At 39.4% G+C, this 144,179-nt stretch overlaps 3 protein-coding genes across 4 annotated transcripts in view; 1 reads left to right on the top strand and 2 right to left on the bottom strand.

Moving 5' to 3' along the window:
* Positions 1-2,467, top strand: part of LOC137623551 (uncharacterized) — a 12,364-nt gene extending 9,897 nt beyond the window's left edge. Inside the window, exon 2 of the mRNA XM_068354383.1 lies at positions 1,491-2,467. Coding sequence (XP_068210484.1) covers positions 1,491-2,467 — 977 coding nt within the window. The remainder of the gene's footprint in view (positions 1-1,490) is intronic.
* Positions 2,468-27,352: 24,885 nt separating this feature from the next.
* On the bottom strand, positions 27,353-79,032 carry LOC137623149 (NAD-dependent protein deacetylase sirtuin-2-like). Its single transcript, XM_068353835.1, has 9 exons — positions 79,008-79,032; positions 57,662-57,793; positions 48,373-48,593; positions 41,273-41,375; positions 39,894-40,120; positions 37,073-37,196; positions 33,011-33,203; positions 32,493-32,688; positions 27,353-31,094 (listed from the first exon to the last, which is right to left on the bottom strand). Exons 2-9 carry the CDS (start codon positions 57,780-57,782, stop codon positions 31,062-31,064), a joined length of 1,218 nt encoding a protein of 405 aa, XP_068209936.1. The 5' UTR covers positions 57,783-57,793; positions 79,008-79,032; the 3' UTR covers positions 27,353-31,061.
* Positions 79,033-87,916: 8,884 nt separating this feature from the next.
* On the bottom strand, positions 87,917-141,835 carry LOC137623148 (5'-3' exoribonuclease 1-like). 2 transcript variants are annotated; one of them, XM_068353833.1, is made up of 20 exons: positions 141,624-141,835; positions 137,168-137,299; positions 134,083-134,177; positions 133,184-133,397; positions 131,688-131,852; positions 130,364-131,371; positions 129,231-129,392; positions 128,194-128,361; positions 127,854-128,021; positions 119,113-119,312; positions 117,253-117,454; positions 116,747-116,867; positions 114,273-114,436; positions 112,513-112,700; positions 111,823-112,012; positions 110,466-110,586; positions 103,049-103,239; positions 102,166-102,345; positions 99,665-99,835; positions 87,917-93,742 (listed from the first exon to the last, which is right to left on the bottom strand). In XM_068353833.1, the coding sequence occupies exons 1-20, from the start codon at positions 141,696-141,698 to the stop codon at positions 92,696-92,698; spliced, it is 4,962 nt and encodes a 1,653-aa protein (XP_068209934.1). In that variant the 5' UTR covers positions 141,699-141,835; the 3' UTR covers positions 87,917-92,695. The 2 variants fall into 2 exon arrangements, with proteins under 2 accessions (XP_068209934.1, XP_068209935.1); XM_068353834.1 differs by having other exon boundaries at positions 99,752-99,835.
* Between the last annotated feature and the right edge of the window lie 2,344 nt (positions 141,836-144,179).

The raw sequence follows: 144,179 nt of genomic DNA, 5'->3' as shown, positions 1-144,179 counted from the left end.
CCTTATTTATACACTGTATGTTTTAGATGAATAGCTATAGAATTAGATTATAAAATATACTCTTCGCACTCCCCAAGAGAGATTAGCTCACCAAACTTTCAAATGAGCTCCAAAAGGCACTAGAAGAGTTGGAAGGCCCAGGCCTACATGGCTGAGGACTATGAAGCGCGAAGTGGAAGATGATGAATGGAGAAGTATCGATTTAAAAGCTCAAGACAGAGACGACTGGTAGAATCTAACCGAGGCCTTTGCGTCAATAGGCGTAGAGGAGATGATAGTTTTTTCTCGGAAAATTTTTGACATACATCTCTCATTTTATGCTAATTTGTTTCAAAGAGTTTGATTAATGTTTTTCTTTTTTAATTAATGTTTTCTTTAACGTCTTGCTTGGCAAATAGATCTTCCTAATCGGGTAGTTGAATCAGATGAACTTCAAAAGTTCAAAGTTGGAGCAAATGTTTTTATGTTGACCAGGCTGATATGAGTCTTTTTATAGATTATATATGACATATCTGTTTTTGATGTTAATAGTTTATATAGGACATATCTGTTTTGACGTTGTTACTGTTTTAGAATGATTTATTGTTAACTTGTTCTCATCATTTATTTATTTCCTTACTTCCTTTCCTCACTGGGCTATTTTTCCCTATTGGAGCCCTTGGGCTTATAGCATCTTCCTTTTCCAACTAGGGTTGTAGCTTGGCTAATAATAATAATAATAATAATAATAATAATAATAATAATAATAATAATAATAACTGTTTACTGAAAGTTCCTTCAACCTCCAATATCATAATTCTCCAATATGATTATGTGGTCAGCTTATCTGGTGACTTATCATCTGCAATTTCATTTTGCAACAGGTCACAGGTTTCGTTGCCACATTGCAACTTTTACTCTGGGAATTATTGGAACCCTCCCATTATTTCTGATTATAATATACTTCTTTTCGAATGACAATTTTATAATGAAATAGTATTTTTAGAAGTATTGATAATTTCATTATTTTTATACTCTTGAAACGAGTTGTCAAAACGTTAATATTTATGTAATATCCACAATCAACATCATAGGTAAAAAAAAAAAAAAAAAAAAAAAAAAAACATTATTTAATGATCTTGAAATAAGCTATTTGTGAAAAAGTGTATATCTATACAAGATAATGATTAAAAAATATGTATATAAACTTATTATTTATTGCTCTCAAAATAGGTTATTTGGGAAAAAATTTCCATTTAAACAATATTCAGAATCAACATAATGATTAAAAAAATATACGTATAAACTTTATTATTTATTACTCTTAAAATAAGTTATTTATGAAAAAGTTTCTATTTATATAAAATTCACAATCAAAATATTAATAAAAATAAAACATCATTTAATTCTATTAAAAATAAGTTATTTGTGAAAACGTGTCTATTTATACGATATTCACAATAAAAAAAAAGAAAAAAAAATTGGAAAACTCAGTCCATTTTTCCTTGCAGGAAACGTTTTGATCGTCAATGTGATGTTGGCCGGACTGGTCGTAAGTGCGGGCGTCCTGCCGACGTGGGTGGTCGCCCTCCTAGCCGGGTGGGTGTCTCCCACGCCCGTGTGCTGTGCCTCCTGGCTCCTGACCACCCTGGCCGCCCACTGCTCGCTCCTCACTCTCCCCGCCCTGGCGTGGGAGAACTCGGCGAGGGTGGCCGGCAAAAGCATGGGCGTCGTCCTGCTGACGGCCATGGTGGGGACGTCGTGGGTGGTGGCCGGCGCCCTCACCATATCGCAGTGGCTGAGTGGGATTGGACCCAAACATTGCAACCACAAGCAGTCGCCGCAGTTTCCTCCGGCCGCCGCCGTCCATACAGCCTTCACTTCCGCCGTGGGCGTCGTCCTAGTGGCGGCGCCCTTGGTCGTCTCCCTCAGCGTTCACGCCCACACGCTCCTGGCCGGGCGGGGGGGACCCCGCCGGCCGCCCGTGCCGGCAACCATGAAGCCGCCTCAGGCCCTGACCCGTGACCTGGCCCTCACGGCCACGAACCTGGTGGTGACCGCGATCGTCGGCGGTTGCTGGGCCGCCGGAGTCGCCGGCGACTGGTGGGCCTCCATATCCTTCCGGGATGGGGTGGCCTGGCTGCCAGTGGCAGCCGCCACGTCCTCCGGTTTCCTGTACGCTGCCCACAAGCCTTTCCGCGAAGCCTACGTCCAGCTGTTCCACTACTGCTGTTGCAAGACCTCAGTCTCGCTCTCCCGGAGGGGCCGGAGCGGGGAGGCCGCAGCTGCGGCGGCAGCTGCCGTCGCCGCAGCCGCAAGACCGGCCAGCGATGTGCGTGTGCATATCATCCCCGGGTACAACATGTACACGACTGCCTCCACGAGGGAGCACCGCCCCCCGGCGCATACGCACGTCAAGCTGCCGAGGAATTTCAAGGAGTCAAGGAGGCCGAAGCATCATCACAAGAAGGACGTTTACGAACTTTAATGAGACTAAAAACTCAATTTGAAAATCTAGTTTCGGTTCATTGATTTGTTTCGTTTCAAATTAACTTCCCCGATTGATATATAATTAGTTAATTTTGAAGATAGAAAGAGAAATTAAGGATTTAAATCAGCCTACTTTATTTTTGTTATATGAAGATTTGCATATGTTAATTTGCACTTGCCCCCTTCCGGGACTGTAAATGTTGCGAAGAGATTCAATCAATTCAAACTCTAAGATGCCTGGTAATTACGGATTCCAATCTGTATGATGATGAATGTGCATATCAATTTGAAGCCTTTATTAGATACCATAAGTTGAGATTCACTCCAGGCTAAGAATTTACAGCTGATTCAAATAGGTGGAAGTAAGTCATTGCCATAACTGAGGTATTAAAGGTGTTCATGCCCCATGAAATGTTTAGCAGACAGATATACAAATTATCATAGGTATTCATGTCTCAAGGAAATGCTTATCAGACAGATATACAAATTATCATAAGTATTCATGTCTCAAGGAAATGTTTAGCAGACAGATATAGAAATTATCATAGATATTCATGTCTCAAAGAAATGCTTAACAGACAGATATACAAATTATCATAGATATTCATGTCTCAAAGAAATGCTTAACAGACAGATATACAAATTATCATAGGTATTCATGTCTCAAGGAAATGCTTAGCAGACAGATATACAAATTATCATAAGTATTCATGTCTCAAGGAAATGCTTAGCAGACAGATATACAAATTATCATAGGTATTCATGTCTCAAGGAAATGCTTAGCAGACAGATATACAAATTATCATAGATATTCATGTCTCAAGGAAATGCTTAGCAGACAGATATACAAATTATCATAGATATTCATGTCTCAAGGAAATGCTTAACAGACATATATACAAATTATCATAGATATTCATGTCTCAAGGAAATGCTTAGCAGACAGATATACAATTTATTATAGGTATTCATGCCCCATGAAATGTTTAGCAGACAGATATACAAATTATTTTAAGTATTCATGTCTCAAGAAAATGCTCAGCAGACAGATATACAAAAAATGTTGAATATGAAATGTGAAATACGGTCTGTTATGTATGTATTTCCACTGTAACATATTTTTATAAGTGTTATGGCTTATCTGATTTATCATATTTATTGACATTACGATTTATATGTTCATACTAAATTTGAGAATTTTATAAGAAGCCAGGTAACAGTTATGATACCATAGCTCGATACGTTACATTTTTATTGTTAAAACATAGAATTCTGTTAATATGATTTATAAAAATTATAAAAATCAATCTAGAAAATTATGTAAATAGATTTATTCTCATATATTTTATTCTTATAATGGATTATTAATCAACAGGTTTAATTATGAAATGTGAATTAACATATTATTACCAATATAAGAATGTCGTGTATTATTTAAAGTGAGGAAGTGAATAACTTTGTAAAATTCAGTCATGAGATTAATGAATGAAATTGATGTCAAGATTTCGTTGCACGAAACGAATCAGGAACCAAGTTCCACTTAGAGGACTTCTAGACACTGCGAAAGGATAATTAATCACCCACTGCTCTCTTCTCTTACCTAGTAGTGATTTCAAGGCGTGAAAGCAGTACAAAATTATTTTTGTAACTCGTAGTTGCTGTAGACAAATAGTCCTCTGGATCAGAGTCAGTGACTGACAGTGAATGATAAAATAAAAAAATCTATTTTTCACGGAGGTTTGTGGGTTTGTGATGTGATGCACCGGGACCTCTCGTCCCTAAGATGATTTTCAAGAGGATGTTCTCCCCCCAAAATTCTTGGGCGTTTCTATGTACCTACGAAGGTCCATTTGTAAACCGGCCAGGGCCTTTGAAAAAAAAATGACCAGGTAGCGATCCTTTTTTTATGGAGAGAGTTTAAAAAAAAGATATATTAGTTTCTTCTCAAGATATTTTTGCATTACCTATTTAGCGGGACCTTCTAACATCCCCGAAGTAACTGCTACTTTTTCAATATCAGTGTGTCTGTCTGTCTGTGTGTGTGTGTTTGCGTGTATGCAAGAAAGACTGATCGCCACTCTGTCCATCTTTAGAAATCTGGAGAATTTAGAGGAGTGGAAGCGACAGCTCTGTAGTGTAACACTAATGTTCGTCAATGGTTTTGACGTCATCAGTGAGAAACTTATATCCCAAAATAAAAACTTGTGTGTTTTATTCAATCAAGGATAAACATGGAGATGTGAAGAAATGTTACATATGTACACATAGCAAGTCACATCAAGAGGAATATATAGAAACTATAGATTTTGAAGTCATCTATGAACACCAATGTATGGTGAGTCTGGGGATATTTTTTTTTTTGTGACTGTAGAATAGTCTGTTTTCTCCAATGAAAGTGAAACACCAATATGTACTTCTACATATATTCTTAAATATTCTTGTATATGTGTAAGCATAATCTTCTCGTCAAACTATACACAGTGTGTCTCAGAAAACAAACCAAAAAAAAAAATAAGTTAAGTTTCGAAGTCGTAGTTGACATTTTATTTATAAATGTGTCTGACTTATTTTTGCAAGTTCCAATTGTACTGTAGTCTTCGACAAGTGCATCTCTTATTGTTTCCAAAGTATTTTTCTATTGTTTTCGAGTTTTGTCTTTTGACCAGTGATCTGACAGCATCAAAATGTGAATTTTGCAATTCTGGCAATTTTAGCTCCTATTATGAAGGGATTTTCCCCTTAGAGGTTTCTATTGATTGCATATAGAGTCAGTAATTGATATAAATAGGGTCTTATCTCTTACATACTGTATATGAAACGTTAGCTTGTACAAAGATCCTCGAGACACCAAAGTTTTCAATGATCTGAATAATCTCCCCAGCCCCGACGCCATCCCGTTTCAAAATTATCCCACTTCTTTTTCTTCTTTCCCACCATTATCCCTCTCCATTGTCTTCTAGCAAATGTATCCTCTTCCACTAATACCACTTCGCTCCATATCATCCCTCACGTTATCTCACCATCTAATTATCTGTCTCTCTTCTTTCTTACTGTTATCCTTACACTTAGGGGTCGGTTGCCTGATGCACCCTCTCCAGTGCATTCTATCAAATGCAAAACCACTTCGCTCCATATCATCCTTCACCTTATCTCGCCATATAATTCTCTGCCTCTCTTCTTTCTTACTATTATCCTTACATTAAGGGGTCGGTTGCCTGATGCGCCCTCTCCATTGCATCCTATCAAAGGTATCCACTTCCACCAAACCTCTTCTCTCCATATCATCCTTCGCCTTATCTTGTCACATAAGTCTCTGCCTGCCTCTCAATCTTCTCCACATAACTGGTTCCTCACAAACCATCCTCCCTCTCTCCCCACCATCCATTCTCAACACATGCCCACACCATCTCAGTCGTGACACACTTATCACCTCTGTAAACTTTACTACGCCTTCCATTCTTCTTAGTATCACAAATACCTCACATATCCTTGCTAATAATCACGATGCCTTAGAAGATATCTTATCAGAAATTGGCATCAAGAAAATAATACCCAATTTACAATCATATCTCAAGGAGATAATCTTATCTGGAATTGGCAATCGATAAATGATTCCAAATTAAAATGTATGCGAATGGTCTCCCCGGTCTTATCCCAGATTCATAATCCCAATAGGAATTAGTATCAGAATTCCAAAGGCCTATTTTACCAGAATCTGACCGAGTGGAAGCCGATACCCAATTTACCTCTCGAATTTGCAAGACCCTTTTTCCTCGGAAATTGGCAATCCAAGTGAAATAAGCTAAATCTTATCTCATTAATTAGATTATTATTATCGTACTTGAGCCGGAAGCTGATAAGGGACTTGGATGATAACAGTCTTGAATTCGACAAGATGACGATGACGATGATGGCTCACTCGCACCAGATATCCTTTTTCGCTATTTTTGAAACACTTTTTTCGCTATTCTTGACACACACACACACACACAGCTTAATATACAGAAAAAGCCAGTAAGAATATTAAAATAATTTATTACCTAGCTCTTCCGTGCATTTTAATTCAGAATTCTTCAGGGTATTTTTTTTTACGCTGAAAGCGCTAGGTAATAAAGTATTTTGTTATTTCCTAATGGCCTTTGCTATATATATATATATATATATATATATATATATATATATATATATATATATATATATATATATATATATATATATATATATATATATATTTATATATATATATATATCCTATATAACTTCAAGTAGCCCTCTAGCATGATATCTTTACCATGGTAATGTGTTAACCAAGATTACTATTATATTTTCCAAGTAAGTGCTTACTTTTTAGTGAAAGACATTCTATATTATATTTGAAATTCAAGAAAATAGATAGATAGATATGCTTTTGTATTATAGCTACTAGAGAGAAAAATCGAAAAGATTGATTGCAGTTTGTACTTTCGTCCAATAATGACATTGACGAACTCACTAATGGACGACAGTGGTAACTCCAAATGTCTTTTCGTTTTTCCTTCCGTGGCTATGATACATATTTTACGCTCATCGCGTGTCATATACCCTCAGCCATCAGGACCTCTTAAGAAAATCCTTTTTATAAGCTTTCTAATCAAAGTAAATTTCATTTACCTACCAAACTCAAATAACTATTATAGTATAAACGCTCTACCCAAATGCCATATTTTGACGCTGCTGTCAGTAACTGGTCTTAAATAAAAAAAAGAATTTCAATGTCACGAAAGTTCGTTTTGTGGCTAAAAAATGTATATATTATTTTCTGTATGTGTCTTGCCTTCTTTCGATAGTCTCTCGTTACTTAAAAGGGTCTCTCTCCGAGGTCACATACATGATCTCGACAACAGAGTCCCTTATTCCGTTGCTGTGCGCTGAGTACCTACGACAGATGTAGTTCAGTCACCCTTCGAATGTCATAGAAGACGACAGATGTAGTTCAGTCACCCCTCAAGTGTCATAGAAAACGGTATATGTAGTTCAGTTACCCCTTGAGTTTTATAGAAAACGAGCCCCTTCAACCAGCCATTACCAATCCTTGCCCGTGACGCAAATAGCCAACACAACATTCCAGTCTCTCCTCGTAAGTTTTAGTGTTTCCATGCAGTCCCAAGTATTTTCTCTACACTATGCAGTCTCTAGTATTTCCATTATCCCGTGTCTATACACCGTATGTGCATTTTTGGGATTTTCTCAGTGAAAAAACAAACTCTCCCTTCAGTCATGTGAAGTCAGTTGTTGGGGTTGTAGACAGTAGATTTTGCTCCCTCGTTCTTTATAAACGATCCAATCATATGTTCGGTGGCAGGAGTTAAAGTGAACTTTCCCTATCTCCCTCTTTGCGTCTTTTTGTATATTGTTTCGTGATATTCCTAGTTACGGAGGAACATGAAAGGGTACTTTCTTGCTAATTCCCCACGTAACCTAACCTGACCTAACCTAAAAAATAGTATTGGGGTTATATCAGGAAATTAGTGGTGGGGCAATAACAGGAAAGTACCCATAAAAGTGTAAAAAATGAATAATCAAGTTAGATGTCCTATGATAGGTTAGGCGATGTTACAGTCATCACGTAGATTCGCTTCTGTTTCCGCTGCCTCCTTTCGTTTCCAAGATTGTCTATGACGCGTTTGTAGTTGTTCCTGAATGCCAACTCTTTTTTTTGGACAAGCATCTCCACAAACTAAAAGGCCTTATTTGAACTTTGATAGTATATTAGCTTCTGATTCAGTGGCAGTTCTTTGAAGTAGAATGAATAGGGATTTATAATTTCTTTGCCAGCAAATTTCCTTAGCTCGTCAATTCATCGTCTTCTCTAACTTCCACTGCTTCTTTTGAAATCTCTCGTAACCCACTCTGTTATTCTTAATGTCCATCTATTTTTCCACTTTGTATATGATGTCAGAAAAACCACATAGCCTTTATTTACATTTAGAACATTTGTACCTTCTTCAGCTGCATTAAATCTTTGATATTCTCGTCAACTTTTCCTATAAAAATCTTCTGACCTACTTTGGGTCTATGTAGTTTTCTCAACAACTTTTCCTTTAAAATCTTCAAATTCTTCTGACTAACTTTGGGTCTAAGTGTTCTCGACAACTTTTCCCTTAAACCTTCAAATTCTTCTGACCAACTTTGGGTCCTACGTTTTCTCAACAACTTTTCCTATAAAACCTTCAAATTCTTCTGACAAACTTTGGGTCTAAGTAGTTTTCTCGACAACTTTTCCCTTAAAACCTTCAAATTCTTCTGACTAGCTTTGGGTCTAAGTAGTTTTCTCGACAACTTTTCCCTTAAAACCTTCAAATTCTTCTGACCAACTTTGGGTCTAGATAGTTTTTCACATCAACTTTTCCTATAAAAACCTTCAAATTCTTCTGACCATCTTTGGGTCTATGTAGTTTTCTCGACAACTTTTCCCTTAAAACCTTCAAATTCTTCTGACATACTTTGGTTCTAAGTATTTTTCTCAACAACTTTTCCCTTAAAGCCTTCTAATACTTCTGACCATCTTTGGGTCTAAGTAGTTTCTCGACAACTTTTCCTATAAACACCTTAAAGTCTTCTGACCAACTTTAGGTTTAAGTAGTTTTCCCTTAAAACCTTCAAATTCTTCTGACCAACTTTGGATCTAAGTAGTTTTCCCTTAAAACTTTCAAATTATTCTGACCAACTTTGGGTCTAAGTAGTTTTCCCTTAAAACCTTCAAATTCTTCTGACCAACTTTGGGTCTAAGTAGTTTTCCCTTAAAACCTTCAAAGTCTTCTGACCAACTTTGGGTCTAAATAGTTTTCTCGACAACTTTTCCCTTAAAATCTTCGAAATCTGACCTACTTTGGATCTATGTAGTTTTTCTCGTCTACTCTTCCTATAAAAACCTTCAAATTCTTCTGACCAACTTAGGGTCTAAGTAGTTTTCTCAACAACATTTCCTTTAAAACCTTCAAATTCCTCTGACAAACTTTGGGTCTAAGTATTTTTCTCGACAACTTTTCCCTTAAAGCCTTCTAATACTTCTGACAAACTTTGGGTCTTAGTAGTTTTCTCGACAACTTTTCCCTTAAAGCCTTCTAATACTTCTGACCAACTTTGGGTCTAAGTAGTTCTCTCGACAACTTTTCCCTTAAAGCCTTCTAATACTTCTGACCAACTTTGGTCTAAGTAGTTCTCTCGACAACTTTTCTTATAAAAACCTTCTAAGTCTTCTGACCAACTTTGGGTCTAAGTAGTTTTCCCTTAAAACCTTCAAATTATTCTGACCAACTTTGGGTCTAAATAGTTTTCTCGACAACTTTTCCCTTAAAACCTTCAAATTCTTCTGACCCACTTAGGGTCTAGACAGTTTTTCTCATCAACTTTTGCCTTAAAACCTTCAAATTCTTCTGACCAACTTTGGGTCTAAGTAGTTTTCTCGACAGCTTTTCCTATAAAAACCTTAAAATTCTTTTAGTACTTTTCATATGAAATAGTGACTCGTCTTTATCATTTAGCATCAATTAGACTATTCTCATTCCAAATCTATTTCACCAACTACTGTAAGATTACAAATTGCTTGAATAATATATTCATTCTATTGCTACTACCAACCTTGTGATCGACTCAAAATAGATTATTATAAAGTTAAGTTTCTTTTAAAAAAAAAAATTACACCTGATTTTTCTAAGTCGTTGGCAACATTACATGATCACGTCATACCAACTAACTTCAAATTTATCATTTAGTTAATTAATCTCTTGATATATCAATATAAATTTAGCCCTTTTTTCAAACTACTGTTAGGAAAAGGAATCTTGTTTACATAAGGATTTGATCTACTAAACTCTGACTTTTATCAAAGATAATCAAAATCAATTGACTCCTTTAGAATTTCTAATTTGATTAAAGACTTTCTAATGTCGTCTCACTAAGTAAAGCAGCGTCTTTTTAGCCTTTTACTTTACTTTACTTTACTTTACTTTATGTTTAAGTGGTGAATGATATTCCAAGTCTTAATACTGGACCATGTGCCCAAATCATTAATCAAAATTCCAAAGGCTAATGAGTGAATCAATATAGTTTTAAATTATAACCTATATTGCATACAGTGCACCTCGAGTGGTGCATTTCAGTCATTACTATTGTTTGTAGCCCCTTTTGGACCCCTAACTGCACTCACTTATTAGCTTTCGCCTCCAGCCTTGCTTCCTTTCTTACACCTGACTGTCCAACATCTTAAACTTTCGCTTCTTAGTTACACATGGGGGCTGAATGGTCTCCCGGACCCCAGTGCCCAAAATCATCAATCCAATCCAAAAATAGAAAGTTATGACTAAACTGATATGTTTGTTGGGTCCCATTCCTTAGAGTCTACTCTCTCTCTCTCTCTCTCTCTCTCTCTCTCTCTCTCTCTCTCTCTCTCTCTCTCTATCTCTCTCTCTCTCTCTCTCTCTCTCTCTCTCTCTCTCTCTCTCTCTCTCTCTCTCTCTCTCTCTCTCTCTCTCTCTCTCTCCAAAGAGCTAATTCTGCCTGTCATTTCTGGAGATGTTTATTGGACCGTTTTCTGTCTATGATTGTTCCTGTGATAAAAGATTCTGGGCTTATGCTTTCTAGAATAGGCAGTAGTGGAGCACTGTTTACTGTTGTGAAGATTTATTTGTAAAATACGTCCTAGAGAAACAATTAAATGTGTATATATATACATATATATGCATATATATAGTATATTTATATACAGTATCATGTATATATACATACATATATTCAGACTATGAATTGCCAGCTGTTTGTACTCTGTAGTGTGCTGTATAATCAGCTTTTCGAGTGAAATCTGCCTCAAATGTTTGAGATGAAGTTTCTCGAGTTCTGAAGATATACTTTGTGTAAGATGTTTTTCTCAAGACCGTGTGTGTCATACTGCAATGTAAATAGGATGCAATTTGTAGTATATAAACAATATATAAACTTAAATATAGGATACTAAGCTCTTAAGAAAGTGCCTCTTGGCCGAAAATCTCGAAAGAGATAAACTTTTCCTTATTTTTTTTTTTTTACGTATAATCCAGTGGGCCTCATTTTATTCTATGAAAGTAGTTGTGTGGTGTGTTTCTATACGAGTGGTGTCATAAGATAGTGTTTGTATTCTAAGGACTACCATACTGCGACAAGTTGTTGGTAATATTAGCCAAGAAAACGTTATTTTCCCCAATTTTCTTCTGCTTATTCCATCCATACCCAGTATATCTATTCATCAAGTTAATAGTACATACTGTATAATGATAGTGAATCATAGTCCTCTACCAGCTAATATCTTTTTTAGCTTTATTTTCTGGTCATTCTTTCAAAATCAATCCATTTTCAAGTTTTTCTTTTCTATGTATCCAATTTATTCTGTTTTTCCCTAATGCCTTACTCTATTGAAAGTTCCTTATTAAATCCCATTATTTTGTCCTCCCATCCCCTAGTTATGATTTACATCACTGTAGGTCCGGTTACATAGGACAACCCAGCTGGAAGCGACTGGCTACAGCCACTCTTCTTAACATGCCCCGCCTACAAACGCCATCTCACATCATGCTTTGTCGCCGCCTTCTAACGGCTAATTCATTTAAAGATAACATTAATGATTAGAAAGAAAAGTACTTTAAAAGAGTCAGTATAAAAACAATTCTGTAGAGAGAAAGCAAAATATAGAACTGCCCAGCATAATCTAATTTATGGTGTAAACATAAAGAAGTTTGCCTAACCCTGCCTTTTAAACATCCGTCAAATGATCTTTGCTCCGCCGTGGCTCGCTTCGCTCACAAATAAACATTATCTCATTGCTCCGCTGTTCTGGCAATCGGTACATGGAAGTGCTGTGCATGCCATCCATGTGGGGCACTAGTAAAGTATCATAATTACCTATTATTACTGGGTACTAGTCTTTTATAATCTGTTTTATTGTTACTATTGTTGTTTACATGAATTAGCTGTGAGAAGGTGGCGGCGGCCAATCCCGATAGGTCTCACCCTGCCTTTTAAACGTCCATCAAATGATCTTTGCTCCGCCGTGGCTCGGTTCTCTCACAAATAAACATTATCTTATTGCTCCGCTGTTCTGGCAACCGGTACGCGGAAATGCTTCGTATGCCACCCATGTAGAGCACTAATAAAGTATTATAAATATTTATAATTACTGGGTACTAGTCTCTTATAATATGCGTTATTATTAATCATGTTGTTTACATGAATCAGCTGTGAGAAGCTGGCGGCGGCCAATTGCGATAAGTCGTGCCGGTTTTAGACAGAGCATGTTAATGATGAGGGGGCTGCAACCAGTGGCTTCTGACCCAGCGTTTTTGTCTTCTGGCACTTAGGCTAAGTGGAAATCTCTCTTTTTTTTCCTTTTCAAATACTCACCTTACCATCATTATTTTTCCTTTGAATTTGATTTAACGCACCAGAGTTTAACCATTTATTCGCTGTAATGTGAAATGAATGTCTTCCTTCAACTCTAAGCCTTTCTTATTTTTCCTGCTGAGATTTTATGACCTTAGATTCAGTACTAATGCATATGCAAAATGTGAATAGAAAAAGGCTAAATCTTAGACTGACTGTAGACTAAAAAGCTTGAATAGTGAGCTTTCGTAGAATCGAACCATCCTTGAGAATTATTGCAGAAGAAATTTTTTTCAAACATTGCAAATAACACTGTATAGATGGCGCAGCAATCTGTAAACACATGTCCGATTCCATTCAGATTGATTTCACGAAGGTTTTATTGATTTTTTTTCTATATATTCGAGAATGTTAATGATATATACATGTGTGTAAGTGAAAGTTTTTTAATCGTGTATTTTTTCTTTGCGTTCATGACTTTTTATGAGATGTGTGTGTATGTAAAAGTGTTTTAAAAACATTTCGAAGTCAAGACAGAATCGGACATGCATTTACTTATCATAGAAATACATAAGCTGTATAGAGACGATGGTAACTAACGCTCTGCGGTAGAAAATGACAGTTTGCTGTGTATCTCCACCTGCTGTGACCAAATCGTCGCTATACACAATGGCGGGTAAAAAAAGTAACAAAGCAAAAATCACATTTTGTGGCTGTGACGGAAGGCCAGGAAAGTTGTCAAATGAATTTATGAATATCCAAATAGATGAACATTTTATATATACACTTAATAATAAGCAGAGGAAACCAGAAGAGCCTTAATGAGTTTAGATTACATAATGGGATCTTCGAATGTTAATCAGCCAAGGATTCTTGAATTTGGGAGACCATGAAATACAGTCACTGTTAGGGCTCGGCGAGACCAAGCGCGGCTAGCGGCGAGGTTAGCGGCAAGAGGTTCCCACGGCAAATTGAAACCTTAGGTATCCTATGTAGGTGGTCAGATAGGAGGCGCGAGGCTTCCCGCGCCTCCTATCTGGCCACCTACATAAGATACCTAAGGTTTCAATTTGCCGCCATAATCTCTTGCCGCTAACCTCGCCGCTAGCCGCGCTTGGTCTGGCCGGGCCCTTAGGGGAACTGTTTCGAATTTTAATGTAGAATAAACAACCGTGTCTTTATCGATTCCAAAATGGATTGATTTAATATCTAGATCCAAATCTGAATATTACAGAGTCTAGATAAAGGGGTTTAAACCTGTGTCCAAATGTATTGTTTCAATGAAGTTACTCTTTTAACTCGCGTCATCTTTGTCCTTTATTCTGAAATACTATTGACCTATGAAGTACCGTATGAATTTTCTCGGATTTTGGAGAAATATAACTTTCTGTTGTTAATCTTTCGTCTTCCAAAGCCAATGGAAATAGAAAGTTGATTGTGTTTCTTGAATTAAACATATCAAAAGAGGTAGGTTGTTTTTTCTGAAGAGCATATCTTTATCTTAGTAAGTTTGTAATATCAAGAAAAATGAAGTAAGGAAAGGAATGATTTTATCTTGTATCCAAGAAGCAAATAACGTTTGTATAGAAAGAAAACAGCATCAGATAAAAAATAGGTAAAACACAGAAGACAATCACAAAATCAGAATTATTTTTTGGGAGTTGGGAACATGTAGATGGCGTTAAGACCCATGGAATTAACCGTGACCTTAACCTCAGATCGAAAAGGACGATTTTCCTCAAGTTCAACATCCCTAACAAAAGATATTTTCATTTTCCCTCCTAACGAGACATTCAAAAACTTTCAGTCAGTTCAGCTCGAGTTCAGATAATTACAGCATACAGTAGTATGCTTTGACAAGTATTAAGTATTAAGTCTGCCATAGTTTTCTGGGTCTTGTAAACAAGGCAGGATCAAGGATGCATTCGTTTTCCAATTTATTAACTTATCAATTTTTTATTTGGCTACAATTCAGAAGACACTTCATATCTGCAGTAAAACAGCATGAGTTACCAAATTCAAAATGAAAATATTAGTATTCCTTTGAAAGCTTTCAAAACTTTAGAATTGTCTTCTAAAACCTAGACGGAGGGCAAGTTGAATAGGTAATTTCGCTTTGAAATCTAATTGAACCTTGGTATCAAAAGAACTGCCATAGATATGACATAGATATGGTGGCTTATGTGATAACATCCCTAACTGGTGATCACCATACTGGGGTTCGAGTCCCGCTCACACTCGTTAATTTCTTTGGTCGCTGCAACCTCACCATCCTTGTGAGCTGAGGATGGGATTTTTTGGGGAGCCAATATGTCCATCTGCTGAGTCATCAGTAGCCATTGGCTGTCACTCCTTGGTCCTAGATTGTGTGGAGAGTGGGCTGGGGTGCTGATCACATGTATGTGTGGTCAGTCTCTAGGGCATTTTCCTGCTTGATAGGGCAATAACACTGACCCTTGTTTTTGCCATTCATGAGTGGCCTTTAAAAAAACCATTGAAATGTGAATTTTACAGAGCATTTTCCAAGCAAAGATTGTACTTTTTAAAATATTTATGTCATTTTGAGACAAATTTTAGGAAAAAAAAAAAAGATGGGAAAAAAAATCTCGCTTCTTCAACCAACTTAAACGGTCATTAAAACGGGAATTTTGCTTATAAAAATACACTCACCATCCATCTCTTGAAAACCATATCCTAAATAAAAAATAAAAATATATTCTTTTGACAACTTTCCGAGAATAAACAAGCCTTTTTTTCATTATAGAAAGGAAGATCTTCTCATTATAGTTTCTAGTCAACCACGTCGAGAATAAAGCAAGTGTAGTCTTTCCAGTATGAAGATGTGGGAAAATCCAAAATCAGAACCAGCTTATATCACTGAACCTTTTGATAACATCAGATTTGTAACTTCCTCGGAAAAGAAAGTGTGATGTTTTAATGTACGTGTTTGGATGTTTGTGTGCATGTGTACGTGTGTATGTGTGTGTATCTTCTCATGTGGTGTGAATATATTCGTGGTTTTATTTCCCAGTGAAAAAAAATAAAAACATCTGATGCCTTACATAAGGAATAAACTTCACATATTTTTGCTCTATTTTATATTCCATATTGTGATGTGATCATCTAGTGAAACAGGTTTCACTCTGTGGTTTTTACTCTTCATACGAAACAGCTGAAACCGGTTTCATTGTATTTAATTAAATACAACACTTGAATAAGCTTAAGGAACTACAAGTGGATGTCTCAACCTATACCCATTGCCGAAGATACTATAAGTGTGAAAAAAAAAAAACCTTTATAGGTACTTGTAGATATTCTATATATAGTGGAACAAACACTTTTAAGGACTTACTATACTTCACGTCTGTAGGATACATGGACCCATAGATCCATGGGATACTCAAGATACATAAGATATATTGAACTTGATAAGGTTTCGCTACAGTGGACCAATAAACTTTTTCGTAACCTCTCCAATAAACTTTTCCACCGACCTTTTTCGATGTGAGTTTTTTTTTTCGCTTTTCTGATTCTGTTTTCTGTGTAGTTACTGCCGTCTACAGAATGTTGAGTGAACGTTCTTTCTGTCTACAGAATGTTGGGTGAATGTTCTTTCTGTCTAAAGAATGTTGGGTGTATGTTGAATAGACTTACGTCTTGTGGACGTGGCCTTTCCAAGTAGGCAGTCATTAATTTACTCTCCTGCTAAGACAGCTATGATAATCTGTTGCTATTAATAACCAGGTTGTATATGTACGCAAAGAAACTATATGCGTGCATACATACATATGTATACATGTATAGAATATATATATATATATATATATATATATATATATATATATATATATATATATATATATATATACATATATATACATATACTGTATATATATATATATATATATATATATATATATATATATATATATATATATATATATGTATATTATATATATATATATATGCATATATATACATATATATATATATATATTATATATATATATATATATATATATATATATATACACACACACATATATGTATATATATATATATATATATATATGTGTGTGTGTGTGTGTATATATATATATATATATATATATATATATATATATATATATATATATATATATATATATATATAAAACCTTATATCGTATTTCCTATGAAAACTCGACCATTTAGTAATGTAGATTACATTTCCTATGAAGATAATTACTGTTCCTCTCATCAACTGTGCTGTAAATATCTGCTATACTTCTAATCTTAAGATAAATACTCATAGTTAAGGCAAAAAAAATCTGTACATTTCACTCTAGATAGTTTTGGAACACTGTCCATAACTAACATGCTGTCATCTCTCATCTTTTAAAAATGAATACTGAAGACTTTACTTAGCACAAAAGGACCAAATGCTGATGATCACTTCACAAAAATAATAATGTCGTTTGTGGTTGTGGCTATTATTGATTTTCCTTTTAAATGTTAGTGAATATTGTATATTTGTGAAGGTGCGATGTCATTAAAAATTATATGAAAACTTATGGATTTCATTTACTTGTTTGACTTGGATATTTACGGTGTAGCATTGTGCATTCGATTGTGCCAATAGCAGTGAAGTATTCTTGTTTCTATATAAACAAATAATTTATATATTTTACTGAAATTAGAACTCTAAAACTGATTATTGTTATTATTATTGTTGTTCTAGTTTATGTTGTTACGTAGGTCACATGTGTTGTAAATTAACCCCAAAGGAAAGGAGTTTTTCAATCAACATTGCTCATCAATTAGTACTTTCACCTACTGACAACATCAGGAACTATGAACCCATGTAAACAAACCACTTTGGAATCTGTGAAATTGTTTCTTAAGCATTTAATAGTAATTCCAGTCCTTTTATCGAATCGATTATCATTCTATATAACGTGTGCTATCTTTTTATATCCAATTACAACTAAATTCCAAGGGATTTGTTAAACGGTGATCTGTAAGACCAAGAGTAAATTAGCAACAGGTTTCCCTTCAAGTCTCTCTTGTGGGAATATTTAAATGGCCTCTGGTTTCCCTTTAACTTTTTTAGGGAGAGTAACAAAACAAGACAGTAAACGCACAGTCATCTTTGATATTCGTCTTCAATAAATGAGAATTATCATCTTATAGTGTTTTTCAATATAAAACAATACTAAGACATTGGATGAGAGTTAGCTTTGCAGATTACAGCATAAATCGTAAGTCACTCGATTTAGTTTTGCTAATTACAATATTTTTTTTTTAGCAATAGTCTGGTATTCACTTGGATGTTGAATGGTGAAATATACTTTTGAGTTGGTTAGATTTTAACCTTATAAGAGAGCATTATTTTTATATTTGTTATTACTATTATTATTAATATTAATGTTGTTGCTATTCTTGAATTAAGTACAATTTCTTGATACAGTAGTTACACTTTTTTTTTTAATTTAGAATTTTGTACACCTTATTAACTTCCATTTGCATAAATTGAGTAAAAGTTCTTGATAGTTACACTTCTGTTTTACAAAATTTAATAGCTTCCACACCTCTAATAGTTAAAAAGCTTTTTTTCCCATTGGTTTTTATTAATAGAACACTGTTTTAGTATCATTTTTGTTTTGTTTTCCAGTGTAACGTATGTGAAAGTTAGAGTTCATGTGGCAGTTTAGACTTCAATTTACTCCACAGTTTGACCGACTGGGGACATGTCTGAAAAAATAAACATTCAACTATCAAAGAATTTAAAACAGTGGTTTTTTATAGTTCATCATACAGGAGCCACATTCTTGTGGCTTAACCCTTGTGCTGAAAAACAGAACTCAGGCCAAAAATCAGGTAAGTATAAATTATACATTATGGAAGGCCACAAAATCTTGAAATATATATGATTGGTCAATAAACGTGATTATGCCTAGATATAAGACGTAGCTTGTGGCAGCTAAAAAAAATTGCAAATTCTTGTTCTGCAGTGAAAACACAAATGAATTTGAACATTTTGTTGCTACCTATTCAAATAACTAATTGCTTAAAAAGTATACATACGGAGCTCTATTTCAAATAAATAAATCTCTATTTACTGTTCATTGAACTTCAAAATAAATCATAGACTGAGCTCTTGAAGAAAATGCAAAGGTTAAATGGAGCGTACCCTCAATTTGCCTCAAACAGCAACTCATAGATATTACGGATAACTTCCTCGCAGGAAATTCCTGACTTCTGATCGGCCTCATAAACAATGAGTGTGTACTGTTTACTACTGTACTTCGAAGATAATATTTACAACCTATCTCCTATTCTTATATATTGGTATTATCAATTGATTTTTATCTCAAATTTAAATTCTTCAGCCTTTTACGTTGTTATTTTAACCCAGAATAAAGTTTATACGTATTCGGGGTCTGATTCCTTTCATAGGCTACATAGCTTCGAGGTAGGCTACGCCATTTATGTAACATGACGATAGCTAAAATTCTTTCATAAATTATATATCCACTAAATTCCATCATATCAGTTAGGATTTCAATCAATTAAAGCTTTTAATAGAATAAGTTTTATTTCAACATAGTTGCTGTGACCAGATAACGAAAATTGATAAAATAGAACGTAATAGTTTGTAAGTATTAACATTTTGTTTTGGTCCTCTTCTGCAGTTCATGTCCACGAATAAAAATGCTAAGTGGCAACTGCTCGATACAAAGAAAGAAGCAATTAAAGAGTTATTCGGGAGTAATTTATTATTCTATTTACATTTCTCAATATTACTAAGACTTTATAAAGTCTTTTGGTAATTGAAACAAACGATGTATAGAATTATGTTGAGTAAATGCAGTGTTAAAGATTCGTCAGCTGGTGTCATATGGCAACTCTATCCTTCCGTAAATGGCGTGTGGCTTACATCGTCTGGAATGTCGGCATAATTTACATCATCATTTCAACAAACAGTCCTGTTTTCCAGGAAGATTGTCTGTAGAAATTGATCATATCCTTATTTACAATTATCTGTTTAGCAATATTTTACAATAGGACGCCTGCATGTATTGCATTTCGGGAATATAACGTTCATCCTACTCGTTATGACGTATGAAATTCATCCTTCACTTTTATAACATATAAACTCCTCCTACTTAAGCTCCGCCTACTTTGTGACGTATGAAATTCACCCTACACCTGGTGACGTAAAGGTTCATCCTACTCTATGTGACGTCATCTTACTTTGTTCGACGTCTCAGATTTGTTCTTAATCGTTTATATAAACGTGTGTGGTACCATGTTTTGAGTAGATTATATCTATAATTGCCTCTAAATATTAAAGGAAACAAAAAATACTCTTATTCAAAGCATTTGAGGTTAATTACAAGACATAAGGAGCAGGTTCTTCAAACAGCAAACCTGTAAACCAACACACACACACACACACACACACACACCTCAGGAACGTCGTGTCTTTTTCCCATTGGATGTCTCATTCTCGTTTGTGATTGGTAATATCCCATACGAAGATGGTAAGTTACGTTGCTTCGATCTATTGTACGTAAGTTAATATTGTTTCCATAAATAAACTCCATTCCTGCAAGATTCGCAATAATTATGATCATGTGAATGAATACTTGTTATCAGTTTACCAGTATTTTACACCAGTAGGCCTACACGTAGAATTCTTCATCTCATTATAAAATACATCCTACTATCGGTAAGGTCACAAATATATTCTCTATAAAAGTAATATAAAAAGAAATCAGCCCATTGTTAAAATATTTCTTCAAAAGTTCAAATTTGCAGCAAATGTTATGTTAAATAGGCTGACATTAGTCTTTTTATAGTTTATTATATGAAACAGTTTTTGATGTTACAGTTTTTAAAATATTTTATTTTAATTGTTCATCATTTCTCATATCGTTTATTTATTTCTTATTTCCTTTCTTTACTGGACTATTTTCACCTGTTGGAGCCCTTCGGCTCAAAGCATCTTGCTTTTCCAACTAAGGTTGCTAATAATAATAATAATAATAATAATAATAATAATAATAATAATAATAATAACAATAATAATAATAATAATAGATATTATTATTATTATTATTATTATTATTATTATTATTATTATTATTATTATTATTATTATTACAGTTTAAATTAAACTAGTTTTAGTTAACTGAAAGTTTATCATATTCAAAACCTTAAAAGTAAAAAGTATATTTATCACCATCATCCCATCGATCGGCCTAGGTAAAAGAGTTTTTAAATTGGAATTTGGAGAAAATATTGAAAAGGTCTTCAAACAGCATCGCATAAATCGAAGGGCTGTCTTCTCCTCAGCTTACTACGATTGCTACTGACGTCATAAATTCTTGCCATTTACCACATTCTATTCATGAAAATGTATTTAAGACTCGAGTGGTTAACTTGTACTGGAGTATTTTCATAATATTTTATATCATTGCCTAATTTTGTAGTATTTTACATTACGTGTATTGTTTAAATTAACGCGATTAAATAGGAATAAAACGGGTAATATTAAACTATCTGGAATTACGCTTCTAGTCACCACTATCACCCGACTGGACGGTAGGTAAAAATCTATAATATATATTTACTTAATTTTATCTAAATAATTATTATTTTACTAAATAAAAATTCTAATTGAATGAATTTTAAAGAAAAATACTTTCTATTTCCATAAAAGAATGTTAATGAAATAAAATTTAATAGTTTCTAAGAAATAACTAACTACATTTTGGCTATACTGGCCCACATTCCCAGAACAATAGTAACCGGCAACTTCTATGAACAGAAAAACGAGTAATTTAAATTAATTACTGTTATGTTCTAGCTATATTTACGTCCTTGAATAATGCTCAAAGTTTTAAAAGGTCTTTATTTGTTAGAACAGGTGAAATATAGAATTATATAGAGTTAATTCAGGGTTGGAGATGCGTCAACTGGTGTTGTATGGCAACTCTATAATTACGTAAGTGCGTGAACGTCTTCTTGGCTCAACATAAGGTAACACATATCGTTTCTAGTAACGTCGTCCTGTGTTCATCTAGTAAGTATAACAATAGTGTTTGGTTAAACACTATTGCTGATATATACAGTAAGTATACTGGTGTCCTTACACTACTGGTGTATATGAAATTAATGTTGCTCCTTTATAACATTAATCAATTAACGAATATTTGATATTAAATATCCTTCGATGATTAAAAACATTATTAATCAAACATACAGGCTATCATTTATCTCCCTTTATTTTCCTATAAAATTCAAAAGAAAAAATAATGATCGTTCGATTTTGAGGTAAAATGAACCCGTTTCTTAAACAGCAATCCATAAGTCGGAGGAATACCACATAATACCTCTTTCCCGCGAAAGAAATCTGGTCTGTCATTGGCTACCACCTGTTCGCCTGTGATTGGTCAATCCTCAATGACGATATCGTAGCCAATCTTTATTCTATTATTCCTTTAAGTTTCTTGTGTTTATTTGAGTTATTCAGTTTAAATAGACATATTGTCTATTTTTTAATTGCTTACTTACTTATATATGTATTTTCCGAGTAAAATAAAATTTTAAAACTCAATATTCAGTTAAAATACGTATAGATTCTCTACCACAAAGTCCTGAATTCATTCATAAAAATCGTTGTGATGACGTAATCATCGGGAGCAAGTTTTGTGACGTCATAGTACAATAGCCAATGAGAAGGCAGTATTTTTCCCGCCAAGTAACCCATAAGGTGAGCGGGTTCCTCCGATTTATGCGGTGCTGTTGTCAAAATCTTCAAATTTCTGACTCGAATTTTACGAAACGCTCTAGCTAAATGGCTTATTTTGCCTTAAAAATTCAAGATATTTTAAACGCTCTAGCTAAAGGGGGTCTTGTTCAGAGGGTTCCTCTAGTTTATGGGTTGCTGTTGATTTTTTTTTCCCCAAATGGTAGAAATTTGATTATTTAAACGCTCTAGCTAAAAGAGCCTGTTTATACTATTAGTTAGGAGGGTTCCTGTGATTTATGGAGTGCTGTTTACTAGTTTCAAAATCAGAAATATTACGTCTTTGAAACGCTCTAGTTAGGAGAGCCTTGTTTATTTCGCCTTTTTAATGAGTTGCTGTTGATTACAATAATCAATCGTTTTTTAATTTATTAAACCATTATTTTCAGCAAGATTATTTTATATCTTTTAATGACAAATTATCTCCCAAAGGAAAAATAAACATTTATTAGCCTTGCTAACAATTTATTCATTACATAATAGATTAAAACATAATTTGTGCTAATGATGGCTTTGTTTGCCATATTCTCCAAAGTACTGCTAGATTCTCAGCCATATAAAAACGTCGAGACTTCAAACAGCATACCATACAATGAACTCCCTTAGTATACCGGTGCCGGAAAAGTCCTGTTACATTGGCTGTCACATTCTCGATTCTGATTGGTGGATCCCTTTGCTTGCCACGGTACAGGGTATGACGTCATCCTCCATCACTGTTAGAAGTCAAGTCAATTGTTCCTCTGGTGGCTTATGATTACACGTTGACTTGGATTGTCATTGAATCCTGTGAGGGCACTCTTATGTCCCAAGTACATCTATGGGGTAAAACATGGAAGTAGTTAGACAAGAAAATTGAAGAAATGAAGCAAGAACGAAGGGAAAGCAGCCGGGGGGGGGGGGGGTAAGGAACCGTGCACACACTGGAGTCCCAGGTGGCAGACGGGCTGTAGTAACTTACTACAAGATACAACTACTTCAAATGCAATCATTACTCTTTAATCAGACCGATTAATTATAACATGCTATCTTGCAATTGAAATCCATGTTTTTATGAATTAAATATTGCTTCCAATTCATTTCAAGGCCTTTAGATATCCCTCTTGGTAATTATACGTCTAATCAAGTGATACAAATGGCCACTGACAGGGAATGGTGGAGGCAACTTACTTTACTTTGATGGCTGCTTTTCCGGTCCCATACAGCAGGGGAAGGTCCAAAATCTCCCATCTAAACTGTTGTACTCATTCATGAACAGATGTGTGACGTCAAGAGATACAGTAACCAATGAGAACCAAGGACACCCATAAGGAAGGGGACTTCTTAAGGTTGATGGACAGAAGAAAATTAGGAAATTGTGGATAAAACTGAGGTTGTGGTGAGGTCAGGTGATCAGTAAGGAAAGTAGAACAGGATAGCCATGCATGGAAGCAGAGACTTGGTTACAAAACAAGTGGAGCAATTTAGATACTTAGGATCAACTATAAGTCTTGAGAGAAGAGAGATAAGATTGCTGAGGTGGATTATGGGAATATCACTGCTCAAAATATTGGAAAATGATGAAATAAGGATGGCAGGAACACTATAGTAAAGATTACAGAGTTGTTAAGAATAAGTGTCACGACTGAGATAGTGTAGACATATATTGAGGATGGGTAGTGAGGAGAGCTTGGGATAAGATCGAGAAGGAGACAGAGAATTATATGAAGTGATGAGGTGAAAGATAATACTGTATAGAGAAGTGGTAGAAGAGGATGCCTTTAATAGAAGGCATTGGAAAGAGGGCATCAAGCAACCAACCCCCTAACGTAGGGATAACGGTAGGGAAGAAGAGTAGGCTACAGTTGATGAGAAAGACTGAAAAACAAGACGGTCCATCTACCCTCGCCATGGTTATTGCCATTAAGTTACATGGTTTCAATGATATACCAGTGGATTAATCATATTAAAATGAAAAGAAAGGAAACTTTTAAATTTAGGGTTAAATGTCAATACAGTATACACAAGCTTCAAGAAAAAAAGTAATATGAACATCAGGGAAGCTTCATAAAAAATAGTTACAACACTCAAGTATGCCTCATAAATCATGAAACAAATACTTTAATCATTGCAAAAGGAAATATTCAGGACCGTATCTTTAAATAACAGCAATGGCAATTTTCTATAAAAACTAGTCTAACGTTTTGAAGTAAAGATTCTAATGTACGTAGATTAAGATCCCTGTTAATAGGTTCGCTTAGAAGCTAATGATAAATCCTTTAAAACAATGTTAGGAAGCTATGAAGCTGAAGAAATATCAAATTGAATTTATGAATTTGGGACATACGAGCTACCGTTGGGCAATGAGTGGCCAAGTTTCGACTAAAAGCGGCCAAGTACAATTAGGGGAAGCCCACATATCCAACTGTCTGTTGTTCGATGTTCTCATCAAAGGTAAAGCTCATCCCTTTACCCCAGACACGGATAACTTTCTTCTTTGGACCGAGACCCTTTTCCTTCTGTTTTCCTCACTTTAGTTATCATTCTTTTTTTTTCTTACTTTCCTCAGGCCTGGTTTTAAATGGATTTATGAAATTTGGGTTATTAACCCAATGCTAAGGCTTATGAGGCTATACCATGCACAAGAGCAACTATGGGAAAACCCTGCAATTAAAATAAGAAAATTTAAGAAGTCGAGCGTCAAGATCAACCAGAGAAACGGGGACGAAGGTGAAGTAAAATAATACAAAGGGACGTTGCAAAGATCGCAAGTAATGCCTATAGTGCACTACATGAAGTGCACTGATGACATTAACCTCCTATGGAGTTAAGCTTGCCAACCAATAAGACCTCTCCCCTTGTAAATTACTGTATTAGTTTAAATACATCATTTACTATAATGTTATAGATGAAAGGAAGGTTAAGTTAGAAAATCTGGTCATCCGTAAGCGAGAGGAGACCAAAAAAAACAGATGTGTTGGTAAAATAAAAGGTACATAAGGAAAATAGGAGGGCAAGAAGTTCTTCTAATCCTGTCTTCTTATTAAATGATTGTAAACTGGCCAAAACAATACTACATACTCTTATCCCAAGCTTAGAGCACAAAATGGCTTGGATTGCTCTACTTCCAGGCCTCTACACCGAACTGCTACTTTACCTGTCTCGCTCAACTCCACACAGAAACCCTGCAATGGGCCCTCTTTGTGGAAAATGGGTCTGGTTCCTCTGGGAGGTATCAAAGCAGGGTATCTCAGCTCAACCGGGAACAAAAAGTCGAAGGTATGTCTTACATATAAGAACAAACAGTAGTAAAAATGAACAATGCGCTGTCAGCCCACTGGGACTGAAAAACATTTACAAGACATTGTTGCAATACACAATAAAACTCTGAACAAAAATCTAATAGGTCATGGAGTCGAGATAGATAGAGATCAACATATGTAATTCCAACTCTTTAACAGTTAAGTAAATTTTTTTAGAATCTTGTAGACCAGTAACTTAACCGTGAACAAAAAACTAGATAAAGCCTTGATATCCAGATAGTTAGAAATAGACACGAGTAAATTCAACTCTTAGTGATTCAAGTAAAGTTTTAACAATCTTGCAGACCAGTAATTTCAATCATGTCTTATTGTATTGAAAATTATTAACAAACATATTTCACTAAATTATCAACCTAGATTCAGATATAATTTCCTCACAGTAGCAGCAATGGACTTATAACATTTGTGGCTGGTCAATAATGGATGATCTGTTTAAATGTGTTCACAGTTGTAAATATCCAAATTTAATAATCTAGTGCCTGTACTAATAGGTAATAAGTAAACATAAGAATAAGTGTGTTCAATAAATAAAAAATGCTTCAAGTGAAAAACAGAAAACAAATTACAGTAATTAACATCTTTTAAAAGAATTTCGTTAATGAGCTGGATGCATAAATTAATTTAAGTTGGCCTTGAGAACAATTCAGCTTAAAAACCTACTCTCGGAACGTAGACTTTTCTTACATAGGGGACTCGCTACTCAATTCGGAATTGACGGAGATTGTTCATGATTCCGTCAACTGATCTTGGAAACAGTACAGCAGTTGTAGAAATTTAAAATTCCAAATCTGTACCAAAAGTCTCTCGAGTTCTTCCTTAGCAATAAAAATTTACAGTATTAACAGGGAGTTCGACTTTACTTCAGGAATAACTGATTTTTGTCCTCAGTATTTCCTTTCCTTTTACAATTAAAATTCCACAACAACTTTTCCTTCTCAAGTAGTTTTTAAACTTCTTGACATGGAACTCGAAGACCATCTCACATAAGACGAGAAAACCTCTGTGATTCATATTCTTCAGCCTTCTAAAAGTTTTTGTTGAATAGCTAGGAATCCATAAACATTAAAATATACACAATATACATAGTGCCTCATTTTAAATTGCTTCGGAGGCCATTTCCATTTCAGAAATAAATTTTTCATATAAAATCACAAAAACTATAAGATATATCTTGAAACTGAAACTGAAAAGAAGAGTACGGGTACTCCAGTAATATACCTCTACTTTGTAATCTGTAATTCAAGTCATCAAAATCGATACATGTACAGCATTCACTAAAAAATATCAAATGTTCCCCAAACACAGCTTTTAAAATACACAATACCGGTAAGTCTTCTGACTACAGTACTTTAAAAACTCAATATACAGTACCATTGTATTAAAAAAATATAGCCTCATGCTTTATTTCAGTTTATTAAAATGTACCTTTTATACATAACTTTGGATTTTTATCATGGACATAAGAGCTATAATTCAAAATAAGACCCACATCCCTTCAACAGTTGTATAATATATCACAGAAGGCATAATGTATGAAGAAACTCAACACTAATACATAAAACATTACAGTGTTAACATTCTTAAATTAATATAAGCTTGATTTAACAGTACAGAACAACATTCTTAAAGTAGCTAATGCAATTACAGTGCAATCATCTAAAACCTAACAATTTAAATATTAATATGGATAAACATAATTATGCTTCTTTTAAAGAAACTAAATGTTTTTATAAAATAAAACAAGTTTTAAATACAACCCCATTCATCATATACGTGTCTAAACTTACGTACTGAGTGCTCCAAAGTATAATAGCCTTTCCTCTCTTGAGCGAAAGGTGGTCCGAATAAAAATGCACCATCTGGATTCTGCGTATGTCTAAACCACCTTCATCTCTGTTTGTGTAAACCCTAAATAAAGCTTTAAGATTTGTGAGTAAGAGACTGGTTACCTTAAAAAGGAGGCAATAACCAACTCTTTAACTCTGATTACTCCTAGTTTTCCTAGACTCCTACCACTATCCTCAGCATTTAAGGATATAAGACCAAACCAGCAAAAGAAGCACAAGTAGTTCTCCGTTTCTCATACCTTAACAAGGTACTTTTTATTTATGGGCCATCGGCCTTTTCTGCATCATAAAGGGGACCAATGGCTCCTCCCTGGAGCCAACCTGTTAGGGGTAAAAGAATACAAACTCCTTGAATGGGTCTCAGGAATCCTCTACTGGCTGTTGGGTATACTAGACAGGTACTACAAACCTTAAGGATCTTTTGCAGAGGCTTTAAGATGGATCTTTGCCTGAACATAGACCAATGACAAGAAGCCAGGAGAGGACACTTGCTGGAGACTTGGATTTAGGAGCAGTATGGCCGTCACTGCTGGAGGAGGCAAAACTTAACAGGGAATGCACACTGGAATGATGAAAACATTGTGGAAGATGTAAATTCTCAAGATCAAAATGTTGATCACAGATAGCTTTTTACCTGACATAACCTACGAAAGACCACACTAGTGACTGACTGATCAGCCCCTACTATATGTAAAGTTAACTCTTTTATTACTTACTGAATTTACTTCAAGAAAAAGAGGGCTTAAAACAATTGAGAAAAATTTGCAAATGAATTAGCAATAAGGATTGTGGCAACAGAATGAACAGGTCGCAGCCATGCACTACATGGGCAACGAGTTCACATCGCTCTCACAGCACGATACTTTATATTAGTGCCCACAACTTTACTGTTCTCCTGAACTATGGAAAAGGGTTTGGGAGCCCCATAGCTCTACCTTCTATATCATCCCTAGCCATTGCCTAACCTTCTTTGGTCCTAGCTTGGGTGGAGAGGGGGCTTGGACATCAATCATACAGTAAGTGTACGTGTTTGGTCTCTAGTTCTGCAACAGCACAATCATTTGTCCCATGCCTCTACCACTCGTGAGCAACCATTAATCCTTTAAATAATAATCTGCACAGTAGAGACCTTGAGAACAATAAACAGCAATGATATCAGTACTGCAAGTTTCTGAAAATTGAAGGTAATTAGAGCACCTGAGGATTCAGGTGGTACAAAGAAAGCAAGACTGATTTCAACTGTCTGACAGCCAAAATGCCTCTCGATCCTGGTCATCAGGGAGACATATATAATCAACGGGGTTGTGACAAAACAACACTTAATACAATACTCTTAAGCAAATATATCACGGAAAAAACACTCTAACCTTAATCAAATTTCAGCTTATTTCTAATGGCTATTTTGTTTATGAATACAAACATAAATGTAAATTATCAATAATTTGGCACATAATTCTATTATCTGGACAAAACTAATATAAATGCTTTCTTGAATGCTCTTCTTGAGAGTTTTCTTTGTTCCATACAAATTTCAATGTGTAAATTGGTCATTGGTCGTAAATTGTTATAAGACCTATTTCTGACTCTAACTTCAGACAAGAAATTATAGACATTAAAAAACATAATACACAATAGAGCACTCTTTAAAAAACAGTGAGAGAGAGAGAGAGAGAGAGAGAGAGAGAGAGAGAGAGAGAGAGAGAGAGAGAGAGAGAGAGAGAGAGAGAGAGAGAGAGAGAGAGAGAGAGAGAGAATTTCACAGAATGAATAATTAATAAAAGTTAACGAAGAATGCCCACTGAGCACCAATGCTTATGATAATGAAATCCACTATATTATCCAGTTCAATTTCCTGCCTGTACACACTAATTGTATTCTTTAAAAAAGAATTTACTTTTAATTAAAAACCAAAATCATTACTTAGACCAGCTATGTGAGACAAAAGATCAATTAAACATCTTGATTATATGACCAAAAGAATATTCTACCCAGTTAGACTGGCTATATCAGACACTGGTTCAAACAACAGTTACATTACTGAGGAAGATTTTGTAGCTTTCTGCAAAAAGTTATCTTATTTCAATACAAAACATCAGTATCACATTATTAAGCCCATTTTGGAATTTCTTGATTATTAAATAATATGATGATATTGTAAAGTGTAGCATCTACGACCTCTGGTTTGCAAAACTCCACCAGTAAACAGTGACACTTCTTAAGCATTCTCCTTAATGAAAACAAGAATATCACTCAGGTTTTTAATTCTTACAGAGTTCGGTATTGAAGTTTTACCTTTTCTTTGTAATAATATATTATAGAGTCAAATCTATAACCTAGGATATTTTAATAATTTAAATTAATTATAATTATAATAAAGTGGCCGGTAACGTACAGAGACAATACGCATATTTTCACCTCTGCCAAGACAATGTTTCGAGCCAATGGTATCACCGATTCAGTTACGTACCTAACATACAGTATAAGTCAGGAAAAAAAAATAAACTTAATTCTACTTAATTACAAAAACTGCGAAAGCTTCACTACTGAATAACATTAAAATCAACAGAGTACAAAGTCTTCATGCAAGAGAGCTGCTTTTTTCCTAAATCCCTTTCAAGCTAATCTGAAGAAGCTTCTCAACCACTAAGTATGTTTGGTTATGATGAATAATCATAAAACAGGACTGGTGAACTCACGGTGCAGAATTTAAATCGGTTCGCAGAAGCTTCTCAACCACTAAGTATGTTAGGTTATGATGAATAATCATAAAACAGGACTGGTGAACTCACGATGCAGAATTTAAATCGGTTCGAATGTAAGGCGCTGTTAATACAGACTATAATGGAGCAAAACGATACCAATACATTATCTATTACATAAGTTCCTCTTTTTTCCTTATTAATATAGCTTTACAATAGCACATTTCCTTCATTTATTCCTTGACTTACATTCATTTGCCTCTCTTATTTCAACCTTCAAAGGGAAACATTTAAAATCCCTTTGACTTACGGCAACATCCACTCCTTTACTCTTTAGATAAGGAAGAAAGCAGCTCTTGGTTAACAAATTACGGTCCCGCTCCCAACAACGTTTCCGATGTTGCTTCGGGACAAAACAAAGGTGCGACAAATTTTCTTTATGCCTTACGCAACAATTTTTTTTCCAGTGGGTGAAACAGAGTCCCACTGCATTTCAGTACAGACTGGATAAAAAATACACACCGGGTTGATGACTTAACAATATCACAGTTCGTATCAGGATTTACTTCTTGGTCAGGAGACTTTGTAGGTCCTCCTGCAAACAAATAAACAAAAGTTAGTGCTAATTCGTCATTGTTTTAATATTCTTTAACCCTTTCACCCCCAAAGGACGTACTGGTACGTTTCACAAAACTCATCCCTTTACCCCCATGGACGTACCGGTACGTCCTTGCAAAAACATGCAATTTAAATTTTTTTTTTTGCATATTTTTGATAATTTTTTGAGAAACTTCAGGTATTTTCCAAGAGAATGAGACCAACCTGACCTCTCTATGACAAAAATTAAGGCTGTTAGATCAATTTAAAAAAAAATATACTGCAAAATGTGCTTGAAAAAAAAAAACCCTTGGGGGTTAAGGGTTGGAAATTTCCAAATAGCCTGGGGTAAAAGGGTTAAAACAACATATAAATTGAGGGCTACGACTGAGATAACCTAAATGTCAAGGAAAATGCGTAAAACTTTAGGCAGTCTCCAACCATATAAATCTTTAATATAAACGAGCTTTTGTGGTTTAATGGCAAAGAAAGGGTCAATTTACAACTGATATGGACACCAGCAGCTTACCAGAAGAGGTTGATATATAATAAAAATGAAGTACAAGCAGTTTATTTTCTACTACCTGTCATTCCAATATATCAAATAACCTAAACAACAAAGAAATATAAAATAGAAATATGAAAACGTAACGAACAGGAGTCTCTTTGGTCTAAATCATTCAACATACTGTACTAAGTTGATTGAGTTATGTTTAAGATACATAATTGGAAGCAAAGCCGAACATAAAGACACCGTGTTCATAATCAAGTATATGAAACCAACCTGATTTTAATGGCTGGTTTACTCTCTCTCTTAACTAGAGACAGTAGCACACTATCTACATAACTAAGCACCAGTAAAAATGGTAAGCACTTCGTGTTAGTCTGACTTTATCAAAAGTTACTTGAACACTAACATAATGGTGTTGGTCCTTAAGTCTAATACCACATATTTCAAAGCAGTTATGAGTTAATAAAATAAGAACTCTTTTATATTTGTTTTAGACCTCAAAGATTTAAAATAATTTTCATAAAATAGCTACATTATTATTCAAACACATTACATTAATAACCTTCAAGAAAATAATTGGTAATGCCACTGCCTTGCGATTTGCTAGACTGGGGTTTGAGATCCAGTGAAGTTCGACAGTTTCATGTATCTACAACCTCGTCATTCTTGTAAGCTAAGGATGGGGGAGTTTAGGAGAGTCTATAGACCTACCTGCTGAGTTATCAGCATCCATTGCCTGTCCCTCCCTGGTCCTAGTTTAGGTGGAGAGGAAGCTTGGGTATTGATCACATATGTATAAGGTCAGTCTCTAGGGCATTTTCAAAGTCCCTTTGCCTCTGCCATTCATAAGCAACCTTTAAACCTTCACTGTGAAAACTAACTCACCTTCCAGCCGAGAAGTTCAGCGAGCTTAGAGCATCCTTCATCACAGTCTCCTAGCAAAGCTACGTCGCGAGTATTCCTGGGGGAATCCAGTGCGAGGCCGCCACCCCCGCCCATTCCCTGCAACAAGGCCATCATAGGGTCCAGCGACCCCGCCTTCTCACGATTGACGAGGAGCCGCGGGCACGTGGAAGGTACGCTAGAATGAAATGTGGGCAAATACAAAACATTATTTTTATAACATTGAACTTTGGTGATTTATTTTTGTTTTGTTTCATTTGTTGATGTCGGCTACCCCCCAAAATTGGGGGAAGTGCCTTTGGTATATGTATGTATGTATGTATGTATGTATTGACAATTTTAAAATAAAAGGAGGCAAACAAAACATTATGTTTACAACATTCAACTCTGGTGATTCTTTCTTGTTAATGACAATTTCAAAATATCAGAAAAATTGACAGAAAAAAAAAATAAATAGATTATCTCAGTCATAAAACAGCCAACAGCAGGATGGAACATACTTGTCAATAAGGGAGGCAAAAGGCTGAACGGTAAGCGACGTTCCTAGGATGATCAGAAGATCGCACTTCAGGAAATCGACTTGAGTCAGCATGAAGAAACGAGGTGGCAAACTCTCGCGGAAGAAGACGATGTCTGGCTTCACGACTCCACTGCATTCCGGACACGTTGGGATGTTGTCTTTGAAGATTTCCTCTGCACAATAAAACATGACCAAATTGGTTTCCTTTCCATAAAATAATAATGTTGTGAATATGCCTTCTTCATCATAAGACTCAATACTTCATACTGTAGTATTCCAGAAGTTTTATTCCAGCTGTGACCAGATTGTGGAATGATCTTCCTGATCGGGCATTGAATTGGTGAAACTTCAAAACTTCTACTGAATGTTTTTAGGCTGAACAGGCTGACATAAGTCTATCTTCATGGTTGATAAAAGACAGATCAATTTTATCAGTATTATTGATCTTGAAATATTTTATATTAATTATTTATTACTTTTCATGTAGTTTTATTTCCTTTCCTCACTGGGCTATTTTTCCCAGTTGGAGCCCTTAAGTTTATAGCATCCTGCTTTTCCAACTAGGGTTGTATTTAACCCGTTTACCCCCAGGCTATTTGGATTTTCCAACCCTTAACCCCCAGGGGGTTATTTTTTTCCCAGCACATTTTGCAGTATATTTTTTTTTTAAATTGCTCTAACAGCCTTAATTTTTGTCATAGAGAGGTCAGGTTGGTCTCATTCTCTTGGAAAATGCCTGAATTTTCTCAAAAAATTATGAAAAATATGAAAAAAAAAAAATTTTATAGCATTTTTTTGCAAGGACGTACCGGTACGTCCATGGGGTAAAGGGATGACTTTTGTGAAACGTACCAGTACGTCCTTTGGGGGTAAAAGGGTTAAGCTAGTAATAATAAGAGTAATTGATCAGCCATTTGTTTCCAGATGGAGCAAGTACGACAGAACGTAAAATACATTTAAAAAAAAGAGATGGTGAAAAATATCTATCCCAGAAAAACTTTGCAGAAATTTTGACTAATGTTAGTCTCATTTGAGGCTGTCTAGCCTTACCTCAATTGAGAAACTCATAGTCTACTATATTATCTCAATGTGGGCAATTGCTTTGTTGTTGAGCAGTTATAAGTCTCAATTCATAACCAACAAGATTAATAGTTTTTCACTGATATGTTGCTCTTGGAAATGTCAGATTTTGCTTCTCCAATAAGAGTCCAAACTAGTCCAATAATAAAAATAAATAGCAATAAGACAGAGGAGAAGAAGATGGATGTGGCAGAAATGAGAATGCTTAGGTGGATGTCTGGGGTGACAAGAGAGGATCGGATGAAAAATGACTACATAAGGGGGTCGACAAAGGTGGTGGAAATATCAAAGAAAGTGCAGGAAGGGAGGCCGAGATGGTATGGACACCTGATGAGGAGAGATGAGGACCATGTTGGGAGACATACTATGGAGATGGAGGTTCAAGGAAGAAGAAGAAGAAGAAGAGGGAGACCAAGAAAGAGATGGAGAGACTGTGTGAGAGGAGACTTACAGGAGAAGGGGATTGATGAGGCAGAAGCGCAGAATAGAAAAAGATGGAAACGGCTCATCCGCAACGGCGACCCCATATAAAAATGGGAATAAGCTGGGAGGAAGAAGAAGAAGATAAACTGTGAGAATAATGACACCCAGTAAAAATTATACTGCAGCAATAACCGCCTGTGATATCTTATATCCATCATGTCTTCACTTTGCTCCAGCGGCAATGCCTACATAAATTATGTGGAATAAACTCAAAAAATTTTGATATAAGGTAAAAATTCCCACCAGAATACTGTACTTATATCATAAGACATATTACTTTAGAATTGGCTTAGTATTAGCAACAATTTAGATAAATTCCCTTTATACTATCCAGCCACTTACATCTTTGACTAATACCATGTAAGAAGGACATCATAAATTTTAAAAGTAATTTGTATTTTTCCTAGCTATACAAACCCAAGTCCTTTAGTAAGGGTAAGCTTCTGGTGAAAGCTTTTAAAAACTAACAAGCTTCTGGCAACTGCCACCCAGTATCCGATGGTGGTACAGGTCTAACAGCATTCAGCACCTTCATTCAAATTCTGGCTGTTGAGCTGCATAGACGTGTTCTCGACGCTCTCAAACCACCCTTTAGTTTTTCTTATTTTCTCCCTTTTTCTAATTTCAGTATGAGTGTGAAAGAACTTAACAGAATGCAGATGTATCCAAAGGCTGTCTGATTGACAGACAACCCTTTGTGTCTGACGTGTAGAGGGCACTGCTGCACTTCAGATTCCCATCGTGATGTGTGCAGGGAGTGGTTGTCCTCCCAGTGGGCAACATTTCTGAGAAGGAGGAAGAGGAGATCCAAGTCCGATTGTTATCCCCAGATTCATCCTTGATATCGGGAGAGTCAGCGAGACCCTGACTTCTGACTAACAAAGCTCATCACTCCAGCCTTTCTTCGGTTAACTCTTCAGAGGGCAAACCGAAAAAGACCAATGACTTCTGGATTGAATGGTAGCTCCCAATGTGGTAGACCTTCCCGCTTCCCTTAGAGAATCGGGAAGGACTCACTTTGTAGATGAAGGCTAGTCTTCAGTGTTGGAAATCCCGGCCGTTGTGCATTGTCCGACCCAAGCTCTCCAAGTTTCGGATGAGAAGTGGCCCTGGTGCGCCATCTAGCACGTAAACAAAACATGCTTCTTACCCTTTGATGTATACCCTTTAATGGCTGCTTTTCCGGTCCCATACAGTAGGAGAACACTACTCTCTACAGGACCTCTGCTGTTGTTTTACCTATTTCGTTCAGAGTATTTATCGTTTCAGATCACGTATCATTCATTTACTGTTAAATCGTCACTGTTGTCTGATTTTTAAAATAAGAAAGTCTTCAGTTTCCTCTTGAAAGCCTTAATGTCTTCAATCATTTGAATGTTTCTTAGTCAAGATTACCTCAAACATTTATAGGTTATTAGAAGCCTTTACTTTATCTTGCATATGAACATGAAGTATTTTGAACCTGACTTGGTCTTAGTCACAGGAAGCTGCAAAGAACTGGAGAATCAAGCTTCAATCATGCAGGACAAGGCCACGTGAAAACACCAGGAACAGAACTTCAGTAAAGGTCAACAAATTGGTCTCCTTTAAATTTTTAGGGATCTTCTAATAACAGATTGGAGAATCTTCCTCTTTGAGCAACCATCTTCTTCCTCATTTCTTTATGAAGGTCCTGAATGTGGGAGAGAATAATGCAATAGAAGGCAGTTGTGAAAAGAATGATGTACTTAACCCTTGACAATGCACGATGGAATTCTCGAGAAGTTATAAAGAATGGGAGGATAATGATCACATTGGGTTACAATTTCTTCATCACCAATAACTGCTGTTAAAGATAATCCTTAATTAATAACCACTGAGATTTGGTTAAGATCACAAACTGGCAACCACAAGGAAAAGGAATAGGAACTGCAATAGTCTTCAATAACAAAAACATCTATGCTGCAGGAGAAATCAGTCCATAAGGTCTTTAGAGCCTAGTTACTCACTTGAGCAAAAAATTAGGAAAAGAACTTATGTAACGAAATCCAAGGAAAGAAATATATATGTTATTTACAAAGAGGAAGATCATTGCCTTCCCCAATTGGGATGAAGTCATTACATTGTGCTCTATGGAAACCAGTTTCTTAGGCATCTTTGAGGAAGAGCTTTTATTTATATTGTCCCTGTGGTCCCCAAATCCAAGAGTCATGTCATTTACAACAGGTTTTCAGGATGCAAGCCACACTATTTCTATCAGGATAGTAGTATTAAAATCCCTGGCATACAGATGATAATAACAATTAATCAATTCAACAACTGTACAAAGTTGGAAAATTTCAAACAGAAAAATAAGAAGGAATATCTTATATAACACTGCATTTAATTGACATACAGTACTCAGACTTCAAAACAATGGTGCAGTATCTTAGAATACTTCATTATTTTTAAAGCAAATGATTTTCCGTGTTAATTTTGATTATTTTTCAGCAATACAGACCTTTCATCCATTCCTGACTGTACTCCTTCCGACATTCCAAGCAATGAGACGTTCGGAATGTGCCGTGGGCTTCGACGACTTTGTCCGCAGGTAGGCCGGCCACGTGCTCTAGAGTATCTACGTTCTGGAAAAACATTCTACAGATAAAGATTATAATAAAAAGATGGAATAAATAAATCAGGCATCAAAAAATGAACAAATAGCTATGTAATAAAAGGAATCTTTTAAACAATACCTAAAATACAAACAACTTATATTTCCTACATGAGAATTTGGGAAAACTTCTAAAACAAACCAGTCAGAGTAACCGACAGCCATTAGCTTGCTCAAAAGCAGAAGATATGAAGAACATACATACACATACATATACCAAGCCACTTCCCCAACTTTTGGGGGGTAGCCGACATCAAACAAATGAAAAAAAAAGGGGACCTTTCCTCTCTACGTTCCTCCCAGCCTGACAAGGGATTCAACCGAGTTTGGCTGGTACTGTTAGGGTGCCACAGCCCACCCTCCCCCGTTATCTACCACAGATGAAGCTTCATAACGCTGAATCCCCTACTGCTGCTACCTCCGCGGTCATCCAAGGCGACCGGAGGAAGCAGCAGGTTACATGATATCAAGAGAAGCTACTGCATTTCTTTTTCCAATCAGAGGATTAGGAAGAATGGCTCGGAATACAAGTGAAAAGTTTACATCAATGAAAAAAGAATAACAAACATTTCTCGATTCCCTGTGGATAACAAGCTTACTATTTTCATCAACCTTTTCAATTACATCCTTCATTAATCAGTTTTTCATCCGACCTCTGGGCCCTATTTTGGGGAAACCTTACTTGCTTACGTAACTCATTTTCATTAAAATTCAATTTCTTCTATCATATTGATGAATAAATTTACTTTTCTTATGATATAAAGTTTTATGTATTTTATAAAAATCTTAAGCATCTATTTATCTATCTACCAATGCCAGACACTTCCCCCAATTTTGGGGGCTTGCCAACATAAAAACGAACAAAAGGGAAACTTTTCTTTTCTTAGCTCCTCCCAGCCTGATGAGGGTTACGGCCGAGTTTGGCTAGTACAGCTAGGGTGCCACAGCCCACCCTCCCCCATTACTACCACAAATGAAGCTTCATATGCCAAATCCCCTCCTGCGGCTATGTCAGCGGTCACTATGGTGACTGGAGGAAGCAGGAGGGCCCATTGGAATTGCTTTATAATCACTCGCCATTTGTTCCTAATTCTAGCCAGCTCTTTTGCCTCTCTTAAGCATACAAGGCAATAAAAAGTACCTCAATATACAGTACACTATGTCTTATGAGATCTAATGGGCTAATGTGAAACAGCTCCAAGATATATAGAAATTAAAATCTGACATCCTTACCTCATTTTGCTGACAACAAAGCTAAACATGATTTAGAATTGACTCCCTTTTTGGTATACTATAAACAAACGTAATTTTCCATCGAGGATAATGTGTGACGGGCATTTCCCATACAGCTCTGTAATGGGTACACAGGATACAACTTCTATAGACTGGAATAGGGAGAGACAACTGTACAGTATCAGGTTTACACACAACTCTGTTTCAAGAATTTGGTTTCCCAAAATTTATCTAAGGATGGATACAGTACAACAGTGTCATTCTCAACCTCTTCGTTAACTGGGTTTGATAATAAAGCATATCCAGCAAAGGAAATGAATTTGGATACATTCTCCTCAACCCAAATCTAAATACTGTAACATGGTTGTAAAACTCGCTGGGAAAAGGCAAGGAGAAAAGTGATCAAGAAATACATGCCCCATACAATATCTCAGCTGTCCTTGTTCTCCTCAAGTTGAAGACGTCACAGAAGATCGCATCTATATACCAATGTTATTTGTCATTGAAAGAGGCAGAGGAAATAGACTTTCCTCAGAAGTTGTGTTGATATTCAGTTAAGAAATACCATGGGAAATGTATAATAGTTCAAAGATAACATAAAATTTCTCCAGAAAAAATGGAAATGTCTACATTCACTATTATACATCATTTGTTTTACATAAACAGATATCAAATGCATAAAACTACCACCATACTAAATTTTTTTTATCGAGGCAGATTTGCACCGACTCGCAGGGGTGCCCTTTTAGCTTGGAAAAGTTTCCTGATCGCTGATTGGTCAGAATTATCTTGTCCAACCAATCAGCAATCAGGAAGCTTTTCCGAGCTAAAAGGGCACCCCTGCGAGTCGGTGCAAATCTACCTTGCTAAAAAGAATTGGCTATAGGTACCATGACTCTTAATATTACTTGATACAAGAAAGACCAATCATAACTATAAGTCCTGATTTATCTATGTAAACCTCTGATGCCAAAGATGGCTCATGGTACAAAGGACATTTATTCGTCTTCGGTAACCAAGTCACAAAGCCCACTATCTTAGTATGGAGAGACCGCTTAAGCCTGATGTAAATTTATAACTGCCAAAGTGTGCTCGATGATTAGATCTACATTCTAATCATCGAGCGATTGGATCACAAGGCCAAACACCAAACCAGCCATCTCACTAGAGTCCGAAATCATTACCAGCCAAGTAATAAAAGCTAATTATTTCTTGAAACGGTGTGTCCTATGCAATAGCTTAGTCTAGATCACATACTGTTAGGGTCACATCAAGTGTGGAACTAGGTGTGGAAGTTTATCATGGATGATGCCATCTTTGTCAGTAGTTAATAAGAAAAATTTAAAGCTATAGTTTGTAATTATTTATAAAGAATATGCAGTATTACTTATGGCTATATAAAAAACATACATGAATTAAATAGGGATAAACATACCTGTGTATAATGTCTCAAAAGGAGACCTTTGTCATGAAGCAACCGAATAAACCAGTGTGAAGGCGTTGGGTTGAAGGAACCTGGATACAATTCCTTGGCGAGTACAAAGAAGGGCTTGGGATTATTCTTGAAGTATTCTATATCGAAAATAGCTTCAGGACAAGGGAGGTTATACTTCTCCAAATTACTGTAGAGACCAGAGCCGGGCGTCCGGAAATCGGGAATACCTGGAGAGAAAATACGGTACGATTTATGTACCAAGGGGAAAACGTATGAAAGTCAATACTGTACAGAAGGTCCACCAACTTACAGACGTTTGACTTACGAACATTCGGCAATACAGTACATAAAAAAATCGAACATTCGGCAATACAGTACATAAAAGAATCAAACATTCGGCAATACAGTACATAAAAAAATCGAACATTTGGCAATACAGTACATAAAATAATCGAACATTTGGCAATACAGTACATAAAATAATCGAACATTTGGCAATACAGTACATAAAAAAATCGAACATTCGGCGATACAGTACATAAAAAAATCGAACATTCGGCGATACAGTACATAAAAAAATCGAACATTCGGCAATACAGTACATAAAAAAATCGAACATTCGGCAATACAGTACATAAAAGAATCGAACATTCGGCAATACAGTACATAAAAAAATCGAACATTCGGCAATACAGTACATAAAAAAATCGAACATTCGGCAATACAGTACATAAAAAAATCGAACATTCAGCAATACAGTACATAAAAAAATCGAACATTCGGCAATACAGTACATAAAAAAATCGAACATTCAGCAATACAGTACATAAAAAAATCGAACATTCGGCAATACAGTACATAAAAAAATCGAACATTCGGCAATACAAAAAAAAATCCAATTGAAAATAACAAAGATAAGATAAAGAAATACTGTAATAAAAACAATATATCATTTAATACAGTAAGCAAGATGAGATTTTTAATAACCTGATATCTATTTCATATGAAACCTATTTGTTGACTTTTGTAGCTGAAAATTATAGGGATTGCATTCAGGTTAGGCCTAACCTAGGTCAAAATTGAACAAAATTTGGCTTATAAACAGGTTCTTGGAACCTATTAAATTTGTAAGTTGAGGTCCTTCTGTATTACTATATAACAAGTGCAGAAAAGAGCTGAGGGAAAGGTACAAAGACCCATAAGTCATGCCTACAGCGTACCAAATGATGGACACTGATAGCACTAAAAACTCCTAAGGGGCATACAGACATTACAATCTTACAATTCAATGCTATCAATAAGTGAGATTGATATCCTTTGAAGATAAATTCTGGCGAATACTCTTCGACTCAAAATCAATGACATAAGCGAAACCTCACCGGCTGAAGTTGATATTCCAGCTCCAGCCATCGTTATGATGTTCTTGCACTGTCCGCTCAGTATGTACTTCACGATGCCATCTACACTCACTTCATCAAGTACCTGTAGTACATAGAATAGAATAAACTCTGTTGTTCTAGGATACTAAATTCCTGTATTCTATATAAGAAATTCAAAGCATCTTATAAAAATGATATTTTGATTATAAAATAAATTTTTGAATATACTTACCCGGTGAATATATAGCTGCAACTCTGTTGCTCGACAGACAAACTCTACGGAAAAACTCGCCAGCGATCGCTACACAGGTTGCGGGTGTGCCCAACAGCGCCATCTGTCGACCAGATACCCAGCTCTTATGTAAACAAAGACTCAATTTTCTCCTCGTCCCACTGCGTCTCTATTGGGGAGGAAGGGAGGGTCATTTAATTTATATATTCACCGGGTAAGTATATTCAAAAATTTATTTTATAATCAAAATATCATTTTTAAATATTTAACTTAGCCGGTGAATATATAGCTGATTCACACCCAGGATGGTGGGTAGAGACCAGTAATATATGTTTACACTTTTATGAGCTAAGAGTTTTTTATTTCATTTTAGAAGTTATCAAAATAACAAAAAAAAAATAAATAGGTACCTGGTAAGGAAGTCGACTTGAACCATTACTCTGCCTTTTAAGTACGTCTTCCTTACGGAGCCTCGCGATCCTCTTAGGATGCTGATCGACCCCTAGGAGCTGAAGTATCAAGGGTTGCAACCCATACAACAGGACCTCATCAAACCCCTAATCTAGGCGCTCTCAAGAAATGACTTTGACCACCCGCCAAATCAACCAGGATGCGAAAGGCTTCTTAGCCTTCCGGACAACCCATAAAACAACATTAAAAACATTTCAAGAGAAAGATTAAAAGGGTATGGAATTAGGGAATTGTAGTGGTTGAGCCCTCACCCACTACTGCACTCGCTGCTACGAATGGTCCCAGTGTGTAGCAGTCCTCGTAAAGAGACTGGACATCCTTTAGATAAAAAGACGCGAACACTGACTTGCTTCTCCAATAGGTTGCGTCCATTATACTTCGCAGAGATCTATTTTGCTTAAAGGCCACGGAAGTTGCAACAGCTCTAACTTCGTGTGTCTTCACCTTAAGCAAAGCTTGGTCTTCCTCCCTCAGATGTGAATGAGCTTCTCGTATTAACAGTCTGATAAAGTAGGATAAAGCCTTCTTTGACATAGGCAAAGATGGTTTCTTAACTGAACACCATAAAGCTTCAGATTGGCCTCGTAAAGGTTTAGTGCGCTTTAAATAGAACTTAAGAGCTCTCACAGGGCATAAGACTCTTTCTAGTTCATTGCCTACAATCTCCGATAAGCTGGGAATATCGAACGATTTAGGCCTAGGTCGAGAAGGCAGCTCATTTTTGGCTAGAAAACCAAGTTGTAGCGAACATGTGGCTTTTTCTGACGAAAATCCGATGTTCTTGCTGAAGGCATGAATCTCACTGACTCTTTTAGCTGAGGCTAAGCATACCAGGAAAAGTGTCTTTAAAGTGAGATCTTTCAGGGAGGCTGATTGTAGCGGCTCAAACCTGTCTGACATGAGGAATCTTAGTACCACGTCTAAATTCCAACCAGGTGTAACCAAACGACGCTCCTTAGTGGTCTCAAAAGACTTAAGGAGGTCTTGAAGATCTTTATTGTTGGAAAGATCTAAGCCTCTATGTCGGAAGACCGATACCAACATGCTTCTGTAGCCCTTGATAGTGGGAGCTGAAAGGGATCGTCCTTTTCTCAGGTATAAGAGAAAGTCAGCTATTTGAGCTACAGAGGTACTGGTCGAGGATACAGAGACTGACTTGCACCAGTCTCGGAAGACTTCCCACTTCGACTGGTAGACTCTAAGGGTGGATGCTCTCCTTGCTCTAGCAATCACACTGGCTGCCTCCTTCGAAAAGCCTCTAGCTCTCGAGAGTCTTTCGATAGTCTGAAGGCAGTCAGACGAAGAGCGAGGAGGCTTTGGTGTACCTTCTTTACGTGCGGCTGACGTAGAAGGTCCACCCTTAGAGGAAGACTTCTGGGAACGTCTACTAGCCATCGAAGTACCTCGGTGAACCATTCTCTCGCGGGCCAGAGGGGAGCAACTAGCGTCAACCTTGTCCCTTCGTGAGAGGCGAACTTCTGCAGTACCTTGTTGACAATCTTGAACGGTGGGAATGCGTAGAGATCTAGATGTGACCAATCTAGGAGAAAGGCATCTATATGTATTGCTGCTGGGTCCGGGACTGGTGAGCAATAGATTGGAAGCCTCTTGGTCAGCGAGGTTGCAAAGAGATCTATGGTTGGTTGGCCCCAAGTGGCCCAAAGTCTCTTGCATACATCCTTGTGGAGGGTCCATTCTGTTGGAATTACTTGCCCTTTCCGACTGAGACAATCTGCTATGACATTCAAGTTGCCTTGGATGAACCTCGTTACTAGTGAGATGTCTTGACCTTTTGACCAGATGAGCAGGTCCCTTGCGATCTCGTACAACGTCAGTGAGTGGGTCCCTCCTTGCTTGGAGATGTACGCCAAGGCAGTGGTGTTGTCTGAGTTCACTTCCACCACTTTGCCTCGAAGGAGAGACTTGAAGCTTTTCAAGGCCAGATGTACTGCCAACAGCTCCTTGCAGTTGATATGCATGTTCCTCTGACTCGAGTTCCACAGTCCTGAGCATTCCCGACCGTCTAATGTCGCGCCCCAGCCCACGTCCGATGCGTCCGAGAAGAGAACGTGGTTGGGAGTCTGAACAGCCAGGGGAAGACCCTCTCTTAAGTTGATATTGTCCTTCCACCAAGTCAGACAAGACTTCATCTTTTCGGAAATCGGGATCGAGACCGCTTCTAGCGTCTTGTCCTTTTTCCAGTGAAAAGCTAGATGGTATTGAGGCGGACGGAGGTGTAGTCTTCCTAATGACACAAATTGTTCCAGGGATGATAGCGTCCCTACCAGACTCATCCACAGCCTGACTGAGCAGCGTTCCTTCTTCAGCATGTTCTGGATGAATAACAGGGCTTGACTTATTCTGGGGGCCGACGGAAAAGCCCGAAAAGCTAGACTGTGAATCTCCATCCCTAAATACACAATAGTTTGGGATGGGACCAGTTGCGACTTTTCCAAATTGACTAGGAGTCCCAATTCCTTGGTCAGATCTAGAGTCCACTTAAGATCCTTCAGACAGCGACGACTGGAAGAGGCTCTGAGAAGCCAGTCGTCCAAATAAAGGGAGGCTCGGATACCCGATAAATGGAGGAATTTGGCTACATTCCTCATCAGCCTCGTAAACACGAGAGGAGCTGTGCTTAGGCCAAAGCACAGGGCCCGAAACTGGTAGACCACCTTTTCGAAAACGAATCTCAGAAAAGGTTGGGAGTCTGGGTGGATGGGGACGTGGAAGTAGGCGTCCCTTAGGTCTAGGGAGACCATCCAGTCTTCCCTTCTGACCGCTGCTAAGACTGACTTTGTGGTCTCCATGGAGAACTTCGTCTTTGTGACAAAGACATTCAGAGCACTGACGTCTAGCACCGGCCTCCACCCTCCTGTCTTCTTTGAAACCAAGAAGAGGCGGTTGTAGAATCCCGGCGATTGAAGGTCCGAGACTTTGACCACCGCTCCCTTCTCTAGCAAAAGAGACACTTCCAGCTTCAGGGCTCGTCTCTTTTCTTCCTCTTTGTACCTGGGAGAGAGATCGATGGGAGACGTTGCTAGAGGGGGTTTTCGTACAAAAGGGATCTTGTACCCCTCTCTGAGCAACTTCACAGATTGTGCATCTGCGCCTCTCTTCTCCCAGGCTTGCCAGAAGTTCTTGAGTCTGGCTCCCACTGCTGTCTGAAGTTGCGGGCAGTCAGACTCTGCCCTTAAAGGACTTGGTTCCTTTCTTCTTCCCTCGCTTCCCTTCGGCACGAGCACCTCCTCTGCTGGAGGCTCTGCCACGAAAGGGCGGAATAAAGCGAGACGCTGGAGTGTCCATCCTTGGTCTAGCTGACAAGGTAGGCAAAGGGGGAGCTTTGCGAGCTGAGGACGCAACAAGATCGTGAGTGTCCTTCTGCACTAACGAAGCGGCTATTTCCTTTATCAGGGCTTCTGGAAATAGGCACTTGGAAAGAGGAGCAAAGAGAAGCTCAGATCTCTGGCACGGTGTAACTCCAGCAGAAAGGAATGAGCAGAGAGATTCTCGCTTTTTCAGGACTCCGGACACAAATGAGGCAGCAAGCTCATTGGACCCATCACGGACGGCCTTGTCCATGCAGGACATAATGAGCAAAGAAGTCTCTTTATCTGTCGAAGAGATCTTCCTGCTTAGGGCTCCTAGGCACCAGTCTAAGAAGTTAAAGACTTCAAAAGCCCTAAAGATTCCTTTTAAAAGGTGGTCCAGGTCCGATGATGACCAACAAATCTTTGAGCGTCTCATGGCAAGGCGGCGGGGAGAGTCTACAAGACTTGAGAAGTCGCCCTGGGCAGAGGCAGGAACTCCCAAGCCGAGAACTTCTCCCGTGGCATACCAGACGCTCAATCTAGAAGAGAGTCTAGCAGGGGGAAAAGCAAAGGCTGTCTTCCCTAAACTCTTCTTGGACTCTAACCAGTCTCCTATCACCCGCAAAGCTCTCTTGGACGAGCGTGCGAGGACGAGTCTAGTAAAGGCAGGTGCGGTAGAAGGCATGCCTAAAACAAACTCTGAAGGCGGAGAACGAGGAGCCACAGAAACAAACTGGTCAGGAAACAGCTCTTTGAAAATAGCCAAAACTTTTCTAAAGTCCAAAGAGGGTTGAGTAGACTTAGGCTCGTCCAATTCTGATTGTTGTTCATCTTGATGTGCAGCAACATCATCATCAGAAAGTTCCTCATCCGACAACTGATGAGGAAACGGCAACGGAGTGGGTAACGGCTGGTTCGCTGAGTCCGGTCGCACTGGTGCATGCGTGACTGAGCCGGACGCAACGTCATGGACCTGCTGCACAGTCTGTGAGCTGTCAACAACCATGGTAGCGCGAGGACGCACAGCGTCTACCCGAGACTGTCTAGACTGACTGGGTTGCGCAGTGGAAACCACACTGGGTTGCGGAGGTTGACGCACCGCGTCAAAACAAGGCAACTCTGATGGTTGTTGAACATCCAGAACGTCAAAGCCAACCTCCGTGCGTCGCTTAACGTCAACATGCGGCTGGCAGCCCACACTGGAACGCATCGGTGGAGGAACTCCCTCAACTGGTGTACGTGAGAAGGTTACCTCAGCATCCACAGGACGCACAACCGATCGCTTGGAGGGTTGTAGGCTAGGTACTGCACTCGCTGCTGGTACGGCAGCAACCTTCTCCGCATGAAAGTCCTGCATCAGAGACGTAAGCTTGGACTGCATGTCTTGCAGTAAAGCCCATTTAGGGTCTACGGGAGCAGGTGCGGCGACAGACGGTGTTAGTGTCTGAAGCGGTACCGCTTTGCCTCTCTTAGGCGGTGAGCAGTCATCGGATGACGGCAACGAGTCCGAACTGACCCAGTGGCTACAACCGGGCCGTTGGACTTGTCCTGAAGGGACCGATTTACGTTTTAACGGTCGTGAGACCTTGGTCCAAAGTTTCTTGCGAGAAACACCTTCAGACGACGAGGTATAAATGGGCTCTCTCGTCTTAGGTAGGTAGGGGCGATCTTGGGGAGATACGCCCGATACCACGGAGGGAACGTCTGTTCGCTGATTAAAGCCTCTCGAACCCATGCGTCGTACGACATTGCTTCTCCCCTGGACTTGGGAGCTTGCAAGAGGTCCCGGACTAGGAGGACGACAGGCACGAACAGACGAACCCTCAAGCGCAACACTGTCCACAACACTATCACTTGGCACTTTAGCACTTCCCACTGCACTTTGGCACTTAAGCTCCTTAACATCCGCCATGAGCTGATTGCGGTCACTTGCAAGGGACTCAACTCTCTCACCCAGAGCCTGGATGGCACGCATCATGTCAGCCATCGATGGTTCCTGAGTGCTAGGAGGGGGGTTAGGAACAACCACTACAGGGGAAGGAATAGGTTGTGGGGCATGAGGAGAGGATACATCAATAGATCGAGAAGAACTTCTCCTAACTCTATCTCTCTCTAGCCTACGTGTGTACTTTTGAAATTCGATAAAATCGAATTCCGAAAGGCCCACGCACTCCTCACACCGATCTTCCAATTGACAGGTTTTACCCCGACAATTGGAACAAACAGTGTGAGGGTCGATAGAAGCCTTCGGAAGACGCCTAGAACAGTCCCTAGCATTGCATTTCCTAAATTTGGGAACTTGTGAAGGGTCAGCCATTTTGAATTGGTCAAGGGAAAATTCCAAAAAACGATCTAAGTCATCAACAAAGAATCCGATACAAAAAAGAGTTCAAGGATTTGTTTGAAGAAAAACCCTGCACAGCGAAAGCTCAAAACCAGAATATAGTACTTCACCAATTAGATGTGAAAAACTCCAGTTTAGCAACAGCAAGTAAAGTACGTCTTGTCGACACGTCGACAGAGAGAAAATTGAGTCTTTGTTTACATAAGAGCTGGGTATCTGGTCGACAGATGGCGCTGTTGGGCACACCCGCAACCTGTGTAGCGATCGCTGGCGAGTTTTTCCGTAAAGTTTGTCTGTCGAGCAACAGAGTTGCAGCTATATATTCACCGGCTAAGTTAAATATTTAAAAGATACATTTTTACTCATCAATATGTAATTAAATCTATACAAGGGCAAGTGAAACTTATTCGATTCTGGAGCTTCTAGGATACTAAATTCCAGCATTCTATATAAAAAATCACAGCATCTTATAAAAGATGCAGATGCCTTTTTGGGCTCAAGCCATGACGTCCTGATGGAAGGTTCCTTCAGTAGCTTCCTGAGGGTATATACCCTCAGGAAGCTACTGAAGGAACCTTCCATCAGGACGTCATGGCCATCTCACCCAAAAATAGATTTAAAATCTATACTAGGACAAGTAAAACCTGTTTGCTTCTAGAGCTCCAATTCACAATCCTTTCCAGTATTTCTTATCACAAAGTCTTTGAATATTTCCTTCAATAACCAAAAACACTTTCCTCACCTTTGGTGCATCTTCTGCCCCACCAATATGTAGCTTGGTCATGAGGAAGTTTTGAAGCATCTTCATGAAGCCCTCTTTATCTTCCTCGTCGTTATAAGGACCGTCGTCGTCGTCGTCCTCATCTTCGTATCCCGCGTCGCCATCCTCCTCGTCACTGTCGGCGCCGGCTTTCTTCCGGCCTACCCCTATGGCACCTCCGATGGCACCTTCGCATTGAATTCCTGAAAACCAAACATCGAATAAATCTTCTAAAGTTGCTGAAATAATTGAAATGTCAAGTTTAATAAACCTCGTCTGAGAATTATAGTAATACTTAGAAGAAACCAATAAACAGAGACTTGTATCTTATAACCCTTTCATTCCTATACCTGAATCAATGTAATAAAAGAAAATGAAAGATAAATATAAACAACACACTTGAATCAAAAAAAAGTTGCAACCATTACATATTTTGTTGTTATTCAAAAACAAGAAAATAAAGTATTCAAGTGGCAATGTCACACCTAAAGGACATTAAAATCAAGACTTTATCTAAGACCAGCTTATCTTGAGCCTAACAGCTTTCAACACTCGGTGCTTGCGATTTTTTTTTTGTCCCATACCAAGTCCCGTTTTTTTTTCGTTGTATAAACTGGTTAAAAATCCAATTTCCTTTTCCTTCTAAATCTTTACTTGTTAGCCATTTTGTCTTCAACTTCATTCTGTACTTCGTGTTTTTGTAAGTTACATTTAACCAATTACAGTAACTTATATTTCAAAAATTGAAACTTGCAAAGGATACAGTAATCACCTGGCTATTGCTAGCGCTCCTTTCCAAGCCCTAACGATATCTGAAAAACCGTAAACTAAAAACAGATATCTGTAGTACATTTTTCTTATTATTCTTATAAATCTTTTTATTTCTTTTACAACTTTCATAAATCAGGATTTTATAAGCCTCAGAATGAATATCATTACAAATAAAAATTAAATAATATACGGTTGGGAAAATATATATACTGTAACTTATCTACACTAAGAAACCTGCAATATAGGTTTACATATACTGTAATACATTTATAAATCCATGAATGTATTTAGAGAGCGATACATGAACAGCGATATGGCGACGGATTACTGTAATAATTTTTTCAACGTTTCATGACAAGTGCTGAAAAGGATGATAAACTTCAAGGCTCGCTTCACTTGAGCGGTTTGATGCTGTGCGGGCAAACCGTGCAGATTAAAAATCAATAGAGATATCTATGAGGCCCTTCACACAATGCGTTCTTCCGAGTGGCAGTTATTTACAAGCCATGTACACTGCTAAACCTCTCAGTTCCAGTATAGTGGCTTATAGAAACTACGTGGTTACTCAAGGAAAATCCACCCACATGAACTCGCCTCCTAACATCGAAAATTTCTTTGTGCGGAAAAAATCCTCTCGTGTGAAGTGAGCCTCAATGAGCAGCGTTTCGAACCCAATCGAAACTCGCTGATCTTAGAAACAGTTCAAAACTTAGAAAATCATAAAATGACTCTAATCAAAGAGGCAGGTGAACAAATGAATCTCTTTCTCTACCACAAAGTGATGAGGTTTTGGTGAACTACTTCTTGCCATAACAGGAAACTGGTAGACTCATCAAGTGAGGGAGAATGTCTTTTCTTGAAATATAAAAAACTCTGGTACCCATCTGGGTGCGAATCACTTCCCATTATAGAGAAAATGTTATTTTCATTAGTAAAATAAATTTTTGAATATACTTACCCGATAATCATGTAGCTGTCAACTCCGTTGCCCGACAGAATTCTACGGAAGGGATACGCCAGCGATCGCTATACAAGAGGGGGGTGTACTCACAAGCGCCACCTGTGGCCAGGTACTGCAGTACTTCTTGTTGACACCACTTCAATTTTTCCTCGGTCCACTGGTTCTATGGGGAGGAAGGGTGGGTCAATTAAATCATGATTATCGGGTAAGTATATTCAAAAATTTATTTTACTAATGAAAATAACATTTTCCAATATTAAACTTACCCGATAATCATGTAGCTGATTCACACCCAGGGAGGTGGGTGAAAACCAGTGTACAAGTATATCAAGAAGCTAAGTATCCCGTATTTCATATTATCAGTTATTCAAAATAACAATGAAATTACAAGTACCTGGTAAGGAAGTCGACTTGAGCCATTACTCTGCCTTAAATAAGTTCGTCTTCCTTACTGAGCGCAGCGTTCCTCTTAGGAGGCTGAACAACTCTAAGGTGCTGAAGTATCAAGGGCTGCAACCCATACTAAAGGACCTCATCACAACCTTTAACCTCGGCGCTTCTCAAGAAAGAATTGACCACCCGCCAAATCAACAAGGATGTGGAAGGCTTCTTAGCCGACCGTACAACCCATAAAAATTATTCAAGAGAAAGGTTAAAAGGTTATGGGATTATGGGAATGTAGTGGCTGAGCCCTCGCCTACTACTGCATTCGTTGCTACGAATGGTCCCAGGGTGTAGCAGTACTCGTAAAGAGACTGGACATCTTTGAGATAGAATGATGCGAACACTGACTTGCTTCTCCAATAGGTTGCATCCATAACACTCTGCAGAGAATGGCTCTGTTTGAAGGCCACTGAAGTAGCCACAGCTCTCACTTCATGTGTCCTTACCTTCAGCAAAGCAAGGTCTTCTTCCTTCAGATGAGAATGTGCTTCTCTAATCAGAAGCCTGAATAGTAAGAAACTGAGTTCTTAGAACTTGGAAAAGAAGGTTTCTTGATAGCACACCATAAGGCTTCTGATTGTCCTCGTAAAGGTTAAGACCTTTTTAGATAGTACCTAAGAGCTCTAACTGGGCAAAGTACTCTCTCCAGTTCATTCCCCACCAAGTTGGACAGGCTTGGGATCTCGAACGACTTAGGCCAAGGACGTGAAGGAAGCTCGTTTAGCAAAAACCGAGCTGCAAGGAACATGTAGCCGTTTCAGATGTGAAAACAATGATCCTGCTGAAGGTGTGGATCTCACTTACTCTTTTAGCTGTTGTCAAGCACACGAGGAAAAGAGTTTTTAATGTGAGGTCCTAAAAAGAGGCTGATTGGAGAGGTTCAAATCTTGATGACATAAGGAACCTTAGGACCACGTCTAGATTCCAGCCTGGAATGGACAACCGACGTTCCTTTGAGGTCTCAAAAGACCTAGGGAGGTCCTGTAGATCTTTGTTGGTGGAAAGATCCAAGCCTCTGTGGCGGAAAACCGCTGCCAACATACTTCTGTAACCCTTGATCGTAGGAGCTGAAAGGGATCTTACTTTCCTTAGATATAACAGGAAGTCAGCAATCTGGGTTACAGTGGTACTGGTTGAGGAAACTGCATTGGTCTTGTACCAGCTACGGAAGACTTCCCCTTGAGACTGATAGATTCTGAGAGTGGATGTTCTCCTTGCTTTGGCAATCGCTCTGGCTGCCTCCTTCGAAAAGCCCCTAGCTCTTGAGAGTCTTTCGAAAGTCTGAAGGCAGTCAGACGAAGAGCGTGGAGGTTTGGGTGTACCTTCTTTACGTGAGGTAGACGTAGAAGGTTCACTCCTAGAGGAAGAGTCCTGGGAATGTCGACCAGCCATTGCAGTACCTCTAAGAACCATTCTCTCGCGGGCCAGAGCGGAGCCAACCAACGTCAGCCGTGTCCCTTTGCGAGAGGAGAACTTCTGAAGTACCCTGTTGACAATCTTGAACGGCGGGAATGCATACAGGTCGAGATGGAACCAATCCAGCAGAAAAGCATCCACGTGAACTGCTGCTGGGTCTGGAATCGGAGAACAATACAACAGGAGTCTCTAGGTTATCGAGGTAGCGAACAGATCTATGGTTGGCTGACCCCACAGGGCCCAAAGTCTGCTGCAAACATTCTTGTGAAGGGTCCACTCTGTGGGGATGACCTGACCCTTCCGGCTGAGGTGATCTGCCATGACATTCATACCGCCCTGAATGAACCTCGTTACCAGCGTGAGCTTTCGATCTTTAGACCAGATGAGGAGGTCCCTTGCGATCTAGAACAACTTCACGAAAGAGTCCCTCCCTGCTTGAAGATGTAAGCCAGGGCTGTGGTGTTGTCAGAGTCCACCTCCACCACTTTGTTAAGCTGGAGGGACTTGAAGTTTATCAAGGCCAGAAGAACCGCCAACAACTCCTTGCAATTGATGTGAAGTGTCCTTTGTTCCTGATTCCATGTTCCCGAGCATTCCTGTCCGTCCAAAGTCGCACCCCAGCCCGTGTCTGATGCGTCCGAGAGGAGAAGGCGGTCGGGTTTCTGAACAGCCAAAGAAAGACTTCCTTGAGAAGAAAGCTGTTCTTACACCACGCGAGAGAAGACCTCCTCTCTTCGGAAACAGGAACTGAGACCGTCTCTAGCGTCATGTCCTTTATCCAGTGAGCAGCTAGATGATACTGAAGGGGGGGAGGTGGAGTCTCCCTAACACGATGAACAGGGCCAGCGATGAAAGTGTCCCTGTTAGACTCATCCACTACCTGACTGAGCATCGGTTCCTTCTCAGCATGCTCTGGATGCATTCTAGGGCTTGGAAGATCCTTGGGGCCGACGGAAAAGCCCGAAAAGCTCGACTCTGAAGATCCATACCCAGGGAGACAATGGTCTGGGATGGGACGAGCTGAGACTCCTCAAAATTGACCAGGAGGCCCAGTTCCTTGGTCAGATCCATAGTCCATCTGAGAATCTCCAGACAGCGACGACTTGTGGGAGCTCTTAAAAGCCAGTCGTCTGACGGAGCCGGACACAAGATCATGGTACTGCTGCACAGTCTGTGAACTGTCAACCATGGGGAAGCGAGGAAGTACAGTGACAACCCGAAGCTGTCTAGACTGTCTGGGTCGTACAGACAACTCCTTATCGGGTTGCTGAGGTTGCCGCACTGCGTCACAACAAGTCACTTCTGCTGGTTGTTGAACGTCTTCCCAGTGACACACTGACTCCGTAAACAAAAAAATCCTCTAACAAGGACTAAGCTTGGACTGCATGTCTTGCAACACAGCTCAAGGTCTATGGGAGCAGGTGTGGTAACAGACGGGGTTAGCGACTGAAGTGGAACCATTACCTTCCCTGGGAGCATGTTATGCTTAAATAAAAGTCCATAGGAGGCTACGCAGCTAAAGGCTCCTCTCCAAATGACAGAGTCCTCAAGGGAATATCAGAAGGAGGGAGAAAAGCACTTTCTCATCTACAGGGACCATATCCGAGAAAAGCTAAGTTCTCTCAGTGAGGGTTTCACTGGTGCAAAAGCAGCAGACTAGAAGGCAACGTTATGAAACTGCTTGACAGTCTAGTGAGTTGGCAACAACCAAAGATGTGTGACTGAGAAGCATGCGGTAAGGTATGCAGAGCATGTTGTATGCAGAGCATGCTGTATGCAGAGCATGCTGTATGTAGAGCATGCTGTAAGGTAAGCAGAGCGTGTTGCATGGCGTGTAACATTTCTCAGAAATTCCATGACCAGTGCTAGAGTGAGTAATATCGCATTACCGTCCATTGAAAGTGCACGTGCCGAGGGAATTGATTTAGACTGTTTTGTTGATGAATTTGATAGCCGGCATGATAATCGTAGAATTAAGCTACACTAAATGTACTATAATCTACTTCACCTCAGGAAAGGGAAACTCGCCCTGTTGGCAACACTGCATTACTTCATGCATGCTTGCATGGGGTTTAATATCAACATAATATTACCTTACATTCATAACTCATGATTCATTTTTGTTTAGAAGATATTTTTGCCATATTTTGCGATTTGTTAAAAATATATTGCAAGGAATACATATATATTTTTATATAAGTAATACAAATAACCTCCATTATCATAATGTTTGTGTAGGCATACATGTATATGATTACAAATGCAATTTATGAAAGTAATGAGGTGTTATTATTGTCATTTGTTATTCCCAAGTTGAATGGGAAGAAGCTCAAGTTGAGGAAAAAGTGGCAGATGCATGCGTTGAGGTGGCTGACTCATAGCATGAGGTTGCTGCCTCAAGAGTTGCGCTTGCTGTAAGGGTTGCGGATGCGCAGTAGCAGGTTCCTGAGGAACAAGTTAAGGTTCCTGAGGTGTGAGCTGCGAGAGTTGAGGTAGCGGCTGCGCTTGAGGTCGCTGCAGCGAGTGCTGAGGTGGCTGCCTCATTGATGGAAGAGGTTGTCGTACCTCAAGAGATTGTTGCCTCGCTGGTGGAACCGCAAGCGGAAGCGGAGGAAGTAAGGCATAAGACTCCTGCTCCCATTGCTGAGGTTGCCTTAAGGAAGGTTAAGGTTGCTGCACAACGCTGGTAACTGGCAACTCAGAACGCGGTAAGGTAGCCTGAGGAACCTCAACTTCGTACGCCTGGCAGACTGGACTGCGGTGAGGCGGAGCTCTCGCAGGAGGAGGCGGAGGTTGCTGCACACCGCTGGTAACTGGCAACTCAGAACGCGGTAAGGTAGCCTGAGGAACCTCAACTTCGTACGCCTGGCAGACTGAACTGCGGAGAGGCGGAGCGTTCGCAGGAGGAGGTGTAACCTTCTCAGCCTGAAACTCACGCATTAAGACCGCAAGCTGCGACTGCATGGACTGCAGCAAAGTCGTCTTGGGATCAACAGACGATAAGGTCTGTTGAGGCAAAGCCTTAATAGAAGATGAGGTCTGTTGAGGCATCGCCTTACCTCTCTTAGGAGGTGTGCAGTCACCTGATGACTGAGGAGAGTCAGAGCTAACCCAATGACTGCATCCGGGTTGTTGAACTCTAACTTCGTACGTCTGGCATAGGTCTGGACTTTACGTTTAAGAGGTCTTGAGACCTGAGACCAGCGTTTTCTCCCCGAAATTTCTTCTGCAGACGAGCAAAATAAGGGCTCAATCGTCTGCGGGTGGGAGTGACGGTCTCTGTAAGACACGCCCGCAACCACCGAGGATACTTCTGTGTGCCGATCAAGGCCTGCCGAACCCTTTTGCCCTTCGACATTGCTTCTCCCCTGGGCTTGGGAGCTTGCAAGAGGTCCCGGACTGGGAGGACGACTGGCACGCACAGAAGTACCCTCACGCACAACACTGACACACTTTGCGCTAATCACTTATCACTTTTGATTTTCTGTTTGCACTTATTTCACTGAACTCGAAACTTTAAGTGGTTGTACCTGAAACACGCAATTCTATCCTTTCTCAAAAGTTAGTAATTGCGAAAACAGAATTACAATGTAACAGAAAAATCTAATGAAAGATAAATAATTCAGTGGCTGGAAAGAGACTAAACACTAGATCAAATAAACTACGTTTAAAATCTCTCACCGCATAAAGCTTGAGAACAAGAAAAAACTCTAGAAACGTTTACCTTCTTCCCCTAAAGAGACTAGGGAGAAGAGCAAAAACGATAACAACGTTACTCGCTTGAACGAAACGTTTATCCTCCTCTTTCTCCCTCCGTCTCTATCTCTCTCTCTCTCTCTCTCTCTCTTGACTTAGAACCTGAGAGAAGAGCCCAATCATATATATCGTTAAAACATATTATTGTTAAAGGAAAAAACTGAAATATTTCCCAAAATGAAAAGTTCCTTTATTAGAATTAAAACCATTAAGTTAAGAAAGAATGAACAAAACGCTAGACACGGTTACTCTTACTGCAACGTGACACCGTGAAAATTCTCTCTCTATCGTAACGATAGAGCGCAAGTTGAACGTTCTGAACGTCAACAACTGCAGAGACAAAACAAAACGTTAGTTCAACTTTGAAAACAGTACGAGACTATCAAAGAAATTCTTTCAAAAACATTAAAATAGCATAATATGTTAACAGGTAAAACCGAAATGACGGGCTCAATGTTAATTAACTTCGGTACCAAGAAAAGACCGCCTACTATTAGGAAAGGTCGAATATAAACAAATATAAAAATTAATTTTAATAAGTTTATAATAAAAGGAAGTTAATCGAAGAGGCCTATAAAAGGCGGAGAGATATAAAATAAATCTATAACTTTTGTTAAGCAAAATTAAGAAAGAGAGTCTATACTCTCTAAGACACCAACACTTCCGTCTAAGGGAAGGGTCGGCCATTTAAAGGTGAAAGAGAGTTCATACTCTCTTCGTCACCATAATTAATCAAATTAATTCCAAAAGTTAGCTAAGCTAATAATAAAACTTCCTGAATAGCGAAAGCTGAAATCTTAGAGCAATACTTCACCAAAAACCGTGAACAAGACTCCAAAATTATAAGCGTATCCATGAACGTCTTGCCGGAAGCACGACAGAGGAAAAATTGAAGTGGTGTCAACAAGAAGTACTGCAGTACCTGGCCACAGGTGGCGCTTGTGAGTACACCCCCCTCTTGTATAGCGATCGCTGGCGTATCCCTTCCGTAGAATTCTGTCGGGCAACGGAGTTGACAGCTACATGATTATCGGGTAAGTTTAATATTGGAAAATAGAAATGTCGAATAACAATTTACTACTGTGGAGAAGGGCAGTATTCACGTGATTAGGAAAAATAAAATCTGCAAACAAGAACACATTCAGTATTGGGTACATCAGACTGTCCTTACCTGTATTATCTAACTTTTCAAAATGCTTAGACGTCATTCTAATAGATTTGCATGATCAGCTCGATGTTGTTTCATGTCCCCTGGTTTCATGTGATACTGTACTTTTCTACAAAGGTAGGCTTAGCTGGACTACTATCAATGTTCATGATGTGTAGATCGACAATTTTCTGTTTCAGACTGCCATGTCACTAGAAAAATGTTTCATGCAGATACTATATATACAACAACAACAACAACAACAACAAATGCAACTGTTTCTAGTCCACTGCAGGATATAGGCCTCAGGGATGTCAATTCACATCAGTGGTTTGGCCAGTTTTCATCACCCCATTCACATCAGTGGTTTGGCCAGTTTTCATCACCCCACTGGCCAGTGCGGATTAGTGATGATGGGAGATTTTCATCACATTGCTCACAGCAAACCAACCTACTATGGGTGGCCTTGACTGGTACAGGCATGCTGATCATGGCCATACGAAATCCGTTTCACCACGTTAGGGTATCCCCACAATACCATTACAGTGTACGAGCGTGTGTGATACACGTGTGGTACAACATTGTGAATAAGAGATAGGAAATATGTCAAAGAGGATACCTTCGTTATCATCTGTTTCAGTCAATTTCTGTCTCCTAGAATGTCCAACTTATCTTGCTTTATCATTCCAAAGGTTTTTCTTAAAACTAATTTACCAAGGCAAATGATACGCCCATCATTGCATAGAGAAAATTGCACACTCAGTACCGTTACTAACCTTCAGCTTCTTCCTTCTTTGATGTCGAGCCTTCATCCTTAACCGTAGCTCCTGAGGCCGTGGCTTGTTCGGTAGCAGTCGTATCCTCAGGCTTACTTGACGAAGAAGCAGAATCAGCCATCTTTAATCAGCCTGGAATAATTCACCATTGAAAATTATTGATTTCTTTGTTCCAACACCATAACATCATATCAACACTTATAAATTACTAAGAAACTTTTAAAAGACGAAAGCTTCAAACAATACAGATCGTACATACATATACCAAGGGACTTGCCCTAATTTTGGGGGGTAGCCAACATCAAACAAATGAAAAAAAGGGAAACTTTCCTCTCTACGTTCCTCCCAGACTGGCAAGGGACTCAACCGTGTTCGGCTGGTACTGCTAGGGTGCCACAGCCCACCCTCCCCCGTTATCCACCACAGATCGTAGTTTTACACAAATCCTATTGGCTTTAAAAGTGAGATCAATAAAAGCGAATCACATTACACACTTCCTCCCAGACTGGCAAGGGACTCAACCGAGTTCGGCTGATACTGCTAGGGTGCCACAGCCCACCCTCCCCCGTTATCCACCACAGATCGTAGTTTTACACAAATCCTATTGGCTTTAAAAGTGAGATCAATAAAAGCGAATCACATTACACACTTCCTCCCAGACTGGCAAGGGACTCAACCGAGTTCGGCTGATACTGCTAGGGTGCCACAGCCCACCCTCCCCCGTTATCCACCACAGATCGTAGTTTTACACAAATCCTATTGGCTTTAAAAGTGAGATCAATAAAAGCGAATCACATTACACACTTCCTCCCAGACTGGCAAGGGACTCAACCGAGTTCGGCTGGTACTTCTAGGGTGCTACAGCCCACCCTCCCCCGTTATCCACCACAGATCGTAGTATTACACAAATCCTATTGGCTTTGAAAGTGAGATCAATAAAAGCGAATCACATTACACACTTCCTCCCAGACTGGCAAGGGACTCAACCGAGTTCGGCTGATACTGCTAGGGTGCCACAGCCCACCCTCCCCCGTTATCCACCACAGATCGTAGTTTTACACAAATCCTATTGGCTTTGAAAGTGAGATCAATAAAAGCGAATCACATTACACACTTCCTCCCAGACTGGCAAGGGACTCAACCGAGTTCGGCTGATACTGCTAGGGTGCCACAGCCCACCCTCCCCCGTTATCCACCACAGATCGTAGTATTACACAAATCCTATTGGCTTTGAAAGTGAGATCAATAAAAGCGAATCACATTACACACTTCCTCCCAGACTGGCAAGGGACTCAACCGAGTTCGGCTGATACTGCTAGGGTGCCACAGCCCACCCTCCCCCGTTATCCACCACAGATCGTAGTATTACACAAATCCTATTGGCTTTGAAAGTGAGATCAATAAAAGCGAATCACATTACACACTTCCTCCCAGACTGGCAAGGGACTCAACCGAGTTCGGCTGATACTGCTAGGGTGCCACAGCCCACCCTCCCCCGTTATCCACCACAGATCGTAGTATTACACAAATCCTATTGGCTTTGAAAGTGAGATCAATAAAAGCGAATCACATTACACACTTCCTCCCAGACTGGCAAGGGACTCAACCGAGTTCGGCTGATACTGCTAGGGTGCCACAGCCCACCCTCCCCCGTTATCCACCACAGATCGTAGTATTACACAAATCCTATTGGCTTTGAAAGTGAGATCAATAAAAGCGAATCACTTTACACACTTCCTCCCAGACTGGCAAGGGACTCAACCGAGTTCGGCTGATACTGCTAGGGTGCCACAGCCCACCCTCCCCCGTTATCCACCACAGATCGTAGTTTTACACAAATCCTATTGGCTTTGAAAGTGAGATCAATAAAAGCGAATCACATTACACACTTCCTCCCAGACTGGCAAGGGACTCAACCGAGTTCGGCTGATACTGCTAGGGTGCCACAGCCCACCCTCCCCCGTTATCCACCACAGATCGTAGTTTTACACAAATCCTATTGGCTTTGAAAGTGAGATCAATAAAAGCGAATCACATTACACACTTCCTCCCAGACTGGCAAGGGACTCAACCGAGTTCGGCTGATACTGCTAGGGTGCCACAGCCCACCCTCCCCCGTTATCCACCACAGATCGTAGTTTTACACAAATCCTATTGGCTTTGAAAGTGAGATCAATAAAAGCGAATCACATTACACACTTCCTCCCAGACTGGCAAGGGACTCAACCGAGTTCGGCTGATACTGCTAGGGTGCCACAGCCCACCCTCCCCCGTTATCCACCACAGATCGTAGTATTACACAAATCCTATTGGCTTTGAAAGTGAGATCAATAAAAGCGAATCACTTTACACACTTCCTCCCAGACTGGCAAGGGACTCAACCGAGTTCGGCTGATACTGCTAGGGTGCCACAGCCCACCCTCCCCCGTTATCCACCACAGATCGTAGTTTTACACAAATCCTATTGGCTTTGAAAGTGAGATCAATAAAAGCGAATCACATTACACACTTCCTCCCAGACTGGCAAGGGACTCAACCGAGTTCGGCTGATACTGCTAGGGTGCCACAGCCCACCCTCCCCCGTTATCCACCACAGATCGTAGTATTACACAAATCCTATTGGCTTTGAAAGTGAGATCAATAAAAGCGAATCACATTACACACTTCCTCCCAGACTGGCAAGGGACTCAACCGAGTTCGGCTGATACTGCTAGGGTGCCACAGCCCACCCTCCCCCGTTATCCACCACAGATCGTAGTATTACACAAATCCTATTGGCTTTGAAAGTGAGATCAATAAAAGCGAATCACATTACACACTTCCTCCCAGACTGGCAAGGGACTCAACCGAGTTCGGCTGATACTGCTAGGGTGCCACAGCCCACCCTCCCCCGTTATCCACCACAGATCGTAGTATTACACAAATCCTATTGGCTTTGAAAGTGAGATCAATAAAAGCGAATCACATTACACACTTCCTCCCAGACTGGCAAGGGACTCAACCGAGTTCGGCTGATACTGCTAGGGTGCCACAGCCCACCCTCCCCCGTTATCCACCACAGATCGTAGTATTACACAAATCCTATTGGCTTTGAAAGTGAGATCAATAAAAGCGAATCACATTACACACTTCCTCCCAGACTGGCAAGGGACTCAACCGAGTTCGGCTGATACTGCTAGGGTGCCACAGCCCACCCTCCCCCGTTATCCACCACAGATCGTAGTATTACACAAATCCTATTGGCTTTGAAAGTGAGATCAATAAAAGCGAATCACATTACACACTTCCTCCCAGACTGGCAAGGGACTCAACCGAGTTCGGCTGATACTGCTAGGGTGCCACAGCCCACCCTCCCCCGTTATCCACCACAGATCGTAGTTTTACACAAATCCTATTGGCTTTAAAAGTGAGATCAATAAAAGCGAATCACTTTACACACTTCCTCCCAGACTGGCAAGGGACTCAACCGAGTTCGGCTGATACTGCTAGGGTGCCACAGCCCACCCTCCCCCGTTATCCACCACAGATCGTAGTTTTACACAAATCCTATTGGCTTTGAAAGTGAGATCAATAAAAGCGAATCACATTACACACTTCCTCCCAGACTGGCAAGGGACTCAACCGAGTTCGGCTGATACTGCTAGGGTGCCACAGCCCACCCTCCCCCGTTATCCACCACAGATCGTAGTATTACACAAATCCTATTGGCTTTGAAAGTGAGATCAATAAAAGCGAATCACATTACACACTTCCTCCCAGACTGGCAAGGGACTCAACCGAGTTCGGCTGATACTGCTAGGGTGCCACAGCCCACCCTCCCCCGTTATCCACCACAGATCGTAGTATTACACAAATCCTATTGGCTTTGAAAGTGAGATCAATAAAAGCGAATCACATTACACACTTCCTCCCAGACTGGCAAGGGACTCAACCGAGTTCGGCTGATACTGCTAGGGTGCCACAGCCCACCCTCCCCCGTTATCCACCACAGATCGTAGTTTTACACAAATCCTATTGGCTTTAAAAGTGAGATCAATAAAAGCGAATCACTTTACACACTTCCTCCCAGACTGGCAAGGGACTCAACCGAGTTCGGCTGATACTGCTAGGGTGCCACAGCCCACCCTCCCCCGTTATCCACCACAGATCGTAGTATTACACAAATCCTATTGGCTTTGAAAGTGAGATCAATAAAAGCGAATCACATTACACACTTCCTCCCAGACTGGCAAGGGACTCAACCGAGTTCGGCTGATACTGCTAGGGTGCCACAGCCCACCCTCCCCCGTTATCCACCACAGATCGTAGTATTACACAAATCCTATTGGCTTTGAAAGTGAGATCAATAAAAGCGAATCACATTACACACTTCCTCCCAGACTGGCAAGGGACTCAACCGAGTTCGGCTGATACTGCTAGGGTGCCACAGCCCACCCTCCCCCGTTATCCACCACAGATCGTAGTTTTACACAAATCCTATTGGCTTTAAAAGTGAGATCAATAAAAGCGAATCACTTTACACACTTCCTCCCAGACTGGCAAGGGACTCAACCGAGTTCGGCTGATACTGCTAGGGTGCCACAGCCCACCCTCCCCCGTTATCCACCACAGATCGTAGTTTTACACAAATCCTATTGGCTTTGAAAGCGAGATCAATAAAAGCTAATCCAATTACACAGATAAACAGGATGCTGAAGTAAAACATTGACACCTACCAATACCTAACCTAACTAAAGTATATTGCCTTAGGTTACAATAGAACAAACATATGAAATGAAATATACCATAGACTTTGCAAGTGTTTATCACAATCTTTAAAGACGTGAGTAATTTAATTTCATTATCCCTAACCCTGCATCTGATAAATATTAGGAACCAAAGTGGCAGACCAGATATTATGGGTCGTGAAAGACAAAACAGAATAGCATCAATTATCATCATCATCTCCTACTCCTATTGACGCAAAGGGCCTCGGTTAGATTTCGCCAATCGTCTCTATCTTGAGCTTTTAATACAATACTTCTCAATTCATCATCTCCTACTTCATGCTTCATAGTCCTTACCCATGTATGCCTGGGTCTTCCGACTCTTCTAGTGCCTTGTGGAGCCCAGTTAAAAGTTTGGTGAAGTAATCTCCCTTGGAGAGTGTGAAAAACATGACCAAACCATCTCCATCTACCCATCACTATGATCTTATACATATATGGCACTCAAGTTATATCTATCATAGTTTCATTTCTAAACCTGTCCTGCCATTTAACTCCCAATATGTCAATAGCAATAGGGAATTATGCTCTGCTTCAAAAATTAAGTAAAACAAAAAATGGATCTCGTAAAACAAACTGAGATGAAAAATATGAAGATATATTTTAATAAATTAGTATTCTCATATATGAAATATGTTATTTTTATTACTAAAATAAATTTTTGAATATACTTACCCGATGATCATGTAGCTGTCAACTCCGTTGCCCGACAGAAATCTACGGTCGGGATACGCCAGCGATCGCTTATACAGGTGGGGGTGTACTCACCAGCGCCATCTGTAGTCAGGTACTCCAGTACTTCTTGTCAACAAGACCTCAATTTTCTCCTCGGTCCACTGGTTCTCTATGGGGAGGAAGGGCGGGTCATTTAAATCATGATCATCGGGTAAGTATATTCAAAAATTTATTTTAGTAATAAAAATAACATTTTTCAATATTAATCTTACCCGATGATCATGTAGCTGATTCACACCCAGGGTGGTGGGTGGAGACCAGTATACATGTTAACAAAGAAGCTAAGTATCCCGTATTTCATTTTTATTAGTTATTCAAAATAACAATAAAAAACAAATAAGTACCTGGTAAGGAAGTCGACTTGAACCATTACTCTGCCTTTAATAAGTACGTCTTCCTTACTGAGCGTAGCGGTCCTCTTAGGATGCTGAACGACTCTTAGGTGGCTAAAGTATAAAGGGCTGCAACCCATACTAAAGGACCTCATCATAACCTCTAACCTAGGCGCTTCTCAAGAAAGAATTGACCACCCGCCAAATCAACCAGGATGCGGAAGGCTTCTTAGCCGACCGTACAACCCAAAAACAACAATACTGTAAAAGCAATCAAGAGAAAGATTAAAAAAGGTTATGGGATTATGGGAATGTAGTGGCTGAGCCCTCACCTACTACTGCACTCGCTGCTACGAATGGTCCCAGGGTGTAGCAGTTCTCGTAAAGAGACTGGACATCTTTGAGATAGAATGATGCGAACACTGACTTGCTTCTCCAATAGGTTGCATCCATAACACTCTGCAGAGAACGGTTCTGTTTGAAGGCCACTGAAGTAGCCACAGCTCTCACTTCATGTGTCCTTACCTTCAGTAAAGCAAGGTCTTCTTCCTTCATATGAGAATGAGCTTCTCTAATCAGAAGCCTGATGTAGTAAGAAACTGCGTTCTTAGACATTGGTAGCGAAGGCTTCTTAACCGCACACCATAAGGCTTCTGATTGTCCTCGTAAAGGTTTTGACCTTTTCAGATAGTACCTAAGAGCTCTGACTGGGCAAAGTACTCTCTCCAGCTCGTTACCCACCAAGTTAGATAGGCTAGGGATCTCGAACGATTTAGGCCAAGGACGTGAAGGAAGCTGGTTTTAGCCAAAAAAACCGAGCTGCAAGGAACACGTAGCCGTTTCCGATGTGAAACCTATGTTCCTGCTGAAGGCGTGGATCTCACTTACTCTCTTAGCTGTTGCTAGGCATACTAGGAAAAGAGTTTTTAATGTGAGATCCTTGAAAGAGGCTGATTGTAGCGGTTCAAATCTAGATGACATCAGGAACCTTAGGACCACGTCTAGATTCCAGCCTGGAGTGGACAACCGACGTTCCTTAGAGGTCTCAAAAGACCTAAGGATGTCCTGCAGATCTTTGTTGGAGGAAAGATCCAAGCCTCTGTGGCGGAAAACCGCTGCCAACATACTTCTATAACCCTTGATCGTAGGAGCTGATAGGGATCTAACGTTCCTTAGATGTAACAGGAAGTCAGCAATTTGGGTTACAGTGGTACTGGTAGAGGAAACTGCATTGGCCCTGCACCAGCTTCGGAAGACTTCCCACTTAGATTGATAGACTCTGCGAGTGGATATCCTCCTTGCTCTGGCAATCGCTCTGGCTGCCTCCTTCGAAAAGCCTCTAGCTCTTGAGAGTCTTTCGATAGTCTGAAGGCAGTCAGACGAAGAGCGTGGAGGCTTGGGTGTACCTTCTTGACGTGAGGTTGACGCAGAAGGTCCACTCTTAGAGGGAGAGTCCTGGGAACGTCGACCAGCCATTGCAGTACCTCTGTGAACCATTCTCTTGCGGGCCAGAGGGGAGCAACCAACGTCAGCCGTGTCCCTTTGTGAGAGACGAACTTCTGAAGAACCCTGTTGATGATCTTGAACGGCGGGAATGCATACAGGTCGAGATGGGACCAATCCAGCAGAAAGGCATCCACGTGAACTGCTGCCGGGTCTGGAATCGGGGAACAGTACAATGGGAGCCTCTTGGTCATCGAGGTAGCGAACAGATCTAGTGTTGGCTGACCCCACAGGGCCCAAAGTCTGTTGCAAACGTTCTTGTGAAGGGTCCACTCTGTGGGGATGACTTGACCCTTCCGGCTGAGGCGATCTGCCATGACATTCATATCGCCCTGAATGAACCTCGTTGCCAGCGTGAGCTTTCGACTTTTTGACCAAATGAGGAGGTCCCTTGCGATCTCGAACAGCTTCCTCGAATGAGTCCCTCCCTGCTTGGAGATGTACGCCAAGGCTGTGGTGTTGTCGGAGTTCACCTCCACCACCTTGTTTAGCTGGAGGGACTTGAAGTTCATTAAGGCCAGATGAACCGCCAACAACTCCTTGCAATTGATATGAAGCGTTTTCTGTTCCTGATTCCATATCCCCGAGCATTCCTGTCCGTCCAATGTCGCGCCCCAGCCCGAGTCTGATGCGTCCGAGAAGAGATGATGGTCGGGGGTCTGAACAGCTAACGAAAGACCTTCCTTGAGAAGAATGCTGTTCTTCCACCACGTTAGAGTAGCCCTCATCTCTTTGGAAACAGGAATTGAGACCGTCTCGAGCGTCATATCCTTGTTCCAGTGAGCTGCCAGATGGTACTGAAGGGGGCGGAGGTGGAGTCTCCCTAACTCGATGAACAGGGCTAGCGATGAAAGAGTCCCTGTTAGACTCATCCACTGCCTCACCGAGCATCGGTTCCTCCTCAGCATGCTCAGGATGCACTCCAGGGCTTGGTTGATTCTTGGGGCCGACGGAAAAGCCCGAAAAGCTCGACTCTGAATCTCCATACCCAGGTAAACGATGGACTGGGAAGGAACGAGCTGGGACTTCTCTAAATTGACCAGGAGGCCCAGTTCCTTGGTCAGATCCATAGTCCATCTGAGACTCTCCAGACAGCGACGACTTGTGGGAGCTCTTAAAAGCCAGTCGTCTAAATAAAGGGAGGGGTTGGGAGTCTGGATGGATGGGAACGTGAAAGTAGGCATCTTTCAGATCTAACGAGACCATCCAGTCCTCCTGCCTGACCGCTGCTAGGACCGACTTCGTCGTCTCCATTGTGAACGTCTGCTTGGTGACATAAGCATTGAGCGTACTGACGTCCAGCACCGGTCTCCAACCTCCTGTCTTCTTGGCCACCAGGAAGAGACGGTTGTAAAAGCCCGGGGATTGATGGTCCCGAACTATCACCACTGCCTCCTTCTGTAGCAGGAGCGACACCTCTTGTTGTAACGCTAGCCTCTTGTCCTTCTCCTTGTAGTTGGGAGAGAGGTTGATGGGAGAAGTGGTCATAGGGGGATTGCGGCAGAACGGAATTCTGTATCCCTCCCTTAGCCACTTGACAGACTGAGCGTCTGCACCTCTGCTCTCCCAGGCTTGCCAGAAGGTCTTGAGTCTGGCTCCTACAGCTGTCTGGAGAGGAAGGAAGTCAAAGCTTGCTTTTCGTGGACTTGGCACCCTTCTTTGACTTGCCCCGTTGACTGTCTGCACGGGTACTTCCTCTACTGGAGGCTCTACCACGAAAGGGCGGAATGAACCTAGTAGCAGGTGTATCAGCAACAGGGGTGCGGTAAGATCTAGGCACGGAAGGTAAGGTTTTCGCCTTACGTGCTGAAGAAGCCATGAGGTCATGTGTATCCTTCTGGATAAGAGCCGCAGCCATCCCCTTGATTAACTCCTCCGGAAACAGGAACTTGGAGAGAGGAGCAAACAGTAACTCTGACCTCTGGCAAGGGGTGATACCAGTCGATAAGTAGGTGCATAGATGTTCCCTTTTCTTGAGGACTCCTGAGACAAAAATAGCCGCAAGTTCGCCAGAACCATCGCGAACTGCTTTGTCCATACTGGACATGATCAGCATGGCCGCGTCTTTGTCAGAAGGAGCAGTCTTCCTGCTTAAGGCTCCTAGACTCCAATCGAGGAAGTTAAAAATTTCGAAGGCGCGAAAGACTCCCTTCATCAAGTGGTCCAGATCTGAAAAGGACCAGCAGACCTTCGAGCGTCTCATAGCCGACCTGCGGGGAGAGTCAAACCAAACTTGAGAAGTCGGCCTGGGCAGAGGCAGGAACCCCCAAGCCAGGTTCCTCTCCCGTGGCATACCAGACGCCCGACTTAGAAGCAAGCTTAGGAGGAGGAAACACAAAAGAGGTCCTTCCCAGTTGCTGCTTGGACTGCAACCAATCCCCTAAAACCCTCAAAGCTCTCCTTGATGATCTGGCGAGGACAAGCTTGGTGTAGGCAGGCGTAGTAGACTGCATGCCCAGAGAAAACTCAGAGGGAGGAGAACGAGGGGTTGCAGACACGAAGTGTTCAGGGTACAACTCTCTGAACAGAGCCAGGACCTTGCGAAAGTCTAAGGAAGGCGGCGAAGACTTGTGTCCTTCCACCTCAGATGGAGGATCATCCAGATGGGCAGCTTCATCCTCAGAAACCTCATCGCCTGAGAGTTGAGTAGCGAGAGGTAAAGGCAGAGTGGCAGGCTGAATGGCTGAATCCTGCAGAACGGGTTGTAAGGCATGAGGCTCATGCTGCATGGCATGCGGCTCAAGCTGCATGGGATGAGGCTCATGCTGCATAGAATGCGGCTGCTGCATGGTATGAGGCTCGTGCTGCATGGGTTGAGGAGGATGCCTCATAGCATGAGGCTCCTGCCTCAAGGGTTGAGGAGGTTGCTGCATAGCATGAGGCTCCTGCCTCAAGGGTGGAGGAGGTTGCCGCATAGCTTGAGGCTCCTGCCTCAGGGGTTGAGGAGGTTGTCGCATAGCATGAGGCTCCTGCCTCATGGGTTGAGGAGGTTGCCGCATAGTGCTGGAACCTGGCAACTCCCGATGCGGCTGCATCTGACAGGGAGGACTGCGTAAAGGTGGAGGAGCGCTCGCAGGAGGAGGGGTGCTAACCTTCTCTGCCTGATACTCCTGCATCAAAGCCGCAAGCTGAGACTGCATAGTCTGCAGCATTGACCACTTGGGGTCCAAAGTGGTTGGAGCAGAGGCCTGTTGAGGCACCACTCTACCTCTCTTGGGAGGTGTGCAGTCATCAGATGACTGCGGCGAGTCCGAACTGGCCCAGTGGCTACACCTGGGCCGTTGGACTAGCTCGGAAGGGACCTTACGTTTGAGAGGTCGTGAGACCTGGGTCCACCGTTTCCTCCTGGAAACCTCTTCCGCAGACGAGGAATTTAAGGGCTCATTCGTCTGGGAGTGGAAGTGACGATCTCTATCAGATACGCCCGCAACCACTGAGGATACAACTGTGCGCCGATCAAGGCCTGCCGAACCCTTTTGTCCTTCGACGTTGCTTCTCCCCTGGGCTTGGGAGCTTGCAAGAGATCCCGGACTGGGAGGACGACTGGCACGCACAGAAGTATCCTCATGCGCAACACTGACACTGACACTATGCACAGCACTGGCACTAACACTTCCCACTGCACTCTTCACTTTAAGCTCCTTGACATCTGCCAAGAGAAGATTGTGGTCACTAACTAACGACTCCACCTTATCACCAAGAGCCTGAATGGCACGCAACATATCCGTCATATCAGGCTGAGCACTCGTAGCAGGTTCGGGGGTCACCACCACAGGGGAAGGAAAAGGTTGAGGGACATGGGGAGAGGAATAAACAAAAGAGCGAGAAGAACTCCTCCTAACTCTCTCCTTCTCTAACCTAGTTGTATATTTGAGGAATTCATTAAATTCGAATTCCGAAAGCCCCGCACATTCCCCACATCGATCTTCCAATTGACAGGATTTTCCCCTACAATCGGAACAAAGGGTGTGAGGATCAACAGAGGCCTTCGGAAGACGCCTATTACAAGTCCTAACACTACATCGCCTATATTTAGGAGCTTGAGAGTGGTCGGACATCTTGAATTAGGGAACAGTCAAGGGGGAATTCCAAAGTAAAGCAAAGATCGTTAACCAATAAGTCAAATTAAATCCAAAAGCTATCTAAGCTAAGGGAAAAGCTTCCTGTACAGCGAAGGCTAAATTTTAGAGCAAATACTTCACCAAAACCGTGAACAAAAGACTCCAAAATCAACAGCGTATCCATGTAGGTCTTGCCGGCGGCACGACAGAGGAAAAATTGAGGTCTTGTTGACAAGAAGTACTGGAGTACCTGACCACAGATGGCGCTGGTGAGTACACCCCCACCTGTATAAGCGATCGCTGGCGTATCCCGACCGTAGATTTCTGTCGGGCAACGGAGTTGACAGCTACATGATCATCGGGTAAGATTAATATTGAAAAACTTAGTTTATAATAGGCAATCTGTGGCAGCAGCATCTTCCAGATGAGGAATGAGAATTCCAAGATTCCTAAATTTGATCTTTCTCAAAAGAAGGACTTTCCGGATGCTGTGTTTAACCCTTTTACGCCCAGGCTATTTGGAAATTTCCAACCCTTAACCCCCAGGGGTTATTTTTTTCCCAGCACATTTTGCAGTTTTATTTTTTTTAAATTGCTCTAACAGCCTTAATTTTTGTCATAGAGAGGTCAGGTTGGTCTCATTCTCTTGGAAAATGCCTGAATTTTCTCAAAAAATTATCAAAAACATGAAAAAAAAAAATGTATAGCATTTTTTTGCAAGGACGTACTGGTACGTCCATGGGGGTAACGGGATGGCTTTTGTGAAACGTACCAGTACGTCCATTGGGGATAAAAGGGTTAAAATTATGCCAACATCACCATTCATCTTGAATACTAACAAGGTTTATACTGTCCTTTTGAAAGCTCAAATGCCTCAAACTCAAAGTAAGAACTCTCAGTATCTGAAAAAATTCTCCCAAATCAAAATATGATTGTTATTGAGGATAAAAATAAGCATGAAACCACTTCTAAAAAGTTAAGTTTGAAACAGTAGTGGCTCACGAGTCTGAAATGGAATACAGTAAGGTCTTCCTTGTTCGATGACTGAACTATTAGAGTTGGTACAGCAAAGACTGGAGAAGTCAAGAGGCAAGAGGAAAGCTTTCGTCTCCTGGCTATAAAACATGATACGTTAGATAGATCAATACTCGGTGATTTTTTTAAATTATGAAATACAGAAGGTACTGAACTTACAAACACAAATCCAACTGAAAATAACAAAGATGAGATAAAGAAATATTGTAATATGTTATTTTCATTAGTAAAATAAATTTTTGAATATACTTACCCGATAATCATGTAGCTGTCAACTCCGTTGCCCGACAGAATTCTACGGAAGGGATACGCCAGCGATCGCTATACAAGAGGGGGGTGTACTCACAAGCGCCACCTGTGGCCAGGTACTGCAGTACTTCTTGTTGACACCACTTCAATTTTTCCTCGGTCCACTGGTTCTATGGGGAGGAAGGGTGGGTCAATTAAATCATGATTATCGGGTAAGTATATTCAAAAATTTATTTTACTAATGAAAATAACATTTTTCAATATTAAACTTACCCGATAATCATGTAGCTGATTCACACCCAGGGAGGTGGGTGAAAACCAGTGTACATGTATATCAAGAAGCTAAGTATCCCGTATTTCATATTATCAGTTATTCAAAATAACAATGAAATTACAAGTACCTGGTAAGGAAGTCGACTTGAGCCATTACTCTGCCTTAAATAAGTTCGTCTTCCTTACTGAGCGCAGCGTTCCTCTTAGGAGGCTGAAAAACTCTAAGGTGCTGAAGTATCAAGGGCTGCAACCCATACTAAAGGACCTCATCACAACCTTTAACCTCGGCGCTTCTCAAGAAAGAATTAACCACCCGCCAAATCAACAAGGATGTGGAAGGCTTCTTAGCCGACCGTACAACCCATAAAAAGTATTCAGGAGAAAGGTTAAAAGGTTATGGGATTATGGGAATGTAGTGGCTGAGCCCTCGCCTACTACTGCATTCGTTGCTACGAATGGTCCCAGGGTGTAGTACTCGTAAAGAGACTGGACATCTTTGAGATAGAATGATGCGAACACTGAATTGCTTCTCCAATAGGTTGCATCCATAACACTCTGCAGAGAATGGCTCTGTTTGAAGGCCACTGAAGTAGCCACAGCTCTCACTTCATGTGTCCTTACCTTCAGCAAAGCAAGGTCTTCTTCCTTCAGATGAGAATGTGCTTCTCTAATCAGAAGCCTGAATAGTAAGAAACTGAGTTCTTAGAACTTGGAAAAGAAGGTTTCTTGATAGCACACCATAAGGCTTCTGATTGTCCTCGTAAAGGTTAAGACCTTTTTAGATAGTACCTAAGAGCTCTAACTGGGCAAAGTACTCTCTCCAGTTCATTCCCCACCAAGTTGGACAAGCTTGGGATCTCGAACGACTTAGGCCAAGGACGTGAAGGAAGCTCGTTTAGCAAAAACCGAGCTGCAAGGAACATGTAGCCGTTTCAGATGTGAAAACAATGATCCTACTGAAGGTGTGGATCTCACTTACTCTTTTAGCTGTTGTCAAGCACACGAGGAAAAGAGTTTTTAATGTGAGGTCCTAAAAAGAGGCTGATTGGAGAGGTTCAAATCTTGATGACATAAGGAACCTTAGGACCACGTCTAGATTCCAGCCTGGAGTAGACAACCGACGTTCCTTTGAGGTCTCAAAAGACCTAGGGAGGTCCTGTAGATCTTTGTTGGTGGAAAGATCCAAGCCTCTGTGGCGGAAAACCGCTGCCAACATACTTCTGTAACCCTTGATCGTAGGAGCTGAAAGGGATCTTACTTTCCTTAGATATAACAGGAAGTCAGCAATCTGGGTTACAGTGGTACTGGTTGAGGAAACTGCATTGGTCTTGTACCAGCTACGGAAGACTTCCCCTTGAGACTGATAGATTCTGAGATTGGATGTTCTCCTTGCTTTGGCAATCGCTCTGGCTGCCTCCTTCGAAAAGCCCCTAGCTCTTGAGAGTCTTTCGAAAGTCTGAAGGCAGTCAGACGAAGAGCGTGGAGGTTTGGGTGTACCTTCTTTACGTGAGGTAGACGTAGAAGGTTCACTCCTAGAGGAAGAGTCCTGGGAATGTCGACCAGCCATTGCAGTACCTCTAAGAACCATTCTCTCGCGGGCCAGAGCGGAGCCAACCAACGTCAGCCGTGTCCCTTTGCGAGAGGAGAACTTCTGAAGTACCCTGTTGACAATCTTGAACGGCGGGAATGCATACAGGTCGAGATGGAACCAATCCAGCAGAAAAGCATCCACGTAAACTGCTGCTGGGTCTGGAATCGGAGAACAATACAACAGGAGTCTCTAGGTTATCGAGGTAGCGAACAGACCTATGGTTGGCTGACCCCACAGGGCCCAAAGTCTGCTGCAAACATTCTTGTGAAGGGTCCACTCTGTGGGGATGACCTGACCCTTCCGGCTGAGGTGATCTGCCATGACATTCATACCGCCCTGAATGAACCTCGTTACCAGCGTGAGCTTTCGATCTTTAGACCAGATGAGGAGGTCCCTTGCGATCTAGAACAACTTCACGAAAGAGTCCCTCCCTGCTTGAAGATGTAAGCCAGGGCTGTGGTGTTGTTAGAGTCCACCTCCACCACTTTGTTAAGCTGGAGGGACTTGAAGTTTATCAAGGCCAGAAGAACCGCCAACAACTCCTTGCAATTGATGTGAAGTGTCCTTTGTTCCTGATTCCATGTTCCCGAGCATTCCTGTCCGTCCAAAGTCGCACCCCAGCCCGTGTCTGATGCGTCCGAGAGGAGAAGGCGGTCGGGTTTCTGAACAGCCAAAGATAGACTTCCTTGAGAAGAAAGCTGTTCTTACACCACGCGAGAGAAGACCTCCTCTCTTCGGAAACAGGAACTGAGACCGTCTCTAGCATCATGTCCTTTATCCAGTGAGCAGCTAGATGATACTGAAGGGGGGGAGGTGGAGTCTCCCTAACACGATGAACAGGGCCAGCGATGAAAGTGTCCCTGTTAGACTCATCCACTACCTGACTGAGCATCGGTTCCTTCTCAGCATGCTCTGGATGCATTCTAGGGCTTGGTTGATCCTTGGGGCCGACGGAAAAGCCCGAAAAGCTCGACTCTGAAGATCCATACCCAGGGAGACAATGGTCTGGGATGGGACGAGCTGAGACTCCTCAAAATTGACCAGGAGGCCCAGTTCCTTGGTCAGATCCATAGTCCATCTGAGAATCTCCAGACAGCGACGACTTGTGGGAGCTCTTAAAAGCCAGTCGTCTGACGGAGCCGGACACAAGATCATGGTACTGCTGCACAGTCTGTGAACTGTCAACCATGGGGAAGCGAGGAAGTACAGTGACAACCCGAAGCTGTCTAGACTGTCTGGGTCGTACAGACAACTCCTTATCGGGTTGCTGAGGTTGCCGCACTGCGTCACAACAAGTCACTTCTGCTGTTTGTTGAACGTCTTCCCAGTGACACACTGACTCCGTAAACAAAAAAAAAAATCCTCTAACAAGGACTAAGCTTGGACTGCATGTCTTGCAACAAAGCTCAAGGTCTATGGGAGCAGGTGTGGTAACAGACGGGGTTAGCGACTGAAGTGGAACCATTACCTTCCCTGGGAGCATGTTATGCTTAAATAAAAGTCCATAGGAGGCTACGCAGCTAAAGGCTCCTCTCCAAATGACAGAGTCCTCAAGGGAATATCAGAAGGAGGGAGAAAAGCACTTTCTCATCTACAGGGACCATATCCGAGAAAAGCTAAGTTCTCTCAGTGAGGGTTTCACTGGTGCAAAAGCAGCAGACTAGAAGGCAACGTTATGAAACTGCTTGACAGTCTAGTGAGTTGGCAACAACCAAAGATGTGTGACTGAGAAGCATGCGGTAAGGTATGCAGAGCATGTTGTATGCAGAGCATGCTGTATGCAGAGCATGCTGTATGCAGAGCATGCTGTATGCAGAGCATGCTGTAAGGTAAGCAGAGCGTGTTGCATGGCGTGTAACATTTCTCAGAAATTCCATGACCAGTGCTAGAGTGAGTAATATCGCATACCGTCCATTGAAAGTGCACGTGCCGAGGGAATTGATTTAGACTGTTTTGTTGATGAATTTGATAGCCGGCATGATAATCGTAGAATTAAGCTACACTAAATGTACTATAATCTACTTCACCTCAGGAAAGGGAAACTCGCCCTGTTGGCAACACTGCATTACTTCATGCATGCTTGCATGGGGTTTAATATCAACATAATATTACCTTACATTCATAACTCATGATTCATTTTTGTTTAGAAGATATTTTGCCATATTTTGCGATTTGTTAAAAATATATTGCAAGGAATACATATATATTTTTATATAAGTAATACAAATAACCTCCATTATCATAATGTTTGTGTAGGCATACATGTATATGATTACAAATGCAAGTTATGAAAGTAATGAGGTGTTATTATTGTCATTTGTTATTCCCAAGTTGAATGGGAAGAAGCTCAAGTTGAGGAAAAAGTGGCAGATGCATGCGTTGAGGTGGCTGACTCATAGCATGAGGTTGCTGCCTCAAGAGTTGCGCTTGCTGTAAGGGTTGCGGATGCGCAGTAGCAGGTTCCTGAGGAACGAGTTAAGGTTCCTGAGGTGTGAGCTGCGAGAGTTGTGGTCGCTGCAGCGAGTGCTGAGGTGGCTGCCTCATTGATGGAAGAGGTTGTCGTACCTCAAGAGATTGTTGCCTCGCTGGTGGAACCGCAAGCGGAAGCGGAGGAAGTAAGGCATAAGACTCCTGCTCCCATTGCTGAGGTTGCCTTAAGGAAGGTTAAGGTTGCTGCACAACGCTGGTAACTGGCAACTCAGAACGCGGTAAGGTAGCCTGAGGAACCTCAACTTCGTACGCCTGGCAGACTGAACTGCGGTGAGGCGGAGCTCTCGCAGGAGGAGGCGGAGGTTGCTGCACACCGCTGGTAACTGGCAACTCAGAACGCGGTAAGGTAGCCTGAGGAACCTCAACTTCGTACGCCTGGCAGACTGGACTGCGGAGAGGCGGAGCGTTCGCAGGAGGAGGTGTAACCTTCTCAGCCTGAAACTCACGCATTAAGACCGCAAGCTGCGACTGCATGGACTGCAGCAAAGTCGTCTTGGGATCAACAGACGATAAAGTCTGTTGAGGCAAAGCCTTAATAGAAGATGAGGTCTGTTGAGGCATCGCCTTACCTCTCTTAGGAGGTGTGCAGTCACCTGATGACTGAGGAGAGTCAGAGCTAACCCAATGACTGCATCCGGGTTGTTGAACTCTAACTTCGTACGTCTGGCATAGGTCTGGACTTTACGTTTAAGAGGTCTTGAGACCTGAGACCAGCATTTTCTCCCCGAAATTTCTTCTGCAGACGAGCAAAATAAGGGCTCAATCGTCTGCGGGTGGGAGTGACGGTCTCTGTAAGACACGCCCGCAACCACCGAGGATACTTCTGTGCGCCGATCAAGGCCTGCCGAACCCTTTTGCCCTTCGACATTGCTTCTCCCCTGGGCTTGGGAGCTTGCAAGAGGTCCCGGACTGGGAGGACGACTGGCACGCACAGAAGTACCCTCACGCACAACACTGACACACTTTGCGCTAATCACTTATCACTTTTGATTTTCTGTTTGCACTTATTTCACTGAACTCGAAACTTTAAGTGGTTTGTACCTGAAACACGCAATTCTATCCTTTCTCAAAAGTTAGTAATTGCGAAAACAGAATTACAATGTAACAGAAAAATCTAATGAAAGATAAATAATTCAGTGGCTGGAAAGAGACTAAACAGAAACGTTTACCTTCTTCCCCTAAAGAGACTAGGGAGAAGAGCAAAAACGATAACAACGTTACTCGCTTGAACGAAACGTTTATCCTCCTCTTTCTCCCTCCGTCTCTATCTCTCTCTCTCTCTCTCTCTCTCTTGACTTAGAACCTGAGAGAAGAGCCCAATCATATATATCGTTAAAACATATTATTGTTAAAGGAAAAAACTGAAATATTTCCCAAAATGAAAAGTTCCTTTATTAGAATTAAAACCATTAAGTTAAGAAAGAATGAACAAAACGCTAGACACGGTTACTCTTACTGCAACGTGACACCGTGAAAATTCTCTCTCTATCGTAACGATAGAGCGCAAGTTGAACGTTCTGAACGTCAACAACTGCAGAGACAAAACAAAACGTTAGTTCAACTTTGAAAACAGTACGAGACTATCAAAGAAATTCTTTCAAAAACATTAAAATAGCATAATATGTTAACAGGTAAAACCGAAATGACGGGCTCAATGTTAATTAACTTCGGTACCAAGAAAAGACCGCCTACTATTAGGAAAGGTCGAATATAAACAAATATAAAAATTAATTTTAATAAGTTTATAATAAAATAAATCTATAACTTTTGTTAAGCAAAATTAAGAAAGAGAGTCTATACTCTCTTAGACACCAACACTTCCGTCTAAGGGAAGGGTCGGCCATTTAAAGGTGAAAGAGAGTTCATACTCTCTTCGTCACCATAATTAATCAAATTAATTCCAAAAGTTAGCTAAGCTAATAATAAAACTTCCTGAATAGCGAAAGCTGAAATCTTAGAGCAATACTTCACCAAAAACCGTGAACAAGACTCCAAAATTATAAGCATATCCATGAACGTCTTGCCGGAAGCACGACAGAGGAAAAATTGAAGTGGTGTCAACAAGAAGTACTGCAGTACCTGGCCACAGGTGGCGCTTGTGAGTACACCCCCCTCTTGTATAGCGATCGCTGGCGTATCCCTTCCGTAGAATTCTGTCGGGCAACGGAGTTGACAGCTACATGATTAACGGGTAAGTTTAATATTGAAAAAAAACAATATTATATAAATTATTACAGCAAGCAAAACAACATTTCTAATAACTTGATATCTATTTCATAAGAAAGCTGACTATTTGTTGACTTTTAGAAACTGGAAATCATATTATTATTATTATTATTATTATTATTACTAGCCAAGCTACAACCATAGTTGGAAAAGCAAGATGCTATAAGCCCAAGGGCTCCAATATGGAAAAATAGCCCAGTGAGGAAAGGAAATAAGGAAATAAATAAATGATGAGAATAAATTAACAACATATTATTCTAAAAACAGTAACAGCGTCAAAACAGATATGTCCTATATAAACTATTAACAACGTCAAAAATAGATAATTCATATATATACTATAAAAAGACTCATGTCAGCCTGGTCAACATAAAAATATTAGGCATAGAATTCAGGTTAGACCAAAATTTAACAAAATTGGACTTACAAAAAGCTTCTTGGAGCCAATTAAGTTTGTTAAGTTGAGGCTCTTTTGTATGACAGCGTATTGTAACTCACTGCTTTGGAATTCTACTGTATTTTGACGTCACAATTCAACCGATCAAAATGACTCGACAGTAGAATTCTCAACAATATAGTCCGGATTAATCACCGGAGGTACAGTTGGCTTCATTAATTCCAGTACATTTCATGGAAAGATAAAGACGTTTGTGTACCGGAATTAATGAAGAAAAGAAGAAGATAATAGGAAACGTGCTGTTCAAGAAAGAAGGAATAGAGAAAAGAATATATCTATCAAATGTGGAAAAAAAGAGAGAAGAAAATAAAAGAATTAGAATAAAGAAGGAAAAAGAGAGAGAAGAAAATAAAAGAATTAGAATAAAGAAGAAAACCAAGAAGGTGCCGATGGAAAGGCGAATCCCTCCGCCCAACAACTGAACTGAACTGAACTGAATTGTACCAAAATCAGTTTTCTACTTGGGTCCCGCCTAATTTGATAATAGAGAGGTAAATCTATCAATTATACTAAAGCTACAACAATAGGATTACAAACTAGGTGAGCCAACGTCACACTTCGAAGGGCCACAGTAGTTATGTACAGTAATAGCCTTACAAATAAAGTACGGTATATACAGGTACGTAATAAATATCGACTTGTGGATTCAAAAGCCTTGCTGGAACCTTTAGTGTAGTTTGTAGATTAGCGGACGCACCCTCTATACTAAATTTTTTTTAATGAGGTGCATTTGCACCGACTCGCAGCAATGCCCATTTAACTCGGAAAAGTTTCCTGATCGATAATTGGTTGGACTAGATAACGCTAACCAATCAGCAATCAGGAAACTTTTCAGAGCTAAAAGGGGCACCGCTGCGAGTCAGTGCAAATGCGCCTCATTAAAAAAATTAGTATAGTTAGTCAGAGCAGAGGTAATTTGGGGGTGTGTGGGGAGAATTAGGGCCCCCTTGGTAAAGACATGTCGATGAAGGTTAGGTGGTTATATTTCGGTAGAGTCCCCCATAGCCTTTACCGCTTGCCCGCACATAGCTCGATATTTTTCTTTTTTCGCGAGCAGAACGAGAGCACGGCGGAGCAAAAACCACTAGATTTCGGTGATATTTTAATTGTCCTTATTGATTTTTGCTCGCGACGAATGAAAAACATCAAGCTCCTATGTACTGGCAAGCGGTAATAGCTGGGTAGGACTCTACTGAAATATTACCGCTGTTTTAAAGCAGCGAAGTTTTTCCCGTCTGTAACTATAATAAAACCCTCTAGGCACTTATAGAATAAATTACTCGCAAATTTAACGAAAATAAGTTGCATTACACATATCAAACTGATATATATTTAATAATTTGAAAAAGCTACTGATATATCCCTTAAAAATGAGAAAGGCTGCTAATATATATTTAAAAAGGTAAAATTATTAAAAATAATCGAAAATATTCCCAGAACCTCGAAAGCTCCTAGAGACAAACAAGTTAAAATGGAGCAAATAATGATTGATTCTCTAAAATATTGATTTAAACAGCATAATGGAATACTTAGAATTATTTTAAAATCATCCTGATTGTAATTACATTTTTATAAAAGGAATTACAGTACATTATCAAAAAAGATAAACAATTATGACGATTACTTACTTGGGCCACGTGTAGATGCAAGTGTTGGGGGCGTTTAGTTCATATATATTTTTATTTTTAGTGTTTATATCTAAAAAACATACTATTAATCATATATATATATATATATATATATATATAGAGAGAGAGAGAGAGAGAGAGAGAGAGAGAGAGAGAGAGAGAGAGAGAGAGAGAGAGAGAGAGAGAGAGAGAGAGAGAGAGACTTGTATGTATCCTCATATTTCAAATTATTCTAAATCATACTGGTCATATAAATACAATATGTTGCATTTATTCAATGTGAAATACAATTTTGCATTAGTAAGGAGAGAATAAAATACATATTTAATATATTTATCATATTATATTTGCTACTGTTTCAGTTCAACTGAATTTTAAACAAAGAGGTCACATGAAAAAATCTTTCAAGGCCAACTACATATTACTCGTAACAGCTCTCAGGAAATGTCTTTGCTTTCATTTGCTTATTATATACATTAATTCAATAAATTATAATTATATTTAATCTATAATTGTATATAATAGGTTAAAAGGAGACACTAACTATGAGAACTAATTATAAACTAACAACGGAATATGGAACGACTCCAGTAATTATTGTATTTGCAGATTTATTTCGATTTCTGTGGCATTTCCTAAACCTTGTAAACGGTTTTATAATTTTAATAAACACACACATACATACACACACACACACACACACACACACACACATATATATATATATATATATATATATATATATATATATATATATATATATATATATATATATATATATATATATGCTTACATACACTTGGGTACACTGTTCCATCTTATTTCACCTTGTTTTCTTTATTATATTTTTTAGTTTATATATAAAAGATATTGTTTAATGTTGCAACTGTTAAAATATTTTATTTTGATTGTTTATTGATTATCTTGTAGTTTATTGACTTCCTTTCCTCGTTGGGCTATTTTTTCCTGTTGGAGCCCTTGGGCTTGCAGCATCTTGCTTTTCCAACCAGGGTTGTAACTTAGCTTGAAATAATAATAATAATAATAATAATAATAATAATAATAATAATAATAATAATACATAATGTGTGTACACACCAGACTAAGTTCTCCAAGTGTCTTTGTAAATGAAGATCTCGACTTATCCCTTAAGGCTGGCTTACACACAGATAGTTCACACGGCAATGGGCCAAAGGAATGCTACAGATTTTGATTCCATTTTCATACTCGTCCTCATCCAATGTCTAAATCATCTCAAACGTTTCAGATTTTGGTCTGAAAATGCGAGTTACAATTACTTACGATAACCTCTCTTTTGCCAAAGATCTGGTCCTCAATTCTATCATTTTATCCATCATGAATTGTGTGTCAGAACTTTAAGCTGTTCTGGAGTGAAGATACGGGAATAATTCACTGCCACTCTTTAGTGTGTTTACTTAGAAATTTAAAAGCTATGTTATATATTACATGTCTTCCCTTAGGTACCAAGTTTTATAGTCGAGTCTAAAGACAGTTCGTTAGGGCGACAATTTCTACAAGAGATTGCTCCATTTGAGGATTCAAATGTACGTTTCCTTGGGCATTTACAAATTATCTTTAATAGATAAAATAGCTGTGGTAGAGGAATGAAAATTAAATAAAAAAATACTAATAAAGATCAATCTCCATAAGTGAAGTAAAGTTAAGTTTCAGGTTTAAAAAGCAACCAAGGAAATTGTGTACAAGTATCAGTCTGTTCTTTGGAGCAGATTGTGGGTTAAAACTTGTGCATTTCTAAACATTCTCTCCCATTAACCTATGAAATTATATCTCTGTTAATTGCTCTTCAGGTGAAAGTACTACTCATTTAGTACCAACGCTACAAAGAGCCATGAACACAATTGACACTAGAAAAGTATTATGAGAGTTCAAACCTCCGCTACGACAGCTTATTTCTTGAAACCAGCTTGCCTTTTCCAAAATCTATTTAGACCGTAGGCATATTTGAAATCTCTGTGAGAACCATGTGCGAACTTATGGTCAAGGTTAGGGTTAATTCAGTCAACCTTTTGTTCTACCTTGACATTTGACCTAGGACTTTCAAAATTGAATCACTCCCACGTCTCAACATGACAATTAATCCCTGCAAGTTTTACTACTCTAAAATTAAATTGTGTCCAGGAAGTTGTTCACAAACAAACACAGACAAAAAGTGCAAAAACATAATCTCCTATCAACTTTGTTGGCGGAGGTAAAAATGTGTTTATCTTTACAAATCATAGCCACATTATATGATCACTTCTGAATATCATACATGGGATTGTACCACCTTTTGGGCATTACTTTTGGCTGAAGCACATGACTGTCAATACCTTTGATGAATTGTAAACACTTTACCACCTTGAAAACAAAAACTTTTACTAAATCAATGAATCACATTAATTATGGCAAACAATATTGTTTGCCTTTACTTATATGCATGTTCTGTACATGTATATTGTACATTTCTTAACTTCACATATAGGCCAATTTAACTTATTGGACTATATCTATGAATTTGGCACATTTGGCCTATAGTCTAGGGTCTGGGATGCCAGTCAGCTCTAAGGTAGGCTAAAAAATGAAATCAAGTGTTAAAAGCATAATGCCTACACAATATGACATTCCCAGACCCATCTTAAGGGTTAAAAGAAATACAATCGGAGGCTTACACAATAACTGATGTACAGCCGTTTTAACTCTCAGTTGGTTACACTTCTCTATATAAACACACAAGGCAAAAATTCAATTTCTAATTTAGAGGATTAAGAAAATCCCATTCATGATCTAAGATCTTTTATTTCATACAAGAGCATCCAGCTAACAGAGATCTGCAGACAGATACTCATGGCTAGAGATGAAATAAATATATTTAGCGACAAAACATAACAAAAAGTTCTGCATTCATCAGTTCTCTAAGAGACAGCTTTTACAAGAGTCCTTCATTTCTAATGTGTTGTTATCCTGAGTTGTTTACATACAACCTAATTCATATTCTTTCAATATTACACAGTAATTATAAACATACCGTACAATAAATTGTACTACAATAAACACTTTACCTGGGTTCCTTGGTCGATGGATTTTAACTTAACCCTCTGAAGATCCGAAGATGGATTTCGGCGTCGTTTGTTCATAAAATTATAAATGCTGTATATAGAAAATCTATCTAGCATCCCAGTGAAATGTTTAATTTTTGTCTAACTTTATTTCTTAGTTATGACACAAAACAACAGCTTAAGTAGGTCGACAAAAGACGTTATTGGTGTCAATCAAAAAAAAAGTTTGCAAATCATGAACCTATCAGCGATCATGTCCTGGCTGGGATCAACAGAGGGTTAGCTTGTTTTAAATACTCTCAATAACAAACAACTTTGCAGTGCTTTTACAAACAAGTGCATTCTTTTCAAAATCAGTGCAAATATATTTATTCATTATCCATACCTCAGATAAAGCAAGTTAAAGTTATGATTATAATCTGTAATTCTTTTCTTGGAAATAAAGAAGATAGGAATGCCACAGGTAATTACAAAATAATCTCATTCATTTTTCTAACAAGTGGTAACATCCAGATATCAGACAGTGATATGAAAGAAAATGACAAAAACCAATTAAGAATACGTAGATTTACCATAATCCTAGAAAAAGGGCTGCCTCGTATGGCAGTCGCTAACATATCCTCAATATGACTAGGTTGGAAACACATCTAAACTGACAAACACACCGCTTGGCAGACACAGAATCAAGAGAAATGAGCATATATTACATAGGTCAAGACATGGACTCGTACCAAACCTTTCATCTTAAAACTAAGCAGATAAGTATTGTATAAAAATTTGCATTGGCAAATTTGCATCCATACGCAATAAGGGACCAGCAGTGACTCAAAATGGAACAAAGCTTTAGCTGTGAATGATTGTCATCAATTTATAACCCATGAAAAATGTTCAAAGGCTTTGAGTTGCAAATGCACGGCTCTAAAAGTAAGATCATTTACGAATGTACATAATTTCTTTCTAGATATTCAATCACCTCCTCTCGCCTAAAATTGCCGTTTCTCGCTTGAAGAAAATGTCCACGGGACCAACACCTTCCGACAATCTCAGACTAAATGCACAGCTCTAAAAGTAAGATCATTTACGAATGTACATAATTTCTTTATAGATATTCAATCACCTCCTCTCGTCTAAAATTGCCGTTTTTCGCTTGAAGAAAATGTCAACGGGACCAACACCTTTCGACAATCTCAGCTCTAAAAGTAAGATCATTTACGAATGTACATAATTTCTTTACAGATATTTAATCACCTCCTCTTATCTAAAATTGCCGTTTTTCGCTTGAACTAAATGTCCACGGGACCAACAACTTTCGACAAACTCAAGACTACATACACAGCTCTATAAGTAAGATAAAATTCAAATGTACACAATTTCTTTTTTGAAATTTAATCACCTTCTCCGACCTTAAACTGCCAATATTTTGCTTGAACAAAATGTTCACAGATCAAAAAACTTCAGGCAGACATTGTTCATATGTGTGACTTAAAATTATATTTTGTAGTGTTAACTGAAACAAGTTTAAGGACAAAAATACTGCATAATCTATGCAAATCTGTGTACAGTAAACACTGGCTTAAAAGGAGCCAGTCATCAGTAAATAATATCAATGTTATTTCACAAGAATTGGAAACAAAACAGATCACATTACACCTTGATTAATACCAAGGTTGAAATACATAAAGATACAATTTAGCCACAGTGGATTTTCTTAGCAAATATACAGTACATTTGCGCAATATGCATAGAAAAATTATTCACTTTGAGCTATTTATTAAATAATCTCTCGCTCGGTGACACAGACAAGAAATATTTGAGAATAGTCAAGTCACTCCAGTGGTACCTTAGTATGAATATATTTGAAGCATATAACATGCCCATATCAGATCAGTTATTTGTTACTTACACAAATTAGACTATAAGTTACATATCTGAATTGGAAACCATTCAGACATTGAACTACTTGTAACAAGTTCACCAACACTACTAAACACCAGCATGGCTTCACACAGCCACCAAGAGTCAAATCAATGAACAATTATAGTAAAAGTTTAAGGAAAAACTTGTCCCATTTTCACATAACATAAAAAGCAGGTTAATCTCTAGAATATACGCTTCACACAGGCACAGAGAGTCAAATAATAGAATATTTATTGTTAAAGTTTAAGGAAAAACTTCATCCCATTTTCCACATAACATAAAAATGGCAGGTTAATCTCTAGAATATACGCTTCACACAGGCACGCAGAGTCAAATAATAGAATATTTATTGTTAAAGTTTAAGGAAAAGCTTGTCCCATTTTCACATAACATAAACAAACAGGTTAATCTCTAGAATATACTCTTCACACAGGCACACAGAGAGTCACACCAAAGAACATTGTAAAAGTTTAAGGAAAAACTTCATCCCATTTTCCACAACATAAAAATGGCAGGTTAATCTCTAGAGTATTACGCTTCACAACACAAATCGGGAAAATAGTCATCAATAACATAAATCTGTGCGATGGAAATTCAGAGCAGTGAAAATAACTAAATAAGGAGGCAAATATGATCTTGAAAATGTCCGGCCGTAGCAGAGAGAGATTACATCGTCGTACAGCTAAAACATGACAAATTTGGAAGTAATTTGTAATTTTCCTAGCGTATAAACTTCTAACTATTTAATAGGAATTAAAACGTTCAAAAGTTTGTTAGTGACGGAACAAATTAATTTTGACTTGAATGTCATGGATACAGCTTTATAAAACAATGTACTTAATTTTGGATTTTTTGAATAAGTTACAAGTTTGACAGTTTATTGCCTTATAGAAATAAGTTTATAAGTTACTTTTACATAACTTTTAACATAATAAAAAAATTAATAAACTCGACTATACATTAACCCTTTTACCCCCAATGGACGTACTGGTACGTTTCACAAAACTCATCCATTTACCCCCATGGACGTACCGGTACGTCCTTGCAAAAAATGTTTTTCACATTTTTTTGCATATTTTTGATAACTTTATGAAAAACTTCTGGCATTTTCCAAAATAATGAGACGAACCTGACCTCACCATGACGAAAATTAAGGGTGTTAGAGCTAGAGCAATTCAAAAAAAATATATTGCAAAATGTGCTTGAAAAAAAAAAAAAAAAACGCCTTGGAGTTAAGGGTTTGAGAGTTCCAAATAGCCTTGGGGGTAAAAGGGTTAAGACATACAGCAGTATTCAAATTCCCCGCAGTCTTATTTCATTGCTGATACTCAAACTATGAAAATTGTCATAAGGCTTAAATAAGGTGATACATTTCACTTCTCGCTTTTAATTACTTGATTTTGAAAGTCTTAAGAATTTAACATTAAAAGATGAAATTGTCAACTTGTGATTTACATCTGCATCCATAATCTACAGCAATTTACATTTTGCTGAATAGTTTTCGATCAAAAAATCCACCAATAAAGTATTATTTAACATCAATATATGAAGATACTAAGAACTTAAAAAATAAAAAAATGAATTTTTAACTTGCGATTCCCATCCGCATTCATAATCTACAGCAATTCAAATATTGCTGAATAGTTTTCGGTTAAAGAATCCACCAATAAAGTATTATTTAACAACAATATAAAAAAAAAAAAAAAAAAAAAAAAAAAAAAAAAAAAAAAAAAATTCAACTTGTGATTCCCATTCGCATCCATAATCTGCAACAATTCAAATTTTGCTGAATAGATTTGCGTCAAAAAAATCCAATAAAGTATTATTTAACATCAATATATGAAGATATTCAGCAATTTACATTTTGCCGAATGGCTTTCTGTCGAAACAAATTGACCAATAGAGTATCACTTGATGTCAGTATATGACGATATTTCAAATCTAATATCTTCCTTCATAAACCAAACTGGAGGCCAGACATGCATCTAAAAGTCCATTCATTTCCAAAATGCCTAAAAAAAGTTACTCGCAAACTTTCATAATTTGGGGCACCTCAATTTTTTAAAATATGAGCACTTTATCTATGACAATTCCTTCCGGGATTTGGGTTAGATTTATGAATTTGGGCCATAAAGACTTGCACTGGAGTTGGGAAGACCATTCAGCAGTCATGTGCTAAAGAAGGGTAGTAAGAATGGAGGTACAGTAGAGGTCTAATAGGTGAGTGGAGCAGGGGTCCACACGGACATTACAAAGGCGTAGTTAGAAAAAAAGGGATTTTGACAAAGGAAAAATCTATTTCTGGGGAGATACCTGTGACGCCCGGTGGAAAGGGTCCTTCCTTACACTTTTCTGATATAAATACAGTACTTCCAAATATACTAGAGAAAGTTAAAGTATGGAATGCAGAGGTTACTACCCTCGCACGAACACCCAGTGGGCGTCGTGTATAAAGCAGGGGCGTGTGAAAACCACTATTCACAGGCTGTCTTCCATTTAGATAATTCCTTCATCAAAGTGAAGGGCCGTAACAGAGGTCCTAGCTACCTTACCTGAACCACTCTACCGACGCCCAAATTATATGATTCTTTGTACAAAAATATTAATATAAACACCATCTGAACGCAATGATATACAGACGATAACAGATAGCTGATCGTGCATTCATAACTGGACGAAATTTTTCAGTTTTATCATTTTTCCTATCGGCCTTGTTATCACGAAGCAGTCGTCTTTCATTTTCAAAATCCATCCCCACAAATCGACTATTCCAAGTTCTTTCTATTGAACAGCAAAGATTACAAATTTCCTATGGCCTGAGGGCAAAGCCTAGAAATCCACACTAGGTGGGAGCTTGTAATAAAAAATATTTCAACACAGACTTTTCGGAAATCAGCTCTACCGTGTGACAAGGGAGTTAACGATATGTGAAGAACTACCATTTCTAATTCTTACTGAACTGTAATAATAGATTCATTAATAGATTCATTGCCGTTATTTCAATAACTAAAATCTTATTTAATTTGTCTTGCTAATTATGGTACTTACTCTCAGATAAGTAATCTTTTATATTATAATAAAACGAGATGAATGGATATTTTTACAAATTATTAGTTACATAATGTCAAAATTGAATGGTCTAGAAAATTTATGGTCTAAAAATTATATAATTTCATTATGCTAAAAACAAATAACATAGAATTTCTTTGATATTGTTAAAAGCAAATTAAAAGAGCTTGTTATTACCTTTGACACAAGCCTTGAGTTGGAGCCAAAACTTCTGTTTTTGAAGAAGATAAAAACTACTACTGTAGTTCCCAAAGCACCAATTATCACAAACCAAAATGTAAGAAGTAGTGTTCTTAGCAATGACCTGTTTCTATTCTTATTCAATATCCTAATTCATTTACGTCAGTGGTTCTCAACCTGGGGGAAATTTGAAGCTTCCAGGGGGGAAATAATTACACTACCTACTAACTAAAACAAGCGGAAAATGTCCTCATAGTACGTGCGGCAATTTGTTGTTAGCCATTCAATTGTGATATGATCATATCAGTTCTCACAGACATGATATTCAAGGGGAGAATTGGAGTGTCATGCCCATTTCTGAGGCAGGCGAGTGGGTATGAGGGCTGGGCGGGGCATGAAGGGGGAAATCTGGATGGTTGAACTGGGTGCAGGGGAGAAATGACAGAAAAAAAGTTGGGAACCACTGATTTACGTGACCGTACCATTCTTACGACTCCAGCGCCGTTTATATAAACTTCTACGTAAAGGATAAAAATTTATAACAAAAACATCATACGTATACCGAGGCACTTCCCCCAATTTTGGGGGGTAGCCGACATCAAACAAATAATAAAAAGGGGACCTTTCCTCTCTACGTTCCTTCCAGCCAGACAAGGGACTCGACAGAGTTCGGCTGGTACTGCTGGTACATTAATGAATATATGAGGGTAAAAAAAGCTTTTAACACTACAGTACTTAAACTCATCTCCATAAAATCAAATGAACAGAAACAACATGAAATACTAACAACTCCTATGCCAGCAAATAACAGCAGTTCTTAACAATACTGTAAAAGATAGATTACTTAAAATTGAAAGCAAAATAACTTGTGCAAGACTTATGCCGCAAATATCCATTCACAAAACTGTGTATCGAACTTCTTGAAAATCTTACTCGGAATAACTTTTCTCTTGAGTAAAGAAAGCATAACTGAAAATCTTCCTTGGAATAACTTTCTTCTTGAGTTAGGAAACCCCTTTTCCTTTATAAAGTATAACATTGTAGTTGACTTTTTAGTTATATCCGCAACATTAACCGACGTAAAATAATCTTACGCTGTGCGATGTACGATTTTAAACAACATGATGCTACGATTAAGAATATACTTAAAGATGATACAGGAGAATTTAATGTAAACTTGTTTACGGTAATAATACATCGTGCAGTCGGCATGCAATCAATTACTGTACATGCCTGAAGGTTTCATAAGTTAAAACGTATTGGTAGAACCGACTCGTCCAATGCACTGGAGATTTTGTAGGAATAGTTTGTTGTGCATCCACATCTAGAACATTGTCAAATTCACCTATGATGCACAAGTTCATAATAAAGTTACTAAAGTTACTAGATAACTTATCCTTATGACATTATCAAGAAATGTAAGCGATAAAAATAGGAGATTCTGGAATGTGTCCCCTCCCAACTAACCTCAACCCTGGAAAGAATACTGGAATTAAGAGTATACCTTTTGGTAACCAGAGGTATACTTATTTTAAAGACAAATTAAAAGGAGAATACAGTTGAAATTTGGTTACCACTGGTACACATTCTAAAAGCAAAAAAATCTCTCCTGCATTTGATAATTTCCTTAATAATACCAACTCACGTCTTTCTTGCCATGTGTCTATTCCGTTATTGTGATGGACATTCTAATTGTTCCCTATTCCTCACCTAAACTTACACTGAACAGCCTCTGCTCAGCAAATCTTTAGCAAAAGCTACTAAAAAAACCATTGCTCTGACTTAGGTTAATTCTAGCCTATTTGCAGAGAGGTTTAATGAAGTCTCCACAACGAAAAGCCAAAATTCGATTCCGTCTCAACAGGTGAAACACAAAACTGTCGTCGTTTCTAAAATCATTAATTATTTCTATGAACCTATCCTGATGTTCATATTTCTTCTCCAGACATTGGTTTATAGTCATTTACTCTCAAAATATAACAAAATATTTCCATTTTCTCCCCTTTCAAAAGATACAAGACCCCAGTAAAGTAACGAGACAATCTAGCGGTTAATGGTAAGTAGCAAACTAGAAGTTACCCATTCTCTCTCGCCTATATATGCCTTCTTTTATCCAGTTCTTCCTGGCATTTAACATTCTTACAAAGAGATCGTATTCAGCGAGTAGGTTGACCACTTCTCTACAATACAAATTTCAAGAGCATATGCAGAATAGGATGAATGAGCCCGTATAGTAACTGAAGAATTCAACGCTCACCATTCCAGTAGATACCTCTCCTTGAATCAGTACAATAACTAAAAAATTTAACTCTCAACACTGATACAGCAGAAGCCTTTCATTCAATTAATCACTCAGTGAGACACTTTTTCACCCTTCTTAACCCTTTTACCCCCAGGGTATTTGGAAATTTCCAACCCTTAACCCCCAAGGGTTATCTTTTATTCAAGCACATTTTGCAGTATATATTTTTCAAATTGCTCTAACAGCCTTAATTTTTGTCATAGAGAGGTCAGGTTGGTCTCATTCTCTTGGAAAATGCCTGAATTTTCTCAAAAAATTATCAAAAGAATAAAATAAAAATGTAAATAGCATTTTTTTGCAGGGACGTAGCGGTACGTCCATGGGGGTAAAGGGATGTGTTTTGTGAAACGTACCAGTACGTCCTTTGGGGGTAAAAGGGTTAAATTCTTGAATAATTTTTCCCAGACTTTGTAGGATATCAGTTCTTAGTATTCACACTTCCTGGATGATTTCCAATGTCCCACATGTCTGCTTCTGGCCTAGTAGTTAAAAGTATTTCCTCCACGGTGGCAAATGATTATAACCTGCCTGTTAGAAATTTTTCCTAAATAACAGATAGAACTCTACTGAAAATAATTCTATTTGGTTAAAATCCTCTTTTGGACAAAGAGAGATATCTAACAAAAAATATATAATAAAATAAATACTATATTTCATTTCTGAAAATGGTGAATATTTGCCGAAGTACAAAATTCTGACGAGGAATGGGAATTGTCATATAGGAGATCAGGACTCATCTGTACATGTTTTATACTGTAATGCAAATCCTTACATCCTGAATGCATTAACCCTTTTACCCCCAAAGGACGTACTGGTACGTTTCACAAAAGCCATCCCTTTACCCCCATGGACGTACCGGTACGTCCTTGCAAAAAAATGCTATAAATTTATTTTTTTTCATATTTTTGATAATTTTTTGAGACAATTCAGGCATTTTCCAAGAGAATGAGACCAACCTGACCTCTCTATGACAAAAATTAAGGCTGTTAGAGCAATTTTAAAAAAATATACTGCAAAATGTGCTGGGAAAAAAATAACCCCTTGGGGGTTAAGGGTTGGAAATTTCCAAATAGCCTGGGGGTAAAAGGGTTAACTCAAGATGATTGAATGTCTATCTATCTACCATGGCACTTCCTCAAATCTTGGGAGGTAGCCGACATAAATGAAAAAGAAAAAAAATGGTATTTTTTTTCTCTCATCATTTCTCCCTGCCTGACGAGGGACTCAGTCGAGTTTGGTTGGTACTGCTACGGCGCCATAGTACGACTGTATATATAACTTTCAGTTGAATAGACAAATGATGAAATATTAACGATGGAGGGAATGCTTCAAATATATTTTGGGTTCTATACATCTTTAAAATAAAACACTGGTACATGATTTACAAATATTTCTTTGAAGGAATTTACGAAATGTCAGGGAAGTTTAAAACTTAATCTTTTTTATAAAATTTCCTACTTAACATAAAACACTTCTCCACTTAAACTTTACATAAAAAAAACACTATCAATATCAATTGATATCTCACAAAGACTGAACATTAGTGGAAATTCTTCCCTGCAAGCCAGCGTTTGGGAAGCTGCAACATGAATGTCTTTTAAGGTCACATTTCAGTTAAAAAGACAATGTTAGCTTACTGAAAAAACATTAAAAAAAATAACAGTAAATTTTATCCAAAAATGTCCACTAACTCAAATGAAATTTGAGAGGAGTGATTAATGAAACAAAGTTAAATTCCTCTTTACGGTTGTGTACTCTTTGAGAGGAGTGATTAATGAAACCAAGTTAAATTCCTCTTTACGGTTGTGTACTCTTTGAGAGGAGTGATTAATGAAACCAAGTTAAATTCCTCTTTTCGGTTGTGTACTCTTTGAGAGGAGTGATTAATGAAACCAAGTTAAATTCCTCTTTACGGTTGTGTACTCTTTGAGAGGAGTGATTAATGAAACCAAGTTAAATTCCTCTTTTCGGTTGTGTACTCTTTGAGAGGAGTGATTAATGAAACCAAGTTAAATTCCTCTTTACGGTTGTGTACTCTTTGAGAGGAGTGATTAATGAAACCAAGTTAAATTCCTCTTTTCGGTTGTGTACTCTTTGAGAGGAGTGATTAATGAAACCAAGTTAAATTCCTCTTTTCGGTTGTGTACTCTTTGAGAGGAGTGATTAATGAAACCAAGTTAAATTCCTCTTTTCGGTTGTGTACTCTTTGAGAGGAGTGATTAATGAAACCAAGTTAAATTCCTCTTTTCGGTTGTGTACTCTTTGAGAGGAGTGATTAATGAAACCAAGTTAAATTCCTCTTTTCGGTTGTGTACTCTTTGAGAGGAGTGATTAATGAAACCAAGTTAAATTCCTCTTTTCGCTTGTGTACTCTTTGAGAGGAGTGATTAATGAAACCAAGTTAAATTCCTCTTTTCACTTGTGTACTCTAAAAGTATGGATTTCAGAAATCCTTTTGCAAGCAAAACAATATTCCAAACGAACTATTTACTATAGAGAAAAACCATTGTGAAATATATCGTGCGCACTGTCATGTCTGAAATTCTCTGTCCTGCAGAATAGTCGAGAGTAACGGCGGAGCTGTTTACGTAAGCCATCGACACGAGCGTTCGACATGCCGACGTTGTGTTAATCTTGGCCTCAAGACCCAGAGAAGATGATGACCACAATATGGAACCTCAACTAGTCTACATATTGCTTTGATTTGGGTATCATACATACATAAGAAACTGCTGGAACATCAGCACCCAAAAGATAAAAAGATACTTTATGCTTCATGGACGAAAGTTACGCATAACGTGAACACATCGACTTAGTAAGACGCGGAGCTCTTCAGATAGAAATAACCCTATAAAATATAATAGCAATGAAATAATTGCAATTTCACCAAAAACTGCTATTTACTGATGCTCTTGTACATCGTTTACTGGTATATTCAAAATTTACAATTGCCTACAAAATTTCATCTGTTCTCTGCTCTGCCTCGGGTATCCTAAGTATGAAATCTGAGCTTCAATATGAAGGATCTCGTTGTATCGAGTTAATTAAAATAAATTCATCCACACAAAAATATCTTTTTTTACAAATCAATAGTTTACACTGATTATAAAAACACTTATAAAACTAGCAATAAACAACTTCACCTATGTATCCCCGACAAAGGGCTGGCCGAACTTCACGGCGAGTCTGTTGCGCACCTTTCTCCGGGGCCTGTTATCGTTGCCGTTGGACTGCTGCACGTGCCGTTGGGTCTGTTGTGCATGGGGCCTTTCGGCATCGGCTGAACCCAAGCTCTGCCCTTCATTGGTTGACGATTGCCTTGTCATATCATCACAATTGCCGGGCTTAGGCTTGCGTGGCGTACGATTACGGATGACCTGAGTGGGCACGAAAGCAGACTTCACGGGCGAGTCTTCTTTGTGAGCGTTAGTCTCCACACCTTGACATTGCGTTTGTTGAGGTGGCTTAAACATCGACAAAAGATCGGGACTCAAATGCGTCGCTAACGACTGATCCGGAACCTGTGGAGCGCATGCCATGGCCGCTCCTCTGAATATGTCCTCCACCGACACCTCCGTTCTGCCATAATCGGACCTGCCGGAATCCTTCGCCGGGACGGGCGCTGCGTTAGATATCCCCGGACCCTGCACGGGCCACTTATCTAGGCGCTCGTTATCTTCCCTCTGAACTTGGGACCAAATATTCTCGTACAGACGGAGACCCTGCGGCTGCTGTGCAGTGATGGCTCTTCCCCTGCCCCTGCCTGGGTGTGGTGCCTGGCCATAGGCACTGCCCGGTTGTCTGCCAGGATTGGCAGGTATCGTAGGTATCGCTTCAGTCCCAAAACCATATTGTGGTGTGTATATAATGGTATTGCTCTCACAATCTACAACCTTAATGAAGTACTTAGGACGGATTAAACCCTGACTGTCGCCAGTGCAGGATATCAGCTGTTCATTGACACGGTAAAACCTGATGCCGTCTGCCAGCGCCTTTGTCACGTCTACAAAAATAAGAAGCTGGAATGCTTTGGGCCCCGGTTTGATCCTCGGAATATACGAAAAGCACAAGATACAATTGCGATTTGGCATTCTGCCTATACCTTGCTGGAGGATCTTGTTCCACGTGGCGTAGTACGTTCCGAAGACGACGCAGTCGACTTCTCTGCTGGAGCGGATCTCGACCATTCCCTGTAACGGTAAACAGAATCATTAATACCTTCGATGATTGCAAACAGACTTTTCCTATTTAACAAACTAATCTAACACATGCAACAATGATATAATATATGCTTATAGAAAGAAACTGGCTTAGTTTATTGTATAAATTCAGATACAGCACTGTTATTAGTAACTTTAACTCATTTTATAAGGCCTTCTAAAATGTCTAATATTATATGGATTGTAATAGAATATCAAGAGGTGCATAAAATGAAATAAAAAACTCACTAACTCCATTTCTTCACTACTTTCATAAATTCTTCATAAAAACTCAAAGGTATTTTATATTATTCTGTTCAAATTGGGCACAAATATGAAAACTGAGAGAGAGAGAGAGAGAGAGAGAGAGAGAGAGAGAGAGAGAGAGAGAGAGAGAGAGAGAGAGAGAGAGAGAGAGAGAGAGAGAGAGAGCTGAATAAATTGAAGAAAAGTAATCACCCACGAACAGCGTGCAACATTTTCTAGTATCAGATAACTGCCAACCTTGTTACAGTCAAGATGTTCACCTCAGTGATCTTTTTAATACTATCACTTACAATAAACTACAATTAATAACTAACCATCTACATACTTCAAAATTACCAAAAAAAAAAAAAAAAAAAAAAAAATTAGTCTGTTTCACAAAAAAACAAGCATATAACATAAAAAGAAAAGTCAGTAGCTACATTGCTAATAACTAGATGGAGTAAATGCCAAAAGATTTAAATAACGAATGGGCGAAATGTTTAAAAAATAAGCAAGCACACATCGAAGTTAATCCATCACTGGGGTCTGACAGTAGTGTATTTCTTTTCGTCCAGTGAGCAATAAAAAAGTGATTGATATACGGTGCGTGCAGATGCCTTATAAAAACAAATGCCATATCTCCTAATTTATGATTGCAGTTGGACTGGTGAAAGCCAACGTGTCCCCTAAAATCATTGCAATAACAGGCACGAAGAGACTTGAACAATCTCCGCAGCAACTGCATGTGACCAGGTGAATGGGATCAAATAACAGAGGTGAAAGCAACTAGTCAACAACCTAAAGTGACCGTGGCAGCAATAAAGAAGTCTGTGGCATAGTGAGACAGAAGACTCCTGCTAAAGAGTACCCAACACTTTCTCTGTTAACCTACGACGATATTCTTGTTGAACCTCGCCCCTTTCTTACTAGTATAGCATAGGCAAAACAAGCCGGTGCATTGTGCGGGCTCATGGAGCATAAATTGCGAGGTGATCAGGATGCAGAACTTCCGTGACATACATAATTACTTGCATGCATTTCTTAATAACTTGTTAAAAAACAAACATAGACCCACCAAGCATAACAAAAAACTTTGAATACATCCAAGTAACACTTAGAAGAAAGTATGACAAATCTAATCTGCTAGTTGGAGAATTTGAGTGGCTTCCTAGATTAGAAAACTTTTTGTTGAGCCATCAACTTACTAACATTCTAAATACATCTCACTTGTAGAGTTGAATACATTGGCTCCATTCAGGGATACTGTACGGGCCTTCTGATCACTAATGAAAACCAAGAGGCCTAATCTTAGTTGACTACCAATTGAGCTATTAGATATAAGATACTGGATGATATATACATTTATACATTCTAGCTATAGAGGTGTGGATTCAAATCTGTTTGTCTCACCTCTAGTATCCTTAAACTCAAGAGCAGAGACATCACTTTTATGTGGTTTTCAAAAAAATTCTTGCAGAAATAACGAATTCCACATCATTCTTTCAACAGAAACATTGACATAATTATCTAATACATATCTTTCGATATCAAAAAAATAATAAATTAAAACAAAACAATATTTCTTGGCGAGGTTCATAAAAAATTACTTCCTACAAGACATATTACCATCACCAATACTTGGAAGAAAATCTTAACTTGACACAACAGACTCGTATATCCTGATTCTGGCTATTCAGACAACTCAAGCTATAAGAATTTTGAAGAATTGAGAAGTAAACTAACTATTCTATAGATTTGGTAAGCATATCAAGGGTGTAAAACCTTGTCCTCAACCCCTTGATTCGATTCCCTGCCACTTAATTGCTACTAATCTGATTATTTCTTGGGAAATAAATATGGAAGCAGCTATACAGCAGTTATCTAGCAGAGATGTCACAAGTGAACAACACTCCTCAATGCTTTGTACATACTTTAATAAAATATTATTATCAGTATTACTAGCTATGTTACAACCCTAGTTGGAAAAGCAGGAAGCTATAAGACCAACAATATGACCAATGGCTCCAAACAGGGAAAAATTACCCAAAGAGGAGGGGAAATAAGGAAACAAATAAACTACAATACTAGAGAAGTAATGAATAATTAAAATAATGTCTTAAGATACTGCTTCACAATTATTTGTGCAACATACTACAACTGTACTTGTTAGTCATTATATTCCAGTTTTCTACACGAAAAGAGCATCAGATGTACAATATATTGCTAACTTAGCGTAAGAAACACGTCACTTGAAGCGTTATAAACAATGGAAGTTAACAGCTCATGTCACTTGAAGCATTATAAACATTGGAAGTTAACAGCTCATGTCACTTGAAGCATTATAAACAATGGAAGTTAACAGCTCTTTCTTATAATATGCAAGTATGCACAGTAAATTTTGTCTAAAAAGGTTGTATTCTTATTGACAGAAGAGAGAAATTATTAAGATCATTACTAGTCAAGCTACAACCTTCATTGGAAATGCAGACTGCTGCAGGCTCAAGGGCTCCAACAAGGAAAGTAGACTCATGGAGTATATAATAGTCTAGCCACTATTGGCAGAGGAGACATTATTAGGATCATTACTAGCCAAGCTACAACCTTTAATACAAATGCAAACTGCCGCAAGCTCAAGGGCTCCAATAAGGGAAAGTATCCTCACGGAATATATAATAGTCTAGCCACTATTGGTAGAGGAGACAATTTATTAGGGTCATTACAAGAGATGGGGTACCAGCAGTAGCAGAGGAAAAATGAAACATGGTGATTGAATCAAGAGGTGCAAATAGGTGTTAAGTAGTAGTCAAGCTAGAAGAAGGTCGCATTGTAGAAAGAGGTTTTAGCCTTCTAGTAGCATTGTAAACATTATGGAGGTTGTCTGAGGAAAGAACTGCCATTGATTTTAGTCTTCTGAAAGCATTCCTAACATTGTAGAGGATGTGTAGTAAGTGGAACATCCATTGGAAAAGCAGAATGATGTAGGCTCAAGGGCTCCGACAAGGAAAGTAGGCTCATGGAGTATAAAAGTGTCTAACCTTGCCTTAACAAATACTTAGCCCCAAATTATCAAGCGATGAATGAACCGAAGGTAAGTTTTGTTTACCTACCACACACTATGAAATTCTAAGGATGGTTGAGTAAATATGTTTCTTATTTTTCAAAAAGACTGATAGGCTAATTTTAACTATCCTAATACCAAGGAATCTATTTTAACCCTTTTACCCCCAAAGGACGTACTGGTACGTTTCACAAAAGCCATCCCTTTACCCCCATGGACGTACCGGTACGTCCTTGCAAAAAAATGCTATAAAAATTATTTTTTTCATATTTTTGATAATTTTTTGAGAAAATTCAGACATATTCCAAGAGAATGAGACCAACCTGACCTCTCTATGACAAAAATTAAGGCTGTTAGAGCAATTTAAAAGGAATATACACCAAAATGTGCTGGGAAAAAAGTAACCCCTTGGGGGTTAAGGGTTGGAAATTTCCAAAAAGCCTGGGGGTAAAAGGGTTAAAAAGTTTAAAAAAAAAAGAGGAAAACGTAGAAACCTTTGATACATCTGAGACAGTTTGGGATTAGACACAGGAATACAGACCTAAAAAGAAATACCATGGAACCTATTGCTTGGCCCTCCCTAGTCCTAGCTTAGATAGAGAAGGGGGCTTGGGCACTGATGATATGTATATGTGGTCAGTCTCTATTCTCTAGGGCATTGTCATTGTCCCTTACCTCTGCCATTCATGAGTAAACTTTAAACTATGAACAAACATCTATACTATGAATGCAAAAAACAACAAACTTTAATTCATTCATCCATGAAAAACAACCAGTATTCTTTATTGACTACTTCCACCTTCTCAACAAAGTAGAAACTGCAAACAAATGTCAAGGGAGGATAAGAACACTTGTGAGAAATCACCGATTTAAATTTACAAACAAAATAATCTCGGTACTTGGCAAGCAGGTTGTTATTATCTACCCTATGGAATCCACTGCTCTGGTGTGATTGAAATTTCTCTGAGGTTTCATCAAACGTATCAGTCTTTTGGATGGCCTATTTGTCCTTTCAAAGAGATTTCCCAAGAAGCAAATACAAGTAGCATATCACAGAAAATATCGTTAATGATCTAATATACGTATTACCGATGTTTGCCACACAAAACTAGTAAATGAAAAATAAATTTAAATCGGTCAGTCGTGTTGTTAAGGCCTATGTCACGCAAGATGACTAAGTCCTTGAGGAAGTATCCCACCTATAAAGTACCACAGTCAAGATAAAAGCAAAGAGCTAAGGGGAATTCTCTGAGTATCGTGTGGATGATATTAAGCTATAATGGAGAGTGGTCAATAGACGTTCTTTAAGAAGCTATCCTACATCCAATAATTAAATGCTACTTCTTCTGCAACTAGGCCTTCAATACTCTAGAACTGTATAAAGCTTAATGTGAGATACTCTTCTTCCTAGGACAATGAAGAGCTACGGTATTCTTTCACAATCGAAGAATGTAGTGCAATGTTCTTTAGACAGACAGCCTTTCAAACAAGCTTTTCAAAATACCCAACAAACATAAAACATAAATAACAGTACAAGTTTCCTGAGAAAGAACACAAAAGCAAAACACTTTTCAGTCATGTCTTTATACAAACATACTTTTCAACTATCAGAAAGTGTCTGTAGGGAGGAACTAAAAGGAATGGTTTACAAACGAAATACATAAAAAAGGATTATTTTTTTTTTCCATTAATGTAAGATGTCTCAAAATCCTTAATGTTCAAGCACAAAAGCAAACTCTTTTTAGACAAAGTATTTTAACACCTGTATGTCCCTAATACTTTGTATAATTCTCATTAGTATGTCTTTTCTTAGAAAGGGAATACTGTTACTAAAAAGGTCAACAAATTAAAATAAGAAAAAGGTTTTAAAGTTTGCACTTCTGTCAAATGTAAATCTCTGATTGTGGGTACCTAAGTCACGATGTTTTGATTACTTGATAATCTTTAACTAAGCAGGCCAGCCAAAGAAATGCTACTTCTGGGAGGGATTAAATAATACTGCACTGAATCAAATGGAAAATAGCCCTAAAATAATGTACACCCCTTTAAAAGAGTTGCTTTATACCTTTCTGCTTGGAGAAGGGAACATCTACGTAGGAAAATTATGAGAGAACAATCATGTCTACGTTAAACAGACGCTAAAATGAAAATGGAAAGACGAATTACAATGGTATGTTAAATAGAGGCTAAAATGAAAACAGAAAGAGAGGGACTTTAATGGTATGTTAAAAATATGCAAAAATGGAAAGAGAAAGACTTCAAAGGTACAGTACATTAAATAGACGCTAAAATGAAAAGAGAAAGAGAGGTACTTCAACGATACGTTAAATCGACACTAAAATGAAAATGGAAAGAGAAGGACTTCAAGGTTACAGTACATTAAATAGACGCTAAAATGAAAAGAGAAAGAGAGGGATCTTCAACGATACGTTAAATCGACATTAAAATGAAAACGGAAAAAGAAGGATTTCAATGGTACACCTCAAAAGGACCTAAAAGGACCTAGATCAAAAGAAGTGAATGACAATCAAAAGGCATTCATCAGTACAGGTTTTTGTAACAATAATCAAAGAGCAAATGAATTAATTGGTAAAAAAAAAAAACGATACCTGTCGACCAGAATGATTTAACTCTGTCTTTACTTCTAGTCCACCATTTGCAATGTCTGGACAACGTGTTTTAGTCTGTGAACTCACATAAAGAGCCGACGGACTTGGCAACTGATTGGGATCTGGCGGCTGAGGGCTTGCAACGTCATACCCTGGGTTGTTCTTTGGAGGCTGAAAGCAAAGAGTAAAGTACTTAACTTACATACATACATATACCAAGGCACTTCCCCCAATTTTGGGGGGTAGCCGACATCAACAAATGAAACAAAAACAAAAAGGGGACCTCTACTCTCTACGTTCCTCCAGCCTAACAAGGGACTCAACCGAGTTCAGCTGGTACTGCTAGGGTGCCACAGCCCACCCTCCCACATTATCCACGACAGATGAAGCTTCATAATGCTGAATCCCCTACTGCTGCTACCTCCGCGGTCATCTAAGGCATCGGAGGCAGCAGCAGGTTACTTAACTTAGGAATAGAAAAAAAAAATGAAGAATACAGTAGGTCCTCAACTTACAAAAATGCAGAGATACAAACATAAATACAACTGAAATCATAACACTCGGATATTGTATCAATGGTTCTGACCAGCCTTTACATTCAAATCTTCCCGGACAGTTCCATCCTGTTCGTAATATTATACCCAATCTTTTTCAACTACCTGATTAGGAAGATCATTCCAGAACTTGGTCATAGCTGGAATAAAACTTCTAGAATACTGTGTAGTATTGAGCCTCATGATGGAGAAGGCCTGACTATTAGATTTAACTGCATGCCTATAGTCAACTCTTTTTAGTGAGGCAGATTTGCACCGACTCGCAGCGGTGCCCTTCTAGCTTGGAAAAGTTTCCTGCCATCTGATTGGTTAGAATTATCTTCCCTAACCAATCAGCGGGCAGGAAACTTCTCCGAGCTAAAAGGGCACCCCTGCGAGTCGGTGCAAATCTGCCTCACTAAAAAGAGTTGACTATAGGCATGCAGTTAAATCTGATAGTCAGGCCTTCTCCATCATGAAGCTCAATACTACATAGTATTCTAGAAGTTTTATTCCAGCTATGACCAAGTTCTGGAATGATCTTCCTAATCAGGTAGTTGAATCGGTAGAACTTCAAGTTGCAGCAAATTTTTTTAAGTTGAACAGGCTGACATTAGTCCTTTTATAGTTTATATATCATGAAATATCTATTTCAATGTTGTTACTGTTTTTAAAATATATATTGTTCATTTTTTCTCATATCGTTTATCTATTTCCTTATTTCATCTCCTCACCGGGCTATTTTTCCCTATTGGAGCCCTTAGGCTTAAAGCATCTTGCTTCTCCGAACTAGGGTTGCAGCTTAGCTAATAATAATAATAATATACAATACTACAATAAAGCATTATTATATAATTCAACGCAGTAAGCAAGATGACAATTGCAATATGTAACGAGACTATTTGTTGACTTTAGCAGCTGAAAATCATACGCATGCGAGTTAAGTGAATTCTACCCTAGGCCGAAATTTAATAAAATTTGACTTAAAAACAGCTTCTTGGAATCTATTTCATAAGCTGAGGACTTTCTGTAATGCTGTTGCTGTCTTTCTAAAATACTTTTATACGGATTCCATGAAGGATTTTAACTTGTAAATATTTTGATCAATATTGTCGAGGATAATAACTATCTCTCTTCAATACTTTTAAACGGATTCCACAAAGGATTTTAACTTGTAAATATTTTGATCAATATTGTTGAGGATAACAACTATCTCTCTTCAATACTTTTAAACGGATTCCACAAAGGATTTTAACTTGTAAATATTTTGATCAATATTGTCCAGGATAATAACTATCTCTCTTCAATACTTTTAAACGGATTCCACAAAGGATTTTAACTTGTAAATATTTTGATCAAAACTGTTGAGGATAATAACTGTCTCTCTTCAATACTTTTATACGGATTCCATAAAGGATTTTAACTTGTAAATATTTTGATCAATATCGTTGAGGATAATAACTGTCTCTCTTCAATACTTTTATACAGATTCCACAAAGGATTTTAACTTAAAAAAATTTTGATCAAATTGTTGAGGATAATAACTGTCTCTCTTCAATACTTTCATACGGATTCCATAAAGGATTTTAACTTGTAAATATTTTGATCAATATTGTTGTTGATAATAACTGTCTCTCTTCAATACTTTTATACGGATTCCATAAAGGATTTTAACTTGTAAATATTTTGATCAAAATTGTTGAGGGTAATAACTGTCTCTCTTCAATACTTTTATACGGAATCCATAAAGGATTTTAACTTGTAAATATTTTGATCAAAATTGTTGAGGGTAATAACTGTCTCTCTTCAATACTTTTATACGGATTCCATAAAGGATTTTAACTTGTAAATATTTTGATCAAAATTGTTGAGGGTAATAACTGTCTCTCTTCAATACTTTTATACGGATTCCATAAAGGATTTCAACTTGTAAATATTTTTATAAATACTATTGTTGATAATACTTACCGTACAGTTGTAGCCCTGGTTTTTGTTGATGCTGCCCTGAGGAGGCTGATATGGCGTGGTTTGCTGACTAGGGTGTGGCGAATAGCCCTGTTTCTCCGGGCGTTGTTGATTCTGATGATTGTAGTGATGGTTTTGGTCCTGACGATTGTTCTTCCACACGTCAGGTTTGGGCTCATCAGACTGAAAGGAACATTGGGATTCTATTATGGGAGATATTACCTTTAATATATTCTCATCTCTAAAATTTAATCTATCTTAAAGGAGCTTTGGGATTCTATTATGAGAGACATTACCTCTTAATATATTCTCATCTCTAAAATTCAATCTATCTTAAAGGAGCATTGGGATTCTATTATGGGTGACATTACCTTTAATATATTCTCATCTCTTAAAGGAGCATTGGGATTCTATTATGGGAGACATTACCTTTAATACATTCTCATCTCTAAAATTTAATCTATCTTAAAGGAGCATTGGGATTCTATCATGGTTGACATTACCTTTAATATATTCTCATCTCTAAAATTTAATCTATCTTAAAGGAGCATTGGGATTCTATTAAGGGAGACATTACCTTTAATACATTCTCATCTCTAAAATTTTATCTATCTTGAAGGAGCATTGGGATTCTATTATGGGAGACATTACCTCTAATACATTCTCATCTCTAAAATTTAATCTATCTTAAAGGAGCAGTGGGATTCTATTATGGGAGACATTACCTCTAATACATTCTCATCTCTAAAATTTAATCTATCTTAAAGGAGCAGTGGGATTCTATTATGGGAGACATTACTTCTAACATATACTCATCTTTAACATCTAATCAATCTTAAATTATAACAGCTGCCCTACAATACTAAAAAAAACTGTGGCATTCAACCTTTCCATTTCCATTGGCTTCGCCAGTGGAAAAATAACGATTTCCATGCGACAAGTTGATCAGAGAGGCCGAGTGAAGTCTGTAGCAACGTTTAGCCGTCGCCGGTCCAGCGAGAGTTAAGCCTTCTTCAAACGCTTCATCGAACAATATATCGTACATGACGTCTGTTTCCTTGTCCGCTAGATGTATACCTAGGAGTATCAAACGGATGTAGTTGATGAGTATCATACATAAATTCATGGCAACAAAAGACCCTAACAATGTAAATAAAGTTTCTCTATGTCAAACCTCATGTGACAAACAGGCTTTTATAGCCTAAAATATAGAAGATAGGTATGAAACTATATTAGCAGTAAGACACAAGCCTTTCTAACTTGCAAAAGGAAAGACACTTTTTTATATCAAACTTTATGTGACAAATTATAGCTTTTATAGCCTAAAAAATTAAAAAACAGGAATGAAACTATATTAGCAGTAACACACAAGCCTTTCTAACTTGCAAAAGGAAAGACACTTTTCTGTATCAAACCTTATGTGACAAATTGTAGCTTTTTTAGCCTAAAAAATAAAAAAACAGGAATGAAACTATATTAGCAGTAACACACAAGCCTTTCTAACTTGCAAAAGGAAAGACACTTTTTTATATCAAACTTTATGTGACAAATATGTTATTTTCATTAGTAAAATAAATTTTTGAATATACTTACCCGATAATCATGTAGCTGTCAACTCCGTTGCCCGACAGAATTCTACGGAAGGGATACGCCAGCGATCGCTATACAAGAGGGGGGTGTACTCACAAGCGCCACCTGTGGCCAGGTACTGCAGTACTTCTTGTTGACACCACCTCAATTTTTCCTCGGTCCACTGGTTCTATGGGGAGGAAGGGTGGGTCAATTAAATCATGATTATCGGGTAAGTATATTCAAAAATTTATTTTACTAATGAAAATAACATTTTTCAATATTAAACTTACCCGATAATCATGTAGCTGATTCACACCCAGGGAGGTGGGTGAAAACCAGTGTACATGTATATCAAGAAGCTAAGTATCCCGTATTTCATATTATCAGTTATTCAAAATAACAATGAAATTACAAGTACCTGGTAAGGAAGTCGACTTGAGCCATTACTCTGCCTTAAATAAGTTCGTCTTCCTTACTGAGCGCAGCGTTCCTCTTAGGAGGCTGAACAACTCTAAGGTGCTGAAGTATCAAGGGCTGCAACCCATACTAAAGGACCTCATCACAACCTTTAACCTCGGCGCTTCTCAAGAAAGAATTGACCACCCGCCAAATCAACAAGGATGTGGAAGGCTTCTTAGCCGACCGTACAACCCATAAAAAGTATTCAAGAGAAAGGTTAAAAGGTTATGGGATTATGGGAATGTAGTGGCTGAGCCCTCGCCTACTACTACATTCGTTGCTACGAATGGTCCCAGGGTGTAGCAGTACTCGTAAAGAGACTGGACATCTTTGAGATAGAATGATGCGAACACTGACTTGCTTCTCCAATAGGTTGCATCCATAACACTCTGCAGAGAATGGTTCTGTTTGAAGGCCACTGAAGTAGCCACAGCTCCCACTTCATGTGTCCTTACCTTCAGCAAAGCAAGGTCTTCTTCCTTCAGATGAGAATGTGCTTCCCTAATCAGAAGCCTGAATAGTAAGAAACTGAGTTCTTAGAACTTGGGAAAGAAGGTTTCTTGATAGCACACCATAAGGCTTCTGATTGTCCTCGTAAAGGTTAAGACCTTTTTAGATAGTACCTAAGAGCTCTAACTGGGCAAAGTACTCTCTCCAGTTCATTCCCCACCAAGTTGGACAGGCTTGGGATCTCGAACGACTTATGCCAAGGACGTGAAGGAAGCTCGTTTAGCAAAAACCAAGCTGCAAGGAACATGTAGCCGTTTCAGATGTGAAAACAATGATCCTGCTGAAGGCGTGGATCTCACTTACTCTTTTAGCTGTTGTCAAGCACACGAGGAAAAGAGTTTTTAATGTGAGGTCCTAAAAAGAGGCTGATTGGAGAGGTTCAAATCTTGATGACATAAGGAACCTTAGGACCACGTCTAGATTCCAGCTTGGAGTGGACAACCGACGTTCCTTTGAGGTCTCAAAAGACCTAGGGAGGTCCTGTAGATCTTTGTTGGTGGAAAGATCCAAGCCTCTGTGGCGGAAAACCGCTGCCAACATACTTCTGTAACCCTTGATCGTAGAAGCTGAAAGGGATCTTACTTTCCTTAGATGTAACAGGAAGTCAGCAATCTGGGTTACAGTGGTACTGGTTGAGGAAACTGCATTGGTCTTGTACCAGCTACGGAAGACTTCCCCTTGAGACTGATAGATTCTGAGAGTGGATGTTCTCCTTGCTCTGGCAAACGCTCTGGCTGCCTCCTTCGAAAAGCCCCTAGCTCTTGAGAGTCTTTCGAAAGTCTGAAGGCAGTCAGACGAAGAGCGTGGAGGTTTGGGTGTACCTTCTTTACGTGAGGAGACGTAGAAGGTTCACTCCTAGAGGAAGAGTCCTGGGAATGTCGACCAGCCATTGCAGTACCTCTATGAACCATTCTCTCGCGGGCCAGAGCGGAGCCAATCCACGTCAGCCGTGTCCCTTTGCGAGAGGAGAACTTCTGAAGTACCCTGTTGACAATCTTGAACGGCGGGAATGCATACAGGTCGAGATGGGACCAATCCAGCAGAAAAGCATCCACGTGAACTGCTGCTGGGTCTGGAATCGGAGAACAATACAACAGGAGTCTCTAGGTTATCGAGGTAGCGAACAGATCTATGGTTGGCTGACCCCACAGGGCCCAAAGTCTGCTGCAAACACTCTTGTGAAGGGTCCACTCTGTGGGGATGACCTGACCCTTCCGGCTGAGGCGATCTGCCATGACATTCATACCGCCCTGAATGAACCTCGTTACTAGCGTGAGCTTTCGATCTTTTGACCAGATGAGGAGGTCCCTTGCGATCTAGAACAACTTCCACGAAAGAGTCCCTCCCTGCTTGAAGATGTAAGCCAGGGCTGTGGTGTTGTCAGAGTCCACCTCCACCACCTTGTTAAGCTGGAGGGACTTGAAGTTTATCAAGGCCAGAAGAACCGCCAACAACTCCTTGCAATTGATGTGAAGTGTCCTTTGCTCCTGATTCCATGTTCCCGAGCATTCCTGTCCGTCCAAAGTCGCACCCCAGCCCGTGTCTGATGCGTCCGAGAGGAGACGGCGGTCGGGTTTCTGAACAGCCAAATGTAGACTTCCTTGAGAAGAAAGCTGTTCTTACACCACGCGAGAGAAGACCTCCTCTCTTCGGAAACAGGAACTGAGACCGTCTCTAGCGTCATGTCCTTTATCCAGTGAGCAGCTAGATGATACTGAAGGGGGGGGAGGTGGAGTCTCCCTAACACGATGAACAGGGCCAGCGATGAAAGTGTCCCTGTTAGACTCATCCACTACCTGACTGAGCATCGGTTCCTTCTCAGCATGCTCTGGATGCATTCTAGGGCTTGGAAGATCCTTGGGGCCGACGGAAAAGCCCGAAAAGCTCGACTCTGAAGATCCATACCCAGGTAGACAATGGTCTGGGATGGGACGAGCTGAGACTCCTCAAAATTGACCAGGAGGCCCAGTTCCTTGGTCAGATCCATAGTCCATCTGAGAATCTCCAGACAGCGACGACTTGTGGGAGCTCTTAAAAGCCAGTCGTCTGACGGAGCCGGACACAAGATCATGGTACTGCTGCACAGTCTGTGAACTGTCAACCATGGGGAAGCGAGGAAGTACAGTGACAACCCGAAGCTGTCTAGACTGTCTGGGTCGTATAGACAACTCCTTATCGGGTTGCTGAGGTTGCCGCACTGCGTCACAACAAGTCACTTCTGCTGGTTGTTGAACGTCTTCCCAGTGACACACTGACTCCGTAAACAAAAAATCCTCTAACAAGGACTAAGCTTGGACTACATGTCTTGCAACACAGCTCAAGGTCTATGGGAGCAGGTGTGGTAACAGACGGGGTTAGCGACTGAAGTGGAACCATTACCTTCCCTGGAAGCATGTTATGCTTAAATAAAAGTCCATAGGAGGCTACGCAGCTAAAGGCTCCTCTCCAAATGACAGAGTCCTCAAGGGAATATCAGAAGGAGGGAGAAAAGCACTTTCTCATCTACAGGGACCATATCCGAGAAAAGCTAAGTTCTCTCAGTGAGGGTTTCACTGGTGCAAAAGCAGCAGACTAGAAGGCAACGTTATGAAACTGCTTGACAGTCTAGTGAGTTGGCAACAACCAAAGATGTGTGACTGAGAAGCATGTGGTAAGGTATGCAGAGCATGCTGTATGTAGAGCATGCTGTATGCAGAGCATGCTGTATGTAGAGCATGCTGTAAGAGAAGCAGAGCATGTTGCATGGCGTGTAACATTTCTCAGAAATTCCATGACCAGTGCTAGATTGAGTAATATCGCATTACTGTCCATTGAAAGTGCACGTGCCGAGGGAATTGATTTAGACTGTTTTGTTGATGAATTTGATAGCCGGCATGATAATCGTAGAATTAAGCTGCACTAAATATACGATCTATAATTTACTTCACCTCAGGACAGGGAAACTCGCCCTGTTGGCAACACTGCATTACTTCATGCATGCTTGCATGGGGTTTTAATATCAACATAATATTTACATTACATTCATAACTCATGATTCATTTTTGTTTTGAAGATATTTTGCCATATTTGCGATTTGTTAAAAATATATTGCAAGGAATACATATATATTTTTTTATTTAAGTAATACGAATAACCTCCATTATCATAATGTTTGTGTAGGCATACATGTATATGATTACAAATGCAAGTTATGAAAGTAATGAGGTGTTATTATTGTCATTTGTTATTTCAAAGTTGAATGGGAAGAGGCTCAAGTTGAGGAGAAAGTGGCAGATGCATGCGTTGAGGTGGCTGACTCATAGCATGAGGTTCCTGCCTCAAGAGTTGCGCTTGCCTCAAGGGTTGAGGTGGCTGCGCAGAGAGAGGCTCTTGACTCACGAGTTGAGGTTCTTGAGGTGTGAGCTGCGAGAGTTGAGGTAGCGGCTGCGCAGAACGCAGTTACTGTCTCACGAGTTGAGGTTCCTGAGGAGCTAGCCTCAAGAGTTGAGGCTCTCGCCTTGAGGAAAGTTGAGGTAGCAGCTGCGAGAGCTGAGGTGGCTGCCTCAAGCATGGTAGAGGTTGTCGTACCTCAAAAGGTTGTAGCCTCAAAGATGGTCTAACTGCAAGAAAATCTTGCCTCAAGGCATAAGACTCCTGCTCCCATTGTTGAGGTTGCCTTAAGGAAGGTTAAGGTTGCTGCACAACGCTGGTAACTGGCAACTCCGAACGCGGTAAGGTAGCTTGAGGAACCTCAACTTCGTACACCTGGCAGACTGGACTGCGGTGAGGCGGAGCACTCGCAGGAGGAGGTGTAACCTTCTCAGCCTGAAACTCACGCATTAAGACCGCAAGCTGCGACTGCATGGACTGCAGCAAAGTCATCTTGGGATCAACAGACGATAAGGTCTGTTGAGGCAAAGCCTTAACAGAAGATGAGGTCTGTTGAGGCATCGCCTTACCTCTCTTAGGAGGTGTGCAGTCACCTGATGACTGCGGAGAGTCAGAGCTAACCCAATGACTGCATCCGGGTTGTTGAACTCTAGAGGTCTGGACTTTACGTTTAAGAGGTCTTGAGACCTGAGTCCAGCGTTTTCTCCCCGAAATTTCTTCTGCAGACGAGCAAAATAAGGGCTCAATCGTCTGCGGGTGGGAGTGACGGTCTCTGTAAGACACGCCCGCAACCACCGAGGATACTTCTGTGCGCCGATCAAGGCCTGCCGAACCCTTTTGCCCTTCGACATTGCTTCTCCCCTGGGCTTGGGAGCTGGGAGGACGACTGGCACGCACAGAAGTACCCTCACGCACAACACTGACACACTTTGCGCTAATCACTTATCACTTTTGATTTTCTGTTTGCACTTATTTCACTGAACTCGAAACTTTAAGTGGTTTGTACCTGAAACACGCAATTCTATCCTTCCTTAAAAGTTAGTAATTGCGAAAACAGAATTACAATGTAACAGAAAAATCTAATGAAAGATAAATAATTCAGTGGCTGGAAAGAGACTAAACACTAGATCAAATAAACTACGTTTAAAATCTCTCACCGCATAAAGCTTGAGAACAAGAATAAAACTCTAGAAACGTTTACCTTCTTCCCCTAAAGAGACTAGGGAGAAGAGCAAAAACGATAACAACGTTACTCGCTTGAACGAAACGTTTATCCAGCTCTCTCTCCCTCCGTCTCTATCTCTCTCTCTCTCTCTCTCTCTCTTGACTTAGAACCTGAGAGAAGAGCCCAATCATATATAACGTTAAAACATATTATTGTTAAAGGAAAAAAACTGAAATATTTCCCAAATAAAAAGTTCCTTTATTAGAATTAAAACCATTAAGCTAAGAAAGAATGAACAAAACGCTAGAAACGGTTACTCTTACTGCAACGTGACACCGTGAAAATTCTCTCTCTATCGTAACGATAGAGCGCAAGTTGAACGTTCTGAACGTCAACAACTGCAGAGACAAAACAAAACGTTAGTTCAACTTTGAAAACAGTACGAGACTATCAAAGAAATTCTTTCAAAAACATTAAAATAGCATGATATGTTAACAGGTAAAACCGAAATGACGGGCTCAATGATAATTAACTTCGGTACCAAGAAAAGACCGCCTACTATTAGGAAAGGTCGAATATAAACAACTATAAAAATTAATTTTAATAAGTTTATAATAAAAGGAAGTTAATCGAAGAGGCCTATAAAAGGCGGAGAGATAAAAAAAATAAATCTATAACTTTTGTTAAGCAAAATTAAGAAAGAGAGTCTATACTCTCTTAAACACCAACACTTCCGTCTAAGGGAAGGGTCGGCCATTTAAAGGTGAAAGAGAGTTCATACTCTCTTCGTCACCATAATTAATCAAATTCATTCCAAAAGCTAGCTAAGCTAATAATAAAACTTCCTGAATAGCGAAAGCTGAAATCTTAGAGCAATACTTCACCAAAAACCGTGAACAAGACTCCAAAATTATAAGCGTATCCATGAACGTCTTGCCGGAAGCACGACAGAGGAAAAATTGAGGTGGTGTCAACAAGAAGTACTGCAGTACCTGGCCACAGGTGGCGCTTGTGAGTACACCCCCCTCTTGTATAGCGATCGCTGGCGTATCCCTTCCGTAGAATTCTGTCGGGCAACGGAGTTGACAGCTACATGATTATCGGGTAAGTTTAATATTGAAAATATAGCTTTTATAGCCTAAAAAAATTAAAAAACAGGAATGAAACAATATTAGCAGGGAAAAACAAACCTATCTAACTTGCAAAACTACGATAAATATTTTCTTACCAATAACAGTTCCCCTAGCACCAAGTGGTACGGAAAATCCCTCCCTGCAGTTCGTCACTCTGTCAAACAATTCGTACGTGACAGAGGGATCGGGTGGCGTACTTCCCTGGAGTGGATTGGGCTGCGAAGAAAATCACAATGGCAACTTACTGTACTTGTTAGAACGTACACCACGTTTTTAAAACTTACCTAAACTAATCTCTTATTATTATCATTATTATTATTGCTTGCCAAGCTATAACCCTAGTTGGAAAAGCAATATGCTATAAGCCCAAGGGCTCCAACAAGGAAAGTAGCCCAATGAAGATAGGAAATAAGGAAATAAATAAGCTACATGAGATGGAATGAACAATTAAAATAGAATATTTCAAGATTAGTAACAACAATAAAATACATCTTTCATATATAAACTATAAAATCTTCAAAATAAAGAGGGCAAAAAATATAACAAATAGTGTGCCCCAGTGTAACCTCAAGCAAGAGAACTCTACCCCCAAGATGGTGGAAGACCATGGTACAGAGGCTATGGCACTACCCAAGAATAGAGAACATTGGTCTGATTTTGGAGTGTCCTTCTCCTAGAGGAACTGCTTACCATAGCTAAAGTCTCTTCTACCCTTACGAAGAGGAAAGTGACCATTGAATAATTACATTACAGTAGTTAACCCCTTGAGAGAAGAAGAATTGTTTTGCAAGCTCAGTGATGTTACGTGTATGAGGACAGAGGAGAATGTGTAAAGAATAAGCCAGACTATTTGGTGTATGTGTAGGCAAAGGGAAAATGAACCATAACCAGAGAGAAGGGATCCAATGTAATGCTGTCTGGTCAACCAAAGGACCCCATAACTCTCTAGCGGTAGTATCTCAACAGGTGGCTGATGCACTTTACAACCTACAATGGTTTGAGAATAATGGTTTGATTTTGGATTGACCTTTTCCAGGCATATGGCATTAGCAAGAGCCATGAGTCACCACGTTTAACCCTTTTACCCCCAGGCTATTTGGAACTTTCCAACCCTTAACCCCCAGGCATCTTATTTTTAAGCACATTTTGCAATATATATTCCTAAATTGCTCTAACAGCCTTAATTTTCGCCATAGAGAGGTCAGGTTGGTCTCATTCTTTTGGAAAATAACTGAAGTTTCTCATAGAGTTATCAAAAATATGCAAAAAAAATTTAAATAGCAGTTTTTTGCAAGGACGTACTAGTACGTCCAAGGGGGTAAAGGGATGAGTTTTGTGAAACGTACTAGTACATCCATTGGGGGTAAAAGGGTTAATACACAGTTTTAAATCCATCACAGGCTTCTTTGTATAATTCCCATCACAATTCATTAATTATCATAACCTACATACCTTGAACAGCAAGTGTGGCCGAACTTGCATCTTGACAGACCTAGCCAAGATTGCTGATATTTTGTCAACCTCTTCCACAAGCCTCGATACCACAGCTTCATCCAGGCAAGGAGTGCCACACTTCTGACGAAACGCTTTTGCAAAGTCGGATTCTTTCAGCCACGCTGTTAACTCAGATACACGCTCCTTACTAAAAGAGAAAGAAAGAAAGAGAGAGATAGAAGACCACGCATCTACATCTCGACTAAATGATATAAATAATACACTATCATTCATTTATAAAGCAAACTTAACGATGCAATGCCCTATCTAAGACAGTCAAGGGAAGACCGGAAAGTTCCTCTACAAAAAAAGTGCGCATTAGCTCTCCAATCAGCGCCATCTATTGACAATGCACCAAATTAAAATTCATTAAAAAGATCACGAGAGGTATCACAACTATTTTTAATTTAAGCCCTTGAATGTAATACACCAATGCAAGTGCTGTTTTTCTACAAAATATGCATTTTCCTAATTCATATATGTATGTTACCATTATTCATCAGTACAGTATTAAATATAATTCCCATTAAGCACTTATTTTTTATTTCTCAATTCCAGATGTAAACAAAAGACTGAACTGATCAACGCCATCTATTGCCGAGCCATACTAACTAGAAAAAATTCTCGCAGAAACTCCGAGACACTTACTGCTGTTCCTTGCCAAACACTTCATCCTGGTAAAATATATCTTTATCGCCCTTTTGCTCTGACAAATGGTCGAAGATTTCGGGAAACTTGGACTGGTACTCCATTATGCTTTCGACGGTCTTCGGAGAGTATAACCAAATGGTCTTGCCGCCGTTTGCATCCTGTACTTTACGGGTATAACCAACAACCTGAAAAATAACTTAGCTTGAATATACATGGGATCAGGTTACAAATATTCCACTTAAACACATTTGGAGATACAAACAAATCCAACAGAAAATAATAAAGACCAGATAAAGAAATACTGTACTGTAATAAAATATGATATTCAAACATTCCACTTAAACACATTTGGAGATACAAACAAATCCAACTTAAAATAACAAAGATAAGATAAAGAAAGACTGTAATAAAATATATTCATTACAGTAAGCAAAAAGGGATTTTGACAAAGGAAAAATCTATTTCTGGGCGAGGGACCTGTGTCGCCCAGTGAAACGCTCCCTTAAAGCACCATTTCAAAGGTATAAATACTGCCAAATATACATACATACATATACCAAGGCACTTCCCCCAATTTTGGGGGGTAGCCATCATCAACAAATGAAACAAAAACAAAAAAGGGGACCTCTACTCTCTACGTTCCTCCCAGTCTAACAAGGGACTCAACCGAGTTCAGCTGGTACTGCTAGGGTGCCACAGCCCACCCTCCCACATTATCCACCACAGATGAAGCTTCATAATTCTGAATCCCCTACTGCTGCTACCTCCGCGGTCATCTAAGGCATCGGAGGAAGCAGCTAAATATACCAGAGAAAAAAGTTGCATGGAATGCCAGGAATATACCCAGCTCGCTCATCCCTAAAGGGTGTCGGTATTAAAACCGGGGCGAGTGATACCACTACCAGAGGTCCCTTTCCAATTAGACTTCTCCCTCCTCAAAATCCCATGTTACTACGAGGTGTCGTTCACTACAGCTACTAAGATTGAAAGTTGCAGTTTTATTTGTTACAAGATAGTAACGGTGATTCAATCGTAAGAGGATTAAACCAAAAGATTACAAGTTGTAGTTTCATGTTACAAAATAGTGAAGGTGATTCAATTTAAGAGGATTAAACCAAAAGATTGCAAGTTGCAGTTTCATTTATTACAAGATAGTAAAGATGTTTCAATTAAGACCAAGCTACTGAAAGAGGCTTTGGGCCAGGGAGCCATTTGCTTCAGGAACTATAAATACAGCCCAACCTCCCCCGTTACCAACAACAATTGAATCTTCATACGCTGAATCCCCTACTGCTACTATCTCAGCGGTTACCAAGGCGACCAGAGGAAGCAGCAGGGCCTATCGGAACTGCATCACAATCGCTCGCTATTCATTCCTACTTCTAGCCCGCTCCTTAGCCTCTCTCACATCTATGTTCCTATCACCTAGAGCTTTCTTCACTCCACCCATCCATTATTATTATTACTAGCTAAGATACAACCCTAGTTAGGAAAGCAGGATGCTATAAGCCTAAGGTCTACAACTGGGAAAAATAGCCTGTGAGGAAATGAAATAAGGAAATAAACTATATGAAAAGTGATGAATAATTAAAATAACACATTGAGAACAATAACAACATTAAAACAGATCTTCCATAAATGAACTATAAAAAGAGACATGTCAGCCTGTTCATCATATAAACATTTGAGACTAAGTTCGAACTTTTGAAGTTCTATTGATACAACAAAACATAAAGAAATCTTGGATGAAGAATTACCTCCTCACTACGTTTGTTGTTCTTCAAGTTTAGACCGATGTTCAGTCTGTTCTTCATATCCAATTCCCCAGGGTTATCAGACGAAGGTGGCAGAAGGAAAACTGTGCCAGTCAGACGAGCCAATAAGTGCGTAGAGATGCCTACCTTCTGTGCTGCGATATACCCTGAAAAACACCAAATGAAGCTTTATTTATAGTTACTAAACAGCCTTCTGGAATAGTGCATTGACATTACAATTTTGACATCTAATTTGTTAACCCTTTTACCCCCAAAGGACGTACTGGTACGTTTCACAAAACCCATCCCTTTACCCCCATGGAAGTACCGGTACGTCCTTGCAAAAAAATGCTATAAAAATTTTTTTTTTCATATTTTTGATAATATTTTGAGAAAATTCAGGCATTTTCCAAGAGAATAAGACCAACCTGACCTCTCTATGACAAAAATTAAGGCTGTTAGAGCAATTTAAAAAAAATAAACTGCAAAATGTGCTGGGGAAAAAATAACCCCCTGGGGGTTAAGGGTTGGAAATTTCCAAATAGCCTGGGGGTAAAAGGGTTTAAAGTTTCCGTTTAAGAGTATATCCTTAAAAAGTCAAAATAGCAGCCATTATCTGCCTAGTTTTCTTTCCAGTTCATCTTTCCACATGATTGAACTATCTCACATTACTTTGATCCATCCATTCTCATGTTACTCCTCCGAACTATTCATGAAACGAAAGCCATATTGCAAGGGAAAAATAGCATTACAAAAATCTGATATAAATATTCTTCAACATACACACGCATCACATTATGCTGAGCCAGTTTCAAGATTTAGCAAATATGCTTAGTGTGATGCTGCACAAATTTCCGTACTTCCAACGCTAATTGAAGTAGCATATAACTTTATCCTTAAACTCCTAAACAGAAAGGTAAAATCTGGACGCTTGCTTCCCGACAGTTATTACACTTTCTAAACACAACTAGGTATCTGCAATGTCCTTAATTAAACAAAACTAGATACCTGCAATGTTGTTCTTAATCATACATAAGTTAGTACCTGCAATGTTATAAATTAAACACAAGGTACCTGCAATGTTCCCTTCATTTAACACAACTAGGTACCTGCAATGTCGTCCTTAATTAAACTCAACTAGGTACCTGCAATATCTTTAATCAAAAACAACTACGTACCTGTAAAGTCCTTCATTAAACAAAACTAGGTACCTTCAATGTTGTTCTTAATCAAACACAACTAGATACCTGCAATGTCCTTCTTAATTAAACTCAACAAGGTACCTGGAATGTCCTTAACCAAAAACAACTAGGTACCTGTAAAGTTCTTCATTAAACAAAACTAGGTACCTGCAATGTTCTTCTTAATCAAACACTACTAGGTACCTGCAATGTCCTTCTTAATCAAACAAACACAGCAAGGTACCTGCAATGTCCTTCTTAATCAAACAAACACAACTAGATACCTGCAATGTTCTTAATCAAACACTACTAGGTACCTGCAATGTCCTTCTTAATCAAACAAACAAAACTAGGTACCTGTAATGTCCTTAACCCAACTACTGCAGTCACAGCCATTCAAACATGACAACCAATCCAAATACAATTGTATTTATACGTATTTGGGTGCAGCCATCTTTAACCTAGTTAACCATACAGTTCTTTGCTAAAAGCTCTTAACTAAACGTGTAATGTAATAACCGAGCGTGAACGGACAAGGTACATCATATGAGTTAAAGCTCTGGTACGTTTCTTGCTTTAATCTTGACTTGCAAATGCGATATCAAAGCGTATGCTGCATCCGTAATTGTAATCATATCCTCCTTAGTGTGCCTGATTTTATGAGGTCTACCTTGAATCGGTTACTGTCGCAGGCAGCGGGGTAAAACAAAGGGTTGATTAGCTGGCTTTATACTTTTCTAACATTCATTGTTTTACAAAGGATCAGTAACAGGGTACTTTATGTATTAATTCTGACTACTTTGTAAGTGAGTACTGTATTAGATAATACAAGATTGATTTTCTAAAGCATTTGAAGAACAAGCTTTTGGTAAACAAAATGAGATTATGAAAATTAAAATGCCACTTTCTCTAAAAACTAAAGTATTTAATTAGATGGTTCTACTAGTATTAACTTATACATTAGGTTGAATTTACCGTATCTATTTTGATACTACTGGATTCCTTGGCCCTGGAAATGGTGGTTTAGCTGCCAAAATCATATGGTTGTTTACATCGTAACAACATTTAATAAGGTCCACAGTTTCGCTTACAACCAGAGCGATCTACCTTGACACTCTTTCACACTTGGAAAATTTCATTGCTCAACAATCCAAAACAAACAGTTTTTGAAAGGCCTACTAACTCTATGAAAATGATATCAACCCCTTGAAATCACAGGGGCATTCCACTGTAAACCAATTATCTATTCTTTTCCTTTCCATATCTTTCATAAACTCTATAATTATATTTTCGTACCGGGCATATACTTGGTGTCGACTTCATCCTGCTTTCTCCTCACTACTTCGAAGTTGGGTTCGCCGAGATCAGTCATGACAACGCGGATCCTTCCTTTGTGACTCGGGTTGATCTCGATAACCTTTAACAAAAGTGAGAACATACTAAAACATTCCAATCGTCACGAGTTCTTTCATCTAAATATGTCAATAACCATAGGAACACTATGTTTGGCTACTTCAAAAATCAGTGTACATGGATCCGGCTCTATGAACCTCCATTTAGATAATGAAAACAATAATAAAAATATACTAAACAACATCATTCAAAAAAATAACAAAACCACTAAAAGAACCAACTGCTTATAATGTATCTTGAATGAAATGAATCCCAAGGATCAAATCAACATAAGATACAACCCTAATTAGAAAAAAAGGATGCTATAAGCCTCTAAGGTCTAAAAGAACCAACTGCTTATAATGTATCTTGAATGAAATTAATCCCTAGGATCAAATTAATATGCTCACCTCTCCCAAACAACCATAATACGGTTGGCCGAGCATAAACACTTTGGTTCGTGGCGAGAAGTAATCCTCTACGTTGAAGTGCTCTCTGTATCCTGGATCGTGAACCGCTATATCCTTCACTATAGTCTGGTAGGCGTATGGCTGAATGATGCTCGACCACGATTTCTCTAGGGAAACTCTTCCGTTTGGAGTTGGCGCATACCTTTAAAAAGAAAATATAAAATAAAGGTTCTTTTCAACTTAACCCTTTTACCCCAAGGCTATTTGGAAATTCCCAACCCTTAAACCCCAAGGGTTATTTTTTTTTCAAGCACATTTTACAGTATATTTTTTTTTAAATTGCTCTAACAGCCTTAATTTTTGCCATAGAGAGGTCAGGATGGTCTCATTCTCTTGGAAAATGCCTGAAGTTTCTCAAAAATAATTATCAAAGATATGCAAAAAAAAAATTCAAATAGCAGATTTTTGCAAGGACGTACCGGTACGTCCATGGGGGTAAAGGGATGAGTTTTGTGAAACGTACTAGTATGTTCTTTGGGGGTAAAAGGGTTAATAACTGATTGATATTTACTAGTGTAAGCGAACTGTCAAAAAGGATGGCTAAATATTTAGATAAATATGCATACACTCAACTTCAACTCTTCCCACCCCTTCCCCCTTTCATAATACCTAAATATGAAAATTTGAAGGGAATTTTGTTATCATGGGGATAACTACAGCAAACTATCATCACTATTATTATTATTTGCTAAGCTACAACCCTAGTTGTAGCTTATGAAGCTTCATTTGTGGTGGATAATGTGGGAGGGTGGGCTGTGGCACCCTAGCAGTACCAGCTGAACTCGGTTGAGTCCCTTGTTAGGCTGGGAGGAACGTAGAGAGTAGAGGTCCCCTTTTTTGTTTTGTTTCATTTGTTGATGTCGGCTACTCCCCAAAATTGGGGGAAGTGCCTTGGTATATGTATGTATGTATGTACAACCCTAGTTGGAAAATCTGGATGCTATAAGCCCCAGTGCCCCAACAGGGTAAATAGCCTAGTGAAGGAAGGAAATAAGTTAAAATAAATATTCCAAGAACAACAACATTAAATTAAATATTTCCTATATAAACTTTAAAAACTTTAACAAAATAAGAGGAAGAGAAATTAGACAGAATAGTGTACCCGAGTGTACCCTCAAGCAAAAAAAAAAAAAAAAAAAAAAAAAAAAAAAACCCAAGACAGTGGAAGACCATGGTACAGAGGCTATGGCACTACCCAAGACTAGAGAACATTGGTTCGATTTTGGACTGTCTCATAGAAGAGCTGCTTACCATAGCTAAAGAGTCTCTTCTACCGTTACCAAGGGTAAAATAGCCGCTAAACAATTACAGTGCAGTAATTAACCCCCTGGGTGAAGAAGACTTGTTTGGTAATCTCAGTCTTGTCAGGTGTATGAGGACAGAGGAGATTCTGTAAGGAGTAGGCCAGACTATTCGGTGTATGTGTAGGCAAAGGAAAAATGAACAGTAACCAGAGAGAAGGATCCAATGTAGTACTGTCTGGCCAGTCTCTAGCGGTAGTATTTCAAAGGGTGGTTGGTGCCCTGGCATATCTAGTCCACTGCAGGACAAAGGCCTCAGACATGTCCTTATCCATGTCTGGGATTTGGCCATTTCATAACCACGCTGGCCACTGTGGATTGGTGATAGTTGGAGACTTTAATCTGATCCCTCACAGCAAATCAGCTTAGTAGAGGTGGCCCTGACTAGTAAAGCTTTGCTGATTATGGCAATACACAAACCATTTCACCACATTAAGGTATCCCCCCTACAGTCTACATCAAATGAGGATATCTGAAATAAAAGAGCGTATGAACATACCTTCTACCAGTCATTGCTGCGGCATATACCAGAATGTCTGTGTCCCCAACGTTGATACCCCACCGATCATGGTATTGGGTAGCAATGCCATTCCTGGCACAAACGAATTCATCTCTCTTGAAGCCTTCCATCACCTGACAATTCAGCTCCCCTCCCTTCACCCGATAATACTTCTCAGACATCGAAGCAATGGCCGTAACCTGGAAATGCGATATTTTATAGCTCAACTATGAAATCAGAATCAGAATAAAACTGAATTACCTTAATTTAATGTATATGATTAAGAAATGACATATTGTTTTTATTGCTTAACTGTGGAAGACAGAATTAAAGTAACCCTCATCACCAGAATCTCAGGAGAATAAATTAAGAAATTACAATATCACATCATACATATACCAAAGCACTTCCCCCAATTTTTGGGGGGTAGCCGACATCAAACAAATTAAAAAAAAGGGGACCTTTCCCCTCTATGTTCCTCCCAGCCTGACAAGGGAACGTAGAGAGGAAAGGTGCCCATTTTTTTCATTTGTTTGATGTCGGCTACCCCCTAAAATTAGAGGAAGTGCCTTGGTATATGTATGTAAGTGATGATGTAATTACTTAATCGTCCTCCTAAGATTCTGGTGATGAGGGTTACTTTGATTCTGTCTCCCACAGTTAACCCTTTTACCCCCAGGCTATTTGGAACTTTCCAACCCTTAACCCTAGGCATTTTTTTCTTTTTTCAAGCACATTTTGCAATATATATTTTCTGGGCTCGAACCTGTGCCGCCCAGTGAATAAGCTCCATTTAGCACTTATTCTTAGGTAATTTACTGCTAAATATACCAGAGAAAAAATGTAAAGGAGTGCTAGGTTAACTAGCTCGGTCACCCATTGGTGTCGGTATAAAATTGGGCGTATATTCCAGAGGTCCCGCACTATTTAGATTAATCCACGACAGAGAACCCCAATAGAGGAGAGCCGTTCAACCTCACTCGGTACTACTACAATGCATCCGCTCAGAACCCAACTCCTTTTAGCACAACGTGCAAAGTAACCCGCATTTTTCCAGTGCTCTCGATTTTTGGATATTTTCTAGTGAATTATGGCTTCTTCGTCGGTTTCCCAGGAGACACCGTCTAAGTTAAGTACCAAGCTGGGTTTTACTGTGTTTTGAGCAACCTAGATCGTTTAATATTTATATTATAGGAGTTTATTCTCTTCGTTATTACCGATCTTGCTTGATTTCACTACAGTTGGTACTCCTGTTTTTGAGAGCTTTTAATTTTCACTTGCGGTGTTACTATGTGTATTATTTTTATTATCAAATATTATTTGTTATTGTGAATATTCATTATTTAGCGTTTAGAATCCTCGTGGTTCAATTTTTGGGCCGATATCATTTACTAAGGCGGCAATGTTATTTTAGCCATCAGGTGTGTCTTTTGTGATTTAATTATTTATGTTGCATGCCTTGCCCAAAAATTTTTTGTGTTTATTCATATATTTAACGCTATTATTATTTTTATAATGAATATTTGTGCCATTACTCCGTTTGATCTGTCTGGTTGGGGATCGTCAGTTGGTAGCCCTGCTGCCTCGTATCACGTGATCCTCCCCCACGCTCCCCCTCTAGCTAGGTGGGAGGCTAGGCTTCCCCCCCCTCCACTAAGGGACCGTTGCCTTCCCTCCTTTTAGAGGGGGTAGTTAAGTGTTTATGGACTTTGTCCTCCGGGTGGCCCGGCGGTTTAGTCTCTGTCTAGTCTGGTTGGCCACCGGTCAACAGAGTTGGATCCCGGTGCACCCTATTTTATATTCACTTTTCATTCTGGCTTATGTTATACGAAACCCTCCGGGTTCGATTGGCAGTTCTTAGTTACAGTTCCGCCCCCCTATTATTTTATAACATTTCCTATGATGATTATATATGACAGTTCACTAGCCCGGAGTCTCTAAAGGAATTGGTATTGAATATACCTTTATTTCCCGGCCCGGGGTCTACCCCGCCCCGGGAAATCAGACACTATGTGTCTTAATTCCTTGTTATTGCATCCTTTTTTATGCTCCCGGCTTGACCGGAATGGATGGCTATACTTTAGTTTCAAGTTAGACTTATGTTTAGGCCCGGGACCCCCGGTCCCGCCCCTATGTAAGAATATTACAGTTAAGCTCTAACCTTGCGTTAGACCTATGTTAGGCCCGGGTCCTCCAGGACCCGCCCCTAATTAAAAAAAAAAAAAAAAAAATTATTTTTATTTTTTACAGTTAAGCTCTAATCTTGTGTTAGACCTATGTTAGGCCCGGGTCCTCCGGACCCGCCCCTACTTAAGGAATAGTACAGTTAAGCTCTAATCTTGTGTTAGACCTATGTTAGGCCCGGGTCCTCCGGACCTGCCCCTACTTAAAAGAATAGTACAATTAAGCTCTATTATTGTGTTAGACCTATGTTAGGCCACTTAAAGAATAGTACAGTTAAGCTCTAATCTTGTGTTAGACCTATGTTAGGCACGGGTCCTCCAGACCCGCCCCTAATCAAGAGAATTACAGTTTCTCATATACTATTCTTTTTTACAGATGGTGCATTGTCTGACGCCGGCCTGTGCAGCTGTTCTGCACCAGCCTTGTGGCCACTCCGTCTGCCGATCTTACGCCCCTTGTGGGGTTCAACTGGAAGACGTTGTGGTATGGCACCCGGATAACTGTGTGATTTGCTTCGACCTCATCACAACCCTTGGATCTGACTCGGTGAGTCCCGTTGGCTATATTGCCTTCTTATTTTATTTACTATTAGTAAGATATCTATGGTCTTGAAGGACCATTGGGAGTCTCCCTTTTATAATTCCCCCTATTATTTCAGGCATCCCCGGAGCAAAAGTCTGCGGCTCGGGCCACACTGAAGGTGTGGATTGGTGGGTTTGCCCGGAATGTAAAGTCTAAGCGGCCGTACGTCCTATCTGAGGACTACTGCACCATGGTTTACCCCAACGCCAAGTCTTCAGCTGCTGTGGCTAGGCATGTGGCAGCTCCCATCATTGCCCACATTGATGCCACTATAACGGGTCTCATCGACCCAGAGCAAGATCCATCGGACGCCCCCGGAGGTCTGGAGGACAATGTTGCCTCCATGAACCTGGACGTCGAACCAATGTTGCTAGACGAGCCGGATACAGGTAGGGTGGTAAGTGAGGCAGGTGTGTCCGGCGCTGAGATTCCTATCCTCAGCCCCGCTCTTTCTTCTTCTTCTGATCGCTATTCCTTTCTTGGATTTTCTGGGGACCGTGATTCGTCTCAACGTTCATACCCGGTTCCCCCTAAGGATAAGTCTACTTCAAGGACCTTACCCAAAGCTCGCAAGCCTCACAAGACTTCTCATGGCTCTAAACATGATACGAACCCGTCTTCAAAGACCTCTGGTTCCTCCTCTAAGTCTCACGACCCGGGAGTTCCTTCCGCCCCTCCTGCTGCTAGCCTGGGCCTTTCCGAATCAGCTATGCTTCGCATCGTGTCGGAGATGCAGGCAAAGTTGGTTTCGGAGATGCAGTCAAGGATGGACACGATGTTCTCTAACTTCGGTCAGAGAATTGGGGCTTTAGAGCAAGGAGCTCCGGAGAGAGTCCAAAGCTCTCTCATACCGGATGCCTCTAAGCTCCCGCTGTTTGCCAAGAACAACCCCTGGCGGATGGCTCTTCATTCCCCGTTCTCAGACGGAATGTTGACTCTGGAAGGCCTTGGCACTCGTCCTCTAGAGGACTTTGAATTCTTTCCTCCGGGTCTGGCCTTTCCATTTCATGGTTATGCCAAACTTACCGAGGAAGCTTTAGTCCGATTAGACAAGGTCCCCAAAGAGACGGTCATCTTCCCGAAGGAGCAAGCCCAATCTGTTTGGGCCAGATTTTTGAATGACATCGGCTGCACTAACACCATGCTGACGCCTCATAAAAGCTCCTTTACGATGTTCTTAATGGACAAGACCACCTTGACTCCATGCGTCAATAAGGTGGCAGAGCTTGCCTTTCAATATGCTTTGGAGGAGAAGCCCTTGCCTCCCATCCGAGAGGTGGATCCAATCTCCCTCCTTCTTCCCTCAGGTATTGAGTGTTGGGACAACGTCCATACCACTTTTACCTCCGGCAAGCTTGCAGCAGACTGTGCCTCAGTCTTGTTTAGTGAGAAGCTTCCCCGTCTCCCGGAATCTCTCATTAAACAGGAATATGATTCCCGCCTACGTGTGGGCCGTACTCTAAACCTGGCCACATCCACGGAGTCGATAGCCTTGACTTACGATACGGAGAGTATTTTTAAGTCTCTCAACAAGGCTACGTTACAGTCGTTATATTATGACTTGTATGACTTCGCTACTGCTAAACGCAGATGTCGCAAGCATGTTCTAGGTGAGGCGACGATTAGGCATGAACCTAATAAACTCATCCGGTCCTCCTGTTGGGGTTCAAATCTCTTCCCCGAGGATCTCGTAGAGGAAGTCTTGGCGGAGGCCACTAGGGTTAATCAGAGCCTTAAAGCCCGTTGGGGTTTGACCCCTAAACGCAAGTATGACCCCGCAAATTATCAAGCCCGGGGTAGGAAGAAGCTTAGACCATATACCTCCACCCAGTTCAGGCAACAACAGAGTGCTTCATCCAACTTCCGGCTGCCTCTTCCTCCATCTTCTGTTGCCCCTGCACAGCCTTCCACCTCTCGGGCTCCTTCGGATGACTATGTCACCGTTCTGCTACCTAAGAGCCAGCTTTCTGGTGCCTCCGCCACTTCCCCTGCCTTTAACCAGTCCTACGAGGCTCATAGCTCTTCCCAGAGTTATGGTAGAGGTAGAGGCTACCACCGTGGCTCTAACCAGAACAAAGGCAGGGGAAGAGCCTTTCGCAGAGGAAAGAACTTCCGAGGCGGACGTGGAAGCAACTCCTCAAATCAATACTGAGGTGCAGCAGGTAGGGGGGAGGCTCTATGCCTTCCGCAACAAATGGAGGTTCAGTCCCTGGGCGTTCAGTATCATCTCCAAGGGACTAGGGTGGAGTTGGATTCAAGGACCTCCTCCTCCGAACAAATTTCGTCAACATTCCACTCCGGACCTGGTCGAATTTGTCCAGGATCTTTTACAAAAGAATGCCATACAAGAAACGAAACATCTGAAGTTTCAAGGTCGGCTGTTCAGTGTCCCGAAGAAGGATTCAGACAAGAGAAGAGTGATTCTAGATCTATCCCTTCTCAACTTATCCATTCAATGCGACAAGTTTCGAATGCTTACCGTCTCGCAGGTGCGGACCTTACTTCCCCGTGGGTCGTCACCACCTCTATCGATCTTACAGACGCCTACTATCACGTCCCGATAGCGAGACACTTCCGTCCGTACCTAGGCTTTCGCTTAGGGGACAAAAGTTACTCCTTCAAGGTGATGCCTTTCGGGCTCAACATTGCCCCAAGGATCTTCACAAAGCTAGCAGAAGTTGCTGTTCAGGAACTCAGGAATCAAGGGATTCAAGTAGTAGCCTATCTGGACGACTGGCTCATTTGGTCAGACACCTCCCAAAATTGCCTAAAAGCCACTCACAAAGTCATCCATTATCTTCAATCTCTAGGCTTCCAGATCAACTTCAAGAAGTCCCGTCTTCTTCCAAAATCGAAGTTCCAATGGCTCGGCCTGCAATGGGATCTTATATCTCATACTCTGTGTCTTCCCAGACCCAAGAGGTTAGAGATTGCAAGGAACACCAAACGCTTTCTCAAAGACAAAGTAAGTTCCAGACGGCTTCAAGAAAAGATTCTGGGGTCCCTTCAGTTTGCCTCAGTGACGGATCTTCTTCTGAAGGCAAAATTGAAAGATATCAATCGTGTCTGGCGTTCGAGGGCGAACCGGAAGCTCCGGGACAAGAAAGTCCGCCTTCCTCCCATTCTACGGGAAAGACTTCTTCCTTGGACAAGAGCAAACAGTCTGTCAAAGTCAGTTCCCCTTCGATTTCCGCCCCCGGAATTAATCATTCACACAGACGCATCCCTATCAGGTTGGGGCGGCTATTCTCAGCTCAAGAAAGTTCAAGGTCTTTGGACTCCCTTGTTCCGCCAATTTCACATCAATGTGCTAGAGGCCATGGCAGTTCTTCTAACCCTGAAACGTCTCGCTCTTCCCAAGAAACAACACCTTCGTCTGGTCCTCGACAGCGAAGTGGTGGTCCGCTGCCTCAACAGAGGCGGGTCAAAGTCAGGGCCTCTGAACCATGTTCTAGTAGCCATATTCTCCTTAGCAGCCTCGAACCGTTGGCATCTTTCAGCTGTCCACCTGGCGGGAGTCCGGAATGTAGTGGCAGACGCCCTGTCCCGGACCTCCCCTCTAGAATCGGAATGGTCACTCGATCTAAAGTCATTTCGGTGGATTCTCTCTCAGGTTCCCGGTCTCCAAGTGGACCTCTTCGCCACGGAATCCAACCACAAATTGAGAGTATATGTGGCTCCCAATCTAGACCCTCAGGCTTACGCCACAGACGCCATGTCACAGAATTGGGACAACTGGGAAAAGATTTATCTCTTTCCCCCGGTGAATCTTTTGCTGAAAGTTCTAGACAAACTGAGATCCTTCAAGGGACAAGTAGCCTTGGTCGCACCCAACTGGCCCAAGAGCAACTGGTATCCTCTCCTGCGGGAGTTGAGATTATACCCTCACCCGATACCCAATCCGGTTCTGTCTCAGATAGTACAAACACGCGTTGTGTACGCTTTCTCAAACATTCAGAGCGCCCTAACTTTATGGACTTTATGAAGTTTGCGGCTATGCATGGTGCCAATATTGATCCTCAGAACACCTTGTTCCTAGAATCGGATAAACGGGATTCCACCATCCGTCAGTATGACTCTGCAGTTAAAAAGTTGGCAAAATTTTTAATAGACTTAGACGTGAACTGTATGAACTTGAACCTTACAGTCACTTTCTTTAGATCTTTATTAGAATCAGGTCTGGCAGCCAATACTATCACCACTATTAAATCGGCTCTGAAAAAGATCTTCCTAGTGGGTTTTAACATAGACTTAACCGACTCTTTGTTAGCTTCAATTCCGAAAGCTTGTGCCAGACTGAAACCGGTTACTCGTCCTACCCCGGTGACCTGGTTCCTTAATGACGTACTCAAATTGGCTTCTGATACCATTAACAGTTCTTGTGATTACATGCCCCTTCTCAGGAAAACACTTTTTCTAGTGAGCTTGGCTTCCGGGGCAAGAATTTCTGAATTGGCAGCCTTGTCGAGAGACCCGGGTCATATTGACTTTCTGCCTTCAGGAGAGGTCCTTCTTTCTCCTAACAAATTCTTTTTGGCTAAGAATGAAGACCCTCAAAACAGATGGACCTCCTGGAAAATTGTTCCCCTCACGCAAGATCCGTCTCTGTGCCCTGTCACTACTCTTAGGTCTTATCTATCCCGGACCTCCTCTAACTCCTCGGGGCCTCTATTCGTTAGAGAACAAGGCGGTACCATTACTATTAAAGGGATCAGGCAACAAATTTTGTATTTTATTAAACAAGCTAACCCTGACTCCTTTCCTCTTGCACATGATATCAGGGCGGTTGCCACCTCGGTGAACTTCTTTCACCACATGAATTTTACAGACCTTTCCAGGTATACAGGGTGGAAATCACCGTCAGTGTTCAAGAAACACTACCTTAAACATTTGGAAGCCCTAAAATTTTCTACAGTAGCCGCAGGGAGCGTAGTTACTCACGAGTAACTCAGGTTAATGCCTTGACTCTTTATCTCTCCCTCTTACCTGCCTCATTTATACCCTATTGTATTCGTTGGTCTCGCACCTGAATACTGTTATTATATTTGTAAATTTTATGCTCCTGAGTATCTGTATATATTATCACTCACGGCATTATTATACCTACCTTATTGGATTTATGTTCATATTTAAGATACCCTTATAATTGTTTTTTGGTACTCATCTCTGATTAAAGCATCCTGTATTTCTCTTACGCTTATGTTTTTTCCTTTATTTTACAAGTTTGGTGACATTTTTCTCTTGTATAGATTCACTGGGCGGCACAGGTTCGAGCCCAGAAAAGGGATTTTGACGTAGGAAAAATCTATTTCTGGGCGAGGGACCTGTGCCGCCCAGTGAACCCTCCCAGCTCCTCTCCCTTGGAGTCCCCAAACTTTGGGTGCTAAGGAGTTGGGTTCTGAGCGGATGCATTGTAGTAGTACCGAGTGAGGTTGAACGGCTCTCCTCTATTGGGGTTCTCTGTCGTGGATTAATCTAAATAGTGCGGGACCTCTGGAATATACGCCCAATTTTATACCGACACCAATGGGTGAGCGAGCTAGTTAACCTAGCACTCCTTTACATTTTTTCTCTGGTATATTTAGCAGTAAATTACCTAAGAATAAGTGCTAAATGGAGCTTATTCACTGGGTGGCACAGGTCCCTCGCCCAGAAATAGATTTTTCCTACGTCAAAATCCCTTTTTTAAATTACTCTAACAACCTTAATTTCCGTCATAGAGAGGTCAGGTTGGTCTCATTCTTTTGGAAAATGCCTGAAGTTTCACATAAAGTTATCAAAAATATGCAAAAAAAAATTTAAATAGCAGTTTTTTGCAAGGATGTACCGGTACGTCCATGGGGGTAAAGGGATGAGTTTTGTGAAACGTACCAGTATGTCCTTTGGGGGTAAAAGGGTTAATAAACGAAATATTTAGCAATAATAGTTATCATTACCATAGAGAACTTTGAAATGACAAACGAACAATAACCTACCTTTGCTTCTACGAGGTGAGGCCACGACACAAAAACGGTTTTACCGACCAACTGATTGGCCAAGTCCTTCAAGTTCGGCTTAATTTCCAACTCGGTTATGTCCAGGATAAAATTCTCGCCACGACTGTTTTGCTGAAACACTTTCACGGCTTCCTTTGCTATGTGGAACTATAAGATAAAAAAAATCATAGAATTACGATTGCAATCATTATTAAATGGGACGAGTCTCGCGCTACCCGAATTGAGGAAGAACATCCCAGGGTAACAAACTGACACAAACTAATAACAGATAAATATCATGGAATTTCCGAACTGCAAAGAAAACGGAACAAATAATTACCGTGTGGGTGATGTGTTTCAATGTAGGAAAGCCGGCAAAGTAAAGGTCTTCCTTTACTCTAGGGCACAAGCCCTTGAATATCTTTTCGGGCAAGATTTCCCATTTATCTCGATGGACTAATTCCACCGACGCGTGGTTCACCCCAACTGACGGGAAATGCGTCGGTGCCTGCAATTGTACGGATTACGATAATTGTTATAGAAAATTATTACAATTATGTAATACGAAGAACCTTTTCATTCATAGCATGAAAGTCTTCAATTTAAAAACATCTGGATACAAGAAAAATTTTTAATGAAATCCCAAATCTCAGATATTGTATCAAACGCTCATAATGAGATGCTGTTTTAATGCAGTAAGCAAGATGATATTTGCAATATAAAACGGGACAATTTGTTGAGCTTTGCTGACATTTGCAATATAAAATGGGACAATTTGTTGAGCTTTGCTGACATTTGCAATATAAAACGGGACAATTTGTTGAGTTTTGCTGACATTTGCAATATAAAACGGGACAATTTGTTGAGCTTTGCTGACATTTGCAATATAAAACGGGACAATTTGTTGAGCTTTGCTGACATTTGCAATATAAAACGGGACAATTTGTTGAGCTTTGCTGACATTTGCAATATAAAACGGGACAATTTGTTGAGCTTTGCTGACATTTGCAATATAAAACGGGACAATTTGTTGAGCTTTGCTGACATTTGCAATATAAAACGGGACAATTTGTCGAGCTTTGCTGACATTTGCAATATAAAACGGGACAATTTGTCGAGCTTTGCTGCTGAAAATTGTGGGCATGCGAGATAGGTGAAGCCTATCCAGAGATAAAATTTAACAAAATTTAACTTACAAACATCTTGAAACCTATCAAATTTGTAAATTGAGGACTTTCTATATACAGTATATAACTTATATTCTCTACTGATAAAAAAAAAATTTGAAAACCTAAAAATGGCTGAACTATCTATAAACATTCGATACATATCACTGACCCGAGAATACATTCGGCTGAGAATCTAAAAGTGGCTTACCTTATACTCCCCGAGATTATCTGGTGTGTACGAATAAACATACATGGGCCCGTGAATATTCCGCAACTTTTGCCCCTCCGTCAATTTCTCATTGCACGGAGCCATTGCGTCTAGAAGTCTTTTCTCATCAATGAAAGGTATAAGGACAACAGCCTCCCAGTCCTGAAATAAGATTCAAAGTGAGAGAGAGAGAGAGAGAGAGAGAGAGAGAGAGAGAGAGAGAGAGAGAGAGAGAGAGAGAGAGAGAGAGAGAGAGAGAGAGAGATGGTTTTTTTCCTGGTATACTTAAAATAACACTCGTGTATGCAATACTAATTTAATACACATATCACTCTTTGAATACATCTATTGACAAGATCAACAAAAAGTGTATGGTAAAAAACTCTCATAAAATCATTAATAGAGTGTACAATACAGTACCTACGCCCTTTATCTCTACTTATAATTAGAATCAAAATTATATAAATTTCTAATCAAATTATAGACATTATTGAAAACCCTCTATGCAACAGAAACACCTTACCATCAATACTAGGATACTATAATACTTTCTGATAATTTGAATAATTTTAATTATAACATTATGGCTTTCAAGATGAAACTGAAGACTTTCTTATTTAAACAGTCTTACAACAGTGACGATTTAGCAGTAAATGAAAAATGTGTGATCTGAAACGATAAATACTCTGAACGAACAAGGTAAATCGACAGCAGAGGTCCTGTAGAGAGTGGGGTTCTCCTGCTGTATGGGACCGGAAAAGCAGCCCTCAAAGTAAAGTAAGTAAAGTAATGATGATGATGATGATGACGACAACAGCGACAATAGGACTTCCATTGATAAAACCTACAAGATCTAAAGACAAAGGTTATTGTAAGACTTTCTTATTTCACTTTAACAGTAAATGAACAATGCGTGATCTGAAACGATAAACATTCTGAACAAACAAGGTAAAACGACAGCAGAGGTCCTGTAGAGAGTGGGGTTCTCCTGCTGTATGGGACCGGAAAAGCAGCCATCAAAATATAGTAAGTAAAGTAATAATGATGACGACAACAGCGACAATGATGAGGACTTCCACTGATAAAACCTACAAGAGCTAAAGACAAAGGTTATTGTAATCAAAAACACGCACCTGTTGTTTTCCATTCAAGTCCGTTTGGAACGTGTCAGGATAATACTCTTTCAACGGAGAGTCTTCCTTCGTCATCAGACCCTGGTATGCTTCCGGCAAGTGTTTCTTACTAAGGGGGGGAAGCACCGCGAGGAGCTGCTCGTAGGGCAGGAAGGGCTTCCCCATGTCGTAATGGAGCTTCAAGTCAGAGAACCCTCTGATGTCGGACACGTAGGGAGCGTAATGATACGGGTAGTACCAGGACCAGGAGCATATTCCGTTGTAATAGTAATTGAGAATCCACTGGATCCCCCTCACGTAGCAAGTGGCCTGTTCTACGAGCACGTCGGCATCGACGTTTTCGTAGTTCATCTTCGTCATGTAATACTCCCGCTTGTGCTGACGGAACTCTTCGTCCTCCTCCCAGCCCTCTTCCTCATCGTCGTCGCCGAATAGCCCGGCCTGCGACTCGAGTCCTAGCTTTGCGAGGGTCTTTTCAATGTCATTCTCTCCGTCGTCGTCCGTGCCGTCGTCATCGCTAAACTCCATGGGTACCAGTTCTTTTACAGCAGCTCTCCCCTTATTCACTTTAAAAGCACTTCCATTCTTCGACTTTTTGGCATTAAAATATTTGAGGTCGGCGCTCATTTCTTGAAAGTGATCGACTTCCATTTCCGCCAACTTCTCGACGAATTTCTCAAATCTCTCCAGGTTCAACTTGCCCCCGTTATTCAAATATCCGCCTAAACTAGGTAGCACACTTTTATAAGTTTGATATAGATTTGGAAGGGCTTCCTTATTGATGTGTAAATTTGGCAGGTGAGGAATGAAGTCGTTGCCTACAAGAAAACCCATGAGGACCCAGTCATCAATCACATTTTCTAAATCAAACGGAAACGGTAGCGTCGACTTGAGTTCGTGGAATTCATAACTTATGTACTCCCTCATTAAACTCAAATGGAGCAGGTGGAAAGTTGTGTCTTCCGCAGTTGGCGTTCTGGAGTTATTCTCCTTCCCTCCAAACCGTACCTGAAATGTAAAAGAAAAACTGAAATGTCTAATTGGATTTTGCAGCCTTCCTGCTAAAATGTGAAACATTCTTAGAACTGTTTACTAAAATGACCTCCAGAGCTCTAGCACTGGTGTGACAAAGTGATTTATCAATTCCAAACTAATTTTGCCTTCCCTGGTGACATATAAGCACCCTTTTCTGACGAACAACAATCCTGAGGAGAAGAGCGGTTACCTAAAGAGGCCTGGGAATTATTCGCATTATTAGAATTAATTCTCGTCTATAACGTAGTCATGTAAGGTGTAACAACTAGAATGTTCCTCCGAGACTTACCTCCTCGCGTAGCAAAGAAAAATGAGGCTCGTGAGAGGTAAGACCGAGCATGATCAAATCGGCATCCAAGCCATAGAGGCAATGCCGGGTGTTTGGGTTATAATTTGGCTGGCTTTTTGTGTATCGAATATACTCCATTATCTTGTGTTCACCTTCCCCAGGTGTCTGAAATTACAATACAAAAATTAATTCTCGAAACTACATAACCATCTTCAAATATGCAGTATATGAAGTACATACAGTAATTTCAAACTTAAAACAAAGGTTTTTGGATATTTCAAACAGACTTGTAATAGACCCAATATAACCTAAAGGGGTAGTCTAAATGGTTAAGTTTTGACTGCTAATTTCTCTCTCATGATAAAAAAATTAAAAAATCCTTGACTTGAATCTATCTATATACCAAGGCACTTCCCCCAATTTTGGGGGGTAGCCGACATCAAACAAATGAAAAAAAGGGGACCTTTCCTCTCTACGCTCCTCCCAGCCTGTCAAGTGACTCAACCGAGTTCGGCTGGCATTGCTGGGGTGCCACAGCCCACCCTCCCCCGTTATCAACCACAGATGAAGCTTCATAACGCTGAATCCCCTACTGGTGCCACCTCTGCCATCATACAAGGTGACTAGAGGAAGCAGCAGGGCCTACCGGAACTGCGTCACAATCGCTCGCCATTCATTCCTATTTCTAGAATGCTCTCTTGACTTAAGTAGAAATGAATAAATTGAAATTTCCGAGGCTTCTCAAATGAAGATTACATGTAAAAAAATCCTTTCTTAATTTTCCTTCAATCCAACAAACCCTGGTTCACGATTAGGATACAGTATACACACTGACCTAAAAGTCCAAACATGAACGAGGAGGTCATACATTGCCAAGCGCATTCAAGGACCTCAAAAATACTCCCTTATACCGTACCAATCCTTCTGACCTTAGTCAAAAAACATACTCTGGACATAAGCAATACTTGCAAACATTACGAAGATATTTACGTTTATTAATAGAGTTTTGATCTGCATAGGCATACAAGAATATTTCTACATGTATACTTTTACAAAATTTCTTTGCAAAGGTATAACTATTTAGAAGAAATACTCCACAAAAAACTAGGTTGAAAAGATGTACTTTCGACCAACACTACATTTTATTATTATTATCATTACTTACTAAGCTACAACCCTAGTTGGAAAAGAAGGATGCTATAAGCCCAGGGGCTCCAACAGGGAAAATAGCACTGTGAGGAAAGGAAAATAAAATATCTTAAGAAGAGTAACACCATTAAAATAAATATCTCCTATATAAACTATAAAAACTTTAACAAAACAAGAGGAAGAGAAAGAAGATAGAATAGTGTGCTCGAGTGTACCCTCAAGCAAGAGAACTCAAACCCAAGACAGTGGAAGACCATGGTACAGAGGTTATGACACTACACAAGACTAGAGAACAATGGTTTGATTTTGGAGTGTCCTTCTCCTGTTAAAAAGCCTTAGCTCATTACCTCATGCCCAGAATAAATAACTTTGCAATTCTGCCACAGTTTATCATGGGATATTTTGTGCGTTACAAAGTACTGTAAATGGGTATCGAGGCGGGCCATAAATTCCGTGCCCGGGGTGATGCAATTAGAATCGAATCTCTCCTCGGTAGGTAAGACTTCCCCGCGGTCCCTCGCCTTCTTCTCGGCATCGACGGCTTCCCTGGCAGATCGGAATCTGAAATCGAGGTGGCGTGATGAGCGCTATGAATTGTGTCTGTGTGAGATTTTATCTAACAAATTCATAATACAGTAATACAGATTGTATATTGTATTATTGTATTTTATGTATTACAGTAGTCAATTGGCTCCCTCGTGTGTTATTACTATACAGAAGGTCCTCAGCTTACAAAATTGATTGGTTCCTTGAAGCTATTTGTAAGGCAAATTGTCTGAAAGTCAAATCTCTTAAATATTGGCCTAGTGTAGGCCTAGCCTGGCTTCCATGCCTACAATCTCAAGCACAAAAGTCAATAAATAGTCGGGTTTCATATGAAATAGAGATCAAGTTATTACAAATGTTGTTTTGCCTACTGTATAAAATGATATAATATTGTTTTATTGCGGTATTTCTTCATCTTACCTATGTTATTTCCTGTTTTATTTGTGTTCGTGTCTAAAAATATTTAAGTCAAATGTTTTCAAGTTGAGGAGCTTGTGTACACTCAATACTTCTAAACAGGGAGTCTATATCACAAGTTTAACCGCTGGAAACTTCTATAGTGAAATATATCTATAAGCGGCAAGTATAACTTCAAGATACGATATGAGAATTGACGATATATCATACACACAAGTTTAAATTAGAACTACTAGGCACGCAAAAATTAAGTTACAAATAATCGCATCCAAACGCGACGTACCTTCGCCCACGTTGCTGATTCATCTTGGCTCGTGGTGCGACTCCGTCGACTGCCATGAAGAAGACTTTCCTTGGCTGGATTAAACGAAACAGCACCTGGATATAAATATGTAAGAAATTAATTAATGAATTATATGAAACAGCACCTGGATGTAAAGATAAGAAATTAATGAATAAATCACATGAAACAGCACCTGGATATAAAGATATGTAAGAAATTAATGAATGAAATATATGAAACAGCACCTGGATATAAAGATAAGAAATTAATGAATAAATCATATGAAACAGCCCCTAGATATAAATATACATAAGAAATTAATGAATAAATCACATGAAAAAGCACCTAGATATAAATACATGTAAGAAATTAATGAATGAATTATATGAAACAGCACCTAGATATAAATATATGTAAGAAATTAATGAATGAATCATATGAAACAGCACCTAGATATAAATATATGTAAGAAATTAATGAATGAATCATATGAAACAGCACCTAGATATAAATATATGTAAGAAATTAATGAATGAATCATATGAAACAGCACCTAGATATAAATATATGTAAGAAATTAATGAATGAATCATATGAAACAGCACCTAGATATAAATATATGTAAGAAATTAATGAATGAATCATATGAAACAGCACCTAGATATAAATATATGTAAGAAATTAATGAATGAATCATATGAAACAGCACCTAGATATAAATATATGTAAGAAATTAATGAATGAATCATATGAAACAGCACCTAGATATAAATATATGTAAGAAATTAATGAATGAATCATATGAAACAGCACCTAGATATAAATATATGTAAGAAATTAATGAATGAATCATATGAAACAGCACCTAGATATAAATATATGTAAGAAATTAATGAATGAATCATATGAAACAGCACCTAGATATAAATATATGTAAGAAATTAATGAATGAATCATATGAAACAGCACCTAGATATAAATATACATAAGAAATTAATGAATGAATCATATGAAACAGCACATAGATATAAATATATGTAAGAAATTAATGAATGAATTATAAGAAACAACACCTGATTATAAAAGAATAACAATCAAACAAAAAGAAGTTGACAAAACAGTCCATGAATATAAATAAATGATTATTTTCCTCAAATAAAATCTTTTATTACTGTGCCAACATAAAAATACATACATATACAAAGGCGCTTCCCCCAATTTTGGGGGGTAGCAGACACCAAATGAAAAAAGGGGACCTTTCCTCTATATGTTCCTCCCAGCCATGTTAACATGTCTTGACTCTCTCCATCTCTATTTCTCTCATGATTAAACTACAAGCCACACTTTGAATTGGCCAATCAGGAATTTATATTCAACTGATAGTGAGGACATTACTTCTAAGAACCTTCCTTCATGTTCATATTGCTTCTTCCCTTAAAATTTATACAAAACCCAACACGGTAAAAGATTAAATGAGTGTTGCTACCTAGAAATCCCACAGACAATACTCAACTTGGGAGCAGGGATCTCTAAAACGTCGGACATCTTCAAAAACACAAAACAACACAGAGCAAAGCAAAACACGTCTGACCAACGCTGGTGCTGTGGAGGAATGAGTTAAGGGGGTGGGGAAGGATAGTCGTAGTAGGAGGCAGCAGACAGGTGTAGGACGGCACCTCGTTGTTCCGGGGGATGTTGATGAGGGAGAGGTCTAATTGGTAAGGGACCTATAATCGTGGTTCTATCACACCCCAGTTTACTATACCGACACTCATAGAGTGAACGAGCTGGGTTTATTCCTGGCATTCCATCCTTTTTTTTTTTCTCTCTGGTATATTTAGCTACAATTATGCCTTAGAAATGGTGCTAGAGGAGCATTTCACTGGGCGACACAGGTTCCTCGCCCAGAAATAGATTTTTCCTTCGGCAAAATCCCTTTTATTTCCTTTTAAAGACCATAATGCAATAGTACAGTAATAAGACACACTATTATCATTATTAGCTAAGCTACAACCCTAGGTGAAAAAGTAGGCTACTATAAGGCCATGGGGTAGAACCGGACAAAATAGCCTGGTGAGAAAAGGAAGTACTGAAATATGTAATCGATATGAGATGTAATGAATAAAGAACATAAAATACTTTAAGTTCAGAAACACATTTAAAATAGATTCGTCAACAACATACAGTAAACTACCAATTTGCAAACAGGGATTTGGTCTCACTACCAGACGAGCAGAGAAAAAATAAATTGTAAAGTAACGTTTCGTACGGTACTTGTATTTCCTAGCAGTCCATTCAAAGCTTAACCCTATTACCCCCAGGCATTTTTTTCATTTTTCTCAAGCACATTTTGCAATATATATTCTTTAAATTGCTGTAACAGCCTTAATTTTCATCACAGAGAGGTCAGGTTAGTCTCATTCTTTTGGAAAATGCCTGAAGTTTCTCATAAAGTTGTCAAAATTATGCAAAAAATAAAATGTAAATAGCAGTTTTATGCAAGGACGTACTAGTACGTCCATGGGGGTAAAGGGATGAGTTTTGTGAAACGTACCAGTACGTCCATGGGGGTAAAGGGATGAGTTTTGTGAAACGTACCAGTACGTCCATGGGGGTAAAGGGATGAGTTTTGTGAAACGTACCAGTACGTCCATGGGGGTAAAGGGATGAGTTTTGTGAAACGTACCAGTACGTCCATGGGGGTAAAGGGATGAGTTTTGTGAAACGTACCAGTACGTCCATGGGGGTAAAGGGATGAGTTTTGTGAAACGTACCAGTACGTCCATGGGGGTAAAGGGATGAGTTTTGTGAAACGTACCAGTACGTCCATGGGGGTAAAGGGATGAGTTTTGTGAAACGTACCAGTACGTCCATGGGGGTAAAGGGATGAGTTTTGTGAAACGTACCAGTACGTCCATGGGGGTAAAGGGATGAGTTTTGTGAAACGTACCAGTACGTCCATGGGGGTAAAGGGATGAGTTTTGTGAAACGTACCAGTACGTCCATGGGGGTAAAGAGATGAGTTTTGTGAAACGTACCAGTACGTCCATTGGGGGTAAAAGGGTTAATGGGACATCAAACTTGCCTCAATATAGTGAAAGATGTCCTTGAACATCTTCTCCTCCGTCATACGAAAATGCGGATCATTGTCGTTAGGATGGGAGCAAACGTGGATGATTCCATTCATGTCAAGGTACAGGTTGTCGAATTCCGGTATCTGAAATATATAGAAGATCATAAGAAGAGCTTCTTCAAGATGGAATTTTTTTTAATATAATTAACTACAATGTGATGTTAATCTAGTACAAAAGAAAAATAAAAAACAAAAATTCGGTGATAGATATTTAACACAACATTTTGAAGAACTATTACATTTTTCTTTTAAAATAAATTTAAAGCTAAATTAATCACAACAATTTGTTAAGAATAAAACACCTATAATTTTGTAAACAAGTGAAAATGATAAGAGGAGCTTCTTCCAGATGGATTATTTTAATATACTTAACTACAATGTGATGTTAATCTAGTACAAAAGAAAAATTTTAAAAAAATTCGGTGATAGGTATTTAACACAACATTTTGAAGAACTTAAATTTTTCTTTTAAAATAAATTTAAAGCTAAATTAATCACAACAATTTGTTAAGAATAAAATGGCTATAATTTTGTAAACGTGAAAATAACGAAAGATTAACAACTACAGTACTGCAAATCATTTAGGACTTAGTTAGCTGAAAGGTAGTGCAGGGTATTAGTATAAAGCATGAAGAAGGGTAGCGTGGTATTGCACTCAAAATTTACATACAAATACAGAAAGGACTTAGTTAACTGAAAGGTACTGTAGGGTACAGTATTACTATAAAGCATAAAGAAGGGTAGTGTGGTATTGCACTGAAAGTTTACATACAAATACAGAAAATTGAAGGTATGATATTCTCTTATATTTAAATTGATAATTCTTTGGTGTATATAAACTTAATCTAGCCAATAAGAGACTGGTCTGTTCAAATATTGCAAAGAATGCAACCCTGTGAGACGAGATCATATCAAATTGCCTACACAAAGGGTCGATAGAGAACGAGAGCGACGTGGTGACACGTCGCGACCAGAGAACTTACTGGCGTTATCGACCCAAGCGGACCTCGACCTAGCGTAAAGCCTACCCTCGGGGCACATTCTCTAATGCCGGGGTAGGCCTCCATAGAAAACGGGATTGAGGGTATCCTACACAAAACTCTGGTCGGTAGAGAGGAGATTACAGGTAACTCCTAAGAAAGTAGTTCGAGGTAAGTATTCGTGTTGGAACAACTAGACAATAAGAGACTGGTTTGTTCAACTATTGCAAAGAATGCAACCCTGCGAGCCTAGATCATATCAATCTGCCTTACCTATGTGGGTAGAAATGCTTTATTACCTCTAAAGCCTTGAGAGAAATTAAACGCTTTCAGTATTTCAATAAACAACAAAATCCCTGTATCTGTACAGAATTACATACAGTATTTAAATCTAACTGAAAAAAGGGAGAAGTTTATGGGACTATTAATATAAAACAGGATTAATAAGTAACATGAATAAGGTGAGGCTCATTACATTCTGTTCTTCAATGTTTATGCCTCGTTATAAATACTTTAACTGCCCAATTCTCCAGCTTCGTTGTTATTTTATTCTATGCAAAGGACGTGGATTCATAATTATGCTGGAACAAATAAGTTTGGGGCATTAGGAAACTTCCTGTCAGGCAGCTGAATGCTGGACGGAAAGGGGAGCGGATACCAACTAGGATAAATTCTATCCCAGCTTTCCTTTGGGTACCGAGTCCTCATCTGACAGAGAGGACTTACAATAACAACCTTGGACCAACCAACATAACCTTGCAGAGTTTTGAACAATAATAATGATAATTTGGAAGGTTTGTATATCAGTGGGCATGGGTCAGCTCTGACCTAGAGCATTGAACGATATTTCATAACATGGAAGGTTTGTAGACAGATGGACACAGGCAAGTTCTAACCTAGAGTGTTGAACTACATATTTCAACTTGGAAGGTTTTGAAATCGACGAGGAAGGGTAAGTTATGCCCCAGAGCGTTGTATGGTATTTCACAACTTGGGAGATTTGTAGATTGGCGGGCACGGTAAGTTATGCCCCAGAGCGTTGTATGGTATTTCACAACTTGGGGGGTTTTGTAGATTGGCCGGCACAGTTAAGCTCTACCACAGGGCATTGGACGAATTTTCATAACTAGGAAGGTTTGTAGATCGGCGGGAATGATTAGCTTCGACCCGGAGCATTGAATACTATTTCATAACTAGGTAAGTTTGTAGATTGGCGGGCACAAGTCAGCCCTGTCCTAGAGCATTGGACGATATTTCATAACCTAGAACGGTTTTAGATCGGAGGGCGCGATCAGCTTTGGTCCAGATCTTTGAATGATATTCCATAATTTAGGAGATTTATAGATCAGCGAGCACAGCTCTGCGCTGGCCAAGAGTGTTGTACAATACTGTATTTTGTAATTTGAAAGGCTCGTAGATAGGCATGCACGAGTCAGCTCGGGCCTAGAGCGAAGATAATCTTTTCTTATCTGCAAAGCCTATATCTGCGGCCACTAGTCAGCTAAGGTATAGAAAAAAACAGGGAAAATCAACCACCTTCTAACCTTACCTACGTAACTGGATCTGCCGTTCTACAAACTACTTGATAATCTATCTTCCTTTTTTTGTCATTTAAACAGGTAGCTCTGAAGTTTTATCAAAATTGAAAGTAGATCTTTTCAATTTTGCACAAAATAAGAATTCACAAGAAGAAACAACAAAAATGCTTACATTTTTGTTGTTTCATTTGCAGGTAAAAGGGGCTAGTGAACATAGTTGATATTAGTAAATATAATTTGGTTCACTATACATAGGTTACTTGCGAATGCAAGTGGAAGCTTTTATGTTTAAGATTTACTAAATGATACAGTATCACTGGTTATGTTGGCGGAGTCGCAAGGGGGTCGATGCCCGCCGCTAAGTAAGGAGGATCCAACCCCACAGATTAGGGTTAGGTTACGACATATCCCTATCGTTCCCTATCCATTTATAACATTTCCCCCATGACAAACAAGAGCTGTATTTTTTCAACTTGTCTGCGTATGATTTATGCATAACTGCCACTAATACAAGGCATAATAAACTCCTTTAGGTAAAATTATAGTTATGGACGGAATAACATTGTGAACATTAAGAATAGTTTTTCCTGTACTAGATACTGTAATGTACTTTCACTGAATTTAACCTTCATTTCCGCAGCAAATAAACCGAAAACCTGTTATACTGTCTAAGAATTTTTTTTTAGTAATCTAATGGTTTTTGCTGCGTCGTGCACTTGCGAAAAAATTAAAACATCAATCTCCGATGTACTGGAAAGCGGTAGTGTACGTGCTGAGCTGTGCACGCTAGCCACATCGATGATCATTTCTAAGATAATCAAGTTTTTATTTGCAGGGAAAATAAATGTCACTTTCAAAGAAAACAGACATTTAACTATAAGAAACACCAGTTTTTTAGTGAAAAAAAAAAAAAAGCTTTTCCCATTCATAACTATAATAAAACCCTGCTTTAATGGGTTTTCAGGGTGTATGTATGATAGCGGCCACCTGTATCTATTATCATTGTCTAACTTAGAATAGTGCAGTGTAAGGGGGGTCGCAAGGGGCCGTTAGCCCCCCCCCCCTTAGGTAAGTGGGTAAGGACACGGCTTGTAGGTTAGGTTAGGGGGAAAAGCTTAGGTTAGTTGATGTCCATTTTTAATCAGCACGTGAGGAACTGGCCGCTAATATACAAAGGCTCCGGGTTTTCCTATTAAAAGACCCCACAAAATTATTGCAAACATAAAATTACGTAATTTAAACCCACAATAATAGTCAGATATAAAATGCAAAATAACCAGTTGGAAATCATTGCCTAGCACCTAGACATTTTTCAAATCTCAATTAAGATACCCCAACCAGTCTAAATTTGGCTGGGCACAGACCAGGGGTCTTCATTAGACCTCATGAAGATCTATCACTAATAAGCAAATTGTATTTGCATTTAAGCAACTAAATTTGGCTAGGTCCAGACCAGGGGTCTTGGCTAGACCTCAAGAATATAAATATTTGCATCTATAAGAATAAATTTGGCTGGGAACAGACCAGGGGTCTTGGCTAGACCTCAAAAGATGGATATTTGCCTCTACACAAATGAATTTGGCTGGGAACAGACCAGGGGTCTTGGCTAGACCTCAGACGATAAATATTTGCATCTAAGCAACTAAGTTTGGCTAGGTCCAGACCAGGGGTCTTGGCTAGACCTCAAAAGATGAATATTTGCATCTACACAAATAAATTTGGCTGGGAACAGACCAAGGGTCTTGGCTAGACCCCAGACGATAAATATTTGCATTTACATAAATAAATTTGGTTGGGAACAGACCAAGGGTCTAAACTAGACCAGAGATCAAGAAGATCTTCCTAATAATTAAATATTTACATCTAAAAAACGTAATTTACGTAAGGTACCTGGTACTCCTTGACCACCTCGCTCAGGCAAGGATATCTCTCGCTGATCCACCTATAAAACTTCGGTACACCCATCTCGTGTGTATTCTGTGTATCCTGGTGCCTTAATCGATGTCTACATAACACACTACACACCGTAGATTACACCTTTCACGTATCGAAGAGATAATATTAAGACCAGTTTAGTTCGAGTGCTCTTCCATTACTAACAATTCTTGTTTGTTTGTGTCTTGTTGATTACATTTAACGTTCGGTGTAAAACTTTATTTTAAAAAGAGTGAATATATATATTAATTATTGTTTTTGATCATTATAAGCTTATAAAAATGTTTATAAATATCTTATCTATGTACTAAAATATTTATTTCCGCATTTTTATTAACAATATTGTTTTTAAACACTTATAATTTACAATTTTCCCTTGTTGTTTATAGTGACAAGCACCGGTGATATAAATACTCCTGTCGTTGGTGATTATGATAATTGTTCATAATTACAAATAAAAGTTCATAATTACATACAAAATGTAAATTAAAATCATTATTTTCTTTATATATTCTTAAATACTTACTTGTATGTGTATAGACTACCACTGACATAGTCTAAAGTATTAAAATTATGTTTAAACAGTAGCACCTTTCAGTGTGCAATTTGTTTTCCTTGACTGTAAAAAAATAACGATTTATAAAGATTTAATATCCCTATAAACTCTGTTATATTATATATAATTTTATGAATAATATTTTTTTATCGTTTTATTTATAAATTTTGTATCTAAAATCTCTATAAATAATCCTATTTTCATAATAGTTTATAGTAACAAACGCCATTGCTCTAGACTAGTCCTGGAGAATGCATTTACTAAAATATATTGTATCACATTCAATATAAATTTACTTCTAATATTCTTTTTAGTATCTAAAATATCTAAAATGAACCATTTTTTTATATTGGTGTATAATAAGAAAGCACATTGTTGTAGAATATTCCCGATGAATACATTCACTCCAGGTTTTACAACATATTGTGCAACTTTATTCATGACCTATTAAATAGATTTAGCATTTGCGTGTTAACGATATCTGAACTTTCATCACTAAATGTAATTTAAGTAATGGATCTATACTTGGTTATGAAATTCTTAAAAGTTATTTATCGTTTACCAGTTGTTATGATGATATATGTATATATATATATATATATATATATATATATATATATATATATATATATATATATATATATATATATATATATATATATATATATCGTTTAAAGTCTTAAACTTACAAGTCATTATCCTCATTATCCCTTTTTTTAAGGAAATTGTAAGTGTAGTGGCTCATGTAATTTCATTTTTCTTCTAATTATTCGCTGTGTTTTTTATTTTTTCATCACAGTAATAAAATATGAAAAATCAAGTTTAAAGGTCACTCATGAATGGCAATAGCAAGGGATAGTGTCAATGACCTAGAGATTGGCCATATTGTATAGTACGTGTTTTATACCCACTCATACATTGCGAGGTTATCTCTCTCTCTCTCTCTCTCTCTCTCTCTCTCTCTCTCTCTCTCTCTCTCTCTCTCTCTCATGAATGGCAGAAAGAAGGGACAGTGACATTGCCCCAGCAAGCAGGACAATCTCTCTCTCTCTCTCTCTCTCTCTCTCTCTCTCTCTCTCTCTCTCTCTCTCTCTCTCTCTCTCTCTCTCTCTCTCTCTCTCATGAATGACAGAAGGAAGGGACAGTGACATTGCCCTAGCAAGCAGGACAATCTCTCTCTCTCTCTCTCTCTCTCTCTCTCTCTCTCTCTCTCTCTCTCTCTCTCTCTCTCTCTCTCTCTCTCTCTGAATGGCAGAAGGAAGGGGCAGTGACATTGCCCTCGCAAGCAGGACAATGCTCTAGAAACTGACCATATATACATATGATCATCACCTAATCCCCATCTTCGCCCAAGCTAGAACCAGGGAGGACCAGGCAATGGCTGCTGATGACTCAGCAGATAGACCTACAGGCTCCCCTAAATCCTCCATCTTTAGCTCACAAGGATGGTGAGGTTACAGTGACCAAAGGAACTAAAGAGTTTCAGCTGGACTCAAACCCCACATTGGCCACCACAACTCTTTAGACCGTAAGACCCGGAGCTAAGACTAGGGAGGCCATGTATACCCAATGTGTAACTGGATAGATAGATAGATAGATAGCGAGGAGAAGGTAGAGTAGAAAGCCATAAAGTGGATGCAGCTGAGTGTCGCGGGGACGCCGGAAAGTCCTTAATGTGATGCCTACAGTGGGCCTTGCGAGGCTCGCTGTGAGTAATACCTAAGAAGTTCTCCTCCCTTTGAAATTCCTGTAACTTCCATTGGCTTTACACAAACTTTCACAATTCTTACGTACTTTTTTATTCCTAATTTTTTTTTCTTGTTTTTAATTTTCTATTTTTATAGTTTTCTTTTTAAATTTTTTACTTTTTTATGTTTCTTGTTTTGTATTTTTTACTTTTTTATTTTTCTTATTTTTAATTTTTTACTATTTTATTTTTTCTTGTTTATGATATT

Source organism: Palaemon carinicauda, chromosome 30 (assembly GCF_036898095.1).
Source record: "Palaemon carinicauda isolate YSFRI2023 chromosome 30, ASM3689809v2, whole genome shotgun sequence".
Classification (NCBI taxonomy): Eukaryota; Metazoa; Arthropoda; class Malacostraca; order Decapoda; family Palaemonidae; genus Palaemon; species Palaemon carinicauda.
The sequence above is the reverse complement of the archived record's forward strand: the minus strand, read 5'-3'. Positions and strand labels throughout refer to the sequence as shown.

Excerpts from the sequence above, each read along its gene's own strand:
- LOC137623148 (XM_068353833.1), bottom strand. The coding sequence starts at position 141,698 with ATGGGTGTACCGAAGTTTTATAGGTGGATCAGCGAGAGATATCCTTGC. Across the intron at positions 117,455-119,112 it reads GCAGCAATGACTGGTAGAAG|GTATGCGCCAACTCCAAACG; the intron begins GTATGTTCATAC and ends TTCTTTTTAAAG. Across the intron at positions 114,437-116,746 it reads CGACACCAAGTATATGCCCG|GGTATATCGCAGCACAGAAG; the intron begins GTACGAAAATAT and ends GGTGTTTTTCAG.
- LOC137623149 (XM_068353835.1), bottom strand. The coding sequence starts at position 57,782 with ATGGCTGATTCTGCTTCTTCGTCAAGTAAGCCTGAGGATACGACTGCT. Across the intron at positions 48,594-57,661 it reads AAAGAAGGAAGAAGCTGAAG|GAATTCAATGCGAAGGTGCC; the intron begins GTTAGTAACGGT and ends TTTGGTTTTCAG. Across the intron at positions 33,204-37,072 it reads CAGTCAGGAATGGATGAAAG|AGGAAATCTTCAAAGACAAC; the intron begins GTCTGTATTGCT and ends TTTATTGTGCAG.